Raw genomic sequence first — 121896 nt, 5'->3', positions numbered from 1 at the left:
ATCTTGTTTGCTTCTGCTAGATGGTCCAGTGGCAAATGTTTTTGAGCTTTGTGTCACCTTGACATTGCAGACGCAGGATAGATGCGTAATGCAGGTAGCCAGCAGTCACACTGAACTAATGCCCTTACTTGCTGCAGCCAATCTATTGGGCTTAGGAACTAAATAAACTATAGACTTGTATAATGCAAGGAACATATGTAATTCAAAAGTGTGCCTTGAGTATCTTCTGTATTTCTACAATAAAAGAGCACAGACATTAGGAGAGGCAGTCGAATCGGGGACTGGCAGGGTCTCGGTTTGGGGGAACAGACAAGAGGGCGTAAGAGTTTCAGGTACAAGCTCTTTGGGCAAGCATCACACATCTGCTGTCACCTAACACCGGGATGGAGCAGGCCTGCCCTTTAAGACAGCAGGCTCCGCCCCGGGATCCTGGACGCCGCGCGAGGAGCTGTGGCCCCTCCCCTCGCCCTGCACGTGGGGGCGGGCTCTAGGCGGAGCACCGCCCAGGCTTCCGCGCCTGCGCACTGCCGCCCGCCCCGCCCCTCGCCCCCGGACCCCGACGGGACATGGTGCTGGCTGAACTGGCCGCGCGTCTTAACTGCGCGGAGTACAAGAACTGGGTGAAGGCGGGCCATTGCCTGCTGCTGCTGCGCGGCTGCCTACAGGGCTTCGTCGCCCGCGAGGTCCTCGCCTTCCACCGCGGCCTAGTCGCCGCCGCCCCCAGCCTGGGCCCCCGCGCCGCCTGCCGCAGCGGCTCTCGGTGTAGCCCGCGCGCCCGCCAGGTGAGCCCCTGGCCCCTCTGGCCCCCGTCCCGGTCCCCGAGCGTAGGGTCCCGAGCCCTTCCTGGGGCGGGGCGGACCGCAACGCCCCGGCCCACTTGCCCAAAACGCCGCCCCTCCCTCCTGGGCCCCTTCTCACCGCCGCCCCCTGTAGTTTCAGCCTCAGTGTCAGGTTTGCGCAGAGTGGAAACGGGAGATTTTGAAACACCACACCAACAGGAATGGAGACGTCCACTGGGGAAACTGCCGGCCGGGCCTCTGGCCCGTCGACGCCTGGGAGGTGGCCAAGGTAAGCACCTGCTTGAGAGGGTAGGAGGTGACCCACCAGGTAGCCGGTCACCTGAAGCCCAGAGCCCCATAAACAGATGCAAAGATAGAGGAATGGGTGTTTGATCTGGGTTCTAGTGTCCAGGCAGTTCAGAGCTGCTGTACAGGATCCAATCTAGCTTAGCGAAGCAGAAGCTTGCTTCTACCTTTCTGCTAACAAGACATTTAAGTTTGCCACCCCTGCTTGGACAGCTACAGGAAAGATTTCAGCATGAGACGCTGAGGCAAGATGTAGAGCGAGCATCCTGAACACAGGCCCAGAGGGAGAGACAGTAAGGTGTTTTTGAGTGTAGGCTCCTTGAGTAGCTCATTTTGGCTGTAGGGTGCCATCAGGATGGCAGAAGAAGCCAAGGGAAGTTAGGGCTGAAACAGAATGGACTTTAAGTGGCCAGGTAAGGAATAAAACTTTGGGGAGGTCACATAGAGTGGGCAGCCAGAGAGAAGACTTAGATCTTGGCTCTGTGACTTGCCACTTGGGCCAATTGGGGATTTTTTTTTTTTTTTTTAATGTTTTCCAGAAGCCCAGTAAGGGGTGGGGTGGGGCAGGGCAAAGTCAGCCCCTAACACAAATTAACTTTTGTAGTCCCTCTATGTGCTGATTAGCCACAGGCACAGACTTAGTGCCTGGGAAGCAGGGATCAGAGTCCCCGCTCTGCTGCTGTTGCGTGTCCTTAGGCCAGGCTCTGTTCCCTAACCTCAAAAATGAGGAAGTTGGACTTGATCAGTGGCCACAGAGTCATGGCTATCGTAAACCCGTAAACCCACCGCATCTACACCCTCTTCCCAGTTTTTTTGTTGTTGTTGACACCACAGAATTGCCAACTTTTACTTAGAAAAGAGAAACTTAAAATTCTGCCCTTCACTGTGACTGTCCCTCACCTGTTTGGTCTTTGTTGCTGCTTTCATACCCTTGGAGTCCTCTTGAAGCCCATGTGACCTGCTCATGCCCCTTTTTGTTGCTGTCACTAACAGACCTTTTAGTCCAACCCCCGTGTTTATATTCTTCAATCACATCCTCCTTTTATTCTCCTTTCTCTGAACTTGCATGGCCCAACAACAGTCCCGATGACACCGTCATCTACGTGTGCTCAGGGGAAGAATCTTACAAGGGAGCGGACTGGTTTCACTTTTAGTTCTTGATCATGAGCCCCTGTGGTCTGGCCGTGGCTCTGTATAGGGCTCCTGTTCCTGCCGACAGTTGTTGCTGCTGCCTTTCCCTCACCAAGCTCCCATTCCTCCACCCTCACTGCCAGCTACTGACTTTGTGCAATTTTTCTTAGAGTTGATGGATGCCCCCAGATTCGTGCTTCCTCATCTTTTTACCAGACCTGCGAACCTACCTCCATGTGCTCCATCATCTTCCTTCTGGCACAAAGGAGGAAGGGCATCTCTCTTCTTACCACTTTGGCCCTTCACTTGTATGTCGGGCCATATCCCCTCCCTCCTGCCCGTGGACTTTCAGGCCTCAGGAGGTATCCATTCTGTCTACCTCCCAGCTTATTCCCATCACCCTACAGATAGCTTTAATGTTACCTCTGTTTTTTAAATTTTTTTTAAAAAACACGGGATTAAACACAGGGTTACCATATGACCTAGCAGTTCCACTTCTAGGTTTGTATGCAATGAGATGAAAATACACATCCACACAAGAACCTGGGCATGAGTGTTCACAGCAGCACTATTCATAACATAACAGCCAAAGGTGGAAACCACACAAATGTCCATCAGTTTATGAATGGATGAGCAAATTGTGGCCTGTCCATACAATGAAATGTCATTTAGCCATAAAAAGTGATGAACTGGGGTGCCTGGGTGGCTCAGTCCGTTGGGCATCTGACTCTTGATTTTGGCTCAGGTGGTGATCTCAAGGTGCTGGGATCGAGCCCTGCATTGGGCTCCAAGCTCACTGGAGAGTCTGCCTGGGATTCTTTCTCCCTCTCCCTGGAGGAGAGCACCTCGGTGGCTCAGTTGGTTAAGCATCTGCCTTCAGCTCAGGTCATGATCTCAGGGACCTGGGATCAAACCCGGTCCGGCTCCCTGCTCAGCAGGAGTCTGCTTCTCCCTCTCCCTCTGCCCCTCCTCTGCTCGCTAGCAGTCTCTCACTCACTCACTCTCACTCTCTTTCAAATAAATAAAATCTTAGGAAAAAAAAAGGGAATGAAGTCCTAACACATGCTAGGACATTGGATGAACCTTAAAAACATTATACTAGGGGCACCTGGGTGGCTCAGTGGGTTAAAGCCTCTGCCTTCAGCTCAGGTCATGATCCCAGGGTGCTGGGATCGAGCCCTGCATCAGGCTCTCTGCTCAGCGGGGAGCCTGCTTCCCTTCCTCTCTCTCTGCTTGCCTCTCTGTCTACTTGAGATCTCTGTCTTTCAAATAAATAAATAAAATCTTAAAAAAAAAAACATTATGCTAAGTGAAAGAAGCCAGTACTATATTATATGATTCCATTTATATGGAATGTCCCGAATGAGCAGATCTATAGAGACAAAGAGATGAGTGTTTGCCAGGGCCTGGGGGTAAGAGGGAGATGATAGCTAATGGAGGTAGAGGGCTTCTTTTTGGGGTGATGAACATGCTCTAAAATTGGCTGGTGATAGTGGCACAACCCTGTGGATATACTCAAAACCACTGAATTGGACATTTTTTAATTGAGGTATAACTGACATATAACTGTGTCAGTTTCAGATGTACATCATAAAGGTTTGATATGCGTGAATATCGAGAAATGATGCCACATCACCATACATAGTTACAAAAAGTTTTTTTTTCTTGTGATGACAATTTTTTAAGATCTGTTTCAGCAACTTTCAAATATGGAATACAGTATTATTAACTATAGTCACCATGTTCTACATTACATCCCCATTGACTTATGTATTTTGTAATTGGAAGTTTGTACCTTTCAGTCTCCTTCACCCATTTTGCCTACCCCCCAACCTCTGACAGCCACTGACTTGTTCTCTGTATCTAGGAGCTTGGGATTTTGTTTTGTTTTAGATTCCACAGAGAAGTGAGATCATACAGTATTTGTCTTTCTCTCTTTGACTTGTTTCACTGAGCACAATGCCCTTAAGATCCATTCACTTTGTCCCAAAGAACTGTATGCTTCAGAGGCTCCTGAGTGGCTCACTCAGGTCACAATCCCAGGGTCCTGGGATTGAGCCCCGCATCAGGCTCCCTGCTCAGCTGGGAGCCTGCTTCTCCCTCTGCCCCTCCTCCTACTCATGCTCTCTCTGTCTCAAATCTTCAAAGAAACAAACAAACAAACAAAAAACTGTGTGCTTCAAAGGGGTGAATTATATGGTATGTGGATTATATCTCAATAAAGCTGTTTAGGAGCGCCTGGGTGGCTCAGTGGATTAAAGCCTCTGCTTTTGGCTCAGGTCATGATCTCAGCATCCTGGGACCGAGCCCCGCATTGCGGGGCGGGGGGGGGGGGGTGTCTGCTCAGCAGGGAGCCTGCTCTCCCCCCCCCCCCCCGCCTACTTAGGATCTCTGTCAAATAAATAAAATCTTTAAAAAAAAAAAAAGTGTCTCTCAAGGAGGGAGTACTTTGATAAAATAAACAAAGCTGTTTTAAAAAACACTTGAATAAATATTTGGAAAACAAAATTTAAAAAGAAAAGCTTCCCTTGAGCCATTCCCTCCAGCTCTGTCCCCCCATTTCTATATTTGCCTCCCATACGCATACCCAGTGGAGCTTCTTAGAAAGGGCTTTGTGCCTGCGCTCTGTTCCTCAGCTGCCTGTGACTCTTCAAGCCATTCCAGCCTGGCTCCTGGCCCTGCCAGCCCACTGCATCTGCCTTGTCGGGCACATTTGACCTTCAGTTCTCCAGCCTCATCTTTCTCTCCTCTCAGGCATTTGGCGCGACTGGCCCTGCTTCTTGAAGCACTCATCACTTGGTGACATCACTGTCCCTCACGGGTTTCCTCCTAGCTCCCTGGCTGCTCCCCAGCCTCCTCCCCGTCCCCGGCCCGCCTTTCTCAGGCCTCTTCTGTCCCCTTCTTCTGGCAATACTGCCCTGGCCCGTGGAGTTCACCATTCAATACTGTACTCATGCTGATGGCCCCCCAATTTGTCTCCCCAGCCCTGCCCTCTCTTCTGAGCTCCAGGTGTCCCTGTCCAGCTGCATGCTCCATCCCTCGCCATACTCCCTCCTGGGCACTTTGAATTTACTCCTCAAGCAGGATTCATCTCCAACCCCCAAACCCATGGCCAGGCTCCAGGAGCCACAACCTGTTACCACCCTCCCTCTGTCTGTCTTGCTCACTGCCCCCTTCTTTACACCTGCAAGCTAGTTCCTTCTCTCTGCCTCCTGCCTGGCTGCTGACTGCAGCCCCCGACCTGGCCGCCTCTGCTGCTACTCTGGGCGCTTCTCCCCACAGCAGAATGTGTGGTCTTCAAGAGAGGGAATCAGATCGTTTTCTTCCCTTGCCTAAAACCCCTGAATGGCTTCCCGACGTCCTTAGAATAAACTGCAAACTCCTTTCCAGGGCCAGGCAGGCCCAGTGTGATCCAGCCCGTGCTGGATTCTGCAACCTCCTCTCCTATTCACTGAAAAGGCAGGGCAGGGTAGGGGGAGGGAGTACCATGCATTTCCCACCACTGCATTTGACATAAGGAACACAGTGGCACGTGATAGCATTTTAAGAAACTCCTTTCCGTGGCACAGAGACAGTGGAGCCCCCCTGTCAGCTTCTAATTTGGAAGAAAGGGAATAATGATGAGAATAAAAAACGTGAATGTGGGGGCACCTGGGTGGCTCAGTGGGTTAAGCCTCTGCCTTCAGCTCAGGTCATGATCTCAAGGTCCTGGGATCGAGCCCCTCATCGGGCTCTCTGTTCAGCAGGGAGCCTGCTGCTCCCTCTCTCTCTCTGTCTGCCTCTCTGCCTACTTGTGATCTGTCTGTCTGTCAAATAAATAAATATTTTAAAATAAAAAACGTGAATGTGGAAAAGAAAGGTCTATGTTGGTGAGAAAATGTCAGGCAGGAAATACTGTGTCATGGAGAAGAAAAATTATGCCTGGCTTTGAGGCACCTAAGACCCCCTCTAACTTGGGGACCATCCTCCCAGCAGGAGCTGAGGTAAAAAAAATTTTTTTTTCCTTCAGTTTCGTTGCCCTAGTTTGTCTGTGATACATGAGTTACCTTCTGTGTTAACATCAAAGCATCCACGGGCGCCTGGGTGGCTCAGTAGGTTGGGCCTCTGACTCTTGATTTCAGCTCAGGTCATTATCTCCAGTCAGGCTCTGTGCTCAGCGCAGAGTCTGCTTGGGATTCTCTCTCCCTCTGCCCCTCTCCCTGCTGGTATGCGCTCTCTAAATAAATAAAGAGATAAATAAAATCTTAAAAAAAATAAATCATAGCACGCATCATAGACTTTCAGAGGTTCAGCATGTCAGTGGCTGTTAAGATGTGGAAAGAGTGATGTTACTGGCTACTATACCTTCAGATTGGGTCATAGAGGGCATACAAAGATTGTTTTTTTTAAGATTTTACTTATTTATTTGAGAGAGCATTCAAGAGAGCAAGAGGGGGCAGAGGGAGAGGGAGAACCAGGCCTCATGCTAAGCAGAGAGCCCAACGCAGGGCTTAATCCCAGGACCCTGAGATCATGACCTGAGCCCAAGGCAGACGCTTAACTGAGTGAGCCACCCAGGCGTCCCTACAGAGTTCTTAATTATGGGAGGTTCCAGCGAAGGATTCCAGCACCTTGAGGAACGTAGCCCTGATCCTCCTTGGCATGTACGGACCCCCGACCGCAAGCCCGTTTTGGAATCCCATTATAAGCAATACCGTAGGGAGCAGTGTGGTTGCTTGCCTGCTGAGATGGATTTCTTTTCAAGGGAGCAGGTCTCTTTATTTACAGTTCTTACTGCAAGCAGTCTTGCATCTGTCATCTTTTCTAGTCCCTTGGCAGGAATGTATGGGTGAGCTTCTGAGCCTGGCGAAGTGGTTGCACTCAGGTGTAAAGTTGGGACTTTTCAGGAAAGAAACATACCCAAGCCTTGCAGTGACACCACTCTGGGGTCCATGCCCTAAAATCCCCACAAAAGGCAAGATCATGCCAGAACAAGGCCCTTCTGGTATATCGAGCATCTCAAACCCTAGGAGTCCATGTAACTTCTGGGGAGGTCATGCTCACCTTGCATCATCAACACGGTAATTGCCAACATTTACAGCCTGTTGGTTTAGCACATGCCAGGCACCGTGCAAGTGCTTCCCCTGCATTAACTCATTTAATTCTCACAATGCCCTTTGAGGCAGCTTCAGAAACTTATCCTCTACTTACAGATGAGGAATCTGAGGGTAAGTAACTTGCCCAGGGTCACACAGTTGGCAAGTGGCAGACCTGGGATTTGAATCCAGCTGTGTCGCACTGCCAAGCCCAGGCTCTTAACTTTATGCTACCATATGAACTTGCTCAAATCATCTTTTTTTTTTTTTTAAGATTTTATTTATTTGAGAGAGAGCACGAGCAGGGGGAGGGGCAAAGGGAGAGGGAGAAGCAGACTCCCCACTGAGCAGGGAGCCTGATCTGGGGGACTCGATCTCAGGACTCTGGGATCGTGACCTGAGTCGAAGGCAGATGCTTAACCAACGGAGCCACCCAGGCGCCTAAAGTGCCCACTTGGAAATAACTATTATTTTTAAATTTCAGATATTCTCCACAACTCAGCCACTGCAACTTCAGTGCCTCCTACCCATGCAGCCTGCTTTTATACCATTAGAAAGGGACAGGAAACCAGTTCTGTCCGGTGTTTAAAGTATTTCCATATAGCAGAGGGACAGGCAGAGCAGCCCTTTGGCTACCGCCCTTGGCCAAGGCTTAGCTCTGACACTGGTTCCCGAGCTTGTGTTTTGGACTCATAAGGCTCAACCTCGAAACCTCAGTAAGAGAATTTCGGTCATCATTTGGGAAGCGGGCAAATAACACCTGTCCCTGCTAGCTCTTAGGGTTGGAGGAGACTCAGGCGTCCCTTGTGCCTCCCCTACTGTAGGCTTTCATGCCCCGAGGACTGGCAGACAAAACCGGCCCCGAGGAATGTGATGCCGTTGCTCTTTTAAGTCTCATCAACTCCTGCGATCACTTCACCGTTGATCGAAAGAAAGTCACTGAGGTAAGAGCCGGCGGATTTAAAACCACACAGTGAGAGTCGGTCGGGTGGGTACTGTGAGGACCAGCTGAGAGGTGCACTCTGTGGTGCCAAAGCAGCCATGCACACATAGCACACAGGCTCTCCCCGAAACAGCGGTGTGCAAGGAATGTTAGGCTTTGGTTCAAGGTTGGCATCGCTAAGTGGGCTAGCAGGGCTCACGGCGCATGCGCATTCTCTATGTCCGAGAAGCCTCATGCAAATACAGGTAGGAGACTGACCCCTTAGTTCTCCCTCACTGGTTTCCCAGGACCTTGATCTTATACTGTTTGCTGCTAAAATAGATAAACCACAGATTTCTCTTCCGTGGTCTGCCATAAACAGAAGCAAAGTAATCCATATTAAAAAAAAAAAAAAATAGAAGAGCGGTGCACCACTCTGTCCATCATATGCCAGCATTTGAATCCTGCCCTTCTGAATTTCTTTGGCTATAGTTGCAAGACCAAGGCACATGGGACTGAAGGAAGCATAAACACTAATGGACAGTGTCAGAAGATATCACGATGGATTTAGACTTTCTCTGGGGGATTTAGACTTTTCTCTGTTACACCAGAGAACAGCTCTTGCACATTTATTTCTCTGAGGGTCATGGAAAAGCATATACAGCATACCTGGATTATATATAATATGCAGAGAAAATGCATGTATATTTTGCTGGCATGCCAGCAATGGAAAGGACTGAATCTTGCATGCTCTCAGCAGAGGCAAAAACTCACAGTATCAAGTTGACACCTTTGTATCTTTTAACTAAGAATGTGGAAGTCTTTGTGTGAATTATATATTAATAAATGAGACATGGGGCGCCTGGGTGGCTCAGGTGGTTAAACTTCTGACTCTTGCTTTCAGCTCAGCTCTTGATCTTGGGGTTGTGAGTTCAAGCCCCATGATATATATTTAACCCCTTGACCCAGCTTCCTGGAGCTCCAACAATATTTACAAGATTTTCGCATTGTCTGCTTCAGCCTTTGGGTGAACCCAGAGCCAGAAACTATTATTCTTGCTCTTTGGCAAATGGTTTTAAGTTAAGAGATTTGGGGATTGATAACTGGCCAGTCACAAGATTTCAAGAGCTAATAGTAGTTGTAGGCTTCTTTGTATTTCTGATTCCAATGACTCCTAGGTAGCAGGTGATCAAACATCCCCTCAAGCCCTGGTAGCACCTATAGGCCTCACTTGTGGGTTTTGTAATTAACAAAGCCTTCCTGTAATTTTTCTTTTCTTTTATTCCACTTGACATATGTTATGTGGCATAGCTTTTTTTCTTAAGATTTTATTTATTTATTTGACAGAGATCACAAGTAGGCAGAGATGAGGGGTGGGGGCGGGAAGCAGGCTCCCTGCTGAGCAGAGAGCTCAGAGAGCCCAGGCACCCCCCCCCCTTTTTAAAGAATTTATTTATTGGTGGGTTGGGCCTCTGCCTTCCGCTCAGGTCATGATCTCAGAGTCCTGGGATTGACCCCCACATTGGGCTCTCGGCTCAGCGGGGAGCCTGCTTTCCGCTCTCCCTCTGCTGCCTCTCTGCCTACTTGTGATTTCTCTCTCTGTCAAATAAATAAATAAAGTCTTTTAAAAAATGATTTAAAAAAAATAAAGATTTTATTTATTTATTTGAGAGAGAGAACAAGAGTTGAGCACAAGCAGGGGGAGGGGCAGAGGGAGAAGGAGAAGCAGACTCCCTGCTAAGCAGGGAGCCCAATATGGCACTTGATCCCTAGACCCTGGGATCATGACCTAAGCTGAATCCAAACATTTAACTGAGCTTACCCAGGCGTCCCTGTAATTTTTCTTCGGAAGTACAAAATCTCCATTTACTCTGTCATTTGACTTTGAAACCTTCTGTCCTTTTTTTTTTTTTTTTGGCCTTTCCGTAGGTGATTAAGTGTCGTAACGAAATCATGCATTCTTCAGAGATGAAAGTGTCTTCTCTTTGGCTTCGAGATTTTCAGATGAAGATCCAAAATTTCCTGAATGAATTCAAGAATATTCCAGAGATTGTGGCAACATACACCAGAATAGAACAGGTAAAAATCAGATTTAATAGTTTTGTCCTAAAGAATTAAGGGGGAAAAGGCAACTGCAATCTCTCATTTAGAATTTGAAGTTTCTTAGATTTAAATGACATTATAGAATGTGAGCAGGGGGGGCGTTGTTGATACGAAATCTAGAACTGTGCTGGGCTTGAGAAGCTTATCTCTGGTCACAGGATATTGCTGAAGTGGATCCAGTCAAAGATGTTTAGTTACAAGTTCTTTGAGCAACCCAGTGGAGCATCTTTTCTGTTCCATCATTCACACATCTGTTCGGTAATCCAACAGCTGCTGACATCTGACTGGGCCGTTCACATCCCTGACGAAGATCAGCGAGACGGGTGTGAATACGAAACAGGAGTTTATCTGAGTGAGAGTCAAGTCAACGAAATAGAAATGGAATTACTAAAGGAAAAACTTCAAGAGATCTATCTTCAAGCACAAGAACAAGAAGTGTTGCCTGAAGAGGTAAAAAAAAAAAAAAAAAAAAGGTATCATCCACTCTGTGTGAGTAAACAAAACAAAGAAAGGCACCAAGGGAGGAAAAGTCCCTCCTTTTAGCAGACTGCCAGCTATGTTTCTGATTTAGAAGTCAGATAAGTCAGATTGCTTCCAGAAATGAGTATGCTTTTGGCACAGACCAGTATTACCTCGCCACAAATATTTTCACTCGGTCAACCAACAGTCGAGTGCCCAGTGTGCGCACAGAATGGACCAATGCGGTAAGGGATACAGCAGGGTTCTGAACAAAAGGCTCCGGGCATTCTCAGCAGGTCAGGGGGTGGTTACAAGAAAAAGACTTTGCCGAGAAGGTGCCGTTGAGCTGGAACTAGCAGAATCACACAAGAGTGTGGCAGACCGGCAAGAGCAGAAGGGCGCTGCTGGCCGAAGGAGTTGGCAGCACTGGCAGACGTCTGCAAGAACAGTGGGGCATGAGCAGTGACAAGGCAGGCGGAGGAGGGACGGTCCAAAGCGAGGGCAGTCAGGTGAGCTTGGAGCCGTATTTTGAAAGCCTTGCTCTGCTGTTCAAGGGGCTTGGGCCTTGTTCCTAAAAAGCAGGGAGCCAACAGGTGTCTTTAAGCAAGAACGAGTAAATTGGCTAGATCTGCCGTGGCTTGTAGAAAGTTAACTCATGGTAGTTGGAGGCAGGAAGTTGTCACAGCCATGTGAGAATGGAAAAAAACTAGAGGGGCAGCAGAGGGGCCAGATTCTGGAGGCATTACTTGGGCAGAGCTGATGGCTCTTAGTGACTGCTTAGATTACTTGGAGTGTGACATGGGGCTGGAAGAAGTTGGGGAAGGAGGGGTTAAAGGATCGGCAAGGTTTCCAGCTTAGGACATGGCAGACTGATGATGGCCTTAAGTCCTGCTAGGGAATATAGGACAAATGAATCCCCTTTGTTACACGCAAGGTATAAAAAAAAGTGAACAGTAGTAGCATTGTACTAGGAAAGTTCAGACATATTCCAGTACTTGGTAGATTAGAGTTCTAAATCACCAGGAGATCTTAGACAAATCATTTTACCTCTCCATTCTACCTTGTCCAAGGAAAGGAGTTTTGCCGCTTACCTCTTTAAAGACAGAGTGTGTATTTAATACAAAGTGTGTGTTTCATTTATTAAGCTTTGCTCCTCACTGCTCCATAGGCCTCTATTAACCATTTTGACCTTGACCTAGATGCTTCATTCATTCAACTTGGTGAGTTCCTTTAGTAGAGGGATTGAAAACCACTGGTTTTTGGATGCTCCCACCCGAGCACACCATAGGCCTGTTACAGCAATGAAAAAGATGGGTACGTCTTCTGTTCTCTAAATCCGTGTGTTTTATCTCACTGTATTTTAAAACATGGTTAGAACCAGCCCCAGTTTTGTTTCTGCGGCTTCTGTTAGAAGCCTCGGGGAACAGGAGACAACCTGGTCGGGGAGGGGGGACAATCAGGCTTAAGGCCCCAGAGGCGTCAGTAACTCCATCTTCTCTCTTGAGGGAGCCGTAGTTCTTTTTTTTCTGTTTGTGTAACAAACAACAAAATGCATCCGTAGTGGCTCACTCAAGCCAGGAGCCTGTGTAAGTTCAGAGCTGGCAGGGAACCTGGCAGGGCCCAGATCCCCCTGCTTTCCACAGGAGGCAGCAACCGCAAGGACAGGCGCTGACAGACGCCAGGCCACATGGCTGGCAAGTGAGGGCAGGCCCGGGTCTCGCTGCCTGGTTCGATGCCTTTCTGCATTGCAGCCCTGCAGCTCCCCTATCACCGAGGAGCTAGCTACTGTAAATTCTGACCCTCATTATCTTTGTTTCACAAACAGGAAATTGGGGTGAGTGGGTTTGTCCTCTGGGTCCCCAGAGTCTCTAGATAGCACTGATAAATTCTCATTTCTCATGCTTTCTGTTCAGTAGACTATGGCATCTCTCTTGTTATTTCAATTTCAATCTTGTTATTTCTTGTATTTCAATTGATCAAAATATGTTAGGATTGAGTGGCCTGTTATCTCGAAGAAGTTGAAAGTTGGCTTTCCACAGCGTGTGGAACTGCTCTCTTCTGGAAGGTTCGGTACCATATATAGGCATCCGTGTTCTTTAGGGTTAGTCTCCAAAGTCAGAGGATTTGATAAACCAAATTCCATTGAATTGCAAGTGCCATCAACTGTAAGACAGCATGAGTCCAGTTACTTCTAAGAAAGAAACAAACGAAAAAAAACCACTGCCAGTTTATTGTAAGACACTATCAGTGGTAAGGTGCCTTCTCATTTGAGATGCTAAAAGATGAAAAACCAGGCATCCAGGAATTTAGAAACACCATGGTTATAGTAGGACCACGGGCTTTTTTGGTGACTGTTTCACAAGACCTATTTCTGGTGTTCGTGAAACCAGCATGGCTAACTTTGGAAAGCCAAGTTGAGAAAAAATGGTTCGTGGTGGTAATTTACTGTGACGGTTTCCAGGCAGGGCATCACGGAGCCTGGGGGTGCCAGGGACTGCCGAGTAGACAGACCTCATCACCTCCGTCCTGTTCTGTTGAGTTGACGAGCCTCTGTGATGTCTAGCATTCTAAAAAGGGGTTTCCATTAAAATCCACTCTGTCTGTGCCTGCGAGATTCATTCCACTCCAGAGCCAAGTGGGAGCAACAGCTGCTTAGGCCCCTTGGGACACGTGTGCTGTGTGCCCACCCTGGGCCCATCCGCAGCAGCCTCTGGCCACCACCCAAGACCCCTCCATCGTGCCCTGCCAGCCCTCAGGGCTCTGTTAGGGTCCAGCAAGTTTAACCATTCAGCAAAAGCATGGCAAGCACAGTAGGTGGCTGAGAAACATGTAAGGAATTTGAGCAATCTTTAAAATCATTAGTGATTTCTTAAAGCCAGGGGAGGGAACCATCTCCATGGAGATCGCTGGGGAGCCTTGAGCAGCAGGGGCAGGGACAGAATGCCCTTGAAGCAGTGAGGGGCGGGGGGGGGGGATGGAAATGACCCTTCATTTATGACATTTCAGAAATAGTTACAGACCATGTGCCTCCCATGTGCCAGGCCCTGTTCTGGAAGTTTGGTGTGCATCAGTGAACAAAACAAAGACCCCGGTAGAGGGGGGCAGTTAACAGTCAACGTCGTATGTATGCGCCGCTTCTAAGCATTAGAAGTACTATGTGGAGCACAGTCTGGGCGATCAGGACTTAGCCCAATCGGCTGGAGCCCCTGGGGCCGAGGGGCAGGTTGTGTTCTGGTTGGGGGGAGGCTTGTGGAGGATTAGCCAGGTGCACACCTGGAGGAAGGGCCTTCAGGCAGGGGTAAAGAAGGGAAGGTGGAGAAAGCAAGTGTTGGTGGCCTGTTAGCCATTGGAAGGGCGGAGTCTTTCCCTCTTGAGCCTGTGTTGGGAGGCCAGGCGTGGGGAGAGCTGGGAGGAGGCTGTTGCCCATACCGGCTTCAGAGCCCAGGCTGGCAGCAAAGACGTGGGGCGGTGAGAAGAGGCACAGAGACACGTGCAAGACAAGCCCAAGAGTTTGGAGGAATGGAGGTACTAAGCATGTTTTGCCTGGAGCAGTGCATAGCACATAGTAGACTGGATTTGGAAAAATATTTGTGGAATGACCATAGAAAGGAAGGGATATACCTAACATGACGCTAAGCACTTGAAGTAGATTATTTCTAGTCCTTTTAAGAATCCTAGGTAGTGTTGGTATCATTGTCCTCTATTTGCATACGTGCAAGGAAGCTCAGAGAGGTCAGGTGTCTGGCCTAGCGTCACACAGCTGGTTAAGTGGTAAAGCTGGGCTTCACAATCCAAGTCTGTCTAACTATATTCTGTAATTTTTCCAGTACTTTCTGTTTTTCCACCTCTATTTCCTCTTCTCCCTTTAACCTATAAACATGCATAAGCCTTCCCCATTTGTAATTTTAAAAATTTGTTTTAACTGTGTCAAACTGACTTTTTACCTTGTTCCCATGTGTTCATTTTGAATTTTGTACCTGTATATTTATTACTATTAAAACATGTATATTTTATAAATATTTAAAAGTAATAAGTATACATATATGCAATAGTAGTAAATGTGCAGGTACAAATTCCAAATGAAAGGGCTTCATTTTATTTTATTTTTTAAAAGATTTTATTTATTTGAGAGTAAAAGAGCATGTGTGAGTGGGAGGAGGGGCAGAGGGAGAGGAAGGGAGAGAACCTCAAGCGGACTCCACTCTGAGCACAGAGACTGTGGCAGGGCTCTATCCTACAACAATGAGATCATGACCAGAGCCAAAATCAAGAGTTGACTGCCCAACCAATTAAGCCACCCACATGCCCCTTATTTTATTTTTATATGTATATATATATATATATATATATATATATATATATATATGTAAACGTGTGTATATACACATATAGAGATGGGGTAGATATATAAGCCTTTCCTACAAATGTAGGAGGTTTTAAAGCAAAAAAGAATTTTAAAAATTTTTCCATTTTCATTGAGATGTAATTGACATGCAGCATTGCATAAGTTTAGGGTATACGGCGTGATGACCGACCTACATGTTACCACAAATAGTGTAATTTCCTTCTTTTTATGGCTGAATAATATCCCATTGTATATATATACCACATCTGCGTTACCAATTCATCTCTCAGTGGGTACTTAGGTTGTTTCCATGTCTTAGCTGTTGTAAACAATGCTGCTTATGAATTCAGGGGTGGACATCATCTCTTCGACACGGTGTTTCCGTTTCCTTCAGCTATGTTCCCAGAAGTGGAACTGCTGGATCATGGGGTAGCTCTATTTTTTTTTTTAAGATTTTATTTATTTATTTGACAGATAGAGATTACAAGTAGGCAGAGAGGCAGGCAGAGAGAGAGAGAGGAGGAAGCAGGCTCCCTGCCAAGCAGAGAGCCCGATGCGGGGCTCGATCCCAGGACCCTGGGATCATGACCTGAGCCGAAGGCAGAGGCTTTAACCCACTGAGCCACCCAGGCGCCCCGGGGGTAGCTCTATTTTTAATTTTTTGAGGCGCCTCCATACTGTTTGCCACACTGGCTGCACTAATTTACATTCCACCGATAGTTCACAAGGGTTCCCTTTTCTCTACCTCCTCTCCAATGTTGGTTATCTCTTGTCTTTTGGGTGACGGCCATTCTAACAGGCATGTGGTGAGATCATATTGTGGTTGTTTTTCTTTTTTTTTTTTTTTTAAGATTTCATTTATTTATTTGACACAGAGAGAGAGAGGGAACACAAGCAGGAGGAATGAGAGAGAGAGGAGTAGGCTCCTGGGATCATGACCTGAGCTGAAGGCAGACACTTAAGGACTGAGCCTCGCAGGTGTCCCCTCATCATGGTTTTGATTTATGTTTCCCTGATGAAGAGCGATGTTAGGCACCTTTTCATGTACCTGTTGGCCAATAATACATCTTTGGGAAAATGTCTATTTAGGTCCTTTATCTATTTTTAATTGGATTATTTGGAGGTTTTTGGCTATTGGGTTGTACGAGTTCCTCATCTATTTTGGATATTAGCCTTTAAAAAGCAAAAAAATTTGAGACAAACACCCCCTTGTGTGACCCCAGAACCAGCTATTGGCAGACACGTGAAAAGGAGCCAGTCTCGGACCTAGTAAGTTTTCCATCTGAATTACAAGCCTGCTATTAAATGATCTAAGCCGTACATCATATGATTTCCTCTTGCAGATCTTAAACCGACTGCAAGTGGTAAAAGAATTTCTGAGAAACAATAAGGATCTTAGAAGTGGTCTTATAGGAGATCTGCAGAAGCTAGACAGCCTCCATCTACAGCACCAAAATCCAGATTCCAAGGAACCTGGGGCCCAGACACCTGAAGGGAAGGCCTGAGGTGATTTCCCGCATGTGACGGTAAGTAAGGACAAAATAACCTCATCACCCTGATGCCTGTTCTCTTAGGTAAGGCCGTGATGAACACACAGTTTGGTCTAACCTGAAGTTTCCCCATGTCCTTATTATTTGAAAGAAAGGACAGTGAGCTCTGTGCTCTAATTGGTCATTCTCACATCTGTGAAGTAATTCAACATAATGTCCCTGTCGGCTTTATTTAGTCCAGTATATCTGGAGTCACTGGTCTAGTCTTTTTTTTTTTTTAAGATTTTATTTATTTATTCAACAGACAGATCACAAGTAGGCAGAGAGGCAGGCAGAGAGAGAGGAGGAAGCAAGCTCCCCGCTGAGCAGAGAGCCCGATACGGGGCTCGATCCCAGGACCCTGGGATCATGACCAGAGCTGAAGGCAGAGGCTTTAACCCACTGAGCCACCCAGGTGCCCCGTCACTGGTCTAGTCTTAAGTAAATCAACTTTCTGACTTAATCAAAAAGCCTGTCGGCTCTAAAACAATGCCAGTGATACCTAGCTCTTAGCAACCTGTTCATTTCCATAAGAAAAATTTGTTAAAATGACTGTCTCCAATGTTTCATGGTTTTCTTTTCAAATAAAGAAAATTAAATATTTTCTGTTGTTTTGGATTGCCCTCTGACAGAAATCAGGCCTGTTATGTGAATGTCAGCATGGCTTCAATCTCAGCTTTTCTTTTCTGTATAAAAGGAAACAATTATCAGAGTACCCTGCCCAGACAGAAAAGGAGTTTTTGTTGGTTTGTCCTAGATTCTTTGACTTTTTGGGAATATTTTTTTTTAATATTCATAAGCTTGGTGTTGTGTTATCTGTAACCGCCCAAAAAATGTTAGATGCTGCTGTGCCAAAACTTGCTGTTATCCAGGGTTCTTTTTGTTTTATTTGTTTTGATTTTGGGGTTTTGGGGTTTTGGGGTTTTGGGGGGGTGGTTTTTTGTTTTTGTTTTTGTTTTCTATTCAGAAGGTAAGATTCTTTTCTGGTCCTAAACTTAAAACTGCTTCACACAGTAAAGTCTGTGGTTGGCCAGGCCTGTGCGGAGGGTCACACTGAATTCTCTGCCTACTGGCATCCAAGCCCTGTCCCCACACCCATTTCTGAAAGTCTCTTTTAGGAGGATGCCCAAGCGGCAGCAGGGGATGGGGGACTTGTGATATAAGTGTTGAGATATAAATCCTTCCTTTTTGGAAGAGGCAAAAAAACAAATCTCCAGAAAGACCATTTCCTAGCCTTTTCTGGCTAGTACAGAATTATTGGTCCCCGTTTCTGACAGGTCAGGCCAGTAGGGCGAGGAGGTGGGCCCAGGCTGTCGCAGGGGACTGGAGAACATGGTGACTTGACTGACCAAAGCAGGCAGAGGGCCCAAGCCAGCATCACAGATGGGGACATCGGGGAAAGCTCTGCAGTTGCTGGCTTGTGTATGGCACTCCTGGGAAAAGTCACCTCCCGTGGCCATCATGGCCCTTTCTGGTCAGTTCTATATATTCTGAGTGCCGAGCACAGGGCCTAGCCCTCGTATGCTTCACAAATATTTGTTGACTGAAGGATCCACCAACAATTTATTCTTACACATAAATGTGTGTCATACTGTTAACTAAGCCTTGTCCTTTGTTATGAGATTTAAGGATGAAATATCACCATTCTTCTGGAAATTCAGAGGCATCGTTTTCTTTCCACAGATTGACAAATTCATCTGTAACTTCGTCTGTTGCTTTACCCCAAGAGTTCTCCACTTCTGACTTTGTCCTATTTGTTTCCTCAACTGCAAAACCACTGTCCAGTCATATGCAGTGGTCCATGGGATCAGCCTCCCTCCCCTCCATCTGCTCCTTTTCAAAGCCAGCAGCACTTAACCGGGCCAGGTCACTTCTGGACCTTCAGGGACAGAATTGCCACCTGCCGCACTCCTTGGAGGAAGTGTTTCCACTCCAAGCCCAAAGGAAGCCATCGTTCGCTTGCTGGGCTGCCCATCAAGGATGTGCTCTGTAGACAATGGGCAGAGGGTGGGGGTATATTTGGCATATTTTTACATTAAAATGCATGTATATAATGCTGTAAACCCTGCATGAACGCAGATGTTCCTAACTGACAGGTCTTGAATTGTACATTTTCTTCGTTCATTTCACACAATTTCTTTAGAAAACCTCCATAGTAAAGTAAGAATCTGCATTGTTCTCGCAACCATGCCCAGACTAAGAAATTTGCTGAAATGTTTCCCAGCTTCTAGATGTAAGGTACATCTGGAAGGTAGGATCCAATTAAATCTTGATTCACTAACCAAGTTAAGACCTGCTTTCTAACTTTAGGAACTTGGGGTTATGAACACTTTCGTCTCATATCCCTTGTGTCCAGTTAGCTTTTCCTTCTCTCAAACATTTATCAAGTGTCCGCCACAGCCAGGCACTGAAGAGGATGCCAGATGTGAGGATGTATAAGGTATGGACAATGTTATATGTGCCATCGTCTTGGATTTATTGTCTGCTCTGATAAATGAAAGATACTGTGCAGAAAACGTTATACTGGCAACATTTAACACACTGAAATTGAAGAAAGGGAAGACATGTCCAGAGAGGACTTTAAAAAGCAAATGGAGCGTGCACAGGGATGTCAGCCTGTGGGCCTCTCCTCTACGAATCTGGGCACGTGGCCCATGATGCACACACGGGGGTGCTCACGGTGGCACCGGGAGCCTGGCATCAAGAGATGACTGGTGAAATCCCAGCGCATCCAAGCCACAGAGTACTCTGTGGTTGTAAAGAAGAATGTCATCATGCTGCGGTGCAGGGATACAGAAGGATCTCTAACACACACAGAACAGAAGCAGAACGTTCAACATTGCATGGTATGCTGTAAAACTCAGTCTTTTTCAATAAAAGGTCCCGGAAAGCTGTATGCCTGTCCCAGGCTCCTGCGCTGTGTTACCACTGGGAGAGGAATTGAGGTCGAAGGGGGTGGTTAGAAGAAATGCGGCTTTTCTGTTTGTGGCATTGTCCCATATAAAATTTGTCCAACAAACATGCGCTCCTGGTATTTTGAAAGTTCTTAATTACAGTCTGTTCATTTCAAGATAATCGAGACGTAAACAATATAAATTATAAATTCAATATAAATTCAAACTATAAGACTTATGTGTCAAATTCCCTGGAATAAGTTGTAGCCTCCCATTTTTGTGGGGGTCAGCTCCACTTCTAGGGGCACTGGGGAGGCGGTAGCCGGTAGACACGGGGCTGTGTCGTCTCCACGGGCCTGGTTTCCATCCAGCAATATGATTTACTCTCTCCTCCTCTCCCTGTGACACAGTAGGTGGAAAGAATTAGAGGAGAAAAAGAGTTTTGACATTATGGTTGTAAAGGTAAGGCAATTCTTCGGATTTTAGCCTGTGCTTTTCCAGGGAACTCAGAGGACCTAAGGAGAAGGACGTTACTTATTAAGCTCAGTATAAAACACGAATTCTAGGTAATAACAAAAGTGTGTCAGTAACAAAAACTTCTGGAAAAATAGCTCTGCCAATTCAAAATGTTATTGGCTTCATAAAGTAGCAGAAGAGATCTGTAGACAGGTTAAATTGCGAAGGCCAGAAAGGACTGTAATTTGATAGTTTGGGGAGATTACAAGTGATTGTTACCCTAATGATTTGAAAGCCTCATTTTTATTAAAATATTAATCACTTATATGGCTTTAAACATGAATATCCTAGGCAACAAAGGGTTAGACCTCTTGGGTGGGCATACTACAAATTAGATCCTGTAAGTGGAACATTGCCTAAGAGTTGGAGGCATTGGAATCTTTTGGATTTTTTTCCCTCTAATCATTTTGCCCTCTAAATTATAAATGTAGAATAATGGGAAATTATCAGTAGGGATTATTACCTACTTTTCCCTTACCAGGTTAATTAGAAACCTACCTGCCTTTGATTGAAATATACTCAAATTACAAAATACATGTTGTAAGACAGATCTAAAAATATATGAATTTCTACTCACATAGTAGTAAAGGGAAAAATTCCTTTCAAGTTTTAATAAAAATCTTGATAAAAGGTTATGACTCATTTCAAAACTTGAAGAACTGGTTTTTATTACTACATTATGTAGTCTGAACTATCTAAAATACGAAAATACTATCTTCCAGAGATGACTTTCCCTCTTCGCAAACCCATGCTCCACGATATGTTCATGTTAGTAATGACCACAAAACTGTAAACTGAGCATTTTGTGACATCTTTGGGGGGAAGGTGAGTGATGACCTGACATGTTTTATTACTTTCTGAGTTTCAGAAAGGCATGAGAAATTTTATTTCAGAACCATATGTGGTAGCCAGCCTCCAAGATGGCCCCCCCAAAGATCTCTGCCTTCTGGTATTCCCACCCTTGTATTTTCCTCCGACAACGTACTGGGGTTGGTTCACGTGACCAATAGGAAACAGCTGAGTGATGGTATGTCACTTCCCAGATGACGCTATAGAAGACTATGTGTGAGATGGGGGATTTGATCTCAAGACCCTGAGATCACAGCCTGAGCCCAAACTAAGAGTCAGATGCTTAACATACTGCGCCACCCAGGGGCCCTTGTTTGCATTTGAAATCTTTTTTTTTTTTAAGACTATTTATTTATTTGACAAGAGAGAGAGAGCGCGCGCTCAAGTAGGCAGGGAGGCAAGCAGAGGGAGAGGGAGAAGCAGGCTCTCCACTGAGCAGAGAGCCCGATGTAGGGCTCAATCCCGGGACCCTGGGATCATGACCTGAGTGGGCCGAAGGCAGCCACTTAACCGACTGAGCCACCCAGGTGCCCTGGCATTCGAAATCTTTAACAAAAGTAGGGTTTAAGCACTCTTTACCCAGTAGACCCCTCTGGAACTTCCTGCATCCTCCAGAGGCAGATTTGGCATCAAATCCTAAAAGGCAGCTTCTGCTGCAGAGACAGTGACCTTACACTCACAGCCCCACCCTTTTCTTTCCCCACCTCATGTAACCTGATTTAAGACAAGTCCTTAGCATCCGTAAGATTCCTAAGGGGCTGTTGACCCTCTTCCCCAACCCCAGCTAGCCACAGGGCAATAGCCTTATCAGTTTTACCGACTGCCATTTCCCCCATTTTTAGGCAAGAAGAGGAAACGATTGTGATTTTGTCATTTTTATTTTCTATTTACCTAGAATCCAGGGTTGACAGCAACTAAACTCAGGTTTGTTTATCCTGTTTCCACAGTAGATTCTTTAATTGCTATCCAATCACCAAGAGATTCTAGGTTCTCTTAATAAGTACTTTTTAAAAGCCTAAATTGGATTTCACTGAATTCATTTAAACCCACTTCGAACTATTTCCCTCAGTCGCAATAGCCCCTGACTTATTTTTGCTGGAAAGAGATTAATGCCTGTACCAAGCTTTTTTTTTTTTTTTTTAAGATTTTTTTAATTTATTTGACAGACAGAGACACAGCGAGAGAGGGAACACAAGCGGGGGAAGTGGGAGAGGGAGAAGCAGGCTTCTCCACGAGCAGGGAGCCCAACGTGGGGCTCAATCCCTGGACCCTGGGATCATGCCCTGAGCTGATGGCAGACTCTTAATGACTTAAACCACGCAGGCGCCTGTACCAAGTTTTAAAAATCATGTATGCTACCAAGCATTATTTGACCTGGACACCCAAAACAAGAAACAAAACACCATCTCAGGAACGCTCTCATTCACTCTTCCTCCCCTGTAAAAACTAACCCTCAAGGTGCAGGTCCCGTGAAGAGGAAGACCAGCCAATCTACGCCCACCTAAGAACATTGTATTTCCAGATCACGAAATAAACAACACTCAACACCTTCAGTTCTGCGCTATTTTCTCTTTATTAACCAAACTGCAGGTTTCAGTCAGACTCGCAGTTTTATTAGAGTAAAAACCAAACTTCACTGGTCTCTGTAGGGAGAACAGTTCAGTGTTTGCAAGCTGCAAAGTTTCCTTTTTTTTTTTTAAGATTTTATTTATTTATTGGACAGAGAGAGAGATCACAAGTAGGCAGAGAGAGAGGAAGGGAAGCAGGCTTCCCGCTGAGCTGAGAGCCCAATGTGGGGCTCGATCCCAGGACCCCAAGATCATGACCTGAGCCGAAGGCAGAGGCTTAACCCACTGAGCCACCCAGGCGCCCTCGCAAGCTGCAAAGTTTCAATTGGGCCCTCTCAGTCACGCTTCTGGGACCACGGGTTGGGCTGGCGGCTGCCTAGCAGGAGTTGTCATCCTCAAGGTCGCTAACAGGTACAGGACCGCTGGTGGGATCGGGGGCGGTGGCAGCGGTGGTACCAACAGCCGCCGACGCGCCTCCGCCGTAGTAGTAATTCCGGTAGCGGCTCAGCCGCACACTCTGCGCCACAACATTGATGCTGTGGCACACGAACAGCAGCAGGTTTCGAGGCTGTAGACGGTAGGCGAAATGCAGGAAGGCCATCGAGTAGATAAGCGCTATTGTCATACGGCTACTAATGATTTCAGGTGATGCGTTCATGTCCTTAAAGGCAGCCAGCGGAAGGCCATGGTTGGCCACGGGACCCCAGAAGTGAGTGCTGGCCAGGTAGTTCCGGAACTCCTTGGTCTTCATATAGTCCCTCGCACTCCGCCACAGGGCCTCCACCATCACCATGATCTCCAAGGCATGAGAGCACCAACAAAATAACAGCCAAACCACGATGACGCAGGACGCAGAGCCTACTCCGCACAGCACGGTCCCGTGACCTCGCGCCTTTGCGTGGTTGCCATAAAGCGCTCCACACAGCATGTGCGGCTGTCGTGCGTGCCTGTTGCGCGGGAGGTATAGCCACACCCTCGCGCCTTCCCGTGACTGCCGTAAAGTGTGTTGGACTGGCACACGCGGCTGTCAGGTACGACTTTAGGGGCGAGAGGCGTGGCCTCACCGTCACGCCTGAGCAGGACGGCCATAAAGTGTGCCTCGCGTGAACCCTGTCGTGTGTGCGTGTACTTCTGTTTCTTTGGCAGCCTCATCCTCCGCTCACCCTTGTGCTGAGACCACCGTAAAATTCCCAGAGCTCCGTGCGCCACCCAGGGAGGTGAGTGTCCAGTTGTGTTCTTCTCCTCGGTATCCAAAAGGAAGCTTTGATTGTTCTGCCCGGTTTGTGGGCAGTGTGGACTAGATGTGATACAACATTCTTCAGCCAGGTACACAAATTTAATCCTTACACAATTTGCCTTAGTGTTGCAGCTATAGTGACGTTTCACCCCTAAACATTTCCGCCTCTGGCTCTTAACAAGGACATTCCCCTACTTAATCACAGTACAATAATCCACTCAGATACTTTTATGTACAGTACTATTTAATATGAAGTGCATACTTAAATTTTAGAATTGTGGCTGTTTCTTTAGTTTTTTGGCGGGAGAGGGGAGATCCAGTCAAGATTCACATTTAGTTACCTCTTTTAGATTAATCTTCCTTAGTGTAGAGGAGTTCCCAGCATTTTTTTTTTAAATATTTTATTTATTTGTCAGAGAGAAGGAGAGAGAGAGCACACAGGCAGGCAGAGGTGGAGAGAGAAGCAGGCTCCCTGCCGAGCAAGGAGACCATGCGGGACTCGATCCCAGGACTCTGGGATCATGACCCGAGCTGAAGGCAGCGGCTTAACCCACTGAGCCACCCAGGCGTCCCGCCTTTTTTCTTTTTATGACACTGAAATTTTTGCGAAAAGTGCAAGTCAGTGGTTTTTCAGAATATCCTTAATTTGGATTTATATGTTTTCTCATAAATAAACATTTGGAGGCATGTATACTACGCATGTGATGGTGTATCCTTAGTGCATCACAGTGGAAGGCACATGATGTTACTTTGTTCTATCATTGGTGATACTAAGTTTGATTTTTTGTTTGATTTTGTTAAGGCTTTTTCTGCCAGGTTTCTCCCCTCTGTAATCAACAAATAATCCAAACTCTCTTTGAGTTTATGGAAGTTCTACTCCAACAGTCGTTCACCTAATAGTTAATATCCATTGATTAAAATTCTTAATGACAAAACTGATGATTACTTTCCATGTGTTTTCTGTGCTCGCTTCGGCAGCACATATACTTTCCATGTGTTTTCTATTTTTTCTAATTGAAAATAACTTGAAAAGTAATTAAGTATACATTGAGGTAACTAATACTTTAGTGATTTATGAACAAGACCATGGTATCTTTAAAAATTAATACATTCATTATCTTTATTTACATCCCAAATGTTTCTCAGCTGTAGCTTAGAATATATGGTATAACCATTGCTCAAAAGGAAAACAGCATAATTTTTAGATAACCTTTTAAAAATGCTGGGCTTCCAAATAGAGATGACTGGTATACTAGTATAAATTAGTTCAGTGTAAGTTTGAATAAACAAATCAGCCACCATGAATTGAAAGACATTTTAGGCCTATACTGTCAGATGCTCGATCCCCCAGTGTCCTAAAAGAAAGATAGGTTACCACTCCTATCTGCAAAAAAACTTTTAGTACTTGTAGATCTTCTCACTTGGGTTGTTACTTCACTTTGATTACCTATTGCTGTGTAATAGATCACCCTAGAACTTAGTGGCTGACAACAGTCCTTTATTTTACTCACAAATTTGCACAATTGGTGGAACTCAGTAACTGTCTTTATCACCACTTGGAGCAGCTCAGTTTAGGGCTGGAAGATGGACTTTCAAAATGGCTTACTAATACGGCTAACAAGTTAACACTGCTTGTTGGCCAGGTGCTCAGCTGAGACTGTTGGCGGGGAGGCCTCTGCTCCTTTCCACAAGCTGCTTATACTTCCTCACAGTATGAAGGCTGAGCTCCAAAAATAAGTGTAACAGGAGAATAAAATAGAAGCTATGTGGTAGGCAGAATTTTACCCCCAGTGACCCTTGCCCTGGCATACCTCCCCTTGATTTGGGTGGAATCTATGAATATGATTAGATTTCACTCCCACGATTATGACACAAGGGATTTTGCAGGTGTAAGTAAATCCCAAATCAGTTGACCTTAAGATAGGGAGAGTCTGCACGTGGGCCTGATCTAATCGCTTGAGGCATTTCAATCTGGGTCCATTCTAGAAGCCAGGGACAGAGGATGTCAGATATTTGAAATGTGAGAGGGATTAGATGTGAGGGAGATTATCTGCAGCTGACTTTGAGGGTGGAGGTGGCCATGTTAGCAAGGAATTTGGGTAGCCTTTAGGAGCTGGGTGCAGCCCCCACTGACAGCCAGCAAGGACAGGTAGAACTCAAGTCCTACAACCACAAAGAACTGAATTCTGCCAACAACGTTGGGAGCTTGTAAGCATATTTTCCCCTAGACCCTCTGAGAACTCAGTTCAGACAATACCTTTAATTCATCCTTTTGAGACTATGAACAGAGAACCCAGCCATGCTGTGCCTATAATTCTGACTTATGAACCGAGCTAATAAGTGGGTATAAGATATAAGCCATTAAGTTTGTGGGTAATCTGTTGTGCTGCAATGGGAAACCAGTATCAGAGAGATTGGCTTTTGTGATCTAGCCTCAGAAGTCACATAACATTGCTTTCTCCAGTCACAAGCCCACCCCAGTTCAGTGAGAGAAGACATAGACCCACCTCTCCAAGGCAGGAGTATCAGAGTCACACTTTAAGATCAGGTGGGATGGGAAATATTGTCGCCACCTTTGGAGAATGTAGTTTACCATATTACTTAACTTGAAATCACATAATTCTGTTGGAGTTGAAAGGATCTCATGTATTATCTATAAAATAGGAATAGTGGTCTCTACCTCACAGCAGATTTCAGTGTATTAATCCTTGTTCAGTGCTTACTGTAGGGCTTGGTACATAAGTGCTCGGTACATTTCTATCCTCTTCATTGTCATCCACTCCAATCCCCTCATGTTACAAGTAAGGCATGAAGCCTTAAGATGTCATGCCATTTGCCAGGGTAACACAGTGAATTTGCAGTATATCAGGATTAAGGTTGTTTGTTTTGTTTTTTTTTTTTTTAAGATTTATTTATTTATTTATTTATTTATTTGACAGGCAGAGAGGCAGGCAGAGAGAGAGGGGGAAGCAGGCTCCCCGCTGAGCAGAGAGCCTGATGCAGGACTCCATCCCAGGATCCTGAGATCATGACCTGAGCTGAAGGCTGAGGCTTTAACCCACTGAGCCACCCAGGTGCCCCAGGATTAAGGTTTCTTATTTCTCCCATTAGTCCTGTGTGGACATCACTTTATTTTATTTTATTTTTTAAATTTAGTTTTTTGCTTTAGTTATTCTCTTTTCTTTTTTTAATTTATTTTTTTATTGTGTCTTTTTTTTCTTTTTTTTCCTTTTCTTTGACAGAGACAGCACAAGCAGGAGGAGTGGCAGCAGAGAGGGAGGGAGAAGCAGGCTCCCTGCTGAGCAGGGAGTACTATGCAGAGCTCAGTCCCAGGACCCTGAGCCGAAGGCAGATGCCCAACCAACGGAGCCACCATGGGCCCCTTGCACATATCACTTTAACATCTGATGTGTTTCTGTCTTTCCAACTAAGTTGTTAAGTTCCCCCAGACCAGGGAAAATATCACCAAAGAAACTGTTCCTTCTCCCAAGGAGCCTTTTGCATGTGCTGACTGGACATGGTCCAAATTGAATGTGACAAGGTCTGCCTTTCAGTGGGGCGTTTTACAGCTAGAGGAATGGAGGTACAGACAATTTGTGACTTTCCTGGTTGGTTCCAGGCCAGTACAAGCAGGCTGAATACAGTCTTTGTATAAGGTTTGTGCCTTCTAGATATTTGTTGGTGGTTAGAGTTGCAACGAATAGCCCCATCGAAGCGTATGGCATTGTCATGGAGCTTGGCCAGCACTTGAAGAGAGGAAGCATACAGGGCTAGGAATGAGCAAAGCTAGCGAGAATCCTACCTGATTGAGGCGAAGATGGTGACCAAAGAGTTTTAGGATTAGAGAACATAAGTAATGTTACCGAACCCAAGCTCGACTGCCTGAAAGGCCAGTTCTCAAGAGATGACTATTGACTGGAAAGGAACATGAACTTTATTCAGGTAGCTGGCCCCCTGGGGAGAAGACAGAGCCTTGTCCAAAAGCCAACTCTGAGGTTTCTGCATGGCCCAGAGATTTTTAACGAGATTTAATCAGTTAAGGGAGTGCAGTGGTCTGTGGCATTTTTTGATTACCTGCAGACTCCATGAGGCCAGCTACAGAGTTCTCTCGGTGCAGGAAGTTCTAGAAGTTCCTTGGTGCCCCGCGGGGTAGGGAAGTGAGGGCGGGGATGGGATGGTGCAAGAAGGTCTGGTTGCTTGGTACTTTGGGGGTTGTGCAAGAATACTCTGTTCTTTCTGCAAAGGAAGGCAGGGGCTGCAGATGCACAGAGGATGGTCAGTAAAGTCATTTATGTGACCTTAAAAAGAGAAAAACATTTTGCTAAAAGATGTTTTAGCTCTAAGAAAGCTGAGGCAGCCTCAGACAGACTTGTTGGCCTCTTTGGCCTGGGAAAGTTCTGGTCCTACACTCCCCAAGGCCAGTGGTGTGCAAATCTCAAAGAAAGTAAATTAGTTCTGTGACATATCAAAGGCCTTAGGTCAGCAAGCTGGGAGTGTGCTAACCTGAAGCAAGTTAACCCATAAGCCTGGCTGGGTGCTATGACGCTAATGCTGGCCCGTGACTACGCTTCCCTACAGGTAAATTAGCCTCGCTGTGTATTTCACTGCCTTTTAGTGGAGGAGACTAAACAACTGAAGATTTATCATTAAATAGTATCTCTTTACCATTAATATTATCGGAGGTGGTGTTTCTTCTACATAAAGCGGTGCGAGTCTGCTGTGTGACTCAGCCTAGAGACATTAATATGAACATAGTCAGTAAGCTCACCATCCTCTTTCAGAGGAAAACGAGGGGAGAAGACAGCTAAATACAAAGATGGATTCAAATCTCTGCCCAGCCCCCACTCCTACCCAAGATCGCAGTTCACAGGGTCCTGTGAGATCCTGCCTGACATTAACAGCCCTAGCCCAACAGGACCCTTCAGCGGGTTCCCATGCAGTAGATTGTAGAGAGCATACCTTTTTATTTTAACTGCTCTTCTTTTTTTTTCTTTTTTTAAGATTTTATTTATTTATTTGACAGAGATCACAAGCAGTCAGAGACGCAGAGAGAGAGAGGCAGGGAAGCAGGCTCCCCGCTAAGCATAGAGCCCGATGTGGGACTCGATCCCAGGACTCTGAGATCATGACCTGCGCCAAAGGCAGAGGTTTAACCAACTGAGCCACCCAGGCGCCGCATTAACTGCTCTTCTTAACTTTCCATTGTGAAATAATTTCGAACTCATAGAAAAGTTAAAACAGTTTCAAACAAGTATAACAAAGCAAGAAGTGTCAAAAAAACACCCACATATCCTTCACCCAGATTTACCAACTCTCAACATTGTGCAATATGTTCTGTAAAGTTTTCTCTTCCTTGAAGGGTATTTCTTAAGAACATCAGTGTGCATTTCCTAAGCACATGGAGGCTCATGACTTTTTTTTTTAAGATTTTATTTATTTATTAGACTGCGGGATGAGAGAGTGAGCATGTGTCAGGGGGTAGGGCAGAGGGAGAAGCAGACTCCCCACTGAGCAGGAAGCCTGATGTGGGGGCTTGATCCCAGGACCCTGGGATCAGGACCTGAGCTGAAGGCAGATGCTTAACCAGCTGAGTCACCCAGGCGTCCCTCATGACTGTCTGTTACATTACCACAGTACATCCATCAGAATCAAGACGTTTAACAGCATAATACCATAATCTGCGGTCCTTCTTCACATTTTGTTCATTGTCCCCATAATGTGCTGTATCACAGTTCTCTTTTTCTAGTCCAGGATCCAGACGGGGGTAACACACTGTATTTAATCACGATGTCTCTTTTATCTCCTTCCATCTAGAACAGTTCTGCCTTCCTCTGCCTTTGTTTGTGGTTCATGACCTTGACATTTTAGGAGAGTACAGGCCCGCTGTTAGATAGAATGTCTCTCATTGGGTTCATTGATGTTTCTTCGTGACTGTCCTCAGGGTTCATTTTGGGCAGGAACCCCACAAGAGTGTTGTGTCCCCAGTGCAGCAGTCACATTAGCAGGCATGTGATGTCTGTGTGTCTGGTGATAGTAAGGCAGTATTTGCTGGGTATCTCCACTGTAAACTCTGTTTTCCCCTTTGTAATAGGTAGTTTGTGGGGGAGATACTTTGAGACTATGTAAATATCTATTTTCTCATCAAATATTTAACCTACTAATTTTAGCATCATTGTTGATTCTTGCCTAAATTATTACTTTAATGATAGCGACACTCTTTATTTTTTTATTTTTTAAAGATTTATTAATTTGAGAGAGAGTGTGCGTGCATGCATGCAGGTGAATGAGCAGGGTGGTGTGGGGGGTAGAAGCAGAGGGGGAGAGAGCCCTGAACCAGACTCCCCGCTGAGCACGGAACCCAGCCTGGGGCTTCATCCCAGGATCCCCAGATCATGACCTGACCTGAAACCAAGAGTCTGATGCTTAAGGGACTGAACCACCCAGGCACCCTGGCAACATTGTATTTTTTAAATGATTTTATGTCTTCCGTTTTTTTTTTAAAGGTTTTATTTATTTATTTGAGAGAGAGAGAGAGACAAAGATAGTGACAGAGAGCACAACCAGGGAGGTGAGGGAGAAGCAGGCTCCCCAGTGAGCAGGGAGCTCGACATGGGGCTTGATCCCAGGACCCTGAGATCATGACCTGAGGCAAAGGCAGATGCTTACTCGACTGAGCCACCCAGGCACCTCTTTTTTTAAAAAAAATTATTTTTAAGAATTTATTTGAGGGACGCCTGGGTGGCTCAGTGGGTTAAAGCCTCTGCCTTAGCTCAGGTCATGATCCCAGGGTCCTGGGATCGAGCCCTGCATCGGGCTCTCTGCTCCGCGAAGAGCCTTCTTCCTCCTCTCTCTGCCTGCCTCTCTGCCTACTTGTGATCTCTGTCAAATAAAAAATTAAAAAAAAAAAGAATTTATTTGAGAGAGAGCACAAGCAGAGAGCCTGATGCGGGGCACAATCCGAGGACCCCGGGATTATGACCTGAGCCGAAAGCAGACGCTTAACTGAGTGAGCCACCCAGGCATCTCGTATCTTCTGATTTAAAAGAAAAGTCAATTGGGGTGCCTGGGTGGCTCAGTGGGTTAAAGCCTCTGCCTTCGGCTCAGGTCATGATCCCAGCGTCCTGGGATCGAGCCCCGCATCGGGCTCTCTGCTCAACAGGGAGCCTGCTTCCTCCTGTCTCTCTGCCTGCCTCTCTGCCTAGTTGTGATTTCTGTCAAATAAATAAATAAAATCTTTAAAAAAAAATAAAAAAATAAAAGAAAAGTCAACAATGTACTTCATTAAAGTTGCCCTGGAATGCTGGCCAACATTTACAAAACATCTGCCTATTCATGAATTACAGCTGTGAAAACTGAACATTTAGGACTTGGGTATTTAATGAAAAAGAATTTTTTTTTTTTTTTTTTTTTTTTTTTTTTCCACATCTATGCTGATATCCTTGGAATATTTGCTCTTAAATTCTACCAAAGGGAATAAATAGCAGAGTGCCTCAGGAGAAGCTGGATGAATAAAACAATAGGTGGATATATTCAGTTACTGCTGAATGTAATTTTAGAGCTGTCTGTGGCCCGGATTCTCATCTTTTGCCTTTATGTGTGCTCTTTTTCCCTCCTGTGAATACCGTGGCTGGGAGGGTGTCAGTTAAGTGTGTCGATCTCACTTTCTGTAGCTATAAAGCGTGTCGTAGCTGGTCCGGGTCCAGTCAAGTGGCAGGAGGGGTATGTTGGATCCGGCCCCCAACAAGCTGCTGGTTTTGTGGGGTTTCTGCCTTAGTCACATGTCCTCTGATCAGGCCAGTGGTGAGCAGAGCAGGAGGCTACGGAGCTATCTCCTGCCAGGGCCCCACTGGAGGGTCCTGCCATCGGAGCTATAGCGCAGTGCCGCCTTCTCAGACTTAGTAGTCTTCGCCCCAGAAATGAAATGAACCTCCCCTTTTTTTAACCTTTGAGTGAGTGGGTCATCCAGTATTTTTAATTCTACAGAAACAGAACTTTGGTGAAAACTTGTTTGGAAAGTATTTCACGTTTACCGAAAAGTTGTAAGAATACGTAGACCCTTTACTCAGATTCACCAACGGATTCCGTCAGGGAGACAGGGGCACTGTGAGCGAGAAGGGATTTATTATAGGGAGCAGATGGAACAGAGCCATGGAAGGAGCTGGGGAGGTGACGGTGTCTGAAAGGGGGGACCTGGAGGGCGAGAGATCACCGACCAGTTACCGTGAGGAGCCAGGCCTGTTCGGCTGCCAAAGCAGGGTCTGGGGCGCTGAAAAGAGGCTGGCCCACAGGCCCCGGGGGAGGGGGCTCTTGCCTCTGGGGTGTTGCAGCCAGGAGTCTGGCTATGGGCCTGTGTGGGGCGGGGGGCGGGGGGGGGACTGTTGCTCACTGAGGAAGAAGAGCTGGCCACAGAGCAGAGCCTAGAACAAGCTGGAATCTGCCAGTAACTCTGCGTCCCTAACCCTGAACACCTTCAGAGTCCTGTGTTACTTTTGACTGCCAGATCTCTGCCGTGGAACCGTAAGGGGAGGAGGCTTCTGGAAAACTAGGTCTGGCTCAGCCATGCTGACACAGTACAGGGTACCCCCACCAATTTAAAACTTTGCTGAGTTTGGGGCGCCTGGGTGGCTCAGTGGGTTAAAGCCTCTGCCTTTGGCTCAGGTCATGATCCCAGGGTTCTGGGATCGAGCCCCGCATCGGGCTCTCTGCTCGGTGGGAAGCCTGCTTCCCTCTCTCTCTCTCTCTCTCTGCCTGCCTCTCTGCCTACTTGTGATCTGTCTGTCAAAAAAAGTATTTAAAAAAAAAATGAAACTTTTCTGAGTTTTACCATTTTTTAGGCGTGTGTGTGTGCACGTGCGCATGTGTGTACCTGCGTGTGTTAAATATATCTGTGTCTGAGCACACATTACTGTGTATTTTATCCAAACCATTTGAGAGAAGAACAAAGAGGTTCTCTCATGTAACCACAGTAATCTTTGATGTAACATTGTTTACAATACATTTTGTCGTTTTAGGCCCGATTTCAGTTTTGTCACCTGTCCCAATAATGTCCTTTATAGCATTCTTTCCTTCAGTGCAGGGTCCCATCCAGTATCATGCAGGGCATTTCCTCTGGAACAGTTCCCCAGCCTTTCTTTACTTTTTATGACTTGGCCATTTTTGAAGAGCTCAGGCCAGGTATTTTCTAGAATTGGTCCTCAGTTGGCACCTCTCTGATGTTTCCTCACAGATTCAGGTTATACTTTCTCCGCCGCAGCACCGTCAGTGGTCTGCATCCTCAGAGCATCCCATCCACGAGCACGGGCCTATCTGCTCCGAGCCGTCGTGGGCGTTTGGGTACCTGGTCAGAGCCTTGTCCGGTTTCTCCACTGCGGAGTTCCAGCTTTGCCCCTTGCAGCTGATAAATGGTCCGTGGATGGTTCTCGTCCAAATCAGTGTTTACTGTGATGGATGCAAGGTGAGGCTTTTCCAGTGCTACCAGTCCTTTCATATCTATGTCAGCACTGCTGTCGGGAAGAACGTCCTGTCTCCCCCAATCTGTGTACTTACCTATTGTTCATACGGTCTTACGGATTCCCGTTTTATTCTGTGGGTTGGAATCCTTTACTGTCATCTTAATTTTGATGCTCCAGTTGGTCTGTATTTGGACAGTGGGAGCCCTTTGAAGCTGTCTTCTCGGACCCTGGCATTAAATGACGCCCGGCAAAGGCTATTCCCTCCCAGATGTATTCCATGCTGTCCACCCTGCCATGCATGCGCACACATACACACACATTTTAGGTAACTACATTGTTTTGTGGTTCATCCTTCCTATGTTTCCTTTTGCAAAAATAAGGAGATGCATGCATATTTACTTGTTTCCCCTTTCTTACACAAATGGGAACAGACTATATTCTTTTTCACTTTATGATGTATCTTGGAAACTACCCCGCTATCGCCTCATAGGGATCTTCCACCTTCTTTTTATTTGTTCCCTGCTACATAGTACTCCATCATGTGGGTGTGGCATCGTTTATTTAGCCAGTATCCTTCATTTAGATAGTTAGTTTCTATTTTGCAAATATGAGTAATAATGAGTATCCTTGCGCATGTGTATTTTCTTGCTATAGGTGTATTTTAAGAGTAAGGCCCTAGAGGGGCTCCTGGCTGGCTCAGAAGAGTGTGGGACTCTTCATCGCAGGGTTGTGAGTTCAAGCCCCACGTTGGGTATAGAGATTACATACATCCATATATACATAAACTTAAAAAAAATTTTAAACATTTTATTTATTTGACAGACTGTAAGCAGGGAGAGCATCAGGGAGAAGGAGAAGCAGGTTCCCTGCCAAGCAGGGAGCCTGATGCGGGCCTCAGTCCCAGGGCCCCCAGAATCATGACTTGAGCCAAGGGCAGATGCTTAACTGACTGAGCCACTCAGCCACCTCACTTAAAAATGTTTTTTAAACAAAAATAATACCCTAGAGGGGCGCCTGGGTGGCTCAGTGGGTTAAAGCTTCTGCCTTCGGCTCAGGTCATGATCTCAGGGTCCTGGGATCGAGCCCTGCATCGGGCTCTCTGCTCAGCCGGGAGCCTGCTTCTTCCTCTCTCTGCCTGCCTCTGCCTACTTGTAATCTCTCTCTCTCTGTCAAATAAAAATAATACCCTAGAAATGTTACTGCTGGGTCAGAGGGTAGGTACAAGTACAATCTTGTCAGATATTACCAAATTTGCCTTCCATTTTGCATTCATTTGCACAATGCACAGGAGTGTCTCTTACTCCACCGTAAGCCTTGTCAACGGAATGTATTGTCAAGCTTCAGAATGTTTGCTGATGTGATAGTTGAGAAGTGGTATCTCATGGCCGGTTTTTTAAAATATTTGTATATGTACATACACATACGTACATGTATACATATAGAAAAATATGTATAGCAGTATTGAGGTATAATCCTCATGCTGTGCAATTGATCCATTTGGGGTGCACAGTTCAGTGCTTCTCAGTATATTCACAGAGCTGTGCCTCTATCACCACAGTCGATTCTAGAACATTTTTATCACCCCAACAAGAAACCCTATACCCATTAGTAGTCCCCTCATTCTTCCTTCCCTAAAGCCCTTGGCAACCTCTAAACTACTTTCTGACTCTAAGGAGTTGCCTGTTGTGGACATTTTAGATGAATGGAAGCAATAATGTGACTTTTATGTCTGGCTTCCTTCACTTAGCTTATTGGCTTCAAGGTTCATCGTGCTGCGGCCTGTAGTACTACTCCGTTCCCATTCCTGCCAGAATACTGGTCCTCTGCGCAGGGACCACGTTTCATTTGTCCATTCATCCATGGATGGGCATTTGGGTTGTTTGCATGTTGGGCTGTTGTGAGTAATGCCACTGTGGACATACGTGTGCCAGTTTTTGTGTGGACATATGTTTTCATATCTCTTGGCTGGATACCTAGGAGCGGACTTGCTGGGTCATATGGTAACTCTGTTTAATATTTTGAAGTGTTGGGCGCCTGGGTGGCTCAGTGGGTTAAGCCGCTGCCTTCGGCTCAGGTCATGATCTCAGGGTCCTGGGATCAAGTCCCGCGTCGGGCTCTCTGCTCAGCGGGGAGCCTGCTTCCCTCTCTCTCTGCCTGCCTCTCTGCCTAATTGTGATTTCTCTCTGTCAAATAAATAAATAAAATCTTTAAAAAAAAAAAATATTTTGAAGTGTTTCTAGACTGCCTTCCAAAGGGCCTGCTGTTCTTTACAGTCGCACCAGCAGTGCACAAAGGTTCCTTCCTCCACAGCCTTGCCAACCCTTGTTACTACCTATCTTTTTTTCATAGCATCCGAGTCGATGTTCTCAGTACAGTTTTAATTTGCACTCTTATTATGGGTGAATTTCTTTTTGTATGCTTAAGGGTCATTTTAATATCTTCTTTTTTAAGATTTTATTTATTGAGAGACAGAACACAAGCAGAGGGAGGGGCAGAGGAGGAGGGAAAAGCAGACTCTCCACTGTGTGGGGAGCCCAGGGCGGGCTCAGTCCCAGGATCCTGACATTGTGACCTGAGCTGAAGGCAGATGCTTCACTGACTGAGCCACCCAGGCGCCCCCATTTTAATATCTTTTTAGAGGAATTGTCTGTTCATGTCTTTGACTCATTTCTAAATAGGAATTTGGGGCTTCCCCCCCATTTGGAAAGCTCTTTATTAGAGATACTAGTATCTTTATCTGTGATGTATGTTGCAAATATTTTCTCCTTATCATTGTCTTTTGACTTTTTTATGGTGTTTTTGGCAGCATTATTCATTTTATTTTAAAGATTTTATTTATTTGAGAGAGAGAGAGAGAGCACGTCGGGTGGGGCAGAGGGGGAGGGGGAAAGAATCTGAAGCAGATTCTGTACTGAGCGCGGAGGCGGACATGGGGCTCAGTCCCACCCCTGTTAGATCATGACCTGAGCCGAAACCAAGAGTCAGATGCTTCCCTGACTCTGCCACCCAGGCGCCCCAGCAGCGTTATTCATGCTAGCCCCAGGTCATGACTAGATAGACGAAACCTGGTATATCTGCACAAAGAGTATCATTCAACAGTAAAAAAGAACAAACTGTGGACACATGCTATGACATAAACAACATATGCCCAGGGCGCCTGGGGGCCTCAGTTGGTTAAGCGACTGCCTTCAGCTCAGGTCATGATCCTGGAGTCCCGGGATCGAGTCCCGCATTGGGCTCCCTGCTCAGCAGGAAGTCTGCTTCTCCCTCTGACCCTCTCCCCTCTCATTCTCTCTCTCTCTAATAAATAAATAAAATCTTAAAAAAAAAAAAGCAAAGTATGCCCAGTGAAGGAAGCCACATGCAAGAGACCCTATACCACATGATGTCATTTATATAAAATGTCCAGAAAAGGCAAATCTGTTGAAACAGATTAAGGGTTGTAGGGGTGGGGGAGGATAGGATTAACAGGAAATGTACATGAGGGATCTTATTGGGCTAATGAGAATGCTCTAAATTGACTGATGGTGATGTTGTACAACTTGGTAAATTTACAAAAACATCATTATACACTTGAAATAGATACGTAATATCTAAAATATGCCTCAATAAAAATTTTTAAAGCTTTTATTTGAGAGAAAGAGCACACAAGCTGGGGGAGAGGCAGAAGGAGAGAGAGAGGGGCACCTGGGTGGTTCAGTGGATTAAGCCGCTGCCTTCGGCTCAGGTCATGATCTCAGGGTCCTGGGATCAAGCCCTGCATCGGGCTCTCTGCTCCGCAGGGAGCCTGCTTCCTCCTCTCTCTGCCTGCCTCTCTGCCTACTTGTGATCTCTCTCTGTCAAATAAATAAATAAAATCTTTAAAAAAAAAAAAAAAAAGGAGAGAGAGAAGCAGGCTCCCTACTGAGCAAGGAACCTGATGCGGGGTTCGATCCCAGGACCCAAGGATCATGACCTGAGCCGAAGGCAGATGCTTAACTGGCTGAGCCATCCAGGTGTCCCTCAATGAAAATTTTAAAATTCACATGCTTAGATAGCCAAATTTATCAACATTTTCCTTTATTGGATCTGGGATTTTGATGCAATAGAAACAGAAAAGCTGTTTCCTACGCTTGGGCTATGAAATAATCCTATTTTCTTCTACTACTTGTGTGGTCTCTCTCTTTAAAATTTAGATCTTTAATCCATTTGGAGTTTATTCTTGTCTATGCTGGGAGATCTGGGGGTAGTTTTATCTTTTCACAAACGGGTATCCTGTTGCCCTAGCCTCATTTATTAAAAAGTCTACGTTTGCCCACTGATTTGACATGCTGCCTTTATCTTCTACTAAATGTCTCTATTTCTAGATCTTCTGTTCTATTCCATTGGTTTGTCTGTGAATGGACCAGTACCATACTGTTTTAATCATAGAGGCTTTAGGTTTCCATATAGGGTAACACTAGTTCAGCCTTCTAACTCTTCCTTTTTAGTGTTTTCTTAGTTTTCCACACATAAACTTTAGGATCTCCTTGTCCAGCTCCATAAAAACATTTTGATTTTCGTTGGGATAGCATTAAATTAATTTAGGGAGAATAGACTTTTTTAGGATGTTATCCTGGGTTGAATTTTGTCCACCAAAAAGACATGTTGAAGTCTTAACCCCTGGTACCACGGGAGTGACCTCTTTAAGGAATAGGATTGCTAACAGATGGAATGAGTTAAAATGAGATCCTACCGGAGTAGGATGGGCCCTTCACTATAACCATTCTTCTAAGAAGGAATTCTGCCTTAAGACGGTAGCAGGCCTTGGGCTCAGGCCCTGATCCCAGGGTCCTGGGATCGGGCTCTCTTCTCGGTGGGGAGCCTGCTTCCTCCTCTCACTCTCTCCCTGCCTCTCTGCCTACTTGTGATCTGTCAAATAAATAAAAATCTTAAAAAAAAAAAAAAAAGACTATAGCAGGAGGGGCGCCTGGGTGGCTCAGTGATGAAGCGTCTGCCTTCAGCTCAGGTCATGATTCAGGGTCCTGGGATTGAGCCCCACATTGGGCTCCCTGCTCAGCGGGGAGCCCACTTCTCTCTCTCATTCTGCCCCCTGCTTGTGTTCCCTCTCTCACTGTGTTTCTCTCTGTCAAATAAATAAACAAAAACCTAAAAAAAAAAAAAAAAACAACTGTAACAGGAATAATACCTGAGTTTCTAGCCTGCTGGCCCCATCCCCACAATCACATGACTGGGGATTTCTTAAAAATACGTCTATGCACATGTATGGATATATGCATGTGTAGAAACATTTTTTTCATTTATTCTCTGAAGCACACAAACTGGCATACATGTTTTCCTATTCAGAAGATGTCTTTTCATTTGTCAGGTTTATTTTTGTCTCTTTTTAGGAGTGTTTGAAAATTGAAACTTATTTCCTATACACATGATTCTTTTTAAATTCTTTTTTTTTTTTTTTTTTTTATTTGACAGAGAGAAATCACACTAGGCAGAGAGGCAGGCAGAGAGAGAGGAGGAAGTGGGCTCCCTGCGGAGCAGAGAGCCCGATGTGGGGCTCGATCCCAGGACCCTGGGATCATGACCTGAGCCAAAGGCAGAGGCTTTAACCCACTGAGCCACCCAGGCGCCCCTATACACATGATTCTTAAAGGGCAACCAGGGTAGATAAACTGTTCTTGGCCTGAATTTTCTTTCCTTGGCTTTCTTGAAAATGCTGTTCCATTGTTGCAATACTCTGTGTATTATGTTTGAGAACTCTGATGCCAGGCAAATTTTCTTATTCATGTAAGTAATTTAACCTTTTGCCTGGAAGCCCTGAAGATCTTTTGTCCTAAAAGTCTAAAATTGTATTAAGGTATGTCCCAGAGTTGATAGATTCAGGTCAGTTTTCCCCAAGTACATGGTGGGCCCTTTCAATATGCAGACTTGTTTTCTCTTACTTCTGGAAAGTTTTCTTGAATTAGAGTTTTAAAAAATTCTCTTCCATTGTTTTCCTTCAAGGACTCGAATTAAGTTTGTGTATGTTGGAGTTTTCTTGAATGTTTTCTATATCGACCACTTTTTTTTTCTGATTCTTTTTACGCTTTTCATTTTCTTGGGTCCTCCCCCCAATCTTTATTCAGTATTCTTTATTAGATTTTCATTTGACTCTGTTCTCCCTTGGGTGCCTTGTAATTTTATTCATTTATGAGGTGGTTGTCTTTTACTTTGACTTCAATTTCTTTCCTGAGTTCAATCAGCTCTCTTGCATTTCTACTTGTTTTTTTGTTCATTTCCATTCTTAGTTTTTACATTTCTGATTCTAGGATTTTTTTTTTTAATACTGAAAAATATACTTGAGAGCATTTAACTCAGTTTGGATTTTTGTGTTGGGGTTTTCTTTTGCTTCATGACTGGCTTTTATGGGCAGAATTTTCATCAGCTGATTTTTGTTTTGTTCTTATAGTATTTTGCACTGAGTTTAATTCTTTTTCTACTGCCAGGCATTTTGTGGACAGAGTTCTTAGTTCAAGAGTACCTTCATCTTCCTCTCAAAGAGAAAAAAGGGTTGTTGCCACACCAGGCGGGAGTGGGGTGTAGGGACAGACAGGGCTCTCCTGGAGCAGTGGTTCTGTGCTACCCGTGGTAAGGGACCAGTTTTGTTTTTTTTTTAAAGATTTTATTTATTTATTTGACAGAGAGAAATCACAAGAGAGGCAGGCAGAGAGAGAGGAAAGGAAGCAGGCTCTCTGCTGAGAGAGAGCCCGATGTGGGACTCGATCCTAGGACCCTGAGATCATGACCTGAGCTGAAGGCAGTGGCTCAACCCACTGAGCCACCCAGGTGCCCCTAAGGGACCAGTTTTTAATTTTTTTTTTTTTTTTTAGTATATGTGCTGCCAGAGTGAGCACCCAGTTTTTAATATTCATTTCACGTCTGTTGTGGAGACCAGTATTTTTCATAAAATACAATGAAAATGAATTACTCTGAAAACGAGTATTTTTAAATGACCCCCAAAATATAAGCCCAGTTGTTTTTTTCCCCAGTTGTTTTATTTAAAAGATAAAATTGCATTTTAATCAGTATAATCAGAAGAAACAAAGGAAAAAATTATAAAAACTATACATTAATTGAAAGTGAACATATAGGCAATTAGTAATCACTATTATATTCATAACTTGATTATTACAGTTATAACTAAGTAACAGTTAATGGTTATGAGACAAGGCAATTCCCCCATATCTGATATCTATATGTATGTTGAGCAAAAACCATGTAGATTATTTTTTAAAGTTTTAAATGTGACCGGTAAGCTTAGTTGCTTGTCAACTTACCTAATTAATGTTGGATGGAGGACAGCGCCACACGTAGGGGTGACACGGAGCTGGATAACTTCTCTGTTTGTGTATGTATTTATAGTAGAGAAACTAGAGTTATGTTGACAGAAACAAAAGAAGCTATTTTAAATAATTCAGCAAGCTCAGGGTATTTATTTTTAATTTTCATCCAAACTTAAAGGAAGTGATGACTTAGTTCCAAAATAGGTCTTCACATCTTCAGTTCTAACAATTTGTGGTGTAGAAGTTAAATTTTTGTACGTTGGGGTAACAGTTGGCAAACCTCAAAATACCGCCCACGAGAACATGGTTTTGTTTGCGTGACCGGGACGCAGCTCGTTGCGGGTGGGGCTCACCGTGCAGACTTTCCACCCAGACTGCTCTGTGGTCTGTAGAGTGTTCAGCTGAGAGGAGTCTGCCGATCACGTGTTTGGCTATCACGTGACGTCAGATTGCAATAAAACTTCTTAGCGCGGGTCCCCATTTCCATACCTACCGCCGCACAGACTGGAACCGCCCACAGTTTGGCGTCAGTCCGTGGGCCGCTCTAAGCAGCCCATTTAGTCTACTGGCAAGTTTCTGGACGATTCCTTCAGACTTTAGGGATAGAGGATTTCTGCCATGAGTGAAGAAACTAGCTGAGATGTTCGCCGAAGGTAAAGGGAACATGAAAGGAGTAGACCAAAAAACGTCCTCTCAGATCCAACTCTGACCTCGTTCTCTTGTGAAGCAACGAGAGCAGCTCCCCCTAATTTCTCATGTTGTTGCGTGTGTATTTACGTAGTCCAGCCAATACCACTTGTTCTTTCCTTACTTGTCCCCCTCCCCACCCATCTTTCTCTCCATCGTGTAAGTTTGCTGGTGATTAACTTGAACATTCAGTCCATAAATATGTGGTGCCAGAAAGTAAAGAAGTGCTCAGAAAATGATAGGGAGATGTCAAGAGGACATAGGAACCAACCAAAGGGTCCCCTAGTGACCAAATCTGGGACAACTGTGCAACAAAAAGGACAGTGTTGGATTGTGACACGGAGCCCAAGATACCCGTCAGTTCATGCTGGTGTAAATAATGGAAGAAATAATGGGGAGAAGGGAAAGCTCTTCTTTACAGAATTCCAATTAATAAATATAGAATGAGGGAAATAAAACATCATTATTTGGCAAACACCACAATAATTCTTTCAGGCAAGAATATCAGTATATGCTAGAACGGGTGAAAGATAACAAATGAAATGTCTCTCTTTTTTTTTTAAGATTGATTTGTTTGATAGAGACACAGCAAGAGGGAACACGGAGTAGGAGAGGGAGATGTACGGAGCCCAATGCGGGGCTCAATCCCAGGACCCTGAGATCATGACCTGAGCTGAAGGCAGACGCTTAACAACTGAGACACCCAGGCACCCCTGTAAGTCCTTTTTTTTTTTTTTAATTTTATTTATGTATTTTAGAGATAGCAGAAGTGGGGAGAATGGGAGGGGGGAAAAGAGAATCCTCAGACTCCCCGCTGAGTGCAGAGTCCGAAGTGGGGCTTGATTTCACGACCCTGAGATCAGATCAGGAGTCCACCACTTAACCAACTGAGCCTCCCTTTTGTGTACATATATTTCTTAAGGTAAACTCTGTGCCCGATGTGGGGCTTGAACTTATAACCCTGAGATCAAGTGCTGCATCTACCGACTGAGCCAGCCAGGTGTCCCTGATTAATAGGTTCTAATTACAAAAGAAAACATAAGTAACTGTATAGGGGAGAAAACTGGCAGATACCACCCTCACCAAAGTTAATGTCACCAAAAATAAGACAATGACATCCATGTGCCTCCTGATAAGAACACACTAAAATGGACACACCCCATCTGCGGTATTCTTTTTATTTGAGAGAGCACGTGTGAGCAGGGGGAGGGGCCCACGGAGAGGAGAGAATCTCAAGGAGACTCCGCGCTGAGTGCAGAGCCCAACATGGGGCTCCATCTCCCAACCCTGAGACCCCGACCTGAGCCGAAATCAAGTCAGGCGCCCCACTTCTCCAGTATTCTTTCCAAAAGCATATAACCTGGATTTCATCATGAGCAAATGTCAAACCCAAAGCGAAGCACATTCTGACCCTTACACTTCAGAAATAAACTGTCCCAGATTAAAGAAGCCTAAGGAAACACGAGAACTAATGCATTGTGTGTGCCTGAACTGGATTCTGGGCCAACCAAAGGTCCTTAGGACAGTTGGTATTATTTCACCAAACTGTTACTGTTGTTTGCAACCAAGAGAACTAGCTAGGACACGTCCACGGGACAAGACAACCGTGGGTCCGCGCAGAGCTCCTTGAATTTAGTACTGTTGTTATATTAAGCCTTCACAAACCTTAGAACATGGTAGTGCACTTAAGGCTCATTTCCACAAACCTGGAGTATTACCTTCCCCATGATGTCGATTTAAAAACTTTGATTTGGGGGGTCCTGGGATTGGACCCATGCCGGACTCCCTGCTCAGCGGGGAGTCTGCTTCTCCCTCTCCTTCTCCCCTCCTCCCTCATGCTCTCGCTCTCAAATAAGTGATACCTTAAAAAATAAAACTGATTCAGAGGGTGAGGGATTTGCCCGAGACTGCTCAGCTATTAAATGGTGACATGGTGAACTGAATTCATCTGTAGGACTCGAGGCATTTTAAAACCTAGTGTGTCTTACTAATGGCCTTCTCCAGCAACTGTTGTTCTAAGAAACCACTGCATAGTCTTTCTGTCACAAAAAGCCTACAAAGAAACTCTGCCTAAGCCCAAGATTAGGAGGCTTGATGCCACTGCAGGACCCATTAGGCCTGGCCACTGACCCCAGTTCCTGTGTCCCTTAGAAATTGTTGAACAGGGGCACCTGGGTGGCTCAGTGGGTTAAAGCTTCTGCCTTTGGCTCAGGTCATGATCCCAGGGTCCTGGGATTGAGCCACGCATCAGGCTCTCTGCTTGGCGGGAGCATGCTTTCCCCTCTTTCTCTGCCTACTTGTGATCTGTCAAATATATGAATAAAATTTTTTAAAAAAATTGAACATCCATTGAGAAGTGAGTTCATGGCTTCCACATTATTTGGTACCAGTGAGAATGTGTTCAGATGACCATTCCTTCAAAACAGGCATAGCCAAAGAGAGTAAGTCAATTCTGTATCATTCCTAATCCAATTAGGCCCTAAGCAGTACTTAACACATGTAGAATCTCAGATTTTTATAAACCAGGAATAATCTACCAATTAGATATAAAGGGATTGGGTTTTTTCAGCTTGCTGGTAGAACAGTCTGTCACGAGTCTAGCTTTCCTGCCTCTCACAGATCTCGACATTGTGATTTATGTTCCTGAACAAATTAGACTTAAGAGCAAATCATCAGCAACAGGTGTAATAATCTTGGCAGAACATTTGTTTTAATTAATTGCTTTCTGCCTAACAGATAGAAGGGTGCTGATGCCATTTACCCTCTAAGCAGAGTGCCGTCATATAATTCTTTTCTCCCCTAGAGCAGTCTCATCAGTTTTAAATTACAAAGACACTGGCTTACCTCATATATAACCACAACCTTCTATGGCAGTGTTTATATAAGAAACTTGTGAAAGAAACATGGATTTGTAATGACTCTGCAGCCTTACGGATTCCTGGCTTCCCAAATATAGGCCCTCTTGAGGGGCCAGGCAGCTGAGAACACCTTCACCCCCATAAACCTGCCAGGCAGTATCGGTAGAGAATAAGTGATTTTGAACAGTGTCTCTCTTCTGGGTGAAGGTGCTTAACCAGCTTGACCATTTGTGTTAGATGAGAGACAAAAGGAAAAACCTTCCTCTATGGAGCCTTAATACTGTCACTGTTAAAGGCATCAGGCATTAAGTGGTAAAGACGCAACTAGCTTACACCCATCTTTTCAAACCTGCCAGCTTCAGTGTTATTTAGGAAGGATTTGATGATTTTTCCAAAGAGGCACAGAAATGTCTCATACTAAACCCAAGCAGGGCTCCCAGGGGCAGGGCAGCACAACCCTCGGACTGATTTTGCTACATAATCATGAAATTTAAAATTCTAATAAGTCTTTAAAATTATAACCTTTAAGCCTTTATCTTAGATAGTCCCTTATTTTGACCAATTACTCATCTTTTAAAAACTATAGGGAAATTTAACTTTCCCTACCTGAAGTCTAGTGTGAATTCACATATTCTGTATAAATTCAATAACAAGATGGTAATTAAAATGTCTTCCTTGTCTTGATACTGAATCTCAGGAGGCAGCAAGAATAAACAAATGTAAAAAAACCCAAACAAACATGAAACCGTTTGTGTAACAGCCAATTCTGATTAAATAAAACCGTTAGGATTTTATAAATTAAAATAGATTTAGTATTGAAGTAACACAAATTTGGAATCATTATTAACTTTATTTGTCACTCTTTATAGACATTGGTCCACTTCCACATGAAAAGTAGAAAGCATCTACTTCCACTTAATATTCTAGAGAATGATGTACCACAAGCCATTAATAGTAGAGAAAAGTTACTAAAATACATTTTTTATAGTCAAGCCCCAAGATGTCCCCCTAAAATTGATTTTGGGGTATATAATTACAGATATTTCTAACTCCACAAAGCTGGTTTCTTTTTACATCAATGTATTTTTAATATCCACCCCACGATGTGGATCACCAAACTTTCAGAAGAGGTTAAAACACAGCCACCCTGTCAGTCAGGTGCAGTTCTCAGTTTCAGTCACTGGGGAAGTACTTCCATAGTTTAGGGCTACTTGAAGTTAACAACCTTCAGTCTTGTTTCAGAAATATTTACATCAGATTAAGACATTTACAAATGCTTCATGGTATAGAACAGCCCAAATGTCATTTTCACCTAGCCTGTGTAAGGAAGTTAAGCACTCCTAAGTTTGTCTAATAAATCCAGTGCATTTTCCCCAACATAAATAATACAAGCTATTCTAAATGTTTTACATTTATTTCAGTGCACATTTCCAATGTTAAATGGAATGAAATTGTATTAAATGGTTATATTTGAGCATATTATGGACTCCACAGCACACAAATCAATTCACATCAATATTATAATTCACCCTAAAAGAACATCACAGGCACACGGAGAGCAAAAAAAAATTTTTTTATATAAATTTGAAGTATACCATCTACTTTTAAACTACACTAAAAGATTTAATAAAACAGCCAATTTCCAAACCCCTTTTCTAAGTCTGGCTTGAGGAAAGTTCAATCCATTCGAATCTTCTGGTTTGTCATCCTATAAATAATGCTGTCATATCCAGGATCCATGTTCCAGATATTATAAGAGGTGATAATCACAGCCAAGGCCAAGGCGATCATTATCCAAAGTACCATGTTGAAAACCACCGCATATTCAAGGTTATACTTATATGCGAGGTTATAGGGGCTCGATGGGCTCTTCTACAACGAAGAAAAGAGGAAGAATTTTAAGACCGGAAATTATCCCCATTTAGTAGCTCTGATTCGTTTATCAAACATTTATTCCTAGGTGGCATTAAGACATGCTTGTACCAGGAGAAGCCAAGAAGGGGAGCCTCCCCGGAAAGGGGAGGTGGCATGGTCAGTGGAAATATAAGCCAGTCCAACTGCTTGAGAAAATGTGGCGACACCAGTATGGTCAAAGTGTGTGTATCCTGTGATCCAGCAAGTCCAGGCCCTAGGAAACCTTGTGTGTGTGCCCAGAGCCACGCACAGCCACCTCCATTAACAGCATGGCAAGTGTAGCGGGTCCACACAACGGGAGCCTGTGTGCCTCTAAAACGAGACCGGGCAGCAAACAACACAGAAGACGAGCGAGCAGGATTCCATTCACATACAATTCAAGTGCCCGTAAAAACCAAACAACAGTGTTTAAGGATGAAATCCTTTCCGTGGTCAAGCTGTGAAGAAATCAAGGGCAGGACTCACAACTCTGGACAGCAATTACCCGCGGTGGGGGACACAGGGGTAGCACCGGGAGGCTCAGAGGAACAGGTATCGTATTCCCTTCCCCACATGTTATACACTTAAGTATGCTCCATTTTAATTTTAAAGAGGAAGACAAATGGCTCATTCAAGGCCGTCTTCCTCCTGCCAGAGCCGAGGTGGAGTCTAGGCTAGTGCTGGGCAAAGGCACTAGCCTTTAACTAGTTGTTCGGGAGACTTCTTTCACTCCGGCTGGAGAACAAAGCAAGGAGGAAAACAGATGTGGCTAGACGCGGGTAAGGCATGGGCACCCTGGCCTTGAACCTAGGCGCAGGGAGAAGCCGTGCAGGAGTGAGTGACAGGGTCAGGTTTGTCCTAAAAGGACACAGAAGACAATGAAGCCCCAAAGCCCCAGCACCTGGCATGCTGTAGGCACCCGAATGTTTCCTTCAACCTGGACTTTCTCCCTCAGACTGGAGAGAGTGATTTCAGTGGGGGAGAGAGGGTGAGCAGTCAGTCACCCGTGTGGGGAGCTTAGGAAACAAATGCAAAAGGATTTCACTCCTGAAGACCACTTTCTTTTGGGGGGCAATCGGATTCTTTCTCCCTGTGCACAACTCCCCGCACCTTAATACGTTCCCAGAGCTGCCCAGCCGTCACCACCATCTAGCTGTAGGACATCCCAGTCACCCTATGTGGACCCTCAAGCTGAGCGCCTCGCTTCCCGGGCAGGGGGCTGGGGAGACCGCCCACACAGATCTGAGGGGCAGAATGGTCTTCCCAGGGATGCTGGGCACCAGCCTCTCATCTCCAAGTGCTTTAGTCTAGTAGAATGAACAAATACGACACTACAATTTTCAGATTACACATAAAATGTTAATTCACTTCAAGTTCCCCGTCTTTATTTGCTCCTTAAGAATGTCTGTCTTGAGAGCTAAACTGTGCTCTCAAAAGCTCTTTATATTTTGTCAGTATTTCTAGGTGCTCTGTACTGGGAAATTTTTCAGGATTGTCTAGCCTGCCATATGGTCTTATACAGGTCCTCCTACGCCCATTAGAATGAAATCATCTCAAACCAGGCACATCTAGATTAAGTCCCACACTGAGATCAGTAAATGGGCTCATAAATAAAAGGGGAGTGTCTATCAATGACTGTAGCTACTGGCTCCAAGCTCTGAGGCCCACGATAAGTAAGGTTCTTGGCCACAAATGTTCTGGAGCATCCCTAGAGCTGCTCTGGTTTACATGCAAGGTACACACATGCTTTGCTATGGCTGGTGCCCTGGCCTAGGACCCTCTAAATGCTTCCAATCAAAGCAAGAGCCAGGCCAAAAACTTGCAGACATAAATCCTTAGGCGTATGCACAGCAGATCCTGGAAAATGAGGGACTGGTCCACACAGACAACACACCTGCAGGAAAAGCAGACTCCAGGGGCGGAATCCTACATTGCACTCCCCGACATTCACTTCCGAGGTCTTCTCGTAAGAGCAATGTTTGAATGATCTTATTGGCTCTGACAGACTTACCCCCAACTCAGATTCTTGTATCATCTATTACAAACAACCTGAGCCTCGCTGTCAAAATACACATGCCTATGTGGATTAAGCAATCTAGGTTTTCACCGAAATTGTTTCCCAGATTTACTGTTCATCCATGTCGCCCACAGGTGATTGAGGATTTAGTGGGTTTTTAAATTTTACAGTTTTAAAACAGTCTAAAAATGTACTCACCGCTTGTTTTGCCTCAAGAATAGTCCTTGTCTTCCTGACAAGAGAGGTGTCAAATGATCTGACAGTCACTAATTCCACCACTGCATTCCCGCCATAAAGGTTGTACATGTCATCTGCAAACTGAAGACTGACATTACTATGAGCCGCGAACAGGCACTTCATGAAATAGTGTGGAAGCTCTGCGCACCCACGAGAGTATACACTCCCCTACTGGCTAACGAAATACGCGGTCTTAAAGGTTTGATTGTCAAAATATTCAGATAAGTGTTCATCTTCAACATATATTCAAATGTTCAAAATAAAATTGAGAGAAGTTGCTGGCATATACACTGGGGGAAGGGAAGTAGGAAAGGGAAATGAAATTTTTCCTAAGTGCTTGCTGGTTAATCACAAACACCTATAGAATTTACCTCACTGAAGAGCTGCAGGAGAGCAACTCCAAGGCCAGAGAGAAACTAGCAGTTACCACACGTCTACTCAATGTCTGGTTCTGTGCTTAGGGTTTTCTTCCCATGATTTCATAGGGTTGATGGGGACAGAGTTTCGGGTAGGAAAGAGAAAAAAATTCTGGCAACGGATTGTGATGATAGTTGCACAATGTAAATGTACTTAATGCTACAAAACTGTACACTTAAAAATGGTAAATTTTATGTATTTTTCACAATAAAAAAGTATTATGCTGGAGTTACTGATCCTTCCCTCTGCCATCGCTGCCAGCATTATAGACATCCCAGCGCACACCACTGACCCACTCCAAGCTTCATCACTAAAATTAGAGGTCCTCCAAAGAAGGGGAGACCAGACTTCCATTAAGAAGCTGGAAGTAAAGCACTCATACTCGATTTACCTTTTGCAGAGCATCAACAAGGATCTTGGAAGCATCTCTGAATTGTTCAGAATCTTCCCCATAATGCTTCCCAATTTCATCCAAACCTGCCAGCTCCAGTGAATATAAATCAGGAGAATGATCCTTGGCTAGATGCTTATGTCGAGACAACTGAGAACGAACAAAAGGAAGTGGGTAAAGTGACATCAGACACAACCACCTTGAGTTTGTATCGAACTCAACTAGGCTGAATTGGGGGGGGGGGGCAGTCTTCGGCTCAGGTCTCGATCCCAGAATCGGGCTCCCTGCTCGTCAGGAAGCCTGCAACTCCCTTTCCCACTCCCCCCGCTTGTATTCCCTCTCTTGCAGTCTCTAATAAATGAAATCTTTAAAAATAAATAAATAAATACACAAACTGGGCTGAAGGGAACCATAGCAGTGTGCTGTAAGATACAAATAGCCTAAAATGGTAGCAAGCAGAACCAGCTGAAATGTGAGTTTCTGATAAGAGCAAGTATGACTCCCTGAATAGTTAATAAAAGCTCTTAAAAAAAAAACCACCTTAGCCAAAAAACCTCCAATACATAGGGTGCCTGGCTGGCTCAGTGGGTAGAGCATGTGACCCTTCATCTCAGGGTCAGGAGTTCGAGCCTCACACTGGGCCTGCATCTGGCTTAAACAAACAAAACGCCCTCAGATTCGGGTAGCAGTATGAAAGAACAGCTGGTTGGACCAGGGGGATCCCAGGAGAACATGAGCCACCCAGTGCTCGGGGAGCAGATACCTCCTGCGTGCCCTCCTGGCTGGCCCCCCGCAACAGACCTCCAGACCCCTCCACACCAACCTGCTGAAAACTTTGGCCAACACCTTCAGAAGACGGCATACATGTATGCTTTCTTATTTTAGTCACAGGAGGAGTTTTTTAAAAACCACTCACACGTACAAAATACACCACAGGTTTGTTTTTTCCCTTCCTGACTTGGTTGACAGCATTATTAGCCCAAACTGTTATTTCTATTTTAGACCCAAAGATACAGAAACAGGAGTAAGTCTTAATGTCTTTCAAGAAATCAATAGCCAAGTCAGGTCTCTGGTGTGGGAGGCCTCTCAGGCCTGTGCCACTGAGGACATACATATACTTACTGTCTCTCCTGGAAGGAAAAATGCAAAATAATCCCACTGTAACAAGAGAGGAGTTCAGAATTCCCATCACCACTAATTTCTCAACTTCCCCGGTACTGTAAATCTAGGGCACAAACTTCAATTGGTCTATCAGGATTCTCGGGAAATGTCTTTGGAACCAAAATAAATGAAATACTAGAGGAGCCAACTTACCAAACTTGAAATATCATGGAGCACTTGCAATTCAGAAAGAAAGAGCAGGTCAACCTTTAGAGGGCCAAAAGAAATAAGCACTACTTTAAATATGCATCCAAAATCTGGATTTGCCATTTATCAAGCAAGGCACAGGGCAGGATATCACAAATGTCAAGCACAGTAAGTGATTTTATGCAACAACTGTCCTCTATTTGGTAAGTTCATCTCAACTGCAAACGCACATAAAAACATTTCCTAATAAAAATGTCATTCCCAGCACAGTGACTAGCACTCAATAGCTAGATCTTTGATAAAGGTACGAGAAAGCACCCAAACTCTCAAGTGGTTGTCCCTCAGGGCATCCCAGTACTCAGACACTGCGGTGAGGCCCTGCCTGCGGCCCGCTCTGCTCCCATTCCTTGAACACGTTCCGTATCGGAGAAGAAAAGATGGCGGTGCTGGTCGTCCACGGTAGGTCAAGAGAAGCTGCTGCCACAAAGGTGGCACGCCACGTGGTGAAGACAGTGTGAAACTGATAGGAGTCGAAAGTAAGAGTGCCTCCCCCACTAGACTGCTCAGAATGAGCCAGAAAGAGGAGGCAACGCATTAGAGATGGCAGTAACGGCCTCTACATGACCAGACCGACACAGCTCCGCCAGTCAGTAGTTTGTGTGACTCCTGGCCTGTCTGCCTTACCTGGTGGCAACCCCTGCACTTGGACGAAATACTATTTATTCAAGTCACCAAAAAAAGGTCTATTTGTTCATAAGATTCATTTAAAAATTACACTGAAGAATCTACTCCAGCACAGTAAACCTGCCAAACTTCTCATTTCCTAAAATTCCACATTTGCTCTAAAATGAGGGAGCATAAGACATGGAGAATCAGTAACGATATTCACGTATTCGATTCAATGACGGCGCGTCTTACTTCACTGTTCCTGCTCAGAGAATTGAGCGGAAGTGAATTGAGAACAGAGTTTTCTTGGAACAGGCGATTGCGGAGCTGTCGTAATGTGACGGAGAGATCTTCAAAGACCGAGTTTGCCTTCCCCACCATATACACTCTCTGCAAGGAGAATCCAAAATTTTGTTATAGTCTGCAGAAGAATTCCAATATACAGAATATATATAAAAAACATGTACATACACTACAGAGAGTATATGCAATTTTTCATACAAGTAGTTTTAATGTTTTCATTAAGGAAAACATTTTTTTTTAAAGCATCTTACATAAAAACTGCATCACTTACCTCCTCACTGGGAGCCAACTGCAAAACTACAGGGGTTTCTTCAGAAAATAAGGAGTGAATGGAATTTGCAACGCTGTCAAGACTGAAAGGAACTGCCTGAAATTTAAGAGTAAGACCTCAATTATCGTCGGAACCCAAGGAGTAAGAAAAACCACTCAAAAACAACAAAAGAACCTTAAAAGAAAACAAGAACCCCCACCACTTATGGAAATTCAGAAGACCCAAATCATTTCCAAACACAACCCTTTTGAGGGCATGCATGAAACAGCCCCTTAGTGGGTCACAAGTCTGTATCTCCTGTATGTCTAAATGGGAAAGAACTTGCCAACATGAAGGACACAACACTCTTGCACAAGCCATCTTTTTTTTTTTTTTTTAAAGATTTTATTTATTTATTTGACAGAGATGGAGATCACAAGTAGGCAGAGAGGCAGGCAGAGAGAGGGGGAAGCAAGCTCCCCACTGAGCAGAGAGCCCGACGCAGGGCCCGATCCCAGGACCCTGAGATCATGACCCGAGCCAAAGGTAGAGGCTTAACCCACTGAGCCACCCAGGTGCCCCCATCATTTTTTTTTTTTTAAGATTTTATTTATTTATTTGACAGAGAGAGATCACAAGTAGGCAGAGAGGCAGGCAGAGAGAGAAAGGAGGGGAAGCAGGCTCCCTGCTGAGCAGAAAGCCCGATGCGGGGCTCAATCCCAGGACCCTGAGATCATGACCTGAGCCAAAGGCAGAGGCTTAACCCACTGAGACACCCAGGCACCCCTGAATGTATATTCTATAATAAAGTATTGACTTGTGGGATGCCTGGGTGGCTCAGTCGGTTGGGCAGCTGCCTTTGGCTCAGGTCATGATCCTGGGATCAGGTTCCTCATTAGGCTCCTTGCTTAGTGGGGAGCCTGCTTCTCCCTCTGCCTGCTTGTGTGCCCTGACAAAATAAAATCGTTAAAAAATAAAATAAAATAATAAAAAATAAAGTATTAACTTGTAAGAGGAGGTCTGAAGAATTTAAAGAATTAAATTTCACTGAAAGAGAACTAGGCCTCATTTTTCATTTCCGAATTTAAAAAATGTTGGACTTAGAGTTTATCTCCAGATAGACTGAAGACTCAGATAAAGCATGTCACAAGAATTCTGAAGCCTCTATCTTGGGACCACATGATATCAAATTGAAATAACCATTTGTAGTAAAATCTACTTTTTTCTTGAATTTTTTATTAAAGTGTAACATACATACAGCATAGTGCATAAATCCTGGGGTAACAGCTAGAGGAGTATTTCCAAATGGATACCTTCATAAAGCCTAACCAGATCAAGACAGAACATTATCAGCACTCTAAAAGGCTCCCCCAGCCATGCTCTCCACCCCGTAGGGTAACCAAAAATTCTGACTTCCATCCGCATAGATTAGTTTTTACCCATTTTTTAACAGAAGTTATGGTCACTCTTCCCTTCAAAAAATTGTTATTCTCAGTATTATTGTAGTAAAACAAGCAGTATGATAGTGTTTTGTTTTAATGGAAATTTCTTACAGTGATTTTTTTTTTTTAAGATTTTATTTGTCAGAGAGCACAAGCAGGGAGAGCAGCAGTCAGACTCCCAACTCAGTAGGGAGCCCTGACGCGAGACTCGAACCCAGGACCCCAAGATCATGACCTGAGCCAAAGGCAGACACTTAACTGACTGAGCCACCCAGGCATCTTTAACTCCCTTTACTACTGAAAGGTTAATAATTATAAGTAGCAAATTAATGCTAACATGGTACAAGCAGAAATAAGTATGATTAATCTTTGATAAATTTAATTTTGATGCTGGGATTTCATCTAGTTCATGATACTGTGAAATAAAACCAATTTCTTCTTAATCAAGATGTGTATTAAATCTTCACAGAATTCTCTTAAAATAAGTTGTGGAGTAAATGCAGAAGGGGGAACAGTCCCATTTGCGAAAGCACCCGGTCATAGCGCCCTCTCCTCCGGCCGCCACACAGTTCACCTCCTCAAGCTTCGGAGGGAACAGGAGCGCTGAGACACTCTCCCGCCTTTCACCTAGGGAAAATGGCACTTGTATCAGGAAAGTTGAAGATTAAAGGTAACATATCCTTAGCAATCAACCTGCAGAAGCTGCTGAGTCAGAGGAGAGCCAAACTGTGAAGGAAAAGAAAAAATAACACAGACCACGAAGCTCAAAAAGGAAAAAGCTCAGCTGCTTAAAATCTCCTGTTTTCTTCCACTGTAGTACAAGGATGTGTGTGTTTGTCCTGGAGAGAATGAAATTTCTGTACCTATAGAACTTGAAATTCTAATGAAAGGCACTAATCAAACAAGCTTCATTACGGAGAATTAAGACACTCTGGTTTGTTTTAGATTTTGTGGATTTTGCCCTCTGAGTCTTGTATTTCATTCACCACCCACTGTCAAGAAAAGTATTAGCAGTCAGTCAGCAACAACATGACCAACAACATGAGCTCTTTTCATAGCTTCTACTCATGTAAAATAAGGCTAGTGTGTTAAAAATGCTGAGTTCTGGACTGCATGCAAATTAAAATCTTAATAGTATTTTGGATTCGTATATATTTATTTTAAAGGGATCTTCAACAATGATTTTCACAGAAATCGCATTCTTAATACTACTAACATTAAATTCTTTTTTAAAACTGCCTTTAGATTTTTATGGTCTCCTTTCTTCCATTTCTTCTAAAATTCTTCTGGTTTCTTTAGCTCATTAATTTCCAATCTTTTAAACTGTCTAACATGTGCATTTATCAATTTTCCTTTCCTTACCACTTTAGCAGCACTCCACCATTTTTAAACATATGGTACCTTCACTGATACTCAGTTCAAATAATTTCAAAACTTCCACTGTGATTTTTCTCTAACTCATGAATTATCTGGGAGGCCATCTATTCCAACTAACTTTTCCTGTTGATTTTTTTTAAAAAAAAATATTTTCAAGAGAGGGGCGCCTGGGTAGCTCAGTCGGTTAAGCATCAAACTCTTGATTTCAGCTCAGGTCATGATCTTGTGTTCTAGAGAACAAGCTCTGGGGGTGTGGGGGGTGGCACAGGGTTCCACACTCCGTGGAGAGTCCACTTCTCCCCCTTTCCCTCTGCCTCTACCCTTCCCCCCACCTCACATGCTCTTTAAAATAAATCAGAAATGTTTGCAAGAGTTATATAGGAAAAAAGATGATACAGTTTAAAGACATGAACAGGGGCGCCTGGGTGGCTCAGTGGGTTAAAGCCTCTGCCTTCAGCTCAGCTCATGATCCCGGGGTCCTGGGATCAAACATCAGGCTCCCTGCTCAGTGGGAAGCCGGCTTCTCCCTCTTGTCTCCCCTAGCTTATGTTTCCGCTCACTGTCTCTGTTAAATACATATATACATGAGAAATCCTTTGTTTCCTTTTCCTTTTGCCACCATCTCTAAATATGTTTTTAACACTACATTTTGATTTTTCCATTTGAAAAATCTATTTACTGCTGAGGATAGAAAATGAGGATTTAGCTCTCCCACGTCACCAACCACAGCAAGCCCCCCATAAGCACACTCCGTTTCTACGTCTTCACCTTCCTAAGAGTCATAATTTTCATTGGATCCATATCATTTCACCATGATGACGGTGTAAACTGTATTCTCGGCTTGCCCTTATACTGGACAATCACTGCTTTTCAGTTCTTGCTCCTCCAGTCCCTAATGGCAATGAGAAATCTGCTTTCTACTCATTCCTTTTTTCTGATAGCTTTTAAGATTTCCAGTGCGCTTTAAACCTGAGGAACCATCTATTTTGCTTTTACCATTTCCAAATACATTTTTATTTACTTCTGATTTACTGAAGTATAGTTGACATGCAGTATTATATTAGTTTGCAGGAGCACAACACCGTGATCTGACATTTATACACATTATGAGATGACTGCCACGGCAGGTCTGGTTACCATCTGTCACCAAAGTGACTGCAATATTACAGAGTGTATTCCCCAAGCTGTAACTTTACATCCCCGTGACCTGTTTATAACTGGAAGTTTGTACCTCTTCATACCCTGCAACTATTTCCTCCATCCTCCCCACCCTTCCAAATACATTTTTAAGGTTTCATTTTCAGATTTAACTGCACTGTGGTCAGAGAGGGTGGTTTGTTTATTTGATACTAATTACTCATTATTTGTTGCGATTTGCCTTCTGGCCTAGTACATGGCCCTTTGTAACTATGTCATGTGTGCTTAGAAATTATTTACATTAGACCACAGAAAGTCTGAAAAATCCCCCCAAATCATCACACGGACCAGTCTTACAACGCCATGAGATTAGAAGCTGAAAAATTAAAAGTTATTTGAAAAGAACCCACACATTAAACACTTCTAAATAACTCATGGGTTAAAGAAATCACCAGATGGGGCACCTGGGTGGCTCAGTGGGTTAAGCCTCTGCTTTGGCTCAGGTCATGATCTCAGGGTCCTGGGATCAAGCCCCGCATCGGGCTCTCTGCTCAGCGGGGAGCCTGCTTCCCCTCTCTCTCTGCCTGCCTCTCTGCCTACTTGTGATCTCTGTCTGTCAAATAAATAAATAAAATCTTAAAAAAAAAAATCACCAGATAAATGATGAAATATTTAGATGTGAATATTAATGAATGAACCACATATCAAGAAGGTCTTCAAACTGCCTCACGGTTTCTGTCCCTTTCTTGACTCCTCCACGATCGTTAACATGTGGGTTTTCTCACCTCCCGGGGACTCGTCTATTATCTGTAGTTCTAAGGGCATGAATTTAGTTTGTTGCACCTGAGGACTCGCTCATGGCATTTTTTCCTCACAAGCGCTCTGTAAATTACGCATCTTCTTCTCCTTTTTCTTTTTTTTAAACCAAAGCAGCCCTGGGCAGTGGAGGTGTCCCAACAGGGTGGGTCGTGTGAACTGGGAGCACACAGCTCTGCACAGCTTGAGCCTGGAGTTCCAATTTCCCTTAGGGGACACTTTGGGTCCTCCTGCCAAGAGAAGCCAGCCAGGTCCTCCATGGCAGTCCTGGGGCAGCTGGGGTTTTACTAGCTCTCCTCCCGTGAACAAGACATTTCATAGCCTCCGGCTTTCTGCAAGAAACTTGGAGCTCTGGTTCACTGCTGTGGCTCCTGAGCTTTCCGCTCCTATCTGGCAGCTCTGTGTATCCCTGCCTTGCTCGAAAGTTCAGTTACGTGAGGTCTCAGCTGATGACTTCTCTGTGCTGGCAGTGGACGGAGGGCCTCCCACAACAGCTCGGCCTGCCCTACTGCCTGAAAAGCCAGTGAAGGAGTAAGTGAACCAGCTAAAGAGCCTCCAGTCTCCTACTTACACAAAATCTCAGGTAAAATTCGGATGGGAAGGTGACAAGATAATGGACAAGAAAGTGTAAACAAGAGAAGGGTGTTTATAACACAATTCAAAACGCACAGCTGACAAGATTAAAAATGCATGCCTTTAATTTTTTCTAATAAATACTCACATTCTCCAAAGGGTACGAAATGACGCGGCCTGGGGGCAGAGCGAGCTTGTCGACTCCCTTCACCATCACCATAACTGTAGCCCGAGGACGATGGAACAGGTTTCCCACTGCAAGTCCTGGCCAAGAAAGGTCCTAAACATTGGAAAGCAGGAGATGGCGCTTAATTATCCACTCCAGGAACCATTTCCCCAACAACGTGCACTGAACAGGGTCAGGGGGCTCCAGGATGACCCTGGCAATGAAAATTCACGGGGGGGGGGGGGGGCGGGGGAGACAGGGGCGGCAAACGTTTCATTTAAGGCAGCAGTTGCCATCTCAAACCAGGGACCAGGGATTTCGACCTTCATGTTCTCAAACTTCCACAGATCTACAACAACAAAGTCTACTAGCAAGTCCTCTCAAACTTTTTGTGGAAGAAAGACAAGTAAACAAAATGCAGGTCCTTTTCAAATCCCAGATTACAAGCTCTTCTTCACAGAACCATAGGCGTCTTCTCCCCCTACACCGTCACTGGCCCTTAAGGACAGTCTGGCTTTTCTCTTTCATGAGGACGCAGCAGCAGAACTGCCATTTAAAGTCTTCTCTTCAGACTAAGCTTGTCATACATCAAATTCCAGCTGAAAGTAGCTCACATTAATTTACTAATAATTATTTCTCAGGGTTACTTTGACAGCCATTCGTAATCAAATTTAAGTCCGTGAAGGAGGTACAAACTTCATCCTTAAATGGAAGCAACCAGCCACGCCCCTACAGGGAGCTCAAGGGCTCCAGCCCCAGGCCCGGTGGAGGCAGCTCCCTGGCACTGCTTCTGGCTTCAAGGGCACTCAGGACCCAGAAGGAAAGATCCGTTGGCTGACTGGTGGTATCTAGAAACCACGGCAAAAGCACCGAAGTTCCGAAGTGAGAAGACAGCAAGACAGAGCAGACTGCATCCGTCTCCGTGCCCTCAGCCACAGACCTCTCGTCCCCTCAGGCTCTACACCCCCTCCACCAGTCACGCAAGCAGCCAGGTACTCAACGGCTTACTACGGCTTCACTCCCACAGCTACTGATGGCACTAAATTCTTAGACTCAAGCAGAATGCAGATACATTTTATCATGCATAATACACTGCAAAAGACTGAACGTTTGTGTCCCCCCAAAAGTCACGTTGAAAGCTATTCCCCAATGTGACAGTATTAGGGGCGGGCCTCAGGGAGGTTATTAGGTCATGAGGACAGAGCCCTCACAGTGGGCTTAGTGCCTTAAAAAAAGGAGCCCAGAGAGTTCTCAACTTCTCCCCACCATGTGAGGACACAAAAAGAAGTCAGCAGTCTGAGATCTGGAAGAGGGCCCTCACTAAGAATCCGATGGGCTGGCACCCTGATCTTAGACTTCTCGCCCTCAAAACTGTGAGAAATTAATTTCTATCGTTTATAAGCCATCCAGGCTATGGAATTTTCTAGCAGCAACCCAAACTGAGACATACATCTATTGTGTACTGGAAAAAAAAGTAAAACTGTACATCCTAATAATGGGGCAGATAAGTTCTCATATACGAAGAACATCAACACTATGAATAATTACATGGTTAATGATTGATGATGATTTGGTTTCATAAGCCAAGCTTGTAGCACGTCTCCAAATCTCCTTGACTACAAATGAGTTTTGCTTTTGTAATCTGTACCAAATATACCTATGTCTGCTTCTTGCTTTCTTGAGTTATTAGCAGAAAAATCAACAAAAATACTTTCAGAAGTAGCTCCCAATATCTTTTTTAAAATACACATTATTTCTGGGCGCCTGGGTTTCTCAGTGGGTTAAGCCTCTGCCTTCAGCTCAGGTCATGATCTCAGGGTCCTGGGATGGAGCCCACATCAGGCTCTCTGCTCAACAGGGAGCCTGCTTCCCCCTCCCCCTCTCTGCTCAGCAGGGAGCCTGCTTCCCTCTCTCTGCCTGCCTCTCTACTTGTGATCTCTATCAAATAAATAAATAAAATCTTAAAAAAAAAAATACACATACTTCTTTAACAGAGAAGCCCATGGACAATGCAGCCACGTCTGGGATTCGTTCTCCTGGTATAGGCCAATTTCCATCTCGGAAAACAACAGACCCAGGTGATCTTAATATACTAAACTCGTTCCCCAAAACACCTGGAAGAAAACAGATTAATAAATGATCAACATCATACATCTTTTGCACCCATGTAGAAAATTATTAAATATAAAACATGTTTCCCCATTCTCCACCGACTTAAGATACTACGTATTACTGGACAAAATGCTGAATCCCAAACATCAACAAATTCTTTTTCAAGTATTGCTCTACAGAACCAAAGTCCATACATTCTGCAGAGGCACACTGATGAAACAGGATTCTCCCAATAATCAAAATGCCTTCCTACAGGTGTCCCTTAAAACAGGGGCAATCGGCAAATCGGCAAGAATTAGAAATCAATGGCATTTCTCCAGAATTCAAAAAGCAAATGAGGGGCGCCTGGGTGGCACAGGTGGAAGGGCATGCAACTGCTGATCTTAAATAAAACTTTAAAAAATAAATAGGAGCACCTGGGTGGGTTAAGCCTCTGCCTTCGGCTCAGGTCATGATCTCAGGGTCCTGGGATTGAGCCTTGCATCGGGCTCTCTGCTCAGTGGGGAGTCTGCTCCCTGCCCCTCACACCGCCCCGGCGCTGCCTCTCTGCCTACTGTGATCTCTCTGACAAATAAATAAATAAAATCTTTTTAAATAAATAGGGGCGCCTTGGTGACTCAGTCAGTTAGGCAGGCATCTGTCTTTTGCTCAGGTCATGATCCCAGTGTCCTGGGATCGAGCCCTGGGTCAGGCTCTCTACTCAGCAGGGAGTCTGCTTTTCTCTTTCTCCCTCCCTCCCCCACCCCATGTTCTCTCCCTCTTGCAAATAAATAAATAAAATGTTTTAAATAAAAAGCAAACAAACCCCTGGCACAGACTAAAAAGAAACTTGAAATCTCTAAATTATTTCTGCCATCCACCCTGTCTTCAAAATGCAAATTCATAAAACTCCTAGTATTTCACTCTAAAACTCGAGCAAGTCACCAAATCTTAGGATAGAGATTTTTCTTCACATCCCATAAGCAAACCTAATGAAATGAGGACAGTCAAAGGCAGGGGGTCAGAGGGGGGCCGGGCACGTTACTACTCAGAATATAAACAACTGCAGACTTTTTAGAAATCAAATGTAAGAAACAGTATTTCCAACGGGTGTATCAAGAGGCTGAGAACAGGATTTCTGTAATAATAAAGCCAGCAAGTCTTAGGGTAGGGAGCCTGAGATAAACAGACCAAGGATGAGAATAAAGGGCCTGTTTGATAAACCCTCCAAAGATGAGGTATCTGGCCTCTGTAGCCATTCTATGTTAACCCAATGACGTCCAGCTTGCACCAAGACAAGTAACTTACAGAAACTTTCAGATTTCTATGAAAAGATCAGCTCCAAGTCCAAAACAAATCTTGGCCCATGCTTAGCTAGCATGGGAAAATCAGACTTTAGTAAAAGCATCACGGTTATTCTCTTGACCTAAGGAAAGCACCACTTACGGGGTATGGGAATAAAGTTAGAAACAACAATACATGTTTTGGTGTTGCAGTATTGACAGTAAATAAAAGGCCTCAGGATGGTGCTGATACAACATGAAGAGTTAGGAGTTTCAGTTCAGCGCAGCTGCCAGAGCAGGAATTTCCAAAATGTTCTAGCCCAAGGCAGGCCAAAAAGAAGGGCAGCGCGGAATGGTTGTCAGTAACTGACAGACACCCTGGTTCACAACAGCAGTGCTTACTGCCAATGCTAAGGAAAATGCGGCAACAAGAGACCTACCCTTTCCAAGTACCATACACTAATTTCAAGAACCATATTCAGATCTGGAGATAGTCCTGTTTGCCCTATTCGCTCAAACCCAGCAAAGAAAGCTCTGCTAAACTACTTTGCACCAACACCATAGGTAGACTCCCCACTTCTGTGCCTGCACAACAATCCTTCGGGAAGCCTGGGCTTTTAGAAAACCTTATAGGTGAGGTCTCCTAGACTGAGAAACTGCTGCTTAATCCAGGTTTCGCCTGGAGATCCAACAGGAAGTCACCCATTCTCTACCAGAATATACCAGTCAAGGGGAATGCTGCCTCAACTTACAAACCCAATGTTGGCAGCCAGCAGTCATCTCCACTGTCCCAACTTTCCAATCCCCCCAAAAGTCCCTTGTGGTACTCAACTAAAATGAGCTTCCCAACTTCTTGCAACTTATTTTATCACCCCTGCCTCAGTCTTACCAAATAACCTCACCTCCAGCTTCGAAAGAGAGCAGAGGAATCCCACCCACTGCCTGCTTCCTCTCCCCACCAACCACAAATTTATCTGCACCGGCGTCTGGCCTTATCTTGTCTCCCTCCAGATGCTGGCAGGGATGCCCCTCCTCCAGTCTAACATGATCCCCACATTCAGCCTTCTCAAGGACTTTCATTCACTCACCTCTTAGTCATTCAGTGTTTATTACAGGCCGCTATTCTGGGAAGACAAGGGTCGGGAGTTAGGGTGCTGTGTGGCTGCAGGCATAAAAAGCTGGCTTGGAAGGACAGAAGCTCCATGAGGGCAGGGATTTGTTTGTCTTGTTCACACAATATCCCCCAGGAGCTGAGAACAGTGCCAGACACACAGTGCTCAAGAAACAGTTGCTGAGTTCATGAATGAAGCCTCGCCTCACACTACCAACTTCCCCCTTTCAACTGGCTCTTTCACTTCAGCATAAAAATACACTTCGGGGAGGGAGGGGGCCCTGCATGGTTCAGTCGTTAGGTGTCTGCCTTCAGCTCAGGTCATGACCTCAGGGTCCTGGGATCAAACCCCACATTGGGCTCCCCGCTCAGTGGGAAGCCTGCTTCTCCTTCTCCCACTCCCCCTGCTTGTGTTCCCTCTCACTGTGTCAAATAAACAAAATGCTAAAAAAAAAATAAAAAAAATTCACTTTGGGTGCTCCCCTTCTAAAGGGCAATCAAAAAACCCCTCCTCTGGTCCTACCAGCCTCAGCCTCCCTTCAGAGGAAGGATCCTGGAAGAGCACCTAACCCACAGCTCGGGACTCCCCTGTGCCACCGAAACGCCTCACCAAATCCAAAAGACAATTTCAGCCCTTAATTTTTTGTTTTTTAAAGATTTTATTTATTTACTTGACAGAAAGAGATCACAAGTAGGCAGAGAGGCAGGCAGAGAGAGAGAGAGGGAAGCAGGCCCCCTGTTGAGCAGAGAGCCCGATGCGGGACTCCATCCCAGGACCCTGAAATCATGACCTGAGTCGAAGGCAGCGGCTTAACCCACTGAGCCACCCAGGCGCCCCCAGCCCTTAATTTATTTAACTTCTCACAGCACCTGATCCTGGGCAACTCCCTCCTTAAAAGTCTCCTGCCTTGGCCTTCATGAAGTCGGGCGGGTTCCGCCGCCACCCCCACCCCCCAGTCCCTCTAGCCGTTTTCCCTGTTTCTTTCCCTTTCATATTTTAAAACAGAGATTGCCAAACTTTTTAGATTTCAACGCTTTCGGTACAAAATTTGAAAGCAGCCCCAATATAGATATATTTATTTATAAAGGACACTCTTGTAGAATAGACTGTACATTCATAATATATTTCAAAGCACACAAAAAATTTTAAAAAGGATGAGATACTTGTGTAGTATTTTTCCCAATTTAATCAGAAAACATGAGACAAACCCAAATTGATGGACATTCTACAAAATATCTGATCAGGGTGCCTGGGTGGTTCAGTGGGTTGTCTCTGCCTTTGGCTCTATCTCAGGGTCTTGGGTCTCAGGGTCCTGGGATTGAGCCCCCGGCATCAGCCTCTCTGCTCAGCAGGGGGCATCAGCCTCTCTGCTCAGCAGGGAGCCTGCCTCTCTGCCTACTTATGATCTGTCTCTGTCAAATAAATAAATAAAATCTTTCAAAAATATCTGATCGTTACTATTTAAAAAAAAAAAAAGGAGATAAGAAAAGCTATAAAGTTCTAGTATCTTCTTCTGGAATCCCAAGAGATCACCTAGCATACTCCACTTTTGAGATCTGAGGGCTCCATTCTTGAAACTTGCTGCTTTTCTATCCTATATTCCTCTCCCGGGCCAAGCCTATCTACGACTCAGGCAGCAAACACCAAAAACACTGATGGCTTCCCAGACTGCCAGCCCAGATTGCTCTTCTGCCTTAGACCTCCGTACCCAACAGCCTGCTATGCATTCCACACCACCCCCCTTTTTTAAAAAAGCATTTCCTTCTAAGTTCCATGAGTCCTTCAAACTCAACAAGTTCCAAACTGAACTGACCCTCCTTCCACACGCTCCCTTTGTATTCTCTATCCGGAAGGATGACAGCACCTTCCAGGCAGCTGCTCCCACTGGCCATCTTTAAATCATTCCTCAGCACCACAGCCAATCAATCACTGAATTCCACTGATTTTCTTTTTCTTATCTCAAAAACTTTCCCCTCCAGGTCCAGTGCACACTCCCAGGCCCTTACCCGGCTTGCCAGACCCAGCCACCTTATGACCTGTCACACCACTCTGAGGCAGCCTTTCCAGCACCTTTTCCAAAATACAGGTGTGTTCATTCACCCATCAGCTTAACCACCTTCACTCTCAGCCCAGAGCTTCTGAGACAAAACCCTAAACATAACACCCAAGGAACCTCACCAACCTTACTTCTGGGGCTCCGCAACTTAACCCTTATACATTCCAGCGCCACCAAACTATTGGCTCTTTTGCTCTCACACAGGCCTTTCTTTCTAAACTGCCCCCGCCAACTACCTATTTCACATATTTGCCCATGAGGCATTCCCCCCACCCCCCCCGGGGGTCAGAGGGGGGAGTTCCCTCCATCTCCCCATCCCGGGCTAGGGGGTAAGTATCCTTCCCTTTGGGAACTCCCACCATGCTATGCTGTGATCAATGAACAGTGGATGGAATCAATAAGTGAAAAAATAAATAGGTCCTACTCTTGACCTCTGGGGCACCACTGGTAACATCAAATCCCTCTTCCACATGACACTCCTTCAAGTTCCACGTGTTTGCCCTTGGCCTTTCCTCTCCAGGACAAGCATCTGTTTTTCAAATACTCCTCATGACATGGTATTCATAACCCTAGTTCCCTTCCTCTGGTCTCTCTCGGGTTAACACCATTTTAAAGGACTTATTTACTTCCTCAAATAGAGAAGTCCAATCTCTGAGAGATGTTTTCCACTAAATCATATTTAGTCATTGTGGAAAATAGTAATTTAACCTCAGGTGACAAGACCAAGCAATGCAGAAACTGACAAGACCAGATTCTTAGTCTGTATGAACTAGACTATTCTAGTTAGGAAAGCATGCTCAAACGGTGTACAGAAGCAAATACTTTGCTTCAGACCAAAACAAACCAAAAACCCCGTAAACCTCACCGAATCAAAATAGCATCAGTCAACATTAAAAGATGGAATTTCAACAGATATTCAGTTAAATCACACTACGGAAGGAAAGATTTTTAAATTTCGAAAACGGACTTTAAAACAAAAGAAAAACATCCCTCAAAATAACTTACTAGATAGATCAGGATAACCACTCCAGAGCCAGAAGCAGAAACCAAAGGAACAAAACAACCCTAAAACCTTGGGGGTATGAAAATAAGTATAATTATCATCAACACACAATCCTGAGCACATCTCCAGGAATGGAGCAGACCTGCAGATTTCAAGACCGTCAGTGGGCTATATCCTCATGCAGAATTAAACCACCATTCCAAAAGTGGGTTGGGTCATCCCAACACCTCACACAGATTTTTAAGCTATAGGTTTTAAACAGACAGAGCCACATTTCTCCAAGTTCCCAACTTGGCTTCTTGTTCGCCACTGTCTGAGCCCCCAGTCCAGGCCCCCATCATTCCCAATCAGGAGCATTTCCATCACCTGTGCCACAATACACATAATGACGGCAAGACCCATGCTTTGGGGCCAACTGATCCGGATTCAATTCCATCTTTGCTGCTTACTTACCTGCATGTTGTCGGGTAATTTAAGCTTGACTACCCTGTAAATCGAGGATGATGTCCTCTTCTAAGGACTACTGTAAAATTAAATGACTCAAATGATACACAGTAAGAGGCCAAATACTAGCGGACTTGCTGACCACCAGGGAACCTATAGGTTCCACTCTGAAAGCTACCATTTACTTGACATAGGACTTTCAGAACGTGACTCACATCTTAGTTTCCAAATGCTTAAAATGGAGAACCCTGAAAAACTCAGATACTCTGAATTTGCCTTTAGAAAGAATTCTACAAAAACAATTACCACACCTCCAACTTTGGTATTCTGAAACACGTAAAGGAAAAGACTTCACCAATTACCGATGACAACCGCTAGAAAGAAAAACACCAGAAAAACGCAAGAAAACGCAGCATCTGATGGCAGCTCAGAAGTCGGCTTTCCCTTCCTCGCAGACGGCTGCGGTTCCACAGTTAATTGGGAAATGCATCCCCGCGCCTCGGAAGCCGGAAGACACAGGCGGCGGGACCCGCGGCCGCGCCTTCCTGGAAGAAGCGGGGGGTGGAGGCCGGTTCAGGTGCCCCCACGCAGCCCGGCCCCGCCCTGGCAGCTCGCCAGGCCTCGCCACCACGGGTCGGTCCGACGAGAAGGCCCAGAGGGAGGCGGCTGGGGCGAGGCCGCCGCCGGTTGCCCGCACTGCGACACCCGCCCCGCTGCTGCCCACCTGCGGCCGCCCCCGACCCCCTGAGGCTCCCGGCCACTCCTAACGCCCCCCAGCCGCCCCAGTCCTCACCCGCCGCCAACAAGGACAGGAGCACCACGAGCGCAGCCATGGTCCCGCGGTGGCCACAACAGCAAAGGGCGGCACGGACCAGGCCGGCGGAACGCAAGCGACCACCGCAACGATAGTGGGTGACGCGCTCCGCCTCGTCCCGATTCCTTGAGACCGCCCCGTCGTCGCCTCCGCTGGGACGCTGCCGCCTTCCCCACCAATCGCCAGCTACGTCGCGACCTGGCGAGCGGCGCAGGCTGAGGAACGCCAGCCTTATGGGCGGGGCCTAACGTGATAGATGCAAGACCCTACCAATGGCAGGCAGCGATGGGAGAGCCGGGCAGTTCCGCCCCCCGGCCCGTGACCACCAGTCACGAGGTGGAGCGTAGGGCCGAGGGTCGGGGATGTGGGGGATGACGGAGCCCTTGGAAGGATCCCGAGTGCCCACGGGGTGGGGCTGCCGCCCAGTTGCGGATCCCTTGACCAATCTCCAGTGATGGTCTCCAACCGGGGTGTCTGCCTTTCCCGGTGACTTGGCTCCCCCCCGCTACGGGTGCAGCTGTGGAAGCTGCGGGATTGGTTTGGATTTCGTTCTAACAATTGCACAGATGCTGAGCACCTGCTGGCTAGAAGCCTGGCGCCTCCGGGAGGACCTGCTCTCCAAGCAGGAGTGCCAGATAAAATACAAGACGCCTAGGTAAATTTGAATTTCAGATGAGCCACGAATACTTTTTAGTATAAATATGTCGTGAATATTTCATGGGGCATGCTTATACTTAAAAAGTATTCGTGGTTCATCTGAAATTCACATGTGACTGGGCGTCCTATATCTTGATTTGCTAAATCTGGCAACCCTATCTCCTAAGACTCTCCTGTCCACCAGGAGTGACGGAACAAGAACATTAATTACTTCCTTCATCCATTTGCTCAGTGATGGGTGAGGACTAGACCTCCTATTTAGACCAGGATCTTCTCTTCCGACTTTCAAGGGTTTTTTGCCTATAACATATTTTCTTAGATTTAAATTTTAGTTAACATACAGTGCAACATTGGTTTCTGGAAATAGGATCCAGTGATTCATCACTTACGTATAATAAGCAGTGCTCATCATGTGTTTTTGGACTAGCATTGTTGGGGTCCGGAACCGTGGGCCAAGAAAGAATTCGTGAGACCTCTGGTGCAAAAAGGTGGTTTTATTGAAGCACCAAACGGGACCCGTCGGGAGAAAGAGCAGCTGCCCTGGGATTGTGAGGAGCAACTGATCACATACTATGAAGTTGGGGGAGGTAAAGAGATGGGAAATTCCAAAAAGGATTTTCATATGCAAAAGACTCACAGGATACTGGAGGCCTTTCTATTGTCAAGCTGAGGTAGTTTTCCCCTTTAGCAAGGCATTAACATTAAGACAGTAGGGAGCTTCCTGGAGGAACGTTACACTTGGCCTGCCTCAAGTATTTGTCCATGGGCTGCAGGTTATAAGGACCTTTAATTTTATCTACATTTCCTTCTGCTATTGTCTCCCACATCAGTCATAAGTTTTTTGCCTATGATATTAAGCAAGAAGTGACACTGTGTAGCATCTAAGATCAGAAAAGGATGCCCCCAGCCCAAGACCTTGAAAGATGTTCATGGTTTCAATATGCAAGTATAAGAGAGGGGGTGGTTCTGGCAGGTAAGCAAAAACTGTAAGGTGCACCATGGAGAAAGCCTGTGAGGCTGAACAGTAACTGTTAAATTTAACCAAAGAAGAGATCATATGGGGGAGGGGCTCATAGGGCTAAAATTTTCAATTAGGGACATGTTTATTGAGAATGTTAAATGTTAAATAAAAGAACTACACATCAACTGACAGGAAATGGGGAGCCAATGAAGGTGTTTGAGCTTTGTAAAGTGCACAAATGCCAAGACAGACTTGTTGGGTTGGGGTTTGGGGGGGGATGCCCTGCTGTTTACACAGTTTCTGATCTCCATTTCTTTTTAGGATTAATTGAAGGAGAAAATAAGAGATGGCTTGAAAGCAGTAATCCCAGGAGTTTCTCAGGTAGCAGTCCTACGCCAGGAAAAACTTGCCCAACTCAAAACAGGAATCAGAACTCTCCCCAAATACTCAGTTTTGAACTTTCTAGAATGCACTATTCTTACCAAAGCCACTCTCAATTTATGGAATGGAATCTGGATCTCCTCATTCAACTTCAGGGAACTCTTGACTCTCAAATTTGCATTCTTTCAAAGGAGAATTTGCACAAATGTGACTTTTTCTCAAGTTTTAATTTATTTAAGTAATCTCTGCACCCAATGTGAGGCTCAAACTCACAACCACGAGATCAAGAGTTGCCTGCTCTTCCGACTGAACCAGCCAGGTGTCTCTGTACAAATGTGACTTCAAAGAAATCTGAAAGGGAAATAAATAAATTCTTTTAAAAAGGGAGGTGGGGCACCTGGGTGGCTCAGGTCACGATCCCAGGATCCGGGCATGGAACCTCACATCGGGCTCCCCGCTCAGTGGGGAGCCTGCTTCTCCCTTTCCCACTCCCCCTGCTTGTGTTCCCTCCCTCGCCGTGTCTCTCTCTGTCAAATAAATAAAATTATTAAAAAAATAAATCTGAAAGGGGAAGAGATAATTTTCCATTAGGAATGTGAAATTATTAGATTATCAGAAACGTCTAAAGTCGCCTCAACTCTGCAATGACTGGCTTGGGGGGGGGCGATCAATAAAAATTTAATAATTTTTTTAGAAATTCATTTTTAAGAACGATGGAGTCATTTCTCTTTACATCAACTAAAATTTTATTTTTCGTCCATCTTGCTGCGTATTCTAAAACAGATTCTAAACCAAAGGCCCTGAGTTTGTCTAAATAAACCTTATTTAGGGCATAATCAGCTAAAAGTGGAGCAGACCTCCCACCATTTCATCCAGCCTAAAGAAACAGGAAATGGAGTGGATTTTTCTATTCTTGAAAGAGTTCTAGAACATTCTTATTTCTTTTAAATTGAAGAAGACCAAAAATACTATAGATGGAACATAAAATCCCTCTTCTTTCCCCTCCCCACAAGAAAACCTCAAAGTCTCTTTTATACTCTGTGTCTTGAGACCGGGCCCTTTTTTGAGCTAGGGGTGATTATCTTAGCCTTTAAATCTAAAGCCCCCCCTTTCCTCGGAGGTCTCCAAGGGGCATCACTGCTCCTTATAGCCTTGGGATACAGCAAGATAAACACTGTAGGAAGGTTTCTCTTTGTTTCATATATTGAGAGATTGAAACCTGGGGAAGGGCATGTGTACTCAAGGTCACATTTTGAATTGTCCTCAATTCTGCTTCTTGTATGTAGCCCTCCTGATTCGGATCTTTAGCGCTCAGCAAACAATCAGTGTGATGTGAGTGTGGTTAACTTTCTCATGGAAGCATTTAGAGGTGGATATGTGTGTGGCGGGATAATATATGAACTAATGACCCACATTTAGCTTAAAAGAAGCCTCCTTCTCCACCTTCCTCACCCCTCTCCTCCCTAGCCAAATAGCCAAGACTCCTGTCATTCACTGCCCCATGGGGAGAATTCTCAAAGAACTAGGTAACAATGATGTCAAATTCTTGGCTCTTGAGTTTTAAGAGGAGAGGTCCAGATACAAAATTTGAAAGAATACACAGTTCTGTTTTTTCCCCTAATTTTGCCCCCCCATCCCCACCCCATGAATTCCAGCAATAAGTTCTGAGTGATCCCAGAGGCAGCACTGAGATGGCTTGGTCCCCGCCAATCAGCCATCAGGGAGCTGAAGGTCAAGATCATGCCATGCCCCCAGCCCAGGCAGCCGCCTCTTAATTAAGATTAAGGGAGCACCTGGGCAAGATTTAAGATTTCTGGGGCACCTGGGGGCGCCTGGGTGGCTCAGTGGTTTAGGCCACTGCCTTCGGCTCAGGTCATGATCTCAGGGTCCTGGGATCGAGTCCCGCATCGGGCTCTCTGCTCGGCAGGGAGCCTGCTTCCCTCTCACTCTCTCTGCTTGCCTCTCTGCCTACTTGTGATCTCTCTCTGTCAAATAAATAAATAAAATCTTAAAAAAAAAAAAAAAGATTTCTGGGGCACCTGGGTGGCTCAGTGGGTCAAAGCCTCTGCCTTAAGCTCAGGTCATGATCCCAGGGTCCTGGGATTGAGCCCCGCATTGGGCTCTCTGCTCAGTGGGGAGCCTGCTTCCCTTCCTCTCTCTCTGCCTGCCTCTCTGCCTACTTGTGATCTCTGTCATATAAATAAATAAAATGTTTTTTAAAAAAAGATTAAGAATTTCTTTTTAAGGGCACCTGGCTGTCTCAGTTGGAAGAGGGTGTGACTCTTGATCTTGGAGTCATGAGTTCGAGCCCCACGATGGGTATAGGGATTATTTATATTAAAAAAAAAAAAAACTTACTAAAAGGGGCACCTGGGTGGCTCAGTCGGTTAAGCGTCTAACTTTGGCTCAAGGTTGTGATCCCAAGGCCTTGGGATTGAGTTCTGCATCGGGATCCCTGCTGAGTAGGGAGCCTGCTTCTCCTTCTCCCTCTGCTGCTTCCCTGCTTGTGCTATTTCTCAAGTAAATAAATAAAATCTTAAAAAAAAAAAAAACCTTAAAAAAAAAAGAATTTCTTTTCAAAAGATGCCATATACAGAATGGAGAAGGGGAGAGGGTAACTCTACAGTGGAGAAAACTGACAAACACGACCTCAACCAGGTGATCAAGGCCAATGTCACTAGTGACAAACGATGTCAATAGTGTGTGGTCTTGATACGATGTGATACGAACAGCACTTTACTTCTATGGCCTACCTCCCCAAACCCATAATCCCAGTCTAATCATGAGAAAAACATCAGACAAATCCCAACCAAGGGACATCCTACAAAATATCTGATGAGAAGTATATAAAGGCGCTTTTAAGCAAACAGGCTTGAGCAATAGAATATGGAAAGGGCCCACGGCAACCCCCTTGCTGAATCCAGACATGCCCATCAGGGGACCCACCTCAAGATACCCATAGGCCCTAACTGACCCATGGGCTACTTACAATCAGGCACAGTTACCAGAAAAGGAAGAATTCCGTGGGTTGCTCTACCTCCTCACCTCCCTGCTTTAAAAACAGCCCCACCCATTGCCCCATTGCAGACAGTCTCTCCTCTGCTGTCCTGCCCACAGCTCCCTGGCAGTGTGTTCAATAAACTTCTGTTTCCTTTATTCCGCCTCAGGTACATCTTTCCACCACCCACGCCACCGGCTTCCACCCAATCGTCACCCCACATCTAGGGGCCCCCTCCTGATCGGACAGACACCACATTTAGGTACCACAAAGCACTCCTCAAAGCTGTCAAGTTCATCAAAAAACAAAAACAGTCTGAGAAACTGTCAGAGCCAAGAGAGCTCAAGGAGACGTGACAACTAAACGTAATTGTGTGTTCCGGGATGGGATCCTGCAACAGAAAAAGGAAATCTGAAGAGAGTATGGCTTCTACTTAGTAATAGATCAACATTGGTTCATTCATTGTGACAAAGGTGCCATACTAATGTAAGATGTTAATAGTAGAGGAAACAGAGTGTGAGGTATCCGGGAACTCTCAAATATTTCAATTTTCCTCTAAATCTCAAACTGTTCTAAAAAGTAAAGTCAATAAAAAAACCATAAAGTAAATGAAAATACAAGCCAAAAACTGGGAAGATAAAAGGTAAGTTGTATCCAGACTATATAAATTATTCCTACAAATCAATAAGAAAAAGTCTGCCTGGTAGAAAAATGGGCAACAATGTGAACAGATACTTTACAGAAGAGGAAATACAAAAGGCCAGTAAATAGATAAGACACTCAACCTCATTAGTGTTAGGGAAATGCAAACTTGAAGAAACCATCGGACGCCACAACACACCACCAGAGGGGCAAAAGTTAAAAGTTCTGACCATACCAAGTGTAGGCAAGGGTGTGAATCGACTGAATCTCTTGTAACATGTTGGTAGGAGCATAAGTTGGTACAATGATTTTTTTTTAAACCTTGCCTAATCTATTAAAGTATAAAGATATACTGGACCTATGACCCAGCAGTTCCATTCCTTGGAATAAATATGATATGAATATGCACTTACGTGTACCCGAATACAAGTATGAAATGTCCATAACATTCATTTGCTCATTGGGGCGCTTGAGTGGCTCAGCTGGTTGAACAACTGACTTTGATTTCAGCTCAGGTGGTGATCTTAGGGTTGTGGGATCAAGTCCCGTGTTGGGATCCAGGCTCAGGGTGGGGGTGGGAGAGGGGGAGGGAGTCTGCCTCTTTCCCAATCTCTCCCTCTCCCTTCCCCCTCCCCCTCATTGTGCTCTCTCTCTAAAATAAATAATCTTCAAAAAAAAAAAGAGAGAGAGAAAACATTCATTTGTTTACTATTCATAATAGCCCAAAACTGGAAGCCATTTAAATGTTCACTAACAACAGAATGGATAGGGACACCTGGGTGGCTCAGTTGGTTAAGCATCTGCCTTCGCCTCAGGTCATGATCCCAGAGTCCTGGGATCAAGTCCTGGATCAGGCTCCTTGCTCAGCAGGGAGCTTGCTTCTCTCTCTGCCTGCCACTTCCCCTGCTTGTGCTCTTGCTTGCTCTCTTTCTCTAGCAAATAAATAAAAATCTTGAAAAAACAAAAACAATGGGGCACCTGGGTGACTCAGTCGGTTGAGCCTCTGCCTTCGGCTCAGGTCATGATTCCAGTGTCCTGGGATTGAGCCCCGAGTCAGGCTGTCTGCTTGACGGGGAGCCTGCTTCCCCCTCTTTCTCTGCCTGCCTCTCTGCCTACTTGTGATCTCTGTCAAATAAGTAAATAAAATCTTTAAAAAAGAACCCAAAACAAAACAAAACCAAAAAAACAATAGAATGGATAATAAAGTACAGTATATCCCATACAATGGGATACTATACCACAATGAAAATTAAGAAATGTAAATGATATATATGTCACATATATTACAAATAAATATAAATAAGAAATGAGCAATGTGATTCCATTTATATAAAATTTCCAAGGCAGGCAAAAAGAAAGTATACTTTTTTTTCTTAAAAGATTTTACTTAGGGATGTCTTGGTGGCTCAATCGGCTAAGCATCTGCCTTCGGCTCAGGTCATGATCCCAGACTCCTGGGATCCAGTCCTGCATTGAGCTCCTTACTCAGCAAGGAGGCTGCTTCTCCCTCTCTCTCTGCCTGTTCTGCCTGCAGCTCTCCCTGCTTCTGCTCTCTCTGGCAAATAAATAAAATCTTTAAAAAAAAAAGATTTCATTTATTTATTTGAGAGAGAATAAAAGAGAGAGAGAGAGCATGAGCTGGAGGAGGGGCAGAGGGAGAGGGAGAGGGAGAAACAGACTCCCCACTGAGCAGGAGCCCGATGTAAGGTTCCATTCCAGGGCCCTGAGATCATGACCTGAGCTAAAGGCAGACGCCCAACCCACTGAGCCACCCAGGTGCCCCGAAGGTATGTTGTTTAGGTATGTAGCATGGGCATTCAAAGTGTACAGAAAGCAAGGAAGTGAAAGTGATTACCATAAAAATCCAATAGTGCTTACCTGTGTGGTGGTAGAGAAAGGGATGTGTCTAAAAGGGACATGCAAGGGGTGCCTGGGTGGCTCAGTCAGATGTCAACTCTTGACTTTGGCTCAGGTCATGATCCCATGGTCCTGAGATCGTGTCTTGAGTTGGGCTCTGTGCTTAGTACAGAGTCTGCTTGAGATTCTTTCTCTCCCTCTGCCCCTCCCCCTGCTTGCATTTTCTAAATAAATAGATAGATAGATAGATAGATAAAATCTTTTTTTTTTTAAAAAGGGGGGGCACATACAAGGATTTGGTGATGCTGGCCATTTCTTAATGACCTAGAAGGTTGTTGTTACACTAGTGCTCATTTCATAATTATCCATATTCTGAACAGTGACGTTGTAGGTTTGCATGTTATATTTTACAATAAAAAAGCTCTAAAAATCTAGTTTGCTTTTTTGGATCTTAAGAAGGTGTATCTTCCTCTGACTTAGTAAGAATTATTTGTATGTGATGTCAATGTATGTTTGGAGAATCTTGTGTTTATAAAACATGTCTTTGGTGAGTGTGAAAGTTTCCAAAGAAAGGCCAGAGTTAGGTTGGCATGGTAATGACTGTCTTCCAAGACATCTTAGAGGCGGTATCTATCATGGGAATTTACCATAGGACAGAATCTAGGTCTTGGCCAGCCAGCCCGAGACAACCCCAGTTCTGTCAGTGTCTCAGAGCGAATCTGATTCCACAACGTCGACCTAAAATAATAAACTCAAAAGATCTTACTGTTGAAAATAGCATTTTGTTCATTCGCAATGAGATACAAGTATGTGGCAGTCTGCATAGTCATGAAAACCTGGTCAGTGTATTCTTCCCAGAAACGGAAGTGACACTGGAATCCTAGTTACTCAAAATTAACTTGGTGAGCATACAATCAGAGCAAATATTTAATGCATGGTCCTCTGCTGTAGCCATCTCCACAGCGGGAATGGACTCCCCGGGGCAGGCTGGATATTTGTGTCACACTGTCAGAATGCTGTAATAAGCCACCTTTTTTGGCATAACTACACAGACCCTACCTCTCCACTCAGGAGAGCTTCCCACCCCCTTCTGTGGTCCCTACCATGTCTGTTTCCCCTGATTAAACCCTGAATGATGGGAATGCCTGGGTGGCTCAGTTGGTTAAGTGTCTGCCTTGGGTTCAGGTCATGATCCCAGGGTCCTGGGATCGAGTTCCGCATCAGGCTCCCTGCTCAGTGGGGAGACTGCTTCTGCCTCTGCCTGCTGTTCTCCCTGCTTGTGCTCTCTCTCTTGCGATCTCTCTCTCTCTCTCTCTCTGACAAATAAATAAATAAAATCTTTAAACCCTGACTGAGCCATGGTGATCTCACTTCCAAGCTTTCGTGGGCACTTACCCTCATTGAGCCACTAAATACTGTCTACAATGACTTTGGATAGTTCTCTTCAACTCCCCCCCAAAAAAACCTAATCAAAAGCACTGCGTTCTCTGATCTATGATGACAGAAGTCAGACTATTGATTATCTCTGAGGGCGAGGGAGGTAGACTGCAAAAGGGTCTAGGGGAACTTTCTGGAGTGATGGAAACGTTCCATATCTTGATCTGGATGGTGTTTACACGGAGGATACACACAGATGAAAATACAACAAGCTGTTCACTTGCAACTCATGCGTGTTACATGCAAATTACACTTACCGTATTTTTAGCTTATTCTCAGTTTGCACCTTATGGATGATCGTGTTTAAACCAACATGAATAGGAGCCATTGTTCATTCAGTTTGTTCATTCACTCACTCATTCATTCCTGTATCCAATGTTGTGCCTTTACAATGTGCTCTGTGAATTCGGCTCTGCTAACTTGGAGCTGAATCTTGGGGAAATAAGCTGAGAATTTGTATCCTGTTTGGGGCTGGCGGAAGGGGAAAATGCTTCCTTTCATACTGTTCACCTCCCTGTGAGCAGCGACCCAAGTTCACAGAGCACATTGTAAACACAACACTGGATGGATGGATGGATGAATGAATGAATAAGTGAAGAAATTAACAAATGATGGCTTCTATTTAGCTATGAAGAGTGAAATGGAGGGAATCTTCTGCTAATGAAGAGATCACAGCAAGTTCAATGTCCAGGTAATTACAAAGGCAAAAACAGGGCAAGACTGGGGCACCTGGTTGACTCAGTCATTGGAGCATGCGACTCTTGATCTCTAGGTAATGAGTTCAAGCCCCATCCATGTTGGGGATAGAGACTATTTAAACTAAACAAAACAAGGGCACCTGGGTGGCTCAGTTGGTTGGGTGACTGCCTTCGGCTCAGGTCATGATCCCGGGTTCCCAGGATCGAGTCCCACATCCGACTTGCAGCTCCATGATGAGTCTGCTTCTCCCTCTGACCTTCTCCCCTCTCATGCTCTCTCTCACTCTCTGTCTCTCAAATAAATAAAGAAAATCTTTAAAACAAAACAAAAGAGAAAAAACCCAGCACAGCACAAGACCATGCCTCAGCGACAAGTGTTTTCAAGACACTCTCTGGAGGGGCACCTGGGTGACTTAGTCACTAAGCATCTGCCTTCGGCTCAGGGCATGATCCCAGAGTCCTGGGATCAAGCCCTGGGTCAGGCTCCCTGCTCAGCGGGAAGCCTGCTTCTCCCTCTCCCTCTCCCTCTCCCCGTGCTTGTGTTACTGCTCTAGCTCTCTCTGTCAAATAAATAAATAAATAAATAAATAAATAAATAAATAAATGAAAAAAAATTTTTTTTAAATTGCAGAGTTCTCTTTGGTGGGTAAGGGAAAAAAGACCGTCTCTGGAGCTCACAGGAGCTGGCTGGGATGCCTGATCACCTGAACAGACACCTGGTCCTTTACTTCTCCTATCACCTCCTCTTTTGTCTTTTCTGCCTTTCTCATCCCACTTTGAACCCATGTGCCACCCCTCCTCATTCTTTCTCTTAACCACACCCTGATTCCCTTTCCTCTCTGTCTTCTCTTCTACATGTTGGACCAAACCCAGGTCTGGGAACCATGTGGCTGCCTACCTTCTCTTCCCATCCCAGGCTGCTGACTGGTGCTGTGGAAACTCCCTCACCCCTAGGATCGGCTCTCAGCTGAGCCCTCCAGCCTGCCTGACCATTCTTTCCCCTGACCTGGTCACTGCCTCCTCCCTCCCTCCTCCACCTCCACAGCTATTTAAAGCTTCCAGCAATGTCTTTAAGCCCCTATCCGCCCTCCAATCCCTTGGGAGACCACACTCCTAGCACCAGCCAGCTGGTGGGCATCCATCGCTCTGACCATAAGGGGAAAGAGTCTAGACTGTGAAGCGTGAACTGGTCATTACCAATCCATTACCAGCATCAGGAAACCAACTGCGCTATCTCCTCTCATCACTTCTGCCAGCTACTTCCCCTTCTTTATGAATGCGATGACTTATGAATGAAAAATCTCCAGTCTCCAGATACCCTCCCTCATCCTCAGGAGGGCCCCACCAAGAACACGGCACACAGCAGCCCGCCAAGTGCCTCGTACTGATCCACTTTCAGTCATTAGTGAGATTCGTGAGAGTGGAAAGGGAAGCGTCTGACCTTGGTTCTGCACTGCTGTGTGCTCACGCCTGGCCTGCCTGGGTCTTAAGTTTGCCATGCTGGGTGAGGCACCGGGGCTGGGGAGAGAAGGGTGGGTCAGACCCAGCCTTCTGTTCCTAACCCACTCTGTGTTTGGACATTTGGGTTGACCCTCTTTGGTCCGTTGTCAGGCTGTCTCTCGGTACCTGCTTCAGCCACCCAGCTGCAGTTTGCTGGATCCTTTAAGTATGTTTTTAAAAAACTTTTTAAAGCTGGGTGTCTGGATGGCTCAGGTCATGATCTCAGGGTCCTGGGATCGAGCCCCGCATGGGGCTCTCTGCTCAGCGGGGAGCCTGCTTCCCTTCCTCTCTCTCTGCCTACCTCTCTGCCTAATTGTGATCTCCCTCTCTCTCTTTCTCTCTCTCTCTTTGTATCAAATAAATAAATAAAATCTGAAAAAAAATGTTTTTAAAGGTTTTCTTTTTAAAGTACTCTCTACACCCAACATGGGACTCGAACTCACACCCCGAGATCAGGAGTCGCACACTCTACTGACTGAGCCGGTCAGGCGCCCCAGTACATTTCCTATTTTAGAATAGTTTTAGGTTTACAGACATATTGCAAAAATTGTATGGAGAGATCCCCCACGTCCCATATCCCGTTTCCCCTGTTGTTAACATCTTATCTTCCTGCGGTATCTTTGTCAAAACTGGTGAACCAATATGAGCACATTATTATTCACTAAAGCCCATACTCCAGATTCTCTCAGTTCTTACATAATCCAGCTGGAGCTTTGATTTCTTTCCTTCCATCCTTGTCTCCTGAATTTGCCTTGACCTAGGCCTGGAGGTCTGCACCTGAGGACCCTCCCCTCCCCCACCCCTGCACATCCACGCTTCTCTCCTCCTCAGCCCTGCCCCCAGCAACGAGGGCACCAGCAGGTAGGTGAGCCTGAACCCTGAAAGGCCCAGGGACCAGTGCTTCTGGCCAGCGCTCGTCCCTGCAGCTATCACGGTGTTTCCTGCAACCATTGTGTTCTTCCTTCTCGAAATCATGTTAGGTCTAGCCGTATCACATTCTACCAAACTGGAAACCGTATGTACTTGGCTTCTTCAGAAATCATTTGGTTTCAGGTGACTCATTTACTCACCTTAAGACTGGAACAAAAACAGGGGTCCTTTATGGGCAAGACCTCAGGGTTTATAACAGTGTTGGATAAAGAGCTCCTAAGAGCACAGACTCTGTTATTCAACTGCTATTGGGGGTGGGGTGCGCCAGGCTGGCTCAGTCGGAAGATTGATGGGTGAGCAACTCTTGATGGGGGGGGCGTGAGTTCGAGCCCCACATTGGATGTAGAGATTACTCAAATAAATAAATAAACTAAAAAAAATAGGCATCGTTCAACTGCCTGTTGGACAAGTTACTTCACCTTTCAGGGCTCAGTTTCCTCATCTGTAAAATCACGATAATGGTGATATCAATGCCATACATCAGGTGAAGATCAGGGTTAACACACGCCGAGCACTTAGAACAGTGTGGGGTACAGTAGCACTCAGTCATCCTTATCTATAACGAATATGATGATGATAATAACAGTATCTCAAGGAAGAACCAAGTGGTAGGATGAGTATCAGGAACAGGACAGAAAAACAGGAAAGAAGGTTCCTCTCATTTTCGTTTAAGGCTACGAGATCTCTCTCTGTCTCTCCTGCTCTTCTCTGAGTGATTCCTTCTGCTGTCCTCTGAAGGCTAGGACACAGGTAGAAAATAAAACTTTGTGTCCAGTGTCCCCAAGCTAGAAGACTCGGTGTCAGCGTTCACATTCACAAACTTCTGGAAGAGAGAAACTTTCTGGAAGAGAGATCCTGAGCCCCCATCAGGATCAGGCGACCCCCAGAGGTCCCACAAGTGTGGGCATGTGTGGGTGCTTGTGTGGAGCCAACAGAGTCTAAGGCTTCCTCTCCCAGGCTGAGGGGGGTGGCGGGTTCTCTTAAAAGGGAGTGTAGTAGGGGCACCTGGGTGGCTCAGTTGGTTAAAAGCCTCTGCCTTCAGCTCAGGTCATGATCTCGGGGTCCTGGGATCGAGCCCCACATCAGGCTCTCTGCTCAGCGGGGAGCCTGCTTTTCCCTCTGCCCCTTCCCCTGCGCTCTCTCTCTCTCTCTAAATAAATAAATAAAATCTCTAAAAATAAAAAAGGGCGGTATGGTAGTTATCTATTACCCCCGACAAGTAACCCCCAAACTCAGTGGCGTGAAACAACAATGCTCATTTATGATCTGTCGGGGTTTCCGTGGGCCCGGCGTTTGGGAGCAGCTCACCTGGGTGGTACTGGCTTAAGGTTTCTTGTGCCGTTGGAGTCAGATGGTGGCCGGAGGCTGTACTCGTCAAAGGCTTCTGCGTTCGCCTGTCTGGCACCTGGGCTGGGAAGACTCAAACAGCTGAGGGCTGGGCCAGCTGGAGCACATGGAACATCTCTCTATTTCTGCATGGTCTCCCTACATGGACATTCCATCATGGCAGCTTCAGGGTAACCAGCTGTCCTATACGGGGACTCAGGATTCCAAGGTTCAAGCATGTGTCCTAAGAAGGAGAGAAAGCCAGATGGAAGTCCAATCACCTTCTAGAATCTGGCCTCAGAAGGCCACTGAACATTACCTCTTTGCTTGCTGGCTTGGACAAGGCAATAGAAAGATCTGCAAATGTGTGAGGGAAGGGAACATAGACCCCCTTTCCCCCTCCCCCAACACACCACCTGTCAGTGGATGCCTGTTGAAGTCACATTGGATGAAGAGCCTGTGGGCTGGGATATTTATTGGCCTGGCCATCTTCGGAAAATACCACCTGCCACATGGGATTTGCGTACAGATTAGGAGACAACGGTTGTCACATCTAATATAATAACTTCCCATGTCTTCTACCCAAGAATATATTATAAACATTTCTCTACATAATTATTCTTCTACAACATCCTTTTAGAAGACGTGTGCATTTTGAAAATTCATGTAATCAGCTACATACTCATTGTAAAAAAATCAAAATAGAGAAATGCATAAAGAAAAAAGTAGATGGTTTCCTCTTCTCTTCCCTCTAATTATACTCCCTAGGGGTAACAATAGTTTTATGTCTTTCTACACTTCCTTCTCTCTCTCTCTGTCTCTTTTAGAAAGATGTATTTATTTATTTATTTATTTATTTATTTATTTATTTTAGATAAAGCAAAAGAGAGAGGGGAACAGGGACAGATTGAGAGAGAGAGAGTCTCAGGCAGACTCAGTGCTGAGCATGGAGCCCGATCTCACGACCCTGAGATCATGACCTGACCTGAAACCAAGAGTCAGTCGCTTAACCGACTGCGCCAAATGGGAGGGGGGTGCGTATCTCTCTCCCTCTCTCCCTCTCTCTCTCTCTCTTTCTCTCTCTCTATCTTTTTTAACGATTTTATTGCTTTAAGTAATCTGTACACCCAACATGGGGCTTGAGCCGACAACCCCGAGATCAAGAGTTGCATACTCTACCCACTGAGCCAGCTGGGTCTCTCTGTATCATACTTTACATATAGGCAGAGTGTTATGAATGTGTCTGCTGTTTAGTTTAAGCTCTGCTTTTCAAAACGGGCTCTAATTATTGGATTGAGAAGCGTTCAAGGTACATAGATCGGCTGAACTATATTTTTGAGACGTTTCTCATACTTGCACAAACAGGGTAGTTGAACCTAAGCAGGCGTGCGGCCTGGGCTCAGTGGCACCTAAGGCTTGATGTCTAATGGGGCCTTATTCAGCCATGAGTTTGGGCATTCTGGTTGCTTGAGCCTGCCTCCAAGGCTAACGGAATCCTGCTTCTAGAATATTCCAGCCTTGGCCTCAAATGAACCTTGAACGCAAGGATGGAGCTGGGACTCCTTTACACACACGGAAGAGGTTGTGCCACTATTGCTGGGTGTGCTGGTTAATACAGACCTGGCTGCTTTGGGCCTGAGACCCACTCTCCTTAAAAGCTGGTGGCAAGGGGTGCCTGGGGGACTCAGTCGGCAAAGCATCTGCTTTCGGCTCAGGTCATGATCCCAGGGTCCTGGGATCAAGCCCCGTGTAGGGCTCCCTGCTCAGCAGGGAGTCTCCTTCTCCCTGTGCCTCTGGCCCTTCTTCCCTGCCACCACCCTCAACATTTTCTCTCTCTCGCTCAATAAAAAAAAAATAGAATGTAACAAAACAAAACAAAACAAGCTGGTGGCAAGGTGAGGCATAAATAGGTCCCACATGCCTCGGACTGATGACTGCATCAAGACTGCCTCATGGGAGTGCCTTGACCTGTCTGGCCGTAGTGAGTTCACGACATTATGGATGTACCACAGTTTAATTTTCCAAACCCGTCTCCACAGATGTTTAAAACGTTTCCGATGTTTTGCCTTTACATGAAATGCTGTGGGACCATCCATTCAACAGAACTACCTGCACACATCTTTTCAATAATTGTTTATTTCCTTGTGTGGATGCACCCTAATTTACCGATCGAATCCCCCCCCCTTTTTTTTTTTGTATCTTAGGTTTGGGCAGACTCTAGATCCGAATTCAGATCTGGTTGATGGAGAAGCCCAAGTCTTGCCCAATACTGCTCGACAGATTTTTGGAGAACGTGGAACCTGGGCGTGAAGGTGCCAGGAACTGATTGCGGATGTTGCTCTTCTCCCAGCTCCTATGTGGCACTTCAACCCAGACCTCAATTGACTTTTCACCTCTTGGGGTCCGCTTGAAATGACTCTACCCTCGTTACAGGTATGATTTTTTTCTGAACAAACACAAGAAATCCTGTCGTTACAAATCCAATTTTCAAAGCCAGGAAGGTGCAAAGCCCAGACTGTCAGTAAATGGAGTTAAATATAACCTCGTGCACAGAGCAATATATTTAACATCCTAATTAATAATTCAGAGCATCAAATGCAGGGTGGAATGATATTATGTCTGCGCTGCCTGTTTGTGGGAAAATTTGCTACCTTAACTGCATTACAATCACCTTTCACCCACCAACCAAAAGGCAAACCAGAGAGATGTGCCAAGAAGGGGCAAGCACATATTCATGACAAAGGGAGGGAATAGCATTATTCTAATATACCAGCCATAACGCTACTGAGTAGGGAAGGGACTTCTTTAAATTCCACTTTCCGAGACAATGGAGATTTTGATGTGGATTTTTGCCTTCATTATAGTGTTTTATAGTCTGTGTTCCTAAGAACTGGGTCAGATTTTGCATTATGTCTGTAATTTATTTTGGAGTGCCTGATATGTACATTCTCAGGCGAGTGGTTTATATAATGTGATGTGAATACCAGAGTTTTAAGTTAGAGGAGGGTTTGTTGTTTTAATTGAAATAACAACTTGGCCCCTCCTGATTGTACATCCTATACATAGTTCAGTGTAACTTAATTTTTTTTTTTTCCCCCTCCATGAATTCCTCTGTGATTTCCTCTCCTGGAAATCCGGTCTTCCCCGCCCCACACAACTCTTCTCCATGGCCCCCAGACAGCTAGAAAGTAAGTTCTATCTTTTTTGATCCTCCGGAGTATTTTATCATTCTTTATCTTATACAGCAGGGTGCCTACTTAGTTAGAATTTTAATTTGTTTCGAGGCAAGAGAAGTTGCTTGTTAAAAGCTGTCTGGGTCCTGTTTATAAGTTTATTCTGTGCGGTGTTATTCATAATTGAAAAAGATGGCAAACAACCCGAGAATCCACCCGTTGAAGACTTTGGGTTAAACAACTTCCAGCATGTTCACACCTTGGAATACTGCGCAGCTGTCATAGGAACAGAAAGCCCTCCCCCCTGCCCCCGCGCCGGATTGATTATCAAGATTATATTGTGAAGTGAAAAAAAAAAAAAATCCAGGAGCTGAGCACCGAGGACTGTATGTTACCGTTTCTGTAAAAAGGAGGGGACTATACAGATGCATGGATATTGGCCCATACAGACAAACTATTTCTGGAGGAAGCACAAGAAACTGGTAAAACTGGTTGTTTTCCGGGAGGATCTGGGTGACTGAGAGCAGGGTGTGTGTGTGGGGGGGGGCACTTTCTCTAGGTATCCTTCAATATCTTTTGAATGTTGAACCATGCAAATGTCTGACATGTTCAAAGCATAAATGCACCAAATGGAAATTAAATAAACAAAAGGAAGGCAAAAAAGAGATCCTTAAACCCCCTCTCTTGGTTATGTAAATGTGTGGTGACAGGTCGGGAGGCGGGGGTGTCTAAGAAGACCTTTCTGTGTGGCTAGATGTGGCCAGCCTCTTCCCAGCAGAGAGAGTCCCCGGGCAGATCTGCGCCGGGCTTAAGGGGTTCCTGGATGTTAAAGATGTCTCCCTTCTCTGATGGGTTGAAAGGGTCCTTGTGTGTGTGTGTGTCGGGTTGAGGGGGGCGTCCATTGGCGGGAGAGGGGACATGGAACATTTAGGGAAATGCACCAAGAAGGAAGAAGCTTGACTAGGATCAATACCTTTGACGTTGGCTGTTGCTGGGGAAAATCAGTTCTTGCAGACCAAGCCCCAGGTGTGTTGTGGAAACAGGGGCCGCATGGAGGCAAGTCAAGAGGGCCCCTGCTGGGGGATGGCTCACATTCTCTAGTTCTTTCTCCTCCAGGTGTTTGGAAGCAGGACCGCACTGGAATTGGACTGGCATCTTGGATAATTCACCATTAGAGGAGCTGCAAGAGAGAAACTGGGCTTTTTATTCATCTGGGTATGTGGACCCCCAAGCAGTCAATTTGAATATGTCAGTGACTTGAAGGGGAGTGGAATCTGTCATCCCAAACTATGTCTCTTTGGCAAAAGGATTACATTAGGCTGATTTTTTTTTCTTTTTTAAGAAACAGTGGACAGAAGAAAAACTTTGAAAACCCAGTGAAAGTTACCCTTTTGTAAGAGAAAATTACATGTCTAAGGGAGCTCTCCATTTGTAAGGGTGTCTCCCTCTCTGTGCCAGGATGACTCAATCTCTAGAAACTCTGATCGGTGGAGAAGGCAATGACCTAAATCTGCGGAACACCTTTACCCTTGATTACTGCGCTTTGCCTGATAACTTCCCATAAGTGACCTTTTCCTCCCCCGACTTTTTATTTTTTAAAGATTTTATTTTTAAGTAATCTGTTCACTGAAAGTGGAGCTCGAACTCATAACCAAGAGATCAAGAACGGCATGCTTTACCGACTGAGCCAGCCGGGCGTCCCCGTCCCAACATCTCCTTTTGTCTTTTAGCCGGAGATGGTATGTACCGTGGGGATTTGGACCATTTTGGGGAGTTACTCAGTTTTCCTGGGTCTCTCCCACGCATAAAGGAAGTATACACGGTATCAGACGTGCTTGTTTTTCTCTTGTTACTCTGTCTTTTATTATGCATTTATTATCAGCCATGAACCTAGAAGGTAGAGGGAAAATGAGTTTTCCTCCCCTACAGACCGAGTGATTATTAAGGTATCATTGTTAATTGTTGGGGTGGGGGTGAGGTATTGGTATTGTGGTTATGGTTACAAGGATTCCTTGTCTTTAAAAGGTACACACTAAGTATCTGTGGATAAAAGGATAGGGTGGCTGAGACTTGCTTCAAAAAATCCAGTAAGGGGGCGCCTGGCTGACTCGGTTGGTAGAGCATGTGACTCTTGATCTTGGGGTTGTGAGTTCAAGACCCATATTGAGTGCAGAGACTACTTTAAAACACAATCTTAAAAATGTTTTTAAAAAAAATCCAGTAGGGAGGAGGTGGGGAAAGGAAAAAGTGGGTGGGGTACAGAGGAACCGAGATTGGTGATAAATTGATAGAATTAGTTACATTGGGAGGATGGATGATGGGTATGTGAGGGCTTATTATGCTATTCTCTCTACTTCTGTTTTAGTTTGAAGGTATTAAATTTAAAATATATATATATTTTCTTAAAGACCAAGACCAATGAATTTTTTTAAAAGATTTTAATTAATTTATTTATTTGACAGACAGAGATCACAAGTAGGCAGAGAGGCAGGCAGAGAGAGAGGGGGAAGCAGACTCCCCACTGAGCAGAGAGCCCAATGCGGGGCTTGATCCCAGGACCCTGGGATCATGACCTGAGCCGAAGGCAGAGGAGGCTTAACCCCCTGAGCCACCCAGGCGCCCCGCATATGAATTTATTTAACCCCAAACTGATAAAAACCTGCCGTGTCAATTATGGTCTATACTATTTGTTCCTTGGCTGGGTTGACCTATTTGATTTCTTCACTCTTAGAGTCACCCCCATGGAATGAAGAACTTGTCTTCAACATCTCTCTCCATCCCAGCACCCACGTTTTTTGCCGGGCACATGGAGGCAGCAGAGGACAGTGGTTAAAAGAAAGAGTACTGGACACACCCACAGCTCACATCTGGGTGCGGCCACTTAGTAACCAGGCAAGGTAGCTTTTCTCTGCCTCAGTGACCTCATCTGTCCTCATCTGGGCAACAGGAATAAAAAAAAACGTACACTTGAAAGACCATGAAAAGGATCAGACAAGATGATATCTGTAGTGTTACATAGTCTCTGATACATAAAAAGACTCACTGTTTGTTATGATTTATCTGGGCACTCAAAGTAGTTCCTGAATATGAATGCCTGGGTGAATAAAGGTGAGTGAGAACCAGTATTACTACAAAGTCTGTAATTTGGTATTTTGTCTTATTTTAAAAATGTGTTCAGGGGTGCCTGGGTGGCTCAGTCGGTTAAGTGTCTGCCTTCGGCTCAGATCATGATCCCAGGGTCCTGGGATTAAGCCCCGCATCAGGCTCCCCTGCTTCTTCCTCTCCCACTCCCCTTGCTTGTGTTCTCTCTCTCACTGTGTCTCTCTCTGTCAAATAAATAAAATCTCTTTAAAAATGTATTCAATATTTCCTAATGCCCTTAGCTTTAAAGAAAATTGTGAAATTAGTTAAAATGTACAATCTTTAAAAAAAAAAAAAGATATAACAGGGCGCCTGGGTGGCTCAGTGGGTTAAGCCTCCACCTTCTGCTCAGGTCATGATCTCAGGGTCCTGGGATCGAGTCCCGCATCAGGCATTCTACTCAGCAGGGAGCCAGCTTCCTCCTCTCTCTCTCTCTGCCTCTCTGCCTACTCTTGATCTCTCTCTCTCTGTCAAATAAATAAAATCTTTTAAAAAGATGATATAACAGGGGCACCTGGGTGGCTCAGTGGGTTAAGCCTCTGCCTTCGGCTTGGGCCATGATCCCAGGGTCCTAGGATGGAGTCCCACATTGGGCTCTCTGCTCAGCGGGGAGCCTGCTTCCTCCTCTCTCTCTCTGCCTCTCTGCCTACTTGTGATCTCTGTCAAATAAATAAATAAAATCGTTTTAAAAAAATGATATAACATTTAACTTGCGGGGTCTCATTTGTAATAATTGTGGGTGTCCAGAAGAATTAATTCTGAAAACTTATTATTTAGCATATATATCTTGGTATTCTATAGTCTCAAACTTCAATGATTTCTTAAAGAGAAATGTAAAGCTTATACTTCCAGCAAATTTATTTTTGAGAAGGTTAGATACTTGTTAAACATAACATAGGGATGTATTTTTGGCCTATGCTTTGTTAATTAAAAAAGAATTAATTCAAGTAAGTGGCAGCTTCAGAGGGAGGGGGAGATGGAGAGTTAATCATCAATGGGTATGAAGTTTCGGTTGCACAAGGTTGTACAGCTATAACTAATAACACTGTATTGTGCACTTAAAAATTGTCAAAAGGGTAAATCTCATGTTAAGTGTTCTAAATACAAAAATAATAATAATAACAATAATAATAATAATAAAGACTCCACTTTAAAGCTTCCAGGTAGAAGTCTGTCCATTCTTTCTTTCTTTTTTTTTTTAAAGTAGGCTCTGTGCTCAATGTGGGGCTTGAACTCATGACCCAAAGATTAAGAGTCCCATGTTCCGGGCGCCTGGGTGGCTCAGTGGGTTAAGCCGCTGCCTTCGGCTCAGGTCATGATCTCAGGGTCCTGGGATCGAGTCCCGCATCGGGCTCTCTGCTCAGCGGGGAGCCTGCTTCCCTCTCTCTCTCTCTCTGCCTGCCTCTCTATCTACTTGTGATCTCTCCCTGTCAAATAAATAAATAAAATATTTAAAAAAAAAAAAAAAAAGAGTCCCATGTTCCACCTACTGACCCAGCCAGGCATCCCAAAGGCTGTCCATTCTTAAGTTTTTCAGGAAGCAGTAAGCACTAAAAGGTATTGAGCTAATGAAAATACTTTCACAAACATAAGCTTTCTTAGTGTTGGCCAAAATGTTGCAGCTAAAGAATGCACAACCTCACAGGGGTCACCGCTCTGGTGAAGTCACTGGAGTGGGTTGGGCCTCAGCACTGGAGCCCCCAAATGTGATGTTCTCTTTACCCAGGGAGGATGTGGCTGTTGTGGAGTGAATCATATTAGGTAAACTTGAAGGAGCCTGATGGATATAACAACCCCAATATGTCTCTCGGTACAGAAGATAATTGGTGCTTGGTGCCCAGTAGACTGGTTTCAGAGACCAATATTATCTTTCCTAGGACCACCCCCTGCACCCCCTCACACACACTGCCCTCCCCCCCCACACACACACAAGAAGAAGCTTGGGACTTTATCCTTTCTGAATGACCATGATAGCATCCCTACTCTGCCCATGGTGCTAGGAAATTGGCCTTCGAAATAAGGCAGGGGTTTTCAGTGACCTATGGCTGCCTAAGAAATCATCTTAGTGATTTAAAATAACAATGATTGTTTTCTTCTTATTTCTCACGGTTCTGGGGTTTCACAGGATTCAGCAAAAGGGGGTGAATAGGAGGGTTAGAACACAAGCATGACTAGCCTATAGCCGGGGAAAATTTCTAGGTTGATGTGAACTGTTCAGAATAGGCAAATCTATAGACACAGAAAGTAGGTTAGTGCTTGCTGGGGGCAGAAGGGACGGGGGAACAAGAAGTGACTGCCAATGGGTAGAGGTAGTGGGTTTTTTTGCAGGGAGGGGGTGGCGATGAAACTGTTATGGAATCAAATAGTGGTGACGGTTGCACAACTTTGTAAATATATGAAAAACCACTTAATTGCATACTTTAAAAGGATGAATTGCATGGTATGTGAATTATATATATATATTTTAAAAGCATTTGGCTGTCTTCTGGTTTCCACTGTTGTTGTTGGCAACTATGCAGACGTTCTAATTGTTCATTCGTTTATAGGTAATTGTGTCCCATTCCATCCCCCCCACCTCCTGGCTGCTTTTAGAATCTTCTCTTGGTTTTCTGTGTTCAGAGTTTTTTGTTGTTCTTGGGATTTTTTTGCATTTTCTTTCTTTCCTTTTTTTATTCCACAGTTTCATTGTGATATGTTTGAATGTGGATTTCTTTTATCCTATATGAATTTGTTGGGCTATCTAGACCTGAAGATTCATGCCTTTCATTAATTTTGGAAAATTGTCAGCCATTATCCCCTCAAATATTGCCTCTCTTCTACTTTTCCCTTCTGCGACTTCAATTAAACCTTTATTAGACAGTCTCATTCTCTCCTTCATATCTTGTAATCCTTCTTTGATGCTTTTCATCTTTCTTTGTCCCAGTTTGGGTAATAGCGTAGAACTTTATATTAATACACTCGGGTACTTTCTCCACCTTTCCACCTGCCTGCCCGGTAGCATCTCACCCATAGCACGTCCCAAACTAAAACCTATCTCCCCCAACCTCTGCCGCCTCCTCCTCTCAGTAAGTGGTAATTCTGTTCTTCCTGTTTTCAAGCCCAAAGCCCGGTGTTATCTTCACCTTTGCTCTTCTCACACCCAACATTCAGTCTATCAGTAAATTCTGTCTCCTCTACTCTTCCATCTTATATATAGAGGAGAAAATGTACCCATTTGTTCCAAAAGGAAGAACATCAGCCAAAATGTGAAAATCGGACCTAATTCCTTAGCAGCAGAACAGGAGTAAAGATTTTATTTATTTATTTGACAGGGAGAGAGAGCACAAGCAGGAGAAATAGCAGGCAGGCAGAGGGAGAAGAAGAAGCAGGCGCCTCGCTGAGCAGAGAGCCCGATTCGGGGCTCGATTCAGGACCCTGAGATCATGACCTGAGCTGAAGGCAGACACTTCACTGACTAAGCCACCCAGGTGCCCCAGGAATGTATATTTTGATTAGGTATCCCTTTCTCGGTTCTGAACATGAGTGTTTGATATACAGAGAACATTCTTCCAGGAGGGTTGATCTCCTCAGTAGACCAAAGTATAGACCAGAAAACTGTTTAGGAAGCGGAGAATTAGAACAAACAAATTTCTGTCAAGCTTCAGAGACGCAATAGACTGGTGGTTCTTGCTCAGGTCTCTGTCTAAAGGACTCAGGCCAGTCATCCAGAATTAGTCATCATCAGGCTCCCATCCCAACATCTATCCTTTATACCCCAGAAATTCTGCCTACATCTGGCCTCTTGCCTCAGTGCTCACCCCATGCCTTGGTTTGTGCCTCATTATGCCTTTTCAGGACTCGTGTGGTGGCCCTCTACCTGACCTGTCCCCAGTCTCTCTCCTGCCACTTCAACTTCTACTCTCTACCCTCTCACTGGAATCACTTTCCTAGGAAGACTTCATTTTATGCTACTTCTCTTTTGGAAAACTGCCTTTGGTTCCCCAGTTTGCAGCATCTAATCAAAATGCCATAGCCTGGCGTTTACGCTCCGCACATCCTGTGTTCAAGAGATCTGGGGAATGCTTCTATTAGCCAAGGGACGCCAAAGAAGGCAGTAAAACCACCAGAAGCTAGGGGAGAGGCCCGGAACAGATCCCCCCTCATGGCCCTTGGAAGGAACCAACCTTGCCGGCCTCTTGATCTTGGACTTCTAGACTTCAGAACTGTGAGACAGAGCCTTTCTGTTAGGCGTCCCCCCAGTGTGTGGTTTTTTGCAATAGAAGCCCTAAAAAACCAATACTCCAGGCTGGACAGAGTAGGATTCTGACAAAGGCTGTTATTGTCCCTCTCTATCTCTGACCCATGTCTGTCTCTTCTCCTGTGTCCTTTGCCCCTTGGCATCTACGTCAATGTTCTTCCCTAGCCCATTCGTTTCCATCCAATTTTCAGCCGCCAAGACCACTGTTGCCAAGCCACTGCTGTGTGTCTGTGTGTTTAGATCCCAGAATCCTGTTACCTCAAAACGAAAGAGCCGCTCTCCCCGAAGGAGGGGCAGGAGGGAGTGTGGGTATGTCTGGGCCTTACCTGAGTGGGTTGTCCTCTGTGTCACTCACCCTGAAATGGGCTGCAGGGTCTACAGGGCTGAGGGGCTCACGAACTCCTGCCTGGTGTGGCTGTGGGGCCTGGGCCAAAGTGGTGAGTAAGAACCTGACAAGAGGAGAAAAGGGGACGTCTCTGAATCAGAGTTTCAAATTCAGCTTACCGATGCCTGGAAAGCTACTGTAGGATGAGAAAACCATAGTTTCTAAGTGTCACTCATGTGCTCGAATGCTTTGTTTCCCTTGTAAATCTCCTTAGGTTTTGGCAAAATTCTTTTGGATCATTACAATCCATCTTTTTTTTTTTAAGATTTTATTTATTTATTTGAGAGAGAGAAAGCACAGGAGCTGGGGGAGGGGCAGAGGGAGAGGGAGAAGCAGACTCCTCAATGAGTGTGGAGCCCGACGCAGGGCTCCATCCCAGGACCCTGGATCATGACCTGAGCCTAAGGCAGACGCTTAACCACTGGGCCACCCAGGCGCCCCTGGATCATTAAAATCCATCTTTAAAAATGCTAAAGTGGGGTGCCTGAGTGGCTCGGTCTGTTGAGCATCTGTCTTCAGCACAGAGCCTGCGGCGATCGGGTCGGGTATCAGGATCCCTGCTCAGTGCGGAGCCTGCTTCTTCCCCTCCCCACCCCTTCCCTTTCCTCTCACTATCTCTGTCTCTCTGAAATAAATAAATAAAATTTTGTTAACATTGCTAAAGGATGTGGTGGGTCTAAAGGTGGTGGTGATGGGCAGGGTTGGGGGCCGAATAGCCCACCTGTGGGCTAGAGTCACAGTGTCTGGCGCGGTTGAGGGAAAAGCAAAAGATCCCACAGCCCTCGTCATGGGAACAGCTGGGCAGGGAGCTCCTCTCGCTGGGCTCCGGGAGCACCTGGAAGAGCCTGGTAATTCAGATTCGGATAGGGGCTCGCTTTTTCCTACATGGTCTAAGAGAGGATCCAGTTTAGGGGGCAGCTTGGGGCTGCTGCCAAACCTGGAGCCCAGAGGAGGCAGCTTAGCTTAGTAGCACGGCGCACATGGCATCTATTGGACTGCTCGCTTTCTGTGGCGGCTCTGTCATCCCCTGGATGACCTTGGTGTGGTGGGCACAGCCATGTGAAGAGACCAAGTCAAGACCTGTTGCTCTGACCGCCATTGACAGTGCTATTGGTGGCCAGCCCTCAGCTCTCCGCTCCTTCACGGTCGGTTTTGGCTCCAGAGCACATCTTGCCAAGGTCATGGCCTTCTGAGGCAGGCCCCCTCCATTGACAGATGGCTGCCGGAGTATCAAAATCCATTCATTTCGGTGCAAAACTTAGGACAACCCTGAAGGGCCTTTCTTCTTCCAGAGCTTCCTGCAGGGGGCAGGGGTGACCAAGGCTGTCACCGGGCTTGCGTCACAGCTGACTTTGCCCTCTGCCCACCCTCCCCTGTTCCTTTCTTATTTCCACCGTCCCTAATAAACATCCTGTGTGCTCGCCTCTGCCTCAGAGTCTCCTTCCCTGGGAACCCAACCCGTGACCCTCAGACGACTTGATTCGCCTTCCCCGCCGAGCCTGGCTTCCTTCATCAGTGGCGTAGTTGTGGCGACGCCGTTCCCGAGGCTTGTGATGGGGATTCACTGAGAGACTGTTCGAGCTGTCCTGTTCCAGGCTCAGCCGCCAGGACCAGGCAGGGATTCTCATTAGTATGTGCAGAGGCCAGAGCCCGCTGACTGGAAATGACAGCAAGTTGCTGCAAGGGCCTGTCTCCTGCTTTCATTCTGCCCCTCACTGAGTGCTGCCAGGCTCTACGTGTCCCTCGCCAGTGTGTCCCGTGTTGGCCAGCATCCCTCCCGCTATGCCAAGGCCGGTGGTTCAGTGGCGCTCGTGGGCTACGTGGTGTGACAACCTGCAGGGCAGCCTGAAGGGAAGGGGCAGGCAGGCTGGGGGCCTGGGGTAACCAGCCATCCCTGTAGGAGCCTTTTCTAATTTTTTTGAGCCCCAGGGGGGTAGTGGCCTGGAGTGGAGGCAGGAGAGCTATCTAGGGGGAGCTGTTGTCCTCGGGGAGCCCCAGCAGGACCTTGGGCTTCCGTAAACACCCTCAATCCCTTTGAATGTAAGGAGAATGGAGCCCGTGCTGGAAGTAGAGCACGCTGTTTCCACCCCTCCTTTCAGAAAGATTTTATTTATTTATTTGAGAGACAGCGTGAGCACAAGCGGGGGGGGGGGGGGCCGAGGGAGAGGGAGAAGCAAACCCCTTGCTGAGCGGGGAGCCTGATGTGGGACTCAATCCCAGGACCCCGGGATCACAACCTGAGCTGAAGGCAGATGCTTCACCGAATGAGCACCCCAGGTCATACCCTTAACATTCTTTATACACACATGCCGGTAGGCAGCAGCATCACCTAACCCCCCTTTCAAGTACAGCAGCTGTGTTTAATGCCGTGTGCTCACGTCACAGAGCAAGAGCGATCAATGTCAATAATAGGGGGCAATTCTGCCCCTCCCCCCCCAGTTTACAAAAAAACTGAGCCTGAGGCGAAAGCCACAAATCTTCCAGTTCCTTTGCTGCTTTCCGTTCAAATGTGTCTCTTGGATCTTGCCAAGTTATACCAGTGTGCAGAGCACACATTTTTTTCACAGAGCATGGCCCCTGCGTGCAAGCAAACCACTGACTGCTTCAGGAGCTCACCCCGAGAAGCAGTGACCTTGCTGGGGAGGATTTAGTGCCGAGCCTCCATAGGTGGGTTGCTGTCCAAGTTCTTTTCAAGGGCGATTTTGGCTCTCGGTGATTTCCTCTCACTGCCTGTCTTTCGAAGCCACGCCCTCCAGAGGGTGCAGTTTCACTGCACATCTGTTGGCAACATTTCGCTTCAGTTTCCCAGGAAGAGCTAAGATGCTGAGATAAACATCCTTGTCCATAAGGCACTGGCCCTCTTGTCTAGTCGTTTCTTTATGATGCCATTTCGAGAAGGAGATGTGATGGTTAATTTTATGCATCAAGATGACGGGTTCCCCCTCCCCTCCCCCTCCCAGTGCCCAGATATTTGGTTCAACAATATTTCTGGGTGTATTTGTGAGGGTGTTTCTGAATGAGATTAACATTTGAATCCGAAGATTGAGTGAAGCAGGTTGCACCCCCCCACCTCCTTGTGGGTGGGCCTCATCCAATTCCTTGAGGTCCCCCTTCACCCCCCAGAGAACAAAAAAAAAAGAGAGGAAGGGAGGATTTGCTCTCTGTTTGACACTGAGCTGAGACGTCGGTTCTCTGCCCTTGGACTGGGACTTACACGACTGGCTCTCCGGGGTCCCCGGCTTGCAGACAGCAGATCGTGGGACTTCTCAGCCTCCAGAATCACGTCAGCTGATTTCTTATAATAAATCTCTTTTATTGGACCATCTGTGTTCATTCTGCCTATCTGTATCTGCTAGCTTTGAAGGCAGGCAGAATCGGTTCCAACTCAAGTCCGACCTCTTACTTAGCTGGCCAGCTTCTTAACCTCAGAGACTTAGTTTCTGTGTCATAAAACAGGGTCCACAGCCCGTTCCACTTGGAGGTTTTCATGAAGATTAAAAGCAATTAGCCTGGTACTGATGTAGTTAAAACACACTGTGTAATTTAGACGAACATTTAAATGAATATCGATTACGTAATTTATATATCTATCTCTCTTCCTATTTGTTCTGTTTCTCTGGAGAACCCTGACAGATCCAATAGATTTGTGTCAATCCATACACTGGGTACATAAAGGCAATACAAAAGGGTTTATGGTTAAAAGTAAGTTTGCCATCGTCCCTATGCCCCAGTCCCTTAGTTCTCCTGAGAGGCAGCCCGCGTTAACTGTTCCTCGAGCCCCCTTCTGGAACCACCCTAGGTCCGTGCTGCCTAATATGGCGGCCGCTCTCCACGTGGGACTCTTTGAGGGCTTGAAATGTGGCGATTCTGAATTGCGGCGTAAGTACAACCCGCACCCTGAATTTTGAAGACTTAATGCACAAAATAACGTAAAACGTCTCGTAAGCCCCTGTTCCTACGGATTACATGCTGAAGTGACTAGATTTTGATATACTGGGTGAAAGAAAATGTCTTATTAAAATCAGTTTCACCTGTTTTCTTCCTACTCTTTACAAAGGTGGTTATTAGAACATGTCGAATTACAACCGCAACTTGCACTATTTCTGTTGGCCAGAGCTGTTCTGTGAATATTGAAATGCTGGTTTATAGGTCTTCCTCCCCCTGTATTTACCCTCTCAGGCACGTGGCAGGAGAAACACGCAAGCCAGGCTGTGATCTGCACATTTCTGGGCGCTTCTGGAAGCTAAATTGCCATGGGCTGGGTAACAGGCCGAGGGGCCTTGCTGACCTTAGGCCAGGGCCCCAGGGTCACTTGTCCCCTCCCAGGCTGGAGCCGCAGGACCAGGGAATATCTTGGAAGATCTGCAGCATTTAGCAGCCCTAACTCAAGCCTTTCCTTAAAAACTAAATAAATTTCAAATCCACGGTGTCCTCTGGGCCACTAAATTGTCAGCTGATGCTCAAGATGGGGCAGGAATGGGCCTTCATATTTTCTGTCTCATTCTGAGAGGTTTCGTTAGGACAAGTCTCCTATATCCAGGGAGGCCAAAGTCGGTTTGGTCTGGGACTCTGAGGTGAACTGTATGTCAAGATCAGTGAGATGGAAAAACAAATGATTTTTTTATAATTGCTAGTGCTTTGCTTCGAGGTTACATTTTGTCCTAGAAAATACAGGCTATTGATTTTTCCCCCCTGTATATACAAATCCATTTATAATCCTACTATTTCAGAAAAGTAAAAACTGGGAAAAAAAAAAAGATAAAGAAAAAGAAAAAAAACACAATTAGGCATCCCCGGGAAAAGATATAGGAAGCGAGAGCATGTGAAAATTCCATTAAATTCCAGATAGAGACAGGGCAGGTTCGGAGTGTCAGTGCAGGAAAGACTGGCAAGGAAACATCAATTGAAACCATCTGTTTCTAGAAGAGGGCCAGGTGCCATCCTGACAGATGGGCACGAATGCTAGCTTGGCATGGGGCCTGCTGATGCCCAGCCTAATGGCAGAGAGCAAAGGCTCTGTCAACATGTGTGGTGACCACCCAAACCTGGTCAAGGCCGGGCCACTGGGGCCTATATCCCCCATCCTTTCTCAAGTGTAATTCTACACGGTGCCGAGGGCCCTACGTGGAGGTTACCAGAAAGAGATAGGTGGGAGGACGCTGTGGTCTACTCGCCCTATATGTTGTCTATGAAGGGGTACACTTGAAAAGATTCCTGCTTCATACTCTGCCAAAATTGCCCATTAGAGCTTAGTTAGACATTTCCCCTGGGGCCCCTGGGTGGCTCAGTTGGCTAAGCATCCCACTCTTAAGTTCGGCTCAGGTCATGATCTCAGTGTCGTGAGATTGAGTCCCGCCTCGGGCTCCACACTGAACGTGGAGCTTACTTAGGATTCTCTCTCTCCCTCTCTCTCTGCCCTACCCTGGCCCCACCAAAAAATAAATAAATCTTTTTTTAAAAAGATTTTATTTATTTATTTGACAGACAGAGATCACAAGGAGGCAGAGAGGCAGGCAGACAGAGGAAGGGAAGCAGGCTCCCTGCTGAGCAGAGAGCCCGATGCAGGGCTCGATCCCAGGACCCTGGAATCATGACCTGAGCCGAAGGCAGAGGCTTTAACCCACTGAGCCACCCAGGCGCCCCTAAACAAATCTTTTTTTAAAAATTTCGCATGACTTCTGGCCTATGAACTGTTCTGAGAGGTGGGCTTGGGAAGTGAGTTGGCATAAGCTTGGCGTGGCCAGCTGAGAGTACTTTTCTGCAATCAAAAGGGATGCAAACACCGACAATGTTTATTGTTTTTGCCCTTTTTTTCCTTTTCAAGAAAACCATTCTAATCCATTCTCACCTGTGGTAGCTTACACAGATGGCCACGAGTCTCATCCCTCGTTTTGTCGGTGCCCTTGGCCATGTGACTTTGCAGGGCCTTTCCCCAGCAGGTGGGTTGATTTACCACAGCCATGGATTCCGAGCTCAGCCAGATGGACTGTAAGCAAGCACGTCGCAGGCTCGAAATGGCTCATTCATTGGGGTTCGCTCTCTCTTGGGCATCTGCCATCTCTGTGTGGATGCGCCCAGGCTAGCCTGCTGGACCATGAGAAACGTGGAGTGGAATAGAGCTGAGGCCAGCGTTGCTCAGCCACCAAGCAGCTGTCGGTGGGTCCAGCTGAGATCAGCGGAGACACCCAGCCAACCATCTGAATGTGTCCGCCCTTATGGTTATATGCTGCTGATATTTGGGTTGGTTGTTAGGCAGCACTGTTGTAGCAGAAGCGAACGGATACATCCAATAGATGGCCTGAATTTGACTTTGGTGTACATGGAAAGAAAAATCCATTTTCCAGCCAACACTGCCCCACCGATAATATTTATAGAGGAATTGGTGCAAATTGGTCTCTAATTGCAGCAGCCCCAACAGCACAATCCAGGGAGATTTCAGTGACCCAGAGCAGTCATAAATTATGCTGTATTAGAACTATGTATGATTTTTATAATATGATCACCCATAAAACCTTAAGAGCTCCTTTAGAAAAATGTTCAGAAATTACGTGTGCGCAAAAAGCTCTACGTGTGTAACCAGAGCCAGCTAATGTTTGTTTTAGAAACTTCGGTATTTCCTGACTTGCAAAAGTTCACCCTTGCCGACTCAGCAGGGCAATAACATCGGTATCTGCATTAATGTTCTGTGCTTATCACCAGAATCTCTTGCATCCACGTAGAGGTAATTTCAGATGTTCTCACAGCAGGGTCGTAATTCTTAAATACTTAAAATATTATGTACGTTGTCTTTCCTGATGAATAGAACTATTTTTTCATCTTGCTGTTAACAAACTTAGATTCTCTCAAGTGATTGAAAAGCATTCTGCAAGCCTAAGGTTCTATAAAAACTCTAAGTAATAGCAACAATAAAACCTTATTAGCCATTTCGGGCTCTGAATCAAGATTTTTCAATCTTTGGCATCTAATTAAACGTTTTACATTCTGAGGGAACACGGGGCATTCTCTCTCTCTCCAAACGCTTCCTTCCCTGATTGGGATTAGAAAATTGGTCAAGACTTTGCACAAGATGCACAAATGCAGCTCGAAATAAGGATGTGTGCAGTATTGCATTTAAACCTTACGAACCTCCGTCCCGGCTGATGTTGCTAACTGCTGGTGGAATTTGGGGGGCTGGAAGGAAGAAAGCCATGGCTTTCAGATAACCTATGGATGTGCCAGGTGCTTTAGGGATGTTGTCTTGTTAAAGTCCCCTACCCGTGTTTTGAGGCAGGTACAGCATTATCTCTTATCAATGGAGAAATGAGAGCTGAGGGTCAGCAAGAAACTTTGAGTTCACACTTCAAACTCAGCCGCCCTTGAAGCAAAAATGGCCGGCTTTTAAGTCCCAGGTTCTTGTATGCCTCCTTCTTCAACTCTCCTCCCTTATAATTCGTGCCTGCTCTGTCCAATACGGTCACCACAGTGACTCCTGCATGCTTGTGGTGTGATGGGTCCCAGCCAAGAGGCGCTGTGCCAAACACACGCCAGATTCAGACTGAGTCTGAACAAAGAGAATTTGAAATAACCAAATACCTCGTGAATGATTTTCCTATTGATTATCTATCGAACTGATAGCACTTTGGATATATTGGGTCAGGTACATTACTGCAATCAATTTCACCTGGGTCTCTTTACCTTTGGGTGTGGCTACTAGAAAATTGAAGATGGCCTATGTGGCTTGAATTGATTTCCACTGGACAGGGCTGGCCTGTAGGAAGAGAGAGAATGAAGGTTAATCCTGGACAACCTCCAGTGGGAGTGGACAACCTCCCAGGCCTGTCTCTGGAGTTGCAGGGACTGAGTGGGAGAAATGATTCCTCAGAAGGAAGCCACGGATGGGCTTGAAAACAAACCACAGCGGCACTCTTAGAATTCGGGTTGAGAGCCATGGAATCTCAGTCCTGGCCTGTGCTCTGCGTGTCAGTCCCCCTCTGTGACCGGATTCTCGGGCTTCTCCAAGTTTGGATTCTTTGCCAAGAGCTGGTAGGGTCTTTAGTGGTCAGCTGTGAAAAATGAGCCCATAGGGGTGGCATTAAACTAGCTCCCCAGCTTTGGCCACGGTTCAGAGGGGTCTTTACCTTTCCCAAGGTCGCTGTCTTGGGCTGCATGCCCCAGAGGGCAGACTCTGGGATGGGAGTTTTGCATGCAGAAGGTTTATTTGGGAGAACCGCTGGGACCCACCCCCAAGGACGGGAAGGGAAAAAGCAAGAGTGGATGCAGGAACACGTTGAGCTGCTGTCTTCCGGGCAGGCTTTGCTGACTCTATGCGGAATGTGAAAGATGCAATGACCCTTGGAGCCACTTGGAGTTGGGACAAGAGGGCTGAAACTGAATACCCCCTTGTGAGTCAGTCAGCAGAGGTGGGCTACACTGGGAAAAGGTGTGGCCTTGACCAGAGGGTCTCTCCTGTCACTTGGGGGAGTCCTTCAGTCCTGATACTCCAGCCACACAGCTGCCATCTGAAGTGGGGTCCCCTAATCCCTGTCCAGCCCCGCTTCTCCTGTTCTGCCCGACCGGAGAACAGGAGGTGCGGTCCAGAACGGGATGCTCATACAAGACAGAACAAAACAAATCAATGGGAGCTGGACCCAGAAGGTGCTTTGTAGGGGAAACAGGCCATGGTGTTTCTGATTCCTCTCCTTGCTTCGAAAAAGCACCCGTTGTCCCATGGGATATCGCAATGCTGGAGGAGTCAAGGAGCGAGGGAGATTTCCTGAGGCGTCAGCCAAGAGCCGCTGTGAATGTGGGCCAGTGAGCTTTGGTATGTCCTCTTTATACAGATGTAATCTCCAACCTCAGTCATGAGACAAGCTTATGACTCATCAAAGACAAACACTGTAGTTCCCACCACCGAAGAGGCAGCTCGTGCATCTGTGCACTCAGGATAGCGCCCCTTACCCCCCACCCTGGGGCTGGCGCTGGGGTTGTGACCTTTGCCCTCTGGTTAGCATGCTTTTCCAGCAAAAGCCCCCAGCCATGAGCCAAGTACACATCTAAGTCAAGGACCCTCAGTGAAGGCAAACTTCTCAAAAGAAGTCTAGAAGGGGGTCAGTGCTGGTGACCAGCCCATGCTTTCTGCGCATGCACTGTGAGCCAATGGTGCCGGCCTACTGGGTGGCCAAGGTCCCGTGGGGCAGCCAGTGATGGTGTCCACTGAAAAATGGAGGAATGGATCCAGGAAGCCCGACTCTATCATCATCTTCTGTAGGCAAGTCGCTCCGTTTGTTTATACTCAACGTAGGAATCATTCAACCTTCACAGGGTCCCTGTAAAACTAGATGGAACCATATCTTTCTCAGACAGATGGGAATGCGGCCCCATGTTCCAGATAGCGCGTTCTGCACAGAGCCCTGACTGGGGGGCATGGAGCAATGCAAGCAAAATAGAAGCCAGGTAATGAAAGTTCCAAGCACAGCAGCAAATAATCAGGCAATTATTGAGCTAAGACTATAGCTTTAAGTCCTAAAACGTCTGAGTCAGAAAATTCTTCTAATAATAGTTCATAAGAACATAATCCTTAACCATAAGGAGCAGGAAAAGTTGTCTAGAAGACGAACTGCGGGTTACAGTTGAGTTAACAAACAAAAACGCAGATTTGTGACGACTTCAACCAAAAAAGAATGGAACAATAGTAAGCGCACTGAGGCTTGGCAAAGGGGAGAAGGTTCGGTCAGGAAACATGAAAAACCCCCCTCCACCTTGATTAGTTCTTAATGAGTTTTCTAACTGAGCCTAGGGACCACTCTTCTACCTCCATCTTGTGGTCAAACGCAGAACTGCAGACCACTCTGGGTCTTTCCACCCCCCTCCTCTTTTTCTATTTGCCAAACATTCCCGGGCCTCAATCCCCCAAGTGGGAGCCGGCTGATTGAATTTGCCCCCACCGGGTCACCTCTGTGGTTTGCAGGTCCCAGCTCTATTACCGGATAGAACCATCGCCTGTTGTATTCGGGCCCTCTCTTCCCTCTGCCAGGAGACACCTTCCAGCATGGCGGGCTGTGCAGCTGTGCGTGGAGGGCAGCGGGTACCAGACCAGGCACAATAGCAAACACACCCGAATGCCTAGTCGCAGGGTGAAACCCGAGGAGGATCCAGGCTTTGTGGGGCCTGAAACGTATACAGTCTCGGGGTCCCTCTTTAAGGAAAAGATTGTAAGGGGACTGGTGCAAAATTAGGTATGACAAGAAATCCTGACTTTGAAAGACTTGACAAATACCTACACCTTTCAAAATCCAGATGCCGCAATAGAATATTTTCATTACGTGCCTGACACACCTTGATAGTACTTTTTATCTTACGATTTTGGGGCTGCATACTCGTGTGCTCAATCTTTGGGTTGATCCATAATTCCCCAAAAATATCGACAGTGAATCTGAAATTAGGGCATACAAGAGCGATTCAAATGCCTGCTTCAACTGCCGCTACACTGTACTGGGCTACACAATTACATAATTGAATTACACTTATGGGATCAAAATGGACTCGTTGGTAAATATGTTTCTTTAGGGTATGTTACCATGTCAGTGTCAATCGAGCCGGCCGTTTCATCTGGAACTGCCAGCCTTCATCGGAACAAGAGGCATCAGATACTCGAAGATATGGTCCAATTCACTACGGTTCATAAAACATGCAACTTCCCAGACAGACCTACTCCCCGGTTGTACTGCTCTAGGTCTGGGCCCTGGAAACCAAAAATTTTGGTAAGTTCTAGTCCATATACGTTCCATGAGAAAGGAAGAAATATATATGGTGCATTCACAATTGTATACGTTGCATGGCTGAATATATTCCCAGCAGGAGAGAATTTCCTTTGTCTAGGCATCAATAAGCGCTAAGCCTCCCCCCCGGGTGCCTGGGTGGCTCAGTCCGCTAAGCGTCTGCCTTCTGCTCAGGTCATGATCTCAGGGTCTTGGAATTGAGCTCAGCAGCAGGCTCCCTACTCAGCGGGGAGCGTGCTTCTCCTTCTGCCCCTCCCCCTGCTCATACTCTCTCACTCTGTCTCTCTCAAATAAATAAAATCTTTTTTTTTTTAAAGATTTTATTTATTTGACAGACAGAGATCACAAGTAGGCAGAGAGGCAGGCAGAGAGAGAGGGGGAAGCCGGCTCCCCACTGAGCAGAGAGCCCAATGTGGGGCTCGATCCCAGGACCCTGAGATCATGACCTGAGCTGAAGGCAGAGGCTTAACCCAGGCACCCCAAATAAATAAAATCTTAAAAAAAAGAACCTAATCCCCTCTTTACAATATTTCATGTTTGATGATTGGAAGAATTTTCCACAGAGTAGAGTACCTTCTGACTCCATACTTCTGAAGCCTTGTTTGTCCTTTGCTAGTCATGTGCTTCTGGTTCTGAGCACCATAGGACATGTTTACATTGACATATAACCTGTGGGCCTGAATCTCCATATTACATCACCTATGGAGTCAACCCAATGGGTGGTAGGAGTGTTCTTGGAAGCTATTCCTGCACTGGGATGGCTAGCAATATTTTAAACACACACACACACACACACACACACATTCCACTAAACCCAAATTAAATATATCCCCAAATCAATTGCCCCTTAGCTGGATGTAAAGAAATCCCCCTAGCTACTCCCATGCTACCAGATCTGAGGGGACATGTGGCCGACAGAAAGTACGAGTGGAGACAGTGGTCACAGACAGAGAGATAGGTGAGTAAGATATAATACTGCCTTCAAGAATCCTGCAGACCAGCGGGGCATTTAAAGATGGCTATAGTACAAGGAAAGTGATGGGAAGGGTAAAGATAAAAAACAAGAACAATAATTTTAAAAAAACCGCTGACCGTCATTGACTACTTACTATTTGCCATATACATTGCTAACCATTTTACGTGGGCAATACCTTTTAAGCCTCCCAGGAACTCTAAGAGAGCAGGTACTATTATTAACAGCCCACTTAATAGATGCAGAAACTGAGACTAAGAGAGATTCAGTGAGCAATTCTGACAGGTCACATGGCTAGGGAAGGACAGAGCCTGGGAGTGGGCGGTCTGACCAAGGGTGAGGGGTGGGTTCTCACCAAGATGGGAAAGTGTTATTGGGCCATTGGGAGATGAGTAGGAGGTTGGGTGACTCCCAGAAAGCTGGCTTTGGGGACAAGAAACAGATGCTGTTGGCTACAGGGGGAATGTAGAAGTTGGCTTAGAAAAAGTCAGTGAATTCAGTCAGTTCTGCCATATTGCTTTGAAGCCTCTGTGGGACACCTATGTAGAGATGGCCAAGAGGCAGTTGGCAGTTGGATATCTGAGTCTGGAGGGCAAGAGAAGCGATCTGGGCAGGACACAGACGAAGGTAGGTCATCCGCACGTCATAGTATTTGACTCCAGGGGAGTGAGTGAGATCCCCTGGGATAGGCTGTGTGGAGAGACGCCAAGCTGGAATCCAGGGAGGCGGCAGAGGAAGAAGGGTGGGCGGCCAAGGAGTGGGCAGCAAGGGAGCAGGGAACTGCATTGTGAGGGAGAAAAGCGTTTCAAGATGAGCTCGTGGTCACAGTGGTACTCTGTTACAGATAAAGGCTGGGATGCTGGCGTCAACAAAAATAGTCACAGTCATCCTGGTGTCTGAGTTTGGCTTGTCCCCAAGGCGAGGACTGGAGAGCAAGTAGATTTTAGGAGATGCAGAGAACATGGGGAGTGGGGAAGTGGGACAAGGGAGAGAAGGCAGCCAATAAAGGGAGTGTTACCAAGTCAGTTCCCACTATGGGCAATTGGTGCTCAGCCCATGAGACCTCTGGGAGTTGGTGCAGCTCAACCAGCTCAGGGGCATCTGTCACGGGTCAGGTTCTCTGGAGGCAGAAGCCACAACGTGGGGCATTTGGCATGTGGGGCAGTTATTAGGGACAGCGCCTGTAGAGGGAAGGGGAAGAAGCAGGACTGGGTGGAGAGCTGGCTTGAACTGTAAAGCTAGCCTGGCAAAGCCCGGACCAACCCCCTGGGGACCCCCAAGACCTCAGCTGTCCCGTCAGAGTTGTCCCACGGTCAGTGAAATAACCCATTATCAGACGTGGGCTACCTCGGGGCGAGGGGGGTTTTCAGCACTTGGGGGCTGTCTACTGACATTGGGGCAACAAGTCCCTCTGTGAAGGGGACCCGGGGGTGCATCTCTGTGGCCACATTTGCCCTCTCCCACCAGCTGTGCCCTTCGTATGCCCCAGGGTCGTGGCTGAAGGGAGCCGGAGGTGAGCTCATCCCTCAGCATCGCTGACCTGCCATATACGCAGGCACAGTGGAGCCCCCTGGTTTCGGGCAGGTGTGGGCAGCTGGAAGGAGCCAGAGCACGTGGAGGGAAGGCCCCAGCCTGGTGGGGGAGGCACCAATGCTTCTAAGCAAGGGTTGTGGGGCAGAAGAAAGCCCCCTGAGGTGCTGGCTCAAGGTCCATCCCCCCACCTCTGAGCTTTGGTCTCTGCTCTGTGACTTTGCCCACCAGGGACACCAGCTGGTTGATCCCTGGGAAGATACCTGACCCAGGCTGGACCAATCCGAATCCTTCCTTGGGATTTTCAAACTGGCGTGAAGGGGAGCCTCAGGGGTAGAAGGCTCTGGAACATGTGGGAATCACATGGAGGGGGAAAGAATGACATCACTCCCAAGAGAGCAGCTGGGAGAAAGAGTGTGGGGGCCACGAGAGAGAAGTCCCAGAGGTTCTGGTGGCCCAGCTGCATCCCCTTCCTTCTTTTCTTCCCACACCCTGTGAGATCCTCTGTGTCCTGCCAATAAAACCCCCATTGTGCTGAGGAAGGCTGGGCTGCTTCCGGTCTGGGAGCTGGGAGTTGAGTGTTGGGTGGGATGTGAAGAAATACCATGAGTGCGGCAACTCCGGGAGAGCTCACGATGAAGATGAGAGAGAGAGAGAGAGAGAGAAAGAGAATGCCAAAACTCAAAGAGAATGCAGGGTCGAGGAAGGGTTTTTTATTTTATTTTTCTAAGCTGTGGAAAACTTAAACGTGTTTATGTGCTGAGGGTAAAGAGCCAGTAAAAGCAGCATAAATCATAACAAGAGAATATACTAAAACGAGGCACAGATACAAAGCTATAAAAGCTTTAAAGATAAGGAAAATATGCCCTCAATAAAAATAAGGGGAAAAGGCAGAAGGAGAATCAGCCTTGCAGTGGACAGCCGCTGTTGGCACAGGTACCCGCGGGACGTGCACAGTCCTGGGCAGCCGCTTCCTCTGTGGTCAGAACAGTTCTACATCCTTGACCTCTTCACCTCTGGGGGCTCGCCCAGGGCACTGGGCAGGGGCCTGTAGAAGTGGTGCCCTGGGGATTAGGACAAGATATAGGCACTCAGTCTGGTACACAAGGCCTTGGGTGTTCAGTCTGGACCACAGCTGGAAAGGGACTGTTGGAGAGCAGGAGAGGGAAGATGCAAGACAGAGAGAGAGAGAGAGAGAGAGAGAGAGACAGAATGGCTGGGGAGCTCCCTGCAGAGGGGTGGGCCTGGTGTCCAGAGCCCACGGGAGAGATTAGTTTGAGATCAGATCAAAGGCTCTTGGCTTGGACATGAGAGGGAAGAGAGAAATCCTGTGGTCAGGGGGTTGCTGGGCAGGAAGTGGAATCCATTTTTCTCTTCAAAGTTTAAAGTGAGGGTGTCTGCTGAGAGTTATCAGGAATGGGCTAAAAGTGGCAGCCTTCTGGCTTTGAGTGGCCCCAAACTCAACTAATAGTGGCTTAAATCTTAAGGACCTTTACTGCTTAGTTAGCAAGAAGTCTGGATGTAGACATTCCTGGGTTTGTCCATGGTTCACTAACTGCATGGAAAACACAGCTCTGTCAGCCACTCTACCCTGCCATCCTTAGCTGGTGTTCTTTCCGTCCCATTCTTGACCCACCCCATGGTGTCAAGATGGCTGCTGTGGCTCCAGGCATCCAGTGCCTGTTTTAGGAGAGAAAGTCCAGGGCAGTCAGACAATGAGAAAACCCCCTCTCACTCTCTCTCAGGAAGAAAAATTCTCTTCAGAAGCTTCCCAGGAGATTCTTCCTTTTTAGCCAGGGCTGGGTCACAAACCCTTTAATGAACATATTACCCAAAATTAATTTTAAGTAATGTGCCTAATACCCACACAAAATTGGGTTCTGTTAGCAGAAGTTTGGAAGCTTGAGTAGAGGGGGAAAGTTTTCAAACAACTGTGAGAGGGAAAGGAGAGAAAGAGAGCACTGCCCGATAGCAGCGGGGGCCCAGCTGCCACGTGAGGCGCAGTGTAAGAAGACGGGGTGAGAGCAGGGTAGATGGGAAGAATGGCCCCATTTACACAGAAGCCCCCCAGCACAGTTCTGGAAAAAGCCGAAGATGCTGACCTCTATCAGCCGCCACCAAAGCCTCACAAGACAGAATCATCAAATTCCAAAGCATCTGCTGGCTTGACCATCACGTACAACTAACACTCGGGGTTTAGTTGTAGGAGAAGGAAATCACTCCAGCTATTTTAAGCAGAAAGGAATTCAAGTCAGGGTATTCAAGGTCAGGAATGACTCTCAGGATGGCATCACAGAAAGACTGGCCTGCCCTGGGGAGCTACTTTATGTCTTTACCTTAACCAGGTAGCTGGGGAAATAGAAAGTTCTGGAATTAGAAAGGAATTAGAAAGTTCCAGGGTCCTGCTTCAAGAGCATGCTGCTTTAGCTGTATGTGAATTAGGGACAATTGCTCAGTTGCTAGTGGACACTCACGAGGCCAGTGCTTAGGCACCGGCAAACGGTCCCAGAAAATCACTGGCCCTACACCCAGCCACACTTGTCAACATGGCCTCGGCCTTTCTCCCACCCTCTGAATCACCCACAGGCGCATCTGACGGGTAGAACTCAATCCACACAGAACCCTAGTTTTCCAGGCCTGGCAAGGTGGACAGACACAGGAGGAGGGCGGGGTGGATGGTGAGAACACCAACCCTCCCCATCCCTTGCAACATTCCAGCAACTTCCCCTCATCCCAAAGCTGCTCTGAAGAGCCCTTTCGTACTTCAGATCACAAAAAGCTTTCCTGAGTGATTTTTTTTTCTCTTTTAATTTACTTCTGACTGCGGTTTAAAAAAAAAAAAAGCCACATAACCTAAAGTTTATTATTTTAACCATTTTTAAGTGTACACTTAAGTAGTGTTAAGTATATTCACGTTGTTATCCAACCAACCTCCAGAACTTTCTCATCTCGCAACACCAAAACGCATCGAACAATCCCTCACTCCCTCTCCTCCAAGCCCCTGGCAACCGCTGTTCCGCTTTCTGCTTCTGTGAATTTGACTACTCTAGATACTTCAAGTAAGTGGAATCATACAGTATTTGTCTTTTTGTGACTGGTTTATTTCTGGTGAATGATTCTCTTAAGAAATTACAAATCTTCACTGTAATGAACTGAAGCAGACACATTTCACATCCTCAACAGCGTAGCTATAAGGCATCAGCCCAAAGGCATCCCTTTAAGCCAAATGATGTTTTCTTCTTCTCTTTTTTTTTTAATAATAACCTGGGATGGGGGGCGCCTGTGTGGCTCAGTGGGTTAAAGCCTCTGTCTTCAGCTCAGGTCATGATCTTAGGGTCCTGGGATTGAGTTCCGCATCAGGCTCTCTGCTCTGCGGGGAGCCTGCTTCCTCCCCTCTCTCCGCCTACTTGTGATCTCTGTCTGTCAAATAAATATATAAAATAAAAATCTTAAAAAAGAAACAAAAACCTGGGATGGGCATGGAACTCTCAAAATGAGTGATCAAGGAAGTCCTCTCCACAGCAGGGAAAATGGTATTCCAGCATACTTCCTGTTAGGTAGAATTCTGAGGCGGCCCCCGAGGGTCCAGACTCTGTAGAATTTCTTACCCCTCAGTACGGGAGGGACTTCTGAATATGATAGCATAACGCTCCCACGGTTGGATGATGCCATCCTGCAGTGGGATTTAAGAGTGGGAGATGGTCCTGGGTGGGTCTGACCTAATCAGGTGAACCTTTAAAGAGAACTGGGCTCCTCTAAACGAGAAGGCTCCAGTACCTGCGAGACATTTGGCATCGGGGAGATTCTCCATTCCTGGCTTTGAAGGTGCTGGGGCCACATGGCAAGGATCTGAGAGTGACTTCTAGGAGCTGGCCAAGAGCTATCAAGAAAATGGGTCCCTCAATCCTACAACTGCAAGCAACTGAATCCCGCCAACAACTGGAAGGAGCCTGAAAGGGGACCTGAAGCTCCAGGCAAGATCATGGCCCTGGCTGACCTTTCGCTTTAGCCTTGTGAGAGCCTGAGTGGAGGATCTGGCCATGCCGGGCCCCAGCTTCTGAACTACAGAGCTAGAGGGTAATAAATGGCTGTTGTTTTGAGCTGCTGACTTTGTGGTGCTCTGCTACAGAGCTAGAGAAAACTAGTACATCTCCGTTCTGACATCGGTCCACCTCCAGTTTACTGTGTGACCAAGGGCATGCCACTTATCTTCTCTGAGCTTCAGCTGCCCAGCCAATGAAGACAGTAACTCCTGTCCTTCCTGTAGGATGAATGTGAACGTTCAGTTAGCTCATGTATGTAAAAGCTCTTGGAGAGTTAGAAAGCGGCTCTTAAATGGGATGTTTATTATTGTCATATGAAAAATAAACCTCCGGGCGCCTGGGCAGCTCGGTCTGTGAAGTGTCTGCCTTTGGCTCAGGTCATGATCCCAGGGTCCTGGGATGGAGTCCCGCATCAGGCTCCCTGCTCAGTGGGGAGTCTGCTTCTCCCTCTGCCTGCCTCTCCCCCATTTGTGCTCGCTCTCATGCTCTTAAATAAAAAAAATTAAAATAAAATAAACCTCCAACTTTGACTGCAGGAAATTATTTAGAATCATCCAACCCAGGGCCAGTTAGCCCGCATTTTGTTACAGGGCCTCAGCTGAATGTGCGCGTGTTTGGCTTCAGATCTGGCAAGTTTGGGGAGTGGATGCCGTCTGATGCACTCCTTCTGAACACGGCTACCTGCATAGCATTTTGTCTCTGCAACAGAAGTGACAGAGGCAGAGGCCTTCACTTTTTATCTTCCTAAAGTAAAATATATAGAAATTTTATTTTTCACTTGCTAGAAAATTCTACACCTTCTAGAACTTTGCAGCTGTCCCTCTGACAGGGAAACGTTGTCCAGTCTGGATGGCTCTGAGTTCCCCTTAAATCCCATGGTTGCTGCCCTCTTAGAATATTATTATCATTGTATCTGTTTTCCACAAGTAAAAATCCTTTTTTTTTTTTTAAAGATTTTATTTATTCATTTGAGAGTGAGAGCAAGAAAGCACAAGCAGGAAGAGTGGCAGAGGGAGAGAGAGAGGCAGGTTTCCCGCTAAGCAGGGAGCCCAAATCTGGACTCCATCCCAGGATGACCAGAGCTGAAAGCAGATGCTTAACTGACTGAGCCACCCAGGTACCCAAGTTAAAATCTTTAATGGACTAAAAATATTTTTCACTTATAATTATCAAATTAGAGCATAATACTTAATCCATTAATCCATTCTTCTTTTTTAAAAAGTCAACCCAACACCCAACGTGGGGCTTGAACGCATGATCCCGACCGAGGTCAAGAGTGGCACCGTCTATGGACTGAGCCACCCAGGTGCCCCATGAATCCATTTTTTAAAAAGTTTTTTTGTGGGTGCCTGGGTGGCTCAGTGGGTTAAGCCTCTGCCTTTGGCTCAGGTCATGATCTCAGGGTCCTAGGATCGAGCCCCGCATCAGGCTCTCTGCTCAGTGGGGAGCCTGCCTCTCTGCCTACTTGAGATCTCTCTCTCTGTCAAATAAATAAAATCTTAAAAAAAAAAAAAGAAAAGGTTTTTTCCATTTCTCCTCCTGCTCTTTCCACACATGTGTACCCTTTCCTCCTTCTGCTCCCAATATAATTACAGTGGACTTTTCATTGGACTGCTAGTGAGTGTTTATCTTATTAAATGTTTAAATGTTTTGTAAATGTTTTATACAACTGAGCCATGCAGTGAATTATGGGTTTTTTTTTCTTGCACAATCCTTTCCCTGGAGTTAATAGTCGTTTGGCTTTCGTTTTCTTTGTTTTCTACATACTTATTAGTAACGACACTGTAAACTTGGCCAGATAATTAAATCTCTGAAGACGGACGCCTGGGTGGCTCAGTGGGTTAAGCCGCTGCCTTCGGCTCAGGTCATGATCCTGGGGTCCTGGGATCGAGTCCTGCATCGGGCTCCTTGCGCAGCAGGGAGCCTGCTTCCTCCTCTCTGCCTGCCTCTCTGCCTGCTTGTGTGTACTCTCTCTCTGACAAATAAAATCTTAAAAAAAAAAAAATCTCTGAAGACATTCACACACGTCAGTCATCCAATCAATTTCATCTTGTGGAAACTCTCTCTCCTGCAGTCTCTTGATCTTTCCCCACCTGAACCAGCCGCCCTCTGGGGCCTGGTACAACCATGACTCTGTACTGTATATTGAGCGTTTATTCTTTGCCATGGAAGGTTATATTTGAGAATCACAACAACCTTATGAGGTACAGATTTCTATTCCTGGGACGCTAAGTCTTTTTTTTTTTTTTTTTTAAAGATTTATTTTTTTGACAGATAGAGATTACAAGTAGGCAGAGAGGCAGGCAGAGAGAGACAGAGAGGAGGAAGCAGGCTCTCAGCCAAGCAGAGAGCCCGATGCGGGGCTTGATCCCAGAACCCTGGGGTCATGACCCGAGCTGAATGCAGAGGCTTTAACCCGCTGAGCCACCCAGGCGCCCCTGGGACGCTAAGTCTTAAAGAGACAACATAATCAGGTTAAAAGATGGCTAATCAGTGGCAGAACCAGGATTTTAACCCATGATTGTTTAACTCCAAACCCTGGGTCGGTTGATTCTAAATCATTTTCTACACTCAAAACTGGGGGTTTATTTTTCATGTGACAATCATAAACTTCATATTTAAGGGATGTCTTCTATCCAAAAGCTTTTACATACATGAACTAACTGGACGTTCACATTCATCCTGCAGGAAGGACAGGAGTTACTGTCTTCATTGGCTGGGCAGCTGAAGCTCAGAGAAGGTAAGTGGCATGCCCTTGGTCACACAGTAAACTGGAGGTGGACCGATGTCAGAACGGAGATGTACTAGTTTTCTCTAGCTCTGTAACAGAACGCCACAACTTTAGCAGCTCAAATGATAGCCTTTTATTTTTATTTTAAGATTTTATTTATTTATTTGACAGAGATCATATGTAGGCAGAGAGGGGCAAGCAGGTTCCCAGCAGAGCAGGGAGCCCGATGCGGGGCTCGATCCCAGGACCCTGGGATCATGACCTGAGCCAAAGGCAGACGCTTCACCAATTGAGCCACCCAGATGTGCCAACAACTGCCATTTATTAGCTCATAGTTGTGTAGGTCAGAAGTGAGGCTTTTCCCCCAGTACTATCCTGATGTACAATTTATATGCAGTAAGGAGCACAGATCTTAAGGGGACAGCTCGATTACCTTATGTGTGTATCTATCTATACACATACACAAAGTGTGTGTGACCAGCACTCAGCTCAAGCTACAGGACATTTGCATCCCCCCAGAGAGTTCTCTTGGGTCCCTTCACAGTCAATACTAGCCCCCTCTTCGCCTCCCAGAGGTAACTGCTCTTATGATTTTTATGACCACAGATCACGTTTTGCCTGCTTTTAAGCTTCATAATACACGGAAGTATGTACTCTTCACTCTTCTAGGTCCGGCTTCTTTCCCTCAGCAGCGTCTGTGAGGTTCATGTGTGTGCTTGTGCACGTCTGTGCCTTGTTCTTTGACATCCCATTACGTAAATACCCCTTCCACCGCGGACGGACATTTGGGCTGTCTGAAGCCTGTGCTCTTAACCGTAAACTAGGTCTAGGGTAAATACCATCCTCCTGCCGACGGACTGAGTTTGGATTTTACTTACCAAAGCCGGTGGCTGGAGCAGGTTCATTGTTGGGGACCGGGCGCTGACCTCGGAGCTTCGCAAGGAGCCAGGCTCTGGACCATGCGGGCAAGGGCATGAGGCAAACACCTTTGCCTACCAGGACAGCCCGGCTGCATCTGAATGCTGGCTCCCCCTTCCAGGCCAGCAAGAGGTTTTCCCTGGAGGGGAACTGTTTTGAAATCTCCATGGAGACCCAAGAAAGCCCCCCCACCCCAAGACCTCCCGAAAGTTCCTGGACTTCTACCCATCAAGCTGGCAGGGGTTAGGAGGGGTTGTCTGGCCTCAAAGGCCATTTGTAAAGCTAACAAACAAATCACAAGGCAAACTGAGTCCAGTCTGTTTCTGGCTGAACCCAGAAACAGTTTCATTGTGGGCTTAAGGGTGGGATCGCTAAGGCGCAGGCCCGTGGGGTCACCCGCACAAAGCCCGGGCAAGTTTTACGGGTCCTTGGTGGACTGGTGTGCCTGCTGCCATGAGCAAAGGCAACACAGGGGTCCTTAAAGGAGAGAAGCTTTCTGGAGCAGCAAGCTGGGGCTCGTTCTCTGGCTTTGGGGAGGAGGCAAGGGGAGGGTGACTCACGGCAGCTGGGCACCTCCCCTCCTGTGAACTTCTCTGGGTTAAAACCTGCATCTGGTGGTCTCCAGGAGCCTGCAGGCTGGCCTATGGTGAGCAGCTGGCGCAGACGGCTTACAGCCACAAAGATGATGAAAAGCCTGCGGAAAGGGACTGATGGGCACTCTTTAAAAGAACCTGGATTCTTCAGCCTGGAGAAGTAAAGATTAATACCCGCACTCGAGTATGTAAGGGGCTCTTATGCTGAAGTTGGTGGCTAGCTATTCTTTCTCTCTCTCTCATTCTCGGAAAAAAAGAAAAAAAAATCCCAAGATGTTCAAGTGGTTTGAAATTCCAGCAGGAGCGATCGAGGGTTGAGAATAAAAAAGCGAAGTTCTGACAATGAGCATTAAATGGGAGACTGGGTTACTATGGAGGCCGATGGAAGCTTTTCTGCATTGCTGGGCAAACAGACCGAAAGTGCCTATGGGTCAAGAAGAGCCAGGGTGACTTCTCAGGCCACTCCTTTCGGCACTGTTATCTTAGTGTGGTTTCTCCAAGGAGCACACCCTGAGGCGAGGATGTGGGCGCCAGCAGTTCACTTGGGAACAGGTCCCCCAGAAGCACAGGGATGGAGGAGGAAGGTGAGACGGGGCGGGGGAGGGGAGAAAGCTGACGAAGGCTTGAGCTACACAACAGGTGACCTCTGTGGGCAACTGGGGCATGATTGCTTTGGGGACTCTGGGAGATGGCGTGAAGAACTGTTTCTCCCACAGGAGCGAGGAAGCTGGGGTACTTAGTCATGGACTGCCACTGCTAGCTGGTTGAGGCTTCTTCCTTTTCCAGAGAGTCCTATGGCCATTTACTTGGGTAAGGGAGCTGTAGGAAAATGAGACTGAGCAGACTTTTCTAGAATTGTTGGCACAGACATGGATACCAGGGACATAAAACTCTACCAAGGGCCCTCTATGGAATGGCAAGCTCATGCGGGCCAGGTAATAAATAGGGGCCAGGCCCAGATCTGACTAGCGATGGCTCCACTGGGTCCATGAACCTGCGCAGTGATTACTTCTCTGCTCCCTGAATGTCTAACTGGAATGGGCATACTTAGTGGTTAGCAGAACTCCCACGGGTACTGGGATTTTTGGCCTAGGCAGTAAAGGCTCCCACAGTACAGGAGATGAGGTAGAAACCCCTTAAATGCGCCCCCAACACACACACCAAGCCAAGAGAGTGAATCATAAATAGTATCACATCCTGGGGGGACAGCAGAGGTTAGGGTCACCCTCAATGATGTCAAGAATGCAGAGTTGGTGGTTTCTGACATATCCCCATTTAATTCATAAGTCTGCCACCTAAAAGAACTAGACGGAGCATGGTGAATGAGAGTGGATCACTCGATCAAGCAGCAACCATGTGTTTTACCCAGTGGGGCATCTTTGCTTCCAGTACATGGTATGTGGCCATGAATCTGGCAAGTGCGTTCTTTGCTATCTTGTTGGGGAGTCAAGATGGCAGAATCATAGGGGACCCTAAATTCATCTGGTCCCTGGAACTCAGCTAGATGACTATCAAAACATGCTTTGCTATGCCTAATGGCTTATATTCTTGTGGGATGGACAACAGTAGACAGGGACAGCCTTGCTCCAGGGCTATGTGAACTTTCCCACCCTCTCTCAAAACATCATCAGAAGAGCTCTGGACGTTGTGCAAGACAGTTCTGCAAGACAGTACATGGATGAACCATGTTGGTGGTGTCTTGTTATGGGAACAGATGAGTGACAAGGGCCGTGTATGCTGGAGATCTTATAAGACACATGAACTGCAGAGAATGGGTGACGAACCCTATGACAATCGGTACCCTATCATATCCATGAAGGTCTGAGGCTCCCAGTGGGCTGGGGCATGCTGGAACATCCTCTACAAAGTGAAAGGCAACTTACTGAATCATGTCTCACCACTCAGAATGGGCTGCTATATTTGGTAAGTCTCCCTGGGGTCTTAGGGTGGCATGTTCTGCACATAGGGAGACTCAGTAACTGGGTGGTACAGAAGGCTGCCAACTCTGAGAAGGGCCCAGAGCAGGAAAGAACTGTGGAGAGGGTCCAGGCAACAGGGCAAACAGCCCTGGAACTTGGGCTATATGACCTTCTCATTGAGGTAAGTGTGGTGGGATAAGATGCTGGATGGAGTTGATGGCAAGCCCCAATAGAAGAATCAAAAGCAGGGCACCTGGATGGCTCGGTGGGTTAAGCCTCTGCCTTCGGCTCAGGTCATGATCTCAGGGTCCTGGGATCGAGCCCCGCATTGGGCTCTCTGCTCAGTAGGGAGCCTGCTTCCCCCTCTCTCTGTCTGCCTCTCTGCCTACTTGTGATCTCTCCCTGTCAAGTAAATAAATAAAATCTTAAAAAAAAAAAAGAAGAAGAAGAAGAATCAAAAGCCAGGGGCCTGGTTCTGGCTTCTGGAGCAAGACTGAGCTGTGCCATTCAGGAAACAGCTCCCTGCCTGCCACTGAGCCCTGATGGAGACAGAGCACTAAAATATGGGATGACAGGTGATTATGTGATCAGAACTGCCCAGCATGAGCCGGGGCTGTAAGGCCCACCAAATCATAAGTTTGGGTGGGCCCAGCAGCAATCCATTGTATGATAGGAGAGGTATCCTTGGGTCAGGGACAAGCCAGACCAGGGAGCCCAGGTACACTGCACAAACAGGTGGCCAGATGTTCATGTCATCCACCACTGGTGCCCCAACATCTCTCCTTCAGCTGACCTCAAATGGCCACATCTGGGGGGTCCCTTATGACCCATAAGGGAAAAGGCTGAGGTTGAGTCACAGATGGCTCAACTTGGTATGCTGGTACAAGCCAACAGTGGATTGTTGCCTCATATGGCCCCACTTGGGGATGGCCCTGAAAGACAGAAGCAAGGAGAAATCCCCTCAGTAGTCAGAGATCTAGATGATATGCCTGATAATTTACCTTGTGCAGAAAGTGGCCTAAAGGAAGAAAACATAGACTCATAGGCAGTGGCAAAAGGCCAGGCTGGTGGGTCAGGTTCCAGGAAGGAGAAAGATTAGAAGATGAGGAACAAACTGGCCTGGGGAAGAGGCATGTGGAGGGATGTAAGGGGCTAGGCACAAAGTATGATCTTCCTATCACACCTAATTAACCACCAGAGACTGTCGGCAACAGAAGAGGCACTAAATAACCAAGCAGCGGTCTATCAGTCGACATCAGCTACCTTCTGTCATCGGCCCCCCCAATGCTGGCACGATGGCATCATAGGTGCACGAATGAAGTAATGACGATGGTGACAATGGCAGGTATTCATGGGTCCAACCACACTGGCTCCTTCTCACTAGGCTGATGTAGCTACTGGCACTGTTGGGCATTCAACCTGCCGTTAACAGAGACCAATGCTAAACTTCCAATATGGCACCACTCCTCAAGGAGACTGGTTGTCCACTTGGCAGTAGGTTCACTTCCATCCTGGAAAGGGCAATGATTGATCTTGACTGGGACCAACATGCAATATGGATTGGCCTCTCCTATCCAATGGGCCTCAACGGACACCACATTCGGGGGGACCCTTACGACCAGCTGATGGATAAAGGACAAGGCCGAGGTTGAGTTTGTACCAGTTCTGAGGGCTTATAGAACCTTCGAATCAGTAACGTGGATTCTCATAACATGACCTCAGACAAATGAGCAAATGACGCATGACCGTGGGCACATGGCCACAGGATGCTCTGGTTCTATCTCACACTGCACTGCCCTAGAGCTGTTGGCATGATAACATGGAAAAATGGCCTGTTTGGGTGCTGCTGATGCACCAGCTTGGAGGACATATGCGAAATCGACAACGATTATATGGCACTGTGGCCCCAGTAGTACGATATGTGGCTCCAGGAACCAAGAGGTAGAAACAGGAGGGCCCAGTTAATATCGATCTTGTTGACCCACTCAGGGAATTTGTGCTTCTGGTTCCATGATGTGGATCTACAGGTCTCCGTTCTCAGAAGAGGAATGCGTACCTTAGGGGATACAGTAAGATTCGGTGGCCTCCCAGTCTCTTGACCTCCTGCCAAGTGACCAGCAGGCAGAGAAAGAAGTCACCATTCCGGCAGTGGCAGTGGAATCCTGATCACTAGAGACAGAGCGGCTGTCACGTACCTGGAATAGTGAAGGATCCGGAATGACCCACGGAGGAATCTCTTGGCACTCTCCTGCCGACTATTAATGATAAATGGACCAGTATGGCAGTCATAGCCTAAGAAGGTCATGGTGACCCAGGGTGCAGACCTTTCAGGCGTAAGGGTCTTTATCACCTCATCAGGAAAGGTGACTAAATAAAAGGGTGCAAGCGGAGGGGACTCTATAGAAGACGGGAGAGTGGGAGGAGGGAAAGGAGGAGTGGGAAGTGGACCTATTATGGCTTCAAAACCAACTTCAGCAGCAGCTGGGACTATAATTCCCCCACTAACTCTTCTCTTAATTTTCTCAGGAAACAAGACTCGGGAATCCTGGACAAGCTTTCCCCAAGCAGACTAAACTCATTACAAGCAGCGGTGAATGCAGTGGTGCAAGGGGTGGACTGTAGTAGATACTACTGTCTTCTACCCCGATGCCCCCCTTCAAGGCCAGTCTAGCCAGCCCCCAGCTGCTGATGGCTCACCAGCTGTGTTCTTCCTCGGGAATTGTCCTCGGGTGTGGTGAACCTCCTTGCCCACAGGAAGCCTGCTGCCAATGGCTGGATGAAAAAGACCCAGTTTGTGAAACAGGGATTAAAGAAGGTCCTGGGCCCAAGAACTCCTTACAATTTCTCTCTCTCTCTCTCTCTTTTTTTTTAAAGTCATCTCTACCCAGCCTGTGTGCCTCAGATTAACGACTCCAAGATCACGAGTTGCACCGTCCACTGCTGGAGCCCACCAGATGCCCCTACCGTTTACCTCTTGTTACGTTCTATTGCCAACCACGCAAACAGTGATGGGGGAGGGCTGCTGCAGGATTAAGAAGAAAGTCGGTGTCAGACCTGGAGACCAAAGCCTAACCTCCCTGCCCCAGAAAACTTGGTGAGCAAACCCAGCAGGCAGGCTGCCGCCATAATTTGTGGGGCTCAGTACAAAGTGAAAATGCGGGGCCCCTGGCTCGAAAAGCAGGGAAAAGGTGCTGTTATAGTTCCTGAAGTATAGATACTGCTTTCTCCTTTAAAAATGTTTTCTTACCTATAAGACACCATTGGAGTAATAGCGATTTGTGAATAACAACGAAAACTTACAAACTGCGGAACAGTATTTTTGGTGTCTTGATTTTATGCAATAATATCAGTAATATTTTACTCATGTGCCATCGTGGTTGATTCTATTTTCCAGCTCACTTTTCTACAAATTCGTTTATTTAGGTCATCAGAATTTATACTTGTAGCTACTTCATCTTCAGTCAAAAGGAATTGAATGTGACATCGGTTGCCCTTGGCAAATGTGAGGTTGCAGGTAACTTTGGTAATTTTTAATTTTGAAAAGGATCTTTCTGTGGTTCAACTGTTACCAGACCTGTCTAGAGTCTTTTTATGGGCTGTGATGATGTTGGGATACATTTCTAATGAATTATTTCAAAATACATTACGTTTTGAAATTCAAAATTTTCAGTACATCTAGAGCTGAGTCTTGCGGAGCACCCCTCCGCCCCCCCAATCAACGATACAAATCAGTTTCGCCTAAGCCGAAATTAATTTTAAATGTAAATTTATACAAAGGCATTTTAATATTTTCTCTGACGTTTCCTGTAACTCGTGGAGGTCATGGAAGAAATTAAAAGTGGCTTCATGATTTATATATAATTCAAGATGCCTGTTTATGCGTTTTATTGTTGTATCTTCAATTACAAGGAAAAATTAATTTTAAAATGGTCTGTTAATAATTGGTTCATCTGAAGCTTCCTGAGAAAAGAGCGTTCTTTTCCGCTGCATTTGATGATCTTTAAATTTAATTTCTATGTCTAAGCCTGTGGATATTTGTCACGCAGTGTTGCGGTGCTTTTCAAAACCCGAGATTCTAAACTCACTGAAAAACTCTAACTCCCCGCTATGCTTGATTGCAACATCCATGTGTACGCTTTTATTTTTGGAAAATGTATTGACAAAGTTTACTGTCTGGGCTCTGGCAGTTCCTGCGCAGGCGCTCAGGCGCGAGAGCTAATATTTGTGCCAATGCCACGGGGATGGGGTCTGTGCATTGCCCGGCTCGCTGGTTTCCCACCAGGGGTCCCGGCACCACCTCCACACGGGGCACCCCCTCCCACTCCCCCGCAGCTGCCATCAGCAACCCCACTCTGGGCCTTGGGGCTCTGCTGCTCTAGGGACTGCCCCAGGCTTGCATGTGTGCCCCCGGTTGCTAGGGAATCCCCTGGGTTTGCTGTCTGCAGAGCCCCAAGTGGCACCCTGCGTTATCTGTGCGATGCATCACGCATGCTCCATTGCCCCAGCAGCCGTCATTCGGGAAAGCCGAGTTCAAAGACAAAATGATTACGATTTCAAGACGGAGCCAGTAGAACCTTGGACCAAGCATCGGGGCTCTGGGCTCCCGCGCAAGCCTGGCGCAGGTTCCAGGCTCTGCTTCCTGATCAAGTCAGCGGGTGCAAACCCTCAAGTCTTGGTTTGAGCCCCGCCCCCCCCACCCCCCCAAAGCAGATGGGCTCGCGCTGTTGTTTGTGCAGGAAGGGCAGTGATGGTTGGGTGGGGAAGTGAGAAAGGGAAGTGGGGAAAGCCAGTTAAGGTGTGTTCTCGGCTGGATTACCCCATGCGCTGCAGAGGCATTCTGAAGGACCCTGTAGAAGACACTGGAATATCTTGTCCTTCTACGGGGAAGCCAGGCAGCTGGGGTATTTAGCCTTCGGTTCCCATTACTCATTGGCTGAGGGTGGCTCTTGCTCTCCTGGGTCATTTAACACTCAGCCTGTCCCCCTCCCCCGCCCTAACTCCCCAGTCCAGCCCAAGGGTGCCCCCTGGGCCACACGGTACCTTCTGGTGGAGAAACACAGGAAGCCATGGGGCCTGTGGAAACTGTCTGCAGAGGGCCTCCTGGGTGGACCTGGGGAGATGGCCCCAGGGCCTTTTCTCCGGCCTCTCTTGGCCGTGCCCCCTCTGCCCACGCACACACACCAGGTGGGCCTTTTCATTTATCCTTAACACTGTAATTAGTGCTTAACTTCCTCCTGACATTAGTATTGGAAGTGACTCCAACAACTTTATTTTCTTGCTTTATTTATACTAGTGAAAAGGCACTTAGAAGCAAATTATGCTTGCCTCCATATATCTCTCTACCTGTTTATCTCTGTGTTTATGGGGTGCCTATCACCATGGTATCTGGGCACTCAGACAGTCCCATTAGATCAAATTCATTACCTGAGAGAGGAAGAAAAACACACTCCTCCGGCCCACGCAGAAGCCTTTCGGTAGCACACTGAGGGCTTGGGCTCAGGGAGACCCGGGCCTTTTGTTTTCCAACTCATGGAGAGGAATCTTTTTGGCAGAGAACCCCTCCTGGAGATAGGCATAGAGAGCTTGCAGTGTAATTTGGAAGATCTATCCGAGGGTGGGTCTCAATATGTTGGGCATTTAAAATTTGAAATGATTTCAATTTCATTGCTCTCCAAATATCAAATTGAGCCCATTTTTCACAAATGCAGCTTCGCGCTAGGAGCAGCTTCCACTGGAAGAAGGTTCCAGATGTTAACTCCTTCTTTCTCACTCACCCTGGAGTGATGGGGGGTGCCCAGCTCAAACAGCATCGAGCAGCTGTCTGCGCCCCGGGCCTGTGTGCTTGCTTTAAAGCCTCAGTTGCCCCCTGTGATTCGGGTACCATGGAGACCTCTGGTCCCCCACTGCTTGAGCCCCCTGTCCTCTCCTGCCATTCCTTTCAGCCCCTGCCCTCTGCGTTCATTGCCTAGCCCTGCACCTTGGACCATAGCGACTGCCACGAGTCTCCTTTGCTGCTTCTGGGCTCCTGTCCTGCTCTGGGTGGTCCTGACCATACATGCTGTCCGCCCTCTTAAGCCCAGGGTCTCCCACTGTGGATGTTTCTCCCTGGGGAGCTCATATGGGCCTAGAGAAGAGAATTCAAAAACCACTAGCGGTGAGGAAATACAGATAAAGAAACCATCGCTTTTTTTTTTTTTTTAAGATTTTATTTATTCACTTGAGAGAGAGTGCACATGAGCCAGGTGTAGGGAAAGGCAGAGGGAAAAGCAGATTTCCCCCTGAGCAGGGAGCCCTACGTAGGCCTCGATCCCAGAACCCTGGGATCATGACCTGAGCCGAAGGCAGACACTTAATCGACTGAGCCACCCAGGCGCCCCAAGAAACCCTTGCCTTTTAAAATGACAAGTAGGGGGCACCTGGGTGGCTCAGTGGGTTAAGCCTCTGCCTTCGGCTCAGGTCATGATCGCAGGGTCCTGGGATCAAGCCCCACATCAAGCTCCCTGCTCAGCAGAGAGTCTGCTTCTCACTCTCCCTCTGCCCCTCCCCTGGCTTGTGTTCTCTCTCTAATAAATAAATGAATAAAATCTTTCAAAATAATAAAAAAAATGACATAAGTAGTACATGTGAACTATATATACATATAGTATTTTAAGTAAATATATATATGTGTGTACACACACACACATATATAAATATATATATATATTTTTTTTAAGTAAAATCTATACCCAAAGTGGGGCTCAAACTCATGACCCTGAGATCAAGAGTCCTGAGCTCTACCCACTGAGCCAGCCAGGCATCCCTATACTTTTTAAACAAACAAATAAATAAAACCCACTATAAACCACCGACATAGACGAGCCACATGGTGAAGATGGAAACCATCCCAAGTTCCCCTGGCCTGCACCAGCCACTGTGAATCCGCAGCGCTGTACATCTTATCAAACGGTCACCTCTGCAGACGTCTACGTTTCCACAGACCTAGTTCAACGAACTTAGGAGATGCCACAGGAACTAATTCGAAAACCGCTTTAGTCCCTTAACGGTGGACCGCGAGTATTTTCCTAGATAAAAATAGATCTACGCTGAGTTAATAGCTACGCAGCATTCTGCTACATGAAAACGTTATCACTTACTAAATGTACCTCTCATGGTTCATTTGAAGTCCTGTGCAAGTTTTCATGATAAACTACACTGTGATTGAGCTCACCTGTGCCACGGATTCCACTTCCTCTTTCTAGAATGGCAGGGTCTTGATCAAGCTTTTGACCCATGGCCGAGGTGCCCTCTAGAAAGTTCGTGCCGCAGTGAAGGGAAGCAAGTGCAGACGGCAGACACCCTTCCGGTCCATCAGTCATTGGATCCCCTGCAAGCCAGACCAGCCCCGGCCAAATGGAGACGGCATGGGTGCTCCCGACCTCTTGCCCCCAGCCCTGCCACTCGCCTGTCTGGGCTGCTGGCCTGCAGAGGGTCCCTGCTGTCATGGTGGAGTGTGGCCCGGGCTTTGGGCCTCTGAGGGCAGGACTGAGGATGGGCTCAGGGGGCTCCCTCTGGGAGCAGACACAAGGGAGGTCACCTGGGACAGCTCCTTACCGGGGCTCTGGAAATTTCTTTCCACCTCTGGCTCTGTTCCTGCCATTCCTCCCCAAAACCACTTGCCCCCATCCCAGCATTTCCCCACGGTGAATGCCACCTCCTCCTCGGAGCCTTCCCTGATTCCAGACAAAATGAATCCCTCTGGCGTGTGGCTTGGGAACTCCTTTTCACAGACATTGGGGAGGTTGTGCTATTTCTGCTTCTGGTCCTAGCTATCTCTTCGGTAATGCCTACATCTCATTTACCAAAGGTAGGCATCACTGTGACCATGCAGTTTCCAAGCCCCAGTCCTCCGCGAGGCCACATGGAAGACATACGGGGAGAGGAGGAGGTGGGTGTCTGATCAGAGAAGGAGAAAGAGAAGGAGCCTCTCTGAGGTCCATCTGGAAACTTCTGTATTTTCCCCACACCACACAGGTTCTCACCTGAGATGAAGCAGTTTCTAGGACTGGAGAGAGAGCTCAGACTTTGCATTGACCGTGACTGCTGTGACACTGCTTTATAATAAGAAAGACATATTTGGTCTTCAACCTTGGTCCTGGCAAAGAGTTCCTGGAAACCTTGGAAAATCTGGAGAGGAGAGCCATAAAGGTATCTTTTGTTATGTTAATGAAGCGACTTTTGGAAAACACCTCCAGATGGGGGCTGGTTGCCAGGGGAACCAGCCAAGTGACTAGGGGATTGAAACTTTCCGTCCTAACCCCCCTCC

The 121896-nt window shown here is 46.1% G+C and overlaps 3 protein-coding genes across 4 annotated transcripts; 1 reads left to right on the top strand and 2 right to left on the bottom strand.

Annotated features, from left to right (window-relative positions):
* The first annotated feature begins 526 nt into the window (after positions 1-526).
* CXHXorf38 (chromosome X CXorf38 homolog) lies at positions 527-20188 on the top strand. Of its 2 annotated transcripts, XM_045996073.1 has the most exons (7): positions 528-782; positions 934-1068; positions 8116-8235; positions 10143-10292; positions 10587-10766; positions 16464-16646; positions 18333-20188. In XM_045996073.1, exons 1-6 carry the CDS (start codon positions 567-569, stop codon positions 16623-16625), a joined length of 963 nt encoding a protein of 320 aa, XP_045852029.1. In that variant the 5' UTR covers positions 528-566; the 3' UTR covers positions 16626-16646; positions 18333-20188. The 2 variants fall into 2 exon arrangements, with proteins under 2 accessions (XP_045852031.1, XP_045852029.1); XM_045996075.1 differs by lacking the exon at positions 934-1068 and having other exon boundaries at positions 527-782.
* Positions 20189-22852: 2664 nt separating this feature from the next.
* Positions 22853-23263, bottom strand: MPC1L (mitochondrial pyruvate carrier 1 like). The gene has a single exon (XM_045994754.1). It carries the CDS (start codon positions 23261-23263, stop codon positions 22853-22855), a length of 411 nt encoding a protein of 136 aa, XP_045850710.1.
* Positions 23264-44838: 21575 nt separating this feature from the next.
* Positions 44839-65967, bottom strand: ATP6AP2 (ATPase H+ transporting accessory protein 2). The gene is made up of 9 exons (XM_045996129.1): positions 65784-65967; positions 58985-59115; positions 56984-57115; positions 51512-51607; positions 51190-51327; positions 50278-50331; positions 48964-49113; positions 48117-48236; positions 44839-45880 (listed from the first exon to the last, which is right to left on the bottom strand). Exons 1-9 carry the CDS (start codon positions 65821-65823, stop codon positions 45686-45688), a joined length of 1056 nt encoding a protein of 351 aa, XP_045852085.1. The 5' UTR covers positions 65824-65967; the 3' UTR covers positions 44839-45685.
* Between the last annotated feature and the right edge of the window lie 55929 nt (positions 65968-121896).

This window comes from Meles meles, chromosome X (assembly GCF_922984935.1).
Source record: "Meles meles chromosome X, mMelMel3.1 paternal haplotype, whole genome shotgun sequence".
NCBI classification, from domain to species: Eukaryota; Metazoa; Chordata; class Mammalia; order Carnivora; family Mustelidae; genus Meles; species Meles meles.
Note: the sequence above shows the minus strand (reverse complement) of the source record. Positions and strands in the feature narration are given on the sequence as shown.

Coding starts and splice junctions, on each gene's coding strand:
- CXHXorf38 (XM_045996073.1), top strand. CDS start 567: ATGGTGCTGGCTGAACTGGCCGCGCGTCTTAACTGCGCGGAGTACAAG. Junction 783..933: donor GTAGCCCGCGCGCCCGCCAG/GTGAGCCCCTGG, acceptor CGCCCCCTGTAG/TTTCAGCCTCAGTGTCAGGT. Junction 10,767..16,463: donor AAGAAGTGTTGCCTGAAGAG/GTAAAAAAAAAA, acceptor TTCCTCTTGCAG/ATCTTAAACCGACTGCAAGT.
- MPC1L (XM_045994754.1), bottom strand. CDS start 23,263: ATGGTGGAGGCCCTGTGGCGGAGTGCGAGGGACTATATGAAGACCAAG.
- ATP6AP2 (XM_045996129.1), bottom strand. CDS start 65,823: ATGGCTGCGCTCGTGGTGCTCCTGTCCTTGTTGGCGGCGG. Junction 59,116..65,783: donor CCTGTCCTTGTTGGCGGCGG/GTGAGGACTGGG, acceptor GTTTTCTTCCAG/GTGTTTTGGGGAACGAGTTT. Junction 45,881..48,116: donor TTCTTGAGGCAAAACAAGCG/GTGAGTACATTT, acceptor TCTTCGTTGTAG/AAGAGCCCATCGAGCCCCTA.